Source organism: Enoplosus armatus, chromosome 3 (assembly GCF_043641665.1).
Source record: "Enoplosus armatus isolate fEnoArm2 chromosome 3, fEnoArm2.hap1, whole genome shotgun sequence".
In the NCBI taxonomy this organism is placed as follows: domain Eukaryota; kingdom Metazoa; phylum Chordata; class Actinopteri; order Centrarchiformes; family Enoplosidae; genus Enoplosus; species Enoplosus armatus.
The window spans coordinates 4,467,147-4,611,325 of NC_092182.1; the positions used below are offsets into that span (position 1 = coordinate 4,467,147).

Consider the following 144,179-nt stretch of genomic DNA (forward strand, 5'->3'; position numbering starts at 1 on the left):
TGCATCTATTTTCTCCAGGCATGTTCAACATACAGCAATTTACTATTAATAATATCTCACGTGTCCCTGGATACGTGTAAATATTCATAATGACCTCATTAGGATTCCACAAAGTGAATCCTCTCTGTTGTGAGAAAACACTGATTTGCATCCTGCAGGTATATTAGCCCTGCTGCATATCCTGCAGGGAAATGAGTGTGTTTAAGTGAGTCTTACATGAACTGATATCACATAATAAGACCCTCTAATAGAGCTTGCGAATGCTATGTCCATGTGGGTGTCCTGAGCCGAGCTGGACTCTCCCCGCAGTGAATCGGTGGGAGCCACGAGTCTGAAATCACTGGAAACATTATCATCTTTTGGCTCTGACACCGATAACTCAAGCATGATGATATGCTGCTTTGTTTGCTTCCAAAATGTGACTCTATCATATGCAGATGTGTTTTATCTATATTTTGAGTCATTATTGACACACTCAAACAAAATGGTTTACTTTAGCCAATTAATTGATGATTTTTTAGCATCAAAGAGGTGTTTGAACAGCATCAACACTGGAGAAATTGTGGTAGAATAATCATACCGGCAGTGTGCGATGGGTAATATTAGCTTTGTTTCGGAGGGTCTGTCATTTTGTGAGTATGTGCTTGACTTCATTAGATCAACTTCTTTGTAAAATGGAGTTTTTAATTTTTTAACCTCAAGCCGTACCACCAGACTTCAGAGTAGCTTCTCTGCTTTAGGCTGTGAGACTCCTCATCTCCTCGACATCCTCTGCGCACCACCGTAAATGAATGACTCTTCTCAGAAACCTCAGCTCTATATGTTATACATATACATGTTGAGACGCTGTCCCAGAAGGATGCGACAACCATGGTCAACCCCCATTAATGTATATACATAACTGTATGTCTTCCTTGTAAATACGATTCCGTTTTCTTTTTTATTTAGTGCTTATTTATACTTTGTTCTGCTTTATTGCCCAATGTATTGTTTTATTCTATTGTCATTTAAAATATTTGAATATGAGTTTACATGTTTTCTGTGTGTGTAGCGTGGAGGGGGCTACGTCTGCATTTGCAGTCCCGTATTGTATAATGACAATAAAGCTGAACCTTGAACCTTGAATGTGAACTTGGTGGAAAGCAAAGCAGACCGTCAGACCAACATTGGCATCCATCGGACAAAGCCACAAGCGTGGTGAAGAATGGTCAAATAGGAAGCTGCAGAGGTCGAACCTTACTCCAACATGTAGTTGCTGATATGGATCTACCTCCAAAATGTCCCATAATGCAACTCGATAGCATCTTTTGTTTGGCTCTTCCTGCCTGGTAGATGCCCATGTCTTTCAAAGTCCACACTCCTAGTTAGCAACTTTTTGTTATACGATTGTAGTCTCCAAACTAAGATAATCCCAATGACATCCGTTGGCTTATTTTTCAGACTCAGACTCAGTAGTGAGTGGTGCTTCCCATGATGAGTAAACTGATTACGATGTGTAAAATCAGGGGAATGCTCCTTTAATCCTTTAATCTTATGCTGATTGTATCGTTTAGCATAATGTATTCATGTGGGCCCCCATTATACAAGATAAGGTCAATAAAGCTACCTCATCAACCATTACATTTCTCAATCATGACGGTTTAATTGTGGGGATTTGCTCCATATTATATAGGCCACAACTGAATTTACCACAGATGTTTTGATTTTTGAGCAAAGCAAGTGGTTCTCTGCTACAACATCAAAAGAACAAAGTCAATGAATTTAAGCCGATTTGTAAGTTGGAATGGGGGGCTGTTCTACTTTGTAAAAACTTGTTTTATGTCAAAGTCGTGCATTTCTTGCGGTCTCACTGTGTTCTCGTGAGCAAAGATATTGACATAGTTCCCTATAACAAAAGTGCTTGTCTGGCCACAACACTGAGAAGCATGACATCATGGGCCAACTTAAAGCTATGCTGGAGAACGTCCAGATAAAAGTGGCAGGGAATGCAGGCCATTTAAGCCCCATCTGGTGTGAGGACTGTGTACGCAGGCTCGGAGCTTTATTGTATGTGGCATGGAAGGATTACAGCACAACGGCTTATTTAGTCTTCCTTGAAGATCACTGATTTGGACCTGCTGCAGAGTCAACATTTGACCTGGAGGGCAGCAGGGCAGCCAGATGGACAGCTCACACAGACCAGTGCATGCTTGATGACTTTGTATGAAATTCAGAGCAAGCACTATCTCTGAGACAGAGCATCAAAGATTTAGCATATCATCTCATATTATAGATAAAAACACATCTGAAGTCACAAGGTCATGAATATGAATGTGCTGATAACACAATTTAGATCAAAACAAAAAGAAGTCAGATGGAACTTCAATTACAAGCGCACAAAAATGCAAAAAAAAAGTGCTGAGACTCCTTAAGAGTAGAGATTGTTTCCTGAATGATCATTATCAAGCTCATTACATGCTCATAATTTTCATTTGGAAAACAAAACCGCTGAAGTGTGTCCGAAAGGTGTCATATATATTGAAGTGTGATGAATAGTGTGTTATTGATTCAGCGCTGCTCACAGCGTTTAAACAAAAAAAAAGTCTGGCTTTAATAAGCATCGCCGTACTCGAGCTGCCATTCTTCAAGTTACTAATGATGTCCCGATGGACTTGTGATTCTGAGAGCTGTGTTAGTTCTGCTTGAGCTGAGCTCAGCATTCAACCTGCCTCATCAGATTATCTGAGAGACAGGGAGGACCCCCCCTTATTCCTACCTGTCAAACATACACTTTTAACAACAGCAAGTAAGAGTGAGGCTGTAGATGTTTTTTTTTTTACTACGTTATTTGTTTGCTCTTGAAGGGTCGGTTAACCCAAATTACAAAAATATAATTTCTTACTCACCTCTTTTTGGGTTTCATGTGTCAAGGTTTTGAGACACTGCAACGTCTGCGCCCACAATACAATGGCAGTGAATGGAATTTCCAAAACAGTCACTGTCACTGTAACTCGGGAGAGTCAACAGAACACACAGACTTCATAGCAATGATTGATAAGAAGCAGTTCCAATGAAAAGTGTTGACAGTGGGGTCTGTGGATTATGTCATTATGTCAAGTCATTGGTTGAGTTTTTAAAATGCTTTGCAAACAAACTTCCACTCACCTCCATTGTGCTGGTGTGGAGGCAGAAATGTCAGAGTTGAATATTTCAAAAACTAAATAAAACTAAAACGCACTGATGGAGGTAGAAGTGACTACAAAGTAGTCATTTTTAACCCAAGCCATGATGTTTTCCCAATCTTAACAAAGTACTTGTTTTACCATGACCCTTCCGTAAACCTAACAAAGTCGTTTTTGTACCTAAACCTAACCGACCTTAACCATAGCGTTGTAACATCATAAAACTGGCCAGATCACAAAAGCGCTTCTACACGTCGTTCCAGCGGGCATTTAGAAGCAACATATTTTGCAGTTTAATTTAGAGGACTTGTTGGTTCAAAGACAAATATTCAATGGGTGTTTTTTTAACACGGACAATAACATACATTTTTGAATGCATTCATTCCAGGCATCCATTGGTTTCCCTGCATTTTCCTACAGGATGAAAATAACTATGCAGACTCTTAAAACTTGCTTGAGTTGAGTTAATCCGTTACAGTGAAACATCAAGTCCGCGTTCATTTTTTTCAGAAGTTACATTATTTCTGCGTGACGTTTTAAATCAATATCGTGTCGCGTAATCGCGTTACCGTACATTTTCAAGCTGTACAGAAATCAATGGAAACCATTTCAGACACACAATTGCATGGTTTGTAGAATGGTCAGCTGTGATGTAAAGTTTATGTGATTCGTAGTATGGCCTGAACATACAAATTCAAAGTCATTTCTCCTTGACAAACCTTTTTTTTTTTATATTATTTCGGACTGTACTGACCACTATTAAACCTTGGCTCAGATTGGCTCCAGGCTACATCTCAGAACTGAGGTGACCATGAATTTGTCTATTGAGCATCATGTTCAGGGGTCTAGCTGGCATATGTGGGCATATTTTGAATTAGCCATAATAGTATTTTTGTTTTACTTGTTCTTTGCTTGACCCATTTTATCCTCTTTTTTCTTTCATTTTATATGTCCCAGTTTATTTTTCCACAGCTCTGCATGCCCGTTCATGTGTAGATTCTTTTTTTGTCTCTCTAGCTTTTGTTCGTCCTTTTATGTAAAGCACTTTGCTTATCAATATTTACTCCACACTACATATTTACTCTCTATTATGTCATTACAGCAGCCGAAAGAGATGCACAATGTGTTAAGGGACACAAAACAGGACGGGCTCAATGTTAATATGGTCATATTCTTCTACAAAATGCAGAAGTTATTCAAGCGTTGCTCATTTGTGTGTAACAAGTAGGTCAGAAACTGGAATGCTAAATAGGATACTCGTGTTTTGTACAAAGAATTACCATATTTTTGCACATAATATTTTTAAACCAAAGCCACTGCATGTTATTTTGAGCCCAGCCCACACACTGCTCCCTTTGTAAGATTTATCTTGCATCGTGATCCGCAGCAGAACAACCGGCGTCTAAAATAGCTAAATAAAGGAGAGCAGGCTTCTTTTTTTGGACAGAAAGGTTGTCTTCCGCTGTGGAGTGGAGGTGTGTTTGTTTTCACACCAGTCCAAAGAATACAAGCCGAGACGCTATCTCCATTCCCATCTGATTGGGCCAGGTAGAGAAGACCAAATGGAGTGGAGATATTTGCCTCTCAGGCATCTGAAGTAGGACGGTGAGAGGTGTACAATCAGCCCTGCAATCATGTGCTTCTGATTAAGTCTTTTCTTTGCAACATATTGCTCATCAGAAAAGAATCATTTAAGGTAATAATTCATTATAATTAGTTATATTTACCTATGCTTCAAGACAAATCCTTGTGTGTGGGTTGGTATGTTTTTTTTTTTTTTGCTTATGACAGCAGCAACAGTGCTTTCTGTCTTTCTTAAGAATAAACCAAAGAATAACTATTGACATCAGCAGTGAAAGCCAGCATGACTAAATAGACGAACTTTTAAGCATTTCTCTATAATATTAAATATTCATGACTAAATAAGACACAGTAAAAGTTAAAGTTTAGAAAAAATAAACATCCTTAGGTAAGAAATAAACTCTCTGTGTCGGTGTGGTTCGATCAGATTTGGTTGACAGTGCTAGCAGCACCACACAACTGTCACATTTTGGTTCAAACATTGCTACACCCTGATTGGTGCATGGAAGTACGTAACATCACCTTTTTGTCCCGAACCGAGCCCCTCCCACTTCAAACCAGTAGGAGGAGCACAGGCCAAAAAAAGAAATGCGCACAACTCTCTCAGGCAAAATGACCAAAATCTTTCCAACTTTGGAGGAAAAGTGCGTGTGTTCATGTCGGACTACGTTTCTCATAAGAAGAAGCTGATTGAGAAAAATAGGTTTTCAGTGCCTTTAAACAACTTAATCAACTGTTGTCAAAGTGATCTCTCTAATCACACCACGGTTATGAGACAAAGATGGAGAAAAGAAACAACAAAATAAAAATACAACAATCAACATGAATTCCCTCTTTAAACTGTATTTACTCACATGACAAGAAATGACAGCAGAGAAAAATCACAGCAGTCACTTGATTATGTGGGCAGATGAAGGCTGCATTTAAACCTCAGAGTCTGAAAGGGCTTCATTTCTGCAACCGTTCAAATTGAGTCAAACCCAGACCAGTGTTCCCCATAAGGGAAAGCAATAACTATGACCTCAGTCTGTTATTTTGGTAATGGCTAATTAGAAGGGGCTTGTTTCCGATTAGCTCCTAATGTTAACTTACACAGGCCATTGCCTTGTTTCCGTGCATATTGAGTTATCCCTCAGTGAACCCCTCTCACAGTGTTGTGCTGCTGGAATAACTGGTTAGACTGCTCCAATCAGACTGTTTGTTTTTGTCTGTGATCACATACACAATAATGACACTGTCAGTCCATTATTCTTGCTTTTAAAGCCCAATATTTGTCACCTAATGCGTGTTTCTGATTTCTCTAATCACTTCTCTGAAATGGTCCCAGAAACTCCCAGGAGAGAGAACTGATATTTGGATGAATGGCTTTAATTATTCTGTGAAGTGACTGTCGTCATGCTTGCCGGCCTAACTTATCTATGGACAATGTAATCCCTCTGCTTTCTTCTCCTCACTTTCTTTCTTTCTTATTAATTGAGATTAATATATAAGGACTGGCCCTGCAATATTCGGGACTGAGCGTGAATTTATTAATCACAACGATTGAGCCCTCATACCTAACACAAACATGTCATTTGTCATGTCTTCCAAAACAACCTGGGAGTTTATGAGCATCATCTGATTTGGTGCCATATCAGTGTTTGCCAGTGCAAAACTGTTGCAAATGAAAAAAAGTTCAATCAAAGACAAAAAGAATTTCTGCTTTGGCTGAGTTTAGGCAACTAAAACTACGTAGGAACAATTGTCATGGTTCAAAAATGCTTTGTCCACCAAATCATCCATCACAACCATTCACCTTGCATTATTTGTGTAAATTTGACCGATGGAGTGTGCCCCAAACAGCCAACCGTACAGTAAGCAAATCAACAATAGCTGTAGCTGGCTGAGCTCACCGATCTCAGAACTCACCAGGAACTCTAGTCCTGTTGTTCTTTTCCCCCATCGCCTCTGTACCTGTGGAGTCATACAGCCTCGGGATAAAGGGTCAGTCGCACCAAATGGTGGCATTTCGTGGTGAACATTGCGAGAGAATCGCCACTGGCGGTGGAATCACTCACAGGAGTCTAGTTTAACTTTGGCGAACTTTGACACGCGGATTTGTGCTGTTGACCAATAGCAGACCGTCGAGACAGTGCTGACCTTTGAGGGAATGGAGAGCCAGAGAGTCCAAAACAGGAGAACCAAGCATATTAGCTGTGCTGCATAGGGTGACCACACTTTCAAACCCCCTAAATGTACTGACCCTTTATGCACACGCATGTATGTATGTACTTATGCACATGGGCATTTTCATCAGTGAGCCTCCGACTTTGTCTTTGGCATGGCAGCTAACCATTAGCATACTGACAGGTTCTGCCATAGCCTATGCCGCTTGCCTATGACTCATAGCCCAGCAACAGTCTTGACAAAGACACGTTGATTGATTGACGGACAAATCAGTGTTGAATTCAGATGTGTGGTGCATTGTTTATGTTTTTAGGTAATAATGAGTGGGACAGAACATGATAAATGTCTATGTAAGCTCTGAAAACAAGTATATTATTATTAACAATTATTATTATTAACCGGGACGCTTTGGTAGTGAATGTTGCAAACCGGGGCATTTTAGTGATATTTGGGACAAATCAACCTTTTTTCAGCCTTCCTCTTCTGGTGGGCTTAAAAAAAAAGAGACACGTTTTCCAGGAAGTTATGAGAAAATAGTCGATGGTACAAATAATGATGGAATAAACTGTGGGAACTTGTCCTGTTCGCGACCAAACTCACACTAGCTTAGTAACTCAGTTAGCAAGCTATCAGGGGTGAGCACAGTAAAGCAAAAGGTCACACCTTGTTACTCTTGTGCAAAAATGAAAAAGATACCAGCAGGCTGAAACATACTGTACATATCCCTATTTTCCTTTTTAAGCGCTGTGAAAAACCACTCTGCACACTAGATTCATGAGTATCCAAATATTAATCTTGAGCTGACCTACTTTGAACATTATTGCATTGTACACCTGGGAGAGTGGACAAATGTGAAGTGAACTCAAGCCCTTTAAGGCTGTACAGTCAGGGATGAATGTGATTTTTGTGGCTGGGAGGGATTTGATTGATTGATTGATTGATTGATTTGATTTTATGGATTATCGACACAGAAAAAAACAAAACAAAAGTCCAAAGGATAACATTATAAACACTTATTTCCCACATGGTGCCATTTATTTAAGATATAATGACAGAAGCTCGTAGTCAGTGTTCATATTCCAACTTATTACATTCATATGTATTACCACATTATAATGTAAGTCATCTAACGAGCTGCTTGCAGACTTATATAGACTTGTATAATAAAAGCAGTGGAATGTTGACAGCGCTCAGTAGCTATATTCAGAAATGTTTGCCGGAGATGCATTAAAATTGCATGCCTGGGTTAAAAAAGCAAAGCATCTGCATGTGTCCTATCCCGTCGACTCTGACTGTTATAAGGGGGCGGGGGGGGGGGTTACTGTCACGTTCATCTGCAATCGCCCGCATAGGATGCGACACAAATGGAGGCAGAGTGGCCGCTGAACAGCTAGCCTAGAGACTTTGTGGTGAGCAAGTGGTACAGAAATGTGACTCCCGCGCCATCAGGTCCTCGGTTTCGGCTGAGTTGAAATCTGGCTTCACTTTCTGCCGGAGCTCATGAAACCCTCGCAGGGTCAGCTGAAGGGACTGATAAGGATTCTGCTTTCAGTTTTAGCCCTTTAGTCTGCCTTCAGGATTTTGAAAAACGTTCAAATAAATAACTCCACATAAAGTTCTGTTGTCTTTTTGCTGGGTTTTATTTATCTGTCAGATTTGTGTGATTGGTGCTTAAGTATAAGAACAATGAACAGGAGTCACGCTCATATCATGTTCATTCTCATCAACCATGCATGAGCGGTTAGTAGGAGTGTGCAAGTGTGAACTATGGCTGTTGCATGACTTGTCAACACTATAGTCACAGCTTTCTGGTTCATGGTCACTGTTCTCATTATCAGCAAGCTTTCAGCGCAGCAGCTTTTATCTGCAGCTCCAGCCCTGCTGTCACCCTGCTTCAGGTGTTAGACAAGAGCAAAGCTTCTCCAGCACCATAGATTGTTTGCTGAATAGACAAGTCGCATTCAATCAAACAGTGAACACCATACAGCGTCAGAAAATATGTGCAGGGAATCATTTATTTAAACCTGCCATCATTTTTTGGCCACCTGCAGGCAGTGGAAACATTGACATATCATGGCCTTTTAAGTTTATAGGGCGAACTTGTTCGCAGTTGCTCATTAACTCTCTGGCAGTTACCAGAGCAACATTGGCATTAAGTTGGAGTCATGTTTCTGGCCACCTGATCAATGTAAGTCCAATATAATAACAGCTGCCTGCTGCGACCGAACACGACACTATGAGAGCTGTGAGAGTGAACCAAAAAAAAAACGAACTAAAAAAATGATAATTTGCTGAAACCTAAAGCTTCGTAAAGTCGACACTAGCTGCAGATTCTGGTGATAGTTCTCTGTAGGTTCATCACTCCTAGCGACCCCTTTCACATTGTCTCATTGTTTTCACATTGTCATTTGATACATAGTTGTTATTATAAAAAATAGCAATTATAGCTGCTTTAATGAACGTCATGCTTAATGGTAGATCTTTGTTTACCTGGTGAAATGTCTTTTTTTATATTTGATAGCAGTCTATGGGGAAATGCTTTATGGGCTGCAGGGGATTTTTTTGTTGCAGTACCACAAGTGGCCACTGGCCAAATTGGAGGGAAGTATCCAGCTCTGTATAACAAACGAGTGTTATACAGACAGTGCCATCCTTAGGCCCCGCATGGTTCAAATTAAGTAAAGAAAAATCTTTGAATGTATTAAGGATCATATGTGCTTTATATAGATTTGTGAAATCATGACCTGTAAACTCTGTGGTTCATCTTCAAACTTCTTTCTTCGGGCGTTTTTGTTTTTTTTCTTTTCTTTAATAAGCCAAGATAAGATGTGCCAAGTATACTTTGAATGTTATTTATGGACCCAGTGGGAACAGAGCTTCCAAAAAATCAACAGTGCTTCACAGGCTTCAGAAAGGAACTTTTTTTTTTATTCTCCAGTGCCCCCCCCACCCCCACCCCCCACTTCCCTCGCCCCTGCAGAGGGACTCATCTGTTCCTAATATTACACACTTGTGCCTTGGAAACCTCTGTAACTAATGCATTATGCTAGTCCGTCTGAAAAAATGCTGAAGGCTTTATGCAAGATCTATAGCAGATCACACTCTGCTGACAGTTTCAGATATTTACCCAGAAAACAAACACACGATTACACGTCATCATTATGTGAGAATATAAAGTGTGATGCTGAATATCCGTGTAAGTAATTAGGTTCAACTACGAGCCAGTTCTTTTCAGCATTGTTCATTGGTGGAAATGAATTGGCACATGTATGTTTTTTAGCTTATTTCTTTTAATTATTGTCAGAATCGAAGTGTTTGGGATTTGTGTCTGAGGGCAGATGCCATTTTTCCTATGAGTAAATTCGGGCTAACAGAGTTACAGCAGATTAATAATACTAATACTCAAATGATTCATGTTGTATACAGAAACGTATGTTCTGTGCTGCACTATGAGACTAGGGATGCGATAGATAGGTTAAATCCTCACAGGACCAGTGACCCACTGGGTGGACTTGGTGGTTCACTAGGTTTCATTTAAATGACGATTTATGTATTTGTGTTTCTCACCTGTTAAGTTTATTAGACTTCACTTCAGCAACATGAAGAGCGAAGCACAGTGGCCTTGACGTGCACGCCTCTCTTCATGTGGGGGGCAGTATTAGATGAATTCATATTTGTTGGGATCTACATGATCCTTGTACATACATTGTTATCTACTGTAGATTTACGGAAAAAAACATGTGCATGTTTTAATATAAACTATGAAATGAGAAACACAAGGTTTCATCAGGGGGCCAAATATTATTGTTGCAAGGTCAGAACTCCCCCATTGGTGTGACACACTTGGTGTGTGCCAGTGCACACATACATATTTATACCATAGATTATTATCACCACATACAGTAGTATAGCCCTGTCCATTAACTGTGTTGTTAAAACTGCATCTAATTTACATAATAGGCTATAATGTAGGCCGTGTCTAACGGAATAATAGTTGCAGAGACATCTTTGGATGTCAATCTATAAATTGTGTTCGAACCGGTGGTTAAAAAAAAACTGGATGATTCACTCATAATGAGTCCCCTGCTGCTCTGTAAAAGGAGCTTTCTTCAACAGCTCTCGCTCTCTTAGCCTCGGTCTGTCAGTGGTTTCATTCATGGAGCTACATTAAACTTCTTAGCTTTCATACCAGTGTTAAGCGACTAGGAGCTACAAGATAACTAACGCTAATGTCTACAGACAGCTTCTATACAATGGGCATCAGCGCTTGAAAAAAATGTACCCAAGTCTTTATACACACTACAGAATTAGTGAAGACATCAGTCATGGTTGCATGTAAGTTGCTGCAGTTGCACTTGTGGGGAGTTGCCGCTTTTCACTTCCTATTTTCACTTTTTCTTTTCTTTCTCTCTGGTTGGTCGGTTGTTTTTCTCCTGGGAAAAGCCTTTTTTTTTTGCTAACACAAATTACAAGTATTGAACAGTCATAAATTAGTCTCAGGTAAACACGCAAACCAGCCACCCACAAACCATAACTACTAACTAAGCAGCACCTACATAATAATAAAAGAACGTACATGTTCACTCATGCACAGAGAAAGACAGAAAGGTGCAGAGGGCAGGCTGTCTCACAATAATTATCATAATAATAGCAGCAGCAGCGGTGGCAACACCAATAAAACTTGTAATAATGATAATTATTATTTTCCTTTGGTCCAGAAGGGCAGTTCAGCCAAAGGGGGGTAGGGGAGGGGGGGTATCCGTATACAGCACGTCTCTGCCATGAAGATTTAATTAGCTACTGTATGTGACTGCAGATTTAGGTCAGACTTTGTTCTGAGACTTTGACTTAGTTCATATCAAATGGGGATTTTCCCTCCTTGCGCAGTTTTGCTTTTGGGTAAATCTGGGTTCCACTGACCCACATCCTGTTTCTAACCTCCCTGAGAGAATTCAGAACAGTCTGCTGTGAGAAGTGAAGCAAAACTATTTATTGGCTTTGTTTTTTCCACATCTACACATAGCAGTTTGTGATAAGGATCTTTTTAGTACCTGGAAATATTTTTGCACGTCACTATCTCTACCGTGGATCTGTTTTTTTTTTTGTTTTTTTTCTGCGTTTGATCATCAGTTGAGTTTGGTTAGACTTCTCATGACTGACTGCTCATGTATACTATTAAAAGCGCATTTCAACAACCCCGCTGCTGACACCTGTGTTGTGCAATCATTGCCAATCGCACGTTTGCATGTTTATGCCTGCGAGGATGTTGTGACGGTTGAGCTGCCGTTCTCTGTCATAACAGGCCGACAGGGCCAGAGCGGTTATTTGGTTCACACCATCTGTCAGTGGTACTGGCAAAGGGCGGTGTAGCCTCGTTGGTTCCCAGCCACCGGCCCAACCTGGCCATAAGGTCACCCCGAGACCTTTCCAAACAGCCTTTAAAGTTACTCATTCACTCAAGGCGCTGGAGCCACAAAACTCCAATTCCCCTCGTGAAAGGCACAATAAGTCACTGATGTTTGTAAGAAAAACAAACCATGCTATTGCTGTATAAATCATTCGGGGGGCTAGACTCAGTTTTGACAATATTACTGACTCCCGAGGGACTTGCAGGCACATGGGAAACCACAGCGAGATGGATAGTGTATTCCTTTTGTAAGTACATCATGTTTCAGCGCAACATGAAAAGGCATCCCGAAGAGCCATAACTCATCTTTGCAGTTTCCCACATGGCCCTCATGTCTTTGACATATCTAAAGAAGAGTGGTGATGATTACTAAATGGCCCAACTCCAAAGCCATACACAAAACACCCTCATCACACACACACACACACTGAAAACTAGATCTCTCTGTTGCTTTACAACAAAGGCTTCAAGTAAGAGGGTTCAACAATGAAACCCAGGGCCACTCTGTTCATGTCACTCAAAGCATGCATTACACTGTGTGTTGTCTTTGTGCATGATACATAATTCATTTTAAAAGAAGACAAGGCTTTTGATGATTTCCTCTTGAAGGAAGAGTTAGACATTTTGGGAACTAGGCACATTTGCTTTTTCAGTCGAGAGATAGATGAGAAGATTGACGCCGTTCTCATGTTTGTACGCTAAATATGAAGCTACAGCCAGCAGGCTATTAGCTTAGCTTAGCATGAAGACAGGAAGCAGGGGAGAGACAACTAGGCTAGCTCTGCCTGGAGGCAACAAAATGTTCACAAATGAACACGTTACATCTTGTTTGTTTAATCTGTACAATGGATGTGTCAAAAAGCATATTTCCCCAAATTCCCAATATTCTTTTAAATTAAAATCAGCTGGCGCCGTGCAGACAAAAAACTGGAAGCTTGGATTCTTGCATGGAAATTATCTTCAAATGCTATTTCGACCTGCAGGTCTGGCGGGAGGGGCGTTTAAGTCCGGTCTGTCGTGATCCCTCACTCACAGTTTAGGTTGGAGGACTGGGATTAACTCTTATCTCCACTGGGATGTTGTCTGTCTTTCGGGCCAGACCCAACATGGACTCATCTGAGCCCCCTCTGTTGCTACTTCACCCAGCCTCACGGAAAACATTCCTGAACAGACAAGTCCGACAGATAGCATATCAGTTTCTTTAACATACTGTACCGTGCCGTAGCTTCACGCTTGCTCTGACACAGTCTATAAAAGCAACTGCTAATTTTTTGTCTCACTCCATTTTGAGAACAAACATTTCTCCCGACTGAGGCGGACCAAACAACTGACGGTAAACAGCCGTACACAGACAGGCAGGTTGTTTGTTCCTGGACTGAAGTAATAAATCACAGCCTGCCGGTTGGCCCAGAGGTCGAGAGGCTGCTTGTAGCCGGTCGGTTGCTGGTTTGATTCTGCGGCGCTGAACACAACAGTCCAGGATAATACTTCCAAGGTACCATGAGCAAAAGTGCTAGATTCAATAGCAACCTCGAGCTCTGAACTGTGAAATTAAATTTGGCCATATGCAGCCGATGTGCATCAGCATAAAAAAAAAAAAAAAATCCAATTACTTTGTGAAAACTGACCGAAGAAACAGGTGTTGAAGCAAAACACCAGCCCTCTCTTTCATTTTTCATCCCTTCATTTTCCCCCCACATCTGTTTAAACACTTCTTGTCTCTTTAAAGGTTATTTTGAAAAATATCAAGCCATGACCCAACGAGTACCTGCTAAGAAAAACATGTAATCGCACAGTGAGTATGAAACAGGCTGCATATACACAGCACAAGGACCTTTGACGTGACTGCACAGGGAGTTTTTCTTCCAACCCCATCGAAGACAACCCATAACATCAGTGTAGGATTACCCGCAAGCTCAGCCTCTCTCTGTCACACTTTGTCCATTAAGTCTTTGATAAGCCCTTGTTTTTAGTTCTGGATAATGCACATATGGAAAGGTTTTATTGAGCATGGCATTGCATAAAACTGGATTTCCGAAAGAGGAGGCAACCTGTAGGAATGGGTATCTAATCAAGGCAGGGTCAGGATCAACAGAGGCTGTGTGTTTCTGTCGGAGCAGCAGAATCCTTTCTTTTCCTTCACTGAGCACATCCAGCGTAGCCCACTGGAGTTTCATTTACAATTCAAATACATCCAGCGCTATAGGGCCTCCTGCTGGGACTGAAAATGCACTCAAATGAAGTGTCAAGGTGGTAAAACAGTGGAACACCACGCTCTCTTTGCACGAGAAGTGTGTTCAAACACGAATCCCGCCGTGGTGCCTCAAATATTCACTTTCATTCCTCACATTGTGATCCAGGTTGATTCCCCCCCCCCCCCCCCGCCATCTTTTACCTGATCTCCTCCTCACTCAACGTGTGTTGTAACTTGAACGTCTCGCTTGTGGTTGCACTGGTAGTGTCCTCCCAAAGTTGCTTGTTTTCACAAGTGTTGTACATGCCTGAACGCTCGCCCACCGCGTTGTAAATATCTGTCATGTCACCATGTCTAACATTTATATAGTGGAATTTGGCAGTTTATCACTTACATATTCAGGTGGGGTACATAGCTATAGGGCTCCATGATGCAGACTCATATCTGCACTGTTAAATTATGTTGTTAGCCCTACACAGTGTGAAGGCTGCATCAAAATCCTAGACCATGTATGAAAACAAATTCTACAGCAGGTCAAATCGCAATCATGAGGTGTTCAGTGGTTACAAGTAGCTGCTTCTGTTCTATATGACAACAAAAAAAATGATTTTCATGCCAAAGTCTCAACCTCACAGGCGCAGTTAGTAGAGCACTTACGGTAGAGAATTCCTCCACACTTTCGCCCCAAGAAATGCTGCCTTCACTGACTCATCAGAATCGTTGCATTTACAAGATTTAGGTCACATGGACGGGGTGTGAGAGAGTTTGAATTTTCTATTTGTTGTGACAAAGACCAGGTGTATAGTGTCGTCAATAGAGAATGATGTTTTGGCGTGTTACACAATAAACTTATGCTGTAGCTTTGTATTTTCGTTTTTAAGGTCTAATTTTTGGGTGTCATATCGTTTAATAACAACCTGCTTCATCCAGAGTTTGTCTTTTTCACTTTGCACTTCTATAACAATGTTGTTGCTACTTGGAAAGTCACCTAAAGTCATCATATATTAGACTTACAAACTTTTCTAACTTTAACGAACGGGTTTACGAGGCGTACCTGAAGGCACCAAAAGTCTCGGTCAATTAGTTGAGTTTAGACAGTGAGGGGAGCTGGTAGTCGGGCTGTGAGCGCTCCACCAATGACCAGCTAAAAACGCCCCACTGCTCCGACTCAGATCTGCGGGGGTGGGGAGTCAAAAAGTTTCGATTTGGACTTTCAAAAACCATGGGATTCGAGCTGGACCGCTTCAAGGGGACCGTGGACCCGGATTTCAAATGCAACTTGTGCAATAAAGTCCTGGAGGACCCGCTGACGACTCCGTGCGGCCACGTCTTCTGCTCCGGCTGCGTGCTGCCCTGGGTCGTCCAGCAGAGCAGCTGCCCCGTCAAATGTCAGCGGATCTCCGCCAAAGAGCTGAACCACGTCCTGCCCCTCAAGAACCTCATCCTGAAGCTGGAGATCAAATGTGACAACCACGCGAGGGGCTGCGATGCGGTGGTGAAGCTGCAGCATCTGGCCGAGCATGCCGAGATGTGCGACTACTCCCCGGCGAAGTGCAGGAATAAAGGATGCGACGAGGTGCGCAACCTGGGGGACATGGATGCGCACATGCGGGAGACGTGCGACTACAGGCCGGTGGGGATGTGCGAGAGCGGCTGCGGGCTGATGCTCACCCACAGGGAGCAGAAGTTAAACAGCCACTGCTGCCTGGGCGCTCTGAAGGCGCACAACAGCGCGCTGCACTGCAAAATCGTCAGCCTGGACAGAGAGTTCAAGAAGCAGACCATCAAAGCCAACAAGAGGGAGAAGTCGCTCCTGGCACAGCTCTCCGCCGTGCACAGCGAGCTGCAGGTGACAGCTCTGAAATATCAGAAGAAATTCACCGAGTACAGCGAGAGGATCGACTCCCTCACGAAGACCGTGGCTTTCTCCTGCAAGGTAAGAAACACAGCCTGCACTGCCGGGGAGGGAGCGGGGGCAGCTTCCCCCTCTCGCCCTCATCCACTCGGCTCATTCTGACAGTGCAGACGTATCGCTGCCTACATCACTCACATACACTTGGACTCATCTTCACTCACATCCTGCTGCGCAAATGTTTCAGGGCCAACATGCTTTAAAAACGTCTGTCTCAACATGCTGGGGCTACCTATCTCAGTTTCCTGGACCACAGTGTGTGTGTGTGTGTGTGTGTGTGTGTGTGTTTAACTACATCCCAGATGAAAATGGAAGTCAAACTTTTTTTTACATTTTTTGATTCTTTTCTGAGGATTCTCCTTCTTTCAGGAGCACCCACTGCGCTCAGAAGTTTCTTTCTTTGCTGTCTGCTTTTGAGACATGGATGTCAGCTGTGCCTCTGGCCAGCTGGCAGTCAATGGGGGAGGGCCAAATATTTACTGCAGTTCTGTACACAACAAGAGCCAGGTTCCAGTTATATTGCCTCCTCGCTGAATGCTTGTTTGAGGCTTTCTGTCATCGGTTTCTCTCACCCCCCCCCACCCCCACCCCCCCTTTCAGACAATCATAACAAATTAGAACCATGGATGTAGAAAGTAAAGTTGTGTGAGTGTTGTGAATGTCAGTAGGAGCCTCGGCAGAGCTGAAAGGCCTTTTTAAAATCCCAGTGTTTTGTGGATATTGAACACTGATGATGATGATGATGAGACAGATTTGATATTTAACCCCCCCCCCCCCCAACCAAAAGTGATGGTCACTGGTTATCTAAATCTGTGGCTCCTATGGAGGGGGAAAAGTCCAGGAACCCCTGGTGTTGAGATGTTTTATGGTTCAGAATTAAAAACCCAGTGCCTCCTGTAATGACCAATTTGCCAACGTCATAAAGGATGCGGAGGCTCATGAGTCAGTTAATGAATTGAATTAGTCTATGCTGGTTGCACTGCTGCTATGATCAGCGGAGGGGGAGGGGGGGGGGGGGGCGTTAGATTGTAATCAGGCTTACTTCTAAAATCTGTCCAAGAACAGGAGGAGGAGCTTTTGATTCACGACAATTTGCACAGATTGGACACACACACACACACACACACACACACACACTCTTGCGGACAGTGTTACATAAACTGATGTTGATGAATGGGTTGCTTTTATTGGATGCTGTCCGTCTTCAGTTTTGCACCTTCTAACTCCTCACTTTGGTCACTGAAGTTACTCAGTTTTGTCACGCAACTGCTCATCTTGTTTAAGTGGCATCTCTCAGAAGACTTCACTCGTCTCTCATTTTTATTTTTCTATTTTTTCGTCTTCTTTTTTGTTTTGTTTGTTCGGTGGTTCCGTTTGTCTGTTGCGGGCTCAGTTCCCAGCAAAATGTTTTCCGGCAGACTGGCAAATTGCGCATCAAAAAGCACCGATGCGGGGAAATGGTGAAATCGCTCATGCTGGTACACAGGGGCTCGCTGGGTCTGCGGCACAGCTGGTTATCATAGTTCATTTGACAGCAGCATTTCAGTCCTACCACTGAGGACATATGTACTCAGTGGATTATCCCCAGTGTAACGCTGCTAATGTAAACAGAGGGAATAAAGTGCCTTATTCTGAAACGCCTTGAACATACATAAAAGACGCTCTGGAAAGAATCCACGTAAGACAAAGAGCAGGTTTGGTGGATGGTGTGGTTGGTTGGGTCTAGAGAGGCTCTTTCCAGTCAAGCAGTGAACAGGATTGTTGGGTCGGAGAACCTCAATACACACATGGAAATATGAAAGCATCCTAAGCAAGATTAGCTATGGGAAGCGGGTGACTTCAAGCGGCACTGATGCTCCTCTTTGTGATCTGATGGAATTTATGGCCTATTACACCTCTCTCACAGGGGATATTTTGATTTGTCATAGCAGGGGAAAGGCCCAGGTAATGACATTTATGATAGCTCCCTTCCTTTTGAAGCCACGCTTAGTGGGCCAGCATTCACAACACCAGTGGACCTGGAACAACTAAATGGAGTGCATCCGTTACTCGCCGTGTTTCACAACTCCGGATTTCCGCGGGGAGAAGCGTCTAATGCAGATTTGTTGTGACACATTTGTTCCTCGAATCACTGTCAAAGAGTGAATACAGGCCCATCACGACGGGTAACCTACTTTAGTTTTGTTTTTGAGTCTCTGTCACTCCGCGGCTTAGGCTCTGGGAGCCAGATGGAGGATTTTAATGTCTTCTTTTAATATCCAGGCAGGGAGGGAGATCAGGGTGACCTGGCTATGTGGAATAACTGACTGGAGTTTCCAATAATAGTCCCTAACACTATTTAAACTTCTTCGGTGTGCCAGCGGGAGCAATAAAAACAAAGCAAAAACAAAAAGCTCAGATCTCGCTCTGGCTCACTTCAGGGCTGCTAGACTGGCTGTCACACTTTCCGTTCAGCCTCACATCTCCGCTTTGAACCGGCCTCCTCTTCAGCTGCTGCGGACGACAGCGGCTCGCGCTCCTCGGTGCGATAAAGAGCGTCTATGAGAATCACGCGACGCCAGACAGATCGAGCTTCGGCTGAATGTCATCTGAGTAATCGTGGGCTCAGTCGGATGGGGCTAAATTATGGTCCCATTTTCTTTAACGCATGAATCTGTGAGGTCATTTCACGGAATAATGCAGCCATTAGTTATCTCCAACTCATGGGTGTCAATTGAATATGACAGAGATCACATTAATAAAAGGCCTTCCAGAAGTCGCTGACAATGTGGCTATTGTATTTTAAAGTTACCCTTCAAAGACAGAAGTACTTTGTATGCATACCTTAGCTTCACTGAGGAATAATCCTCTAATTCATTTGAAATCTACCATCCAACATCTCCCACAATCTGAAATGCCTATGAGTACCACGGCACAGAGCTTCCGCCTCTTAATGACAGGCCAATAGTTTGTGGATCAATATTTTCCCTTTTTTCATTCTGCACTACAGCACCTCGAGTATACTTATCTACAGTGTGTTAAGAGGCAGGCGGAGGGGGAAGCAGTTTGACGGAGGGCAGACTCGGAAAGTGTGACTGGGGCCGAGGTGAAGGCTCGCCGCGAGTGTGCCAAGTCACCAGTGAGCAGCAGACTTCAGTTTTACTGCCAGCCAGCTCTCTTTCCTCAGTAACAAACTTGTCCCGTTCTTCTCTGTCTGTTTTTTTTTCCGCCAACGTTAAACGCTTGTTTACCCCGACGGAGCCCCAAAATGATGTCAGTGCGATCAGGTTTTGGATCTCTTGTGGCAGCGACGTTTTTATTTTTTATCACCTAGGCATGCCTAATGTTTTAGTAAACACTCAACCTCCTGAAGAGATTCACTTCATTTCTTAGGGATTAGAGCTTTGCTAGAGTGTTTGCAGATGTGTGTGTGTGTGTGTGTGTGTGGGGGGGGTGCTCCTTTATTACTCTGAGTTCATTTTAATGGCTCTTGCAGACAATACGTAAAAACACCTTTTTAAAATCCATCTGATTTGTTTTGAGGCTTGTGGCAGAGTCAGTATAACTAATTTTCTAGTTTAGTTTGCTTTTACGTGTCAAATTCTCCATCAAGTTCACCTTTAATACCCAACTGTCTTCTTGTTGACAGTAACGGCTGTGGTCACTGTAACGCGGAAGCATGTGTCGCTAATGCTGCCGTGACACGGAGCAGGAGCGCACACATTCCTGAACGGGCCTGACGCGCACATGATGGTCTCTTTAGCCTATATGGCAGTCAGGACACTGTACATGCCAATAATATCTGCTTTATATTTAGATTTACATACTAGAGTGGCAGCTGAAATTATGTTACCTCATAACTCCACTCTTAAGTCCCACTTTCACAGATTATGGGCTGACTGTGCGCGTTTCTCAGAGGTTCTCATGTCATGTTGCCACTGAGTAAGAGGTCCTCTGGTGTATTCATTTACATAGGACAACAGGCTCCTTGAACTGGTCACCTCTGGTCTTTGGGCTGGCTAAAACCTCAGAGAGTGGAGAAGGTTAGGGTTGAATACCAATATTAGGATTGCAACTTTAATTGTGATTTTTTTTTAAAAATAAATTAAACTCTAGGCCTATATTTATGTGCAGTTTTAAAGAAGAGGATTTTATACCAAGCATAAGCACAAACTTGTGCTGTTTCTACATTATTTTAATCAGATAAAATAATCCTTCTTCAAACCAGTCCATTGGAGAAAAGTCCAATTTTGAGTAAGCTAGTTTTCTTTCGAATAAAGGAGCAATTTATGCCACATTTATTTAGGTAAGAATAGTGGTATACATGACATTACTCACTGAGATTCAGATATAACTCTGACATTCAGCAGTGGTGTTCTATTTATTAATATTATGGTAATAATGACAAACTCATGGAAAATCACGCCCGACAATGTTTTGATGTCGACTAACGTAATGATACCGCTGACAACTCTCAGTCACATTTGTCTCTCTTCCTTTTTTTTTTTTTTTTGTTTTGTTTGGCAAACTCGCATAATCAGCATCAATTAGCCACAGTACAGTTGTCATTATGGCAGGTGGAATCAACAGCTGTGTGTAAAACCTACATTCCCTACACCTTGTAGGATGCTGTTAACTATGTAAGATTGCGACTGAAAAGTTGCACTGTTTCAAACTGTGATTTTGATATAAACTCAGTTAATTGTTCAGCCCCAGGGAAGATATGAATACAGAGGTGCCATTAAGCCAGATTTTACACTCTTACACTTCCACATCGCCCCGTAGAGGAGGGCATTATTAATTTTCTCTACTCCCACCTTGTTCCACTTGTGCTTTTATGTGTTTGAGCGCGTCTATTATCTAAGGTAGATCATTTGCTGGTCCTTCCTTCTGATCTGTTGTACCGAGTTTAATCATTCTGTCGCTCACCTGGAGGTGATAATGGATTCTTTTGAATGACCTCCTGCCATCTCTTTGTTCACGTGTCTCTCCTCTGTCTGTCTGTAGGAAGGTGAGACTAAAAGCGTGACGCTTGTCCTTCTTCGTGAGGGCGGATCTCTGGGTTTTAACATCATAGGAGGAAGGCCATGCGCGGTAGGTTGAAAGCTGAGCATCTCTGAGGTTTCACCCCCATCCCCCCACCCCCCCCCCCCCCACCCACCCCGGATGATCAGCCAAGTGTCATATGACAACCCAGGAATGAATAGCGCATACTTGTAGCACCACAAGCTTTCTCTGTACTGTCTGACACAATTTAGACATTCATGCATGTGTTTTCTAGTCTGTGGATAGATGGACCGCATCTATCAAGTTTTATTGTGTTTATATATTGGTCTGGTTTAGTGGATTTGGCATTACAGATTAAAAAAACTATAATTACTTTTATGAGAGTTAAATCTGGGATTATGGCTTTGACCGCAGTTGTTTTGTCTCTAATTGAGGGGATTTTGGTGGTGAGGTAAACACAGAGGAGAGGAAAGGGTCTTTTATCCCGGCCTGAACCTTTCACAGCCACGATGTTTTCTGCCCCGAGGCTCCGAAGTGAAAGTCATTAATGACGCCACACGCTCTGCTGAGTGAAGGGCTGAAAATGTCTCAACGCTGGTTACAACTCCATCCTCCACACATGGAGCTTCTCTCTGCAGCGGAGGTCCCATTGAAACGGTGTTGCCCCGTATCTGTTTTATCGACTGTGCTCTACTGTTTTTCCACAGCCACAGTGACGCACTTTTCTGCAGCGACATAGATTATCACAGTAAATTTCTTTTTTTTTAATGGCGGGAAACTATAAAAAGATCTCGACATAAAAGGCTGGGTGTTTTGTGTTTTTTTTTTTTTTTTTTACCCCAGCCCACGGTCTCGTAGATTTGCAACCTTTCTCGCTCTTGTGACAGAACCATGTATCAAACTCAACCATAAAAGGGCAGAGATAATACTTGGCTTTTGCTTTTTTTTTTTCCTGCTAGCCTCAAATCAGCAGTCTGTGTAAGAAGCTATTCATTAAAATGGAAATAGCTAATATCCCTGTTGCCTTTGACACACGTGTTTCATGTGGCTGTCGTCCTGGCGGGGCTTGGTAAGAGCAATCAGCTGCCAGGTTTTGTGGCCTCTAGAAGTGCTAGTTTGCCTACAGCTCTCAAGATTGGGGGTGGTTGTAAGTAGTAAGCTTGTCAGGAAAAAAAAAAATTGCAGCAAAGCTTTGCCATGTTAACACTGTTACATGATGCCCCGGAAAGAGGAAGCAGACCAGAAATTATTCATTAGAGTTAACGCTGTGACTTCTGAGGTGTCTTTAAGTATCCCATTAAATTGTAGCTGTGTTGCAGAGCCCAGCTGGAGTGTATCGCGTGTTTCATGTGGTTTTAAAGGGAGTGCTAAGAGAGATGTGAGCTGCAGTTTTTAAAAAATGTTTTTTTTTAAAGCTAGTCTTAGCTCTAACTCGGGGGTCATGGCCACAGTGTTGGCTGTAGACCACCCCTTGTCCATGAGGCTTGTCCACACATCAACAGTTAGGCCGTTTTGCAGGCTAGGATGACCCCCTCCAGGCCTGGGAAGCATCTCGAAGTCGACACTCGAAGGCAGGGTTAAAGGGTCAGTCTACCCAAATTACAAATAGTCATATTTTCCTTTTACCTCTGTGGGTATCAAGCCTTCCAGACATATTTGGGTTCATGTGCCCAGACTTGATTTTTCCACAGATTTCACTTTCAACAGTTTTCGTAGGAAGCAGCATTTTCAGAGGTGGATATCACGGAGTATCTGGTAAATTACTTCTGGAAAGACACGCTGCTATTCACTGGCATTTACTCGTAATCTTTCAGTGTTTTGGGCAGCACAAACTTAACTGTACTGGCATCAAAACTATCTGCATGGCTGTACCACTTGGGTAGGGTGATAAAATATGTTTTTTGTTATTTGGGTGAGCTGACCCTTGAACTCGGGAGACTCACAAAACAAACTTCATTGGTGTGAGCAAACCACGTGAATGTCTGCGCAGTGTTTCCAGGGTTTTTAAAAAGTTTACCGCGTGTTATCGAGGACAGATTCATTGAACTCCCCGAACATGTCTTTTGTTTAGATGTCAGCACTAAATTGAACAAGGTTTTCGTCAGAAATGTGTGCACTATACTATTCTCCTTAACAATCTGAGCACTGTGTTTTTATTATTCTCCAGACAATAACTGCCATTTATTCCGTAGGACGACAATGACAGCACTTCGAATGAAGGGATCTTTGTATCCAAGATCGTCGAAAAAGGTCCAGCGGACAAGGAAGGAGGCCTTCAAATCCACGACAGAATAATAGAGGTATGTGGCGGAGGACAGAAGAGGATGTTCTGTAGATGGGGAAGTTGGATTATGTGACAGCTGCTGTCTGCCCTGTAAAGATGACGACAGGGAGGAAGCACGAAACCATCACTCAATATTTATGTTCCTGCGACTTCTGAAAGTTAAACTCCGGCTGAAAGCAGCAGCAAATGTGCCACATCCAATGAGCATTTACATTTTTGGGCTTTTATTTCAGCTCAAGGAAGTAAATCCTGCACACAGCTAAAGTTTCAACACATACTCCCACCAATCAACACTCAGGCGAAGGCTTTGTTAAGTGGGGCATCACTGCAGATAAACCGGAGATAAACCTGAGGCGAGGCTGTATGTCTTTGACTCTTTTTTTGCTGAGTGAGAAAGAGCCCTGTGTTCGCTTCCTAGCTGACGAATCACTTATGACAGAGCTGCCGTGTAGCATCCTCCTCTCGCCTTTAAACAGAGTCTCGTGTGGAAAGGCCGGCTCACCCTGAGGTCAACTTGCGGGATGCGTTGCAAAACTCTACATCACAAAGGTTGCTTTTATAGAACAGTTGTCAGCCAGAGTCGCACACAATGGCTGCATTGAACGGAGAGGTTTATGTGGATTACAAGTGTGCATTACCGCGTGCCGCAAGATGACAAATATGGTTTGTCGCAGGCTTTGTTGTCAAACCTCAGTGAAATTGCCCCGGAGCGTTTTGACCAGCACATTGCTCACAGAGATGCTTGTAGAAAGTGTTTACAAGAAAAGAAGACTCCGACATCTGGACTGTGTTGATTACTCTATCCTGCCATTCATGCAGTCCATACAAAAATGCCACAAGTCCTCTGGCACAGAGTCCTCTGGTTCTAAATATTGTGGCTGTGAGCGCGGCAACACCATAACTAAGATCTGACATGTTAGTCCGCGGTTATAATCACTTGAAGTAACACAGTCAAGCTAGCCGATGAGCGACGAGAGATTGGCTCGTATGTCACATGAGCGGAAGCGAAGTGTGGGTCTTTGCATGCATCTGCAGTGTCTTGTTTTATGAGCCCGTGTGCATGTGTTCTTGAAGGTTGGGGAATCATGTTAACGGGCCAGATGTTGCTGTATTTGGTTACTTGAGAAGATATCTTGGGTTGGATTTCGTGTTGAGATCGCCATACACCCTTTATCGGCTTTAAAAGAAAAGGGAGCGCGGTCTTGTTTTCGAGCTATTGGGTGAAGTCACGGAATCTCTCCGACGAGGAGCGGGGAGAGGACGCAAAGAGCCTAAGGAGGTAGCAAAGCACCCTATTAAGTGACCTTTTCTTTTCAAGAGGTGAGGGATTACTAGACAAAAAGCAACAAAATAAATCATTCAGCCATTGAAATGGAAATGTATAGACAGTTCAGGGTTGTTGTTCCACATTGGCGCTTTTCATCGGATGGGAAACCCAATAGCGGAGGTGGTTCGTATTTCGAAGACTCCCTCTTTGTTAGCTGGTTAAAGCAGAAAAGTTCCGTGTCATGGTTTTCCAGGCCACAATAAGAAATGCAACGTCATAACGGCATGTTTGTTGTAATTGTGTGGGCTTCATCTTTAACCCCGGGTGATTGGGTCTGTGAACTCTGTGGTGAATCAAAGCAATTTAATCCCCAGCGCCCAAAGGCAGTTTCATGTTGGTGTTTTGAACTTGTGGGTTGAAACCAACAGCTCGTAACTCCTTGGCCTATTTAGCATCCTGTGTGGGACGTGGCCTTCAAATCTGGTTTCTCATCACACCTCTCAGGACGGGGTTTTTTTTTTTTTTTTTTTTTTTTAGGCAACTACTGTCTGACATCAGTGGCTTCCACACATATCTATAGACATGGTTTTAGTACATGGTTGATGATCTTTCCAGGGAAGATATTGATTACTGAAACTGTTGAAAATGATGACTCAACAATGACTCAAGCAATCATGTCAGCATTAGTTGTGATGATTGATTTCATAATGTGGTCAGCTGAAAAGTATCTGTCAGTTTTAACTTTTCAGATTTACTTTTTCAGGCGACCTTCCAACGTTTCTTAACATTACATCAACACACCTGTCATTTTGACAGTTCACCTCATCGTAAAGCTGCTGTGACAGATTTTTTTGGACACTTGCGGCCACTGGAACAAAGTGAAAACACAACACTGACACATTATTACCTTTTGTAGAGGTGACAACAGTTGATTGTTTACACACCCAGCAGACACAGAGCCACATTAGTTGCCACGTGATGAATTGTAGGTCTGTTATTCGCTCTCCTTCTAGCTCTCTCTTGGTTGATGTGCCACTAGTTATTGGCTTTGTCTGTTGGCTGGTGTAGCTGAAAACACAACGCTGATGGGAGCGGAGTTGTGGGTCGGAAAACCGAAACAATGAGCTGAAAGAGACCAAAATCCTCCATAGAGGGGCCCTGCAGAGTTGGGTGGTAATTCTCAGGGGTTTCGTCACTTAGCGACTTCATTGACATTACACACCAGTCATTTGATCCACTTTTAATGTAAAAATTCAAATTGATTAGTGCAGCTTTAAAGATAAACTTGAAATGAAATTTTCATTTTCCATTACTGTGGAAAGGAAATGTTTTCTCTGCCACACATGAAATCTGGCTTACAAGCCTGCTGAGGCAATAATTCTGACCACCATTCATTAGGCATAGCACAGCTATGGGGTTCAACCGCTCTGTAAAAGGACAATCATATTACAAGCAGCAGTGAAAAGCATTTTCACCTGAGGAGGCAGAAAACCACAGGCGTGGAGCTGTTTTCTCTTCCTGTAGTGGAGGTGTTATTTCCAGTAAGTCTATATGGATGTAGCATGTACATGATGATCCACGGCTCGTCCTTCTATAACAGGCTCTTAGCGGGGGAGTGTGATAGCAGATGGCTGTCCTCTAACTGAGCTACAGGCTGGTATGAATCAGCAACATGAATGCCTCCTTGTTCAGCCTAGACATTTTTCTCATAACCCCCCCCCCCCCCCGATTTATGTTTGCTTTTGCTAGCCCCTCCGCAAGCTGAAAAATCTTAGCACTCCAGTCAGGATCTGCCCGTGTTTGCCGCCGGGATTTGATGAATAAGTTGTGATACAGTGTTACAGTGGGATCGCGCTCTGGCAGACCTGGCTTGCTCTCTAATCACGTTTTCGGATAGCTGATTGATTGTGTATTGGAAAATGTTTACCGTATGAGTGTAATCCCAGCATTTTATTTTCTCCTTCAGTTTCATTTCACATAGAGCAATGCTGGAACACCGGCAAGAGCGAGTTGGGGCGTTTTTTTTTTTTTTCCCAACAAAAAATGACCTTCCACTTTCTTCAAGCCTCTTTGCTTGTGCAATGCGACTAAGCCAATGTCACAATCCCAGAATGACCGAGCCTGAGCTCTCAGAGTGAAGGGGATGTTTTCTGTGTGGGCCTCTGAGTGTGAAAATAGGAAGAGAATGGAGACGCCTGGGCTGCTGTTGTAAATGTCGCCTTGTAAATCCTCAGCAAACATTCTCAGGTCGCCGAGGGTGAACAGCAACAACTACTTTAAAATAAACTGACACTGGAGGAAGCCAGTTCTAATTTGGAGGACAAGGTTGCGTGTGTGTTTTTGGATTGGGGGGGGGGGGGGGGTCAGGAATGTGTCCCCGCTAAGACAGTGTTTATATAAATAAATACACTGGATGTCATTTGAATTTTAAAGTGGATTCTCTAACATTCAGCAGAACAACCTTTTCATTCAGTGTCAACTACTTGACACAGCGAGGCGTCTTAAAACGTGGACCAGAAATAGCAGGCGTGTTTGTGCCGGCACAGTTTTGTAACAGATGATGCAAGTTGGATTAGCTGGCGGGTTACCTGTTTGAGATGCATAATATATTTTTAATTTATTTTTTTGCATTGTTAGTTCGAGGAAGTGCGGGAGAACAGTGGTGGAAAAGTGCCAGGGGTCACAATCAAGCGTGTCTGAAATGCAAAACAGGCTCTAAATACAGCTATTTCATCGGCGAAGGATATAAGATTGAACCCTCATCCTTAGACTTTGTAACTCGCTACACCCCAGATCAGCTTTATTGTGTTTGACACAACCTGTTCCCATGACCATATTGCTACAGCTTATACTAATTATCAACGAATCAATGGGCTTTTGGCCTTGTGGCTAAAGTTAACTCCATTGTAGGTGTTTGAAACTTGAGGGGGAAAAAAAAATGAGTTGATCTCATTAGTACTGCAAAAATAATGGAACTGTGGCACTCCTCAAGGCACCACGTCTGCAGTTTCTTGCTTGTCACAAGCTCTATGAGTTGCGAGGTTACCCACAGTGAGCCACTAAACACCTCGAACCTTCCCACAGTTACTTAAGTATCAAGTCACCAGGCCAGAGACAGCTTAAAACCCCCGGCCAGATAGCACTTAGCAGTGACTGACAGAAATGTGAAGTGAGTTGTGTTGGAGGTGGGTCCGAGGCACACACGTAAATGAGCCTTTTATTTCATTTTTTGGTGTCCGGGCCGCCTTCCAAGGCAAGAGGGATTGAGATATTTTAACAATTTTTGGGGAGAAATTGGAAGCAAGGCGCTGCCTTTTGCTGCAAATTAGCTGCGTCACTTTTTCCTGTCTGACAATTCCAGATATTATTCTGATCCCTGCAGGCTGTGATGACAAAAAGCACAGTTTCATTATAGTGGATTCAGTAAGTGTTCAGTAATGGTCTTAATGTATTTTATGGCATGTTGTACAACGCTCAAGTGTAATTGTATACTCCACTGATGATTATTGCTCTCAGTTTTTCTGGAGCACATGTAATGTCATTGAATCTGACAGCAGCTCTCACGTCTAAAGGTGTGTATCGCATGTCACCAGTCTGCCTGGAGAACAAAATGTCAAATTACAACTGAATTGTGTGATTGGTGAGACCCCGCTGTCACTAGTAAGTTGTCGCAGCACATGGCATCCTCAGCAGGACATGTGCCAAAAGTTCCCCAGGCGTTATTTCTGACCCGGAGGGCTATGAGGAGCAGACATAGAAGCTATTTCCCTAAGGGGGATCACATGTTGTTTGGCATTCTGAGGCAAGAAGCAGGCCTTTGTCAGGCTCTTTATTGGATTTTGGCCCCTGTGCAGGCAGTGTGTTTATTCCCCAGATGGGCAAGCTGAATGTGGCCCCGCTCTGTTTCTCCTGTCTGGCCCTAAGACAGGATGAATTCACCCCGGGCTAGGCGGGCCAATCCTAGCAGCGAGCCACATTCCTGTGCCCCGTGGTCCAGCTGAGGTGGGAGCAGGACATTGAATCAAATCTAACTTTAAAGAGTCCATAATCAGCTTCTGGTGGTAGCCGCAGCCGCTATGCAGAGCTGGTTTTAAGAAGTGAGGACAAGCACACCTTTGTTTTCCACTGCTCTATATGGGGAGGGGGGGGGGGTTTAAAGATGTGGAGTCGTCTCAGCGTGGAGATGGTGTGAGGTGAGCTTACGCCGCGTTCCGGCCAGAAGGCTGCTTTTGTCTGCGCCCCTCACCGCACACAGAATATTGTATTTTCCATTCAGTTTAAACAGCTTGTGTCCTCAAAGGCAGGCCGGCCTCTTGATGATTTTTGTGGAGACATACAGTCTGGGCTTACTGTAGATGTGTTTGCTCTGCTCCAACACAGTCTCGCCCGGCTGCCTCGTTCGTCGGAGCTAGTAGGTTAATTTATGGCTCCTAAAAGGTTTAGAAAGGGGGGCCAGAAATAGACATCTGTAATTAAGGCAAATCTTCCTGCCAATCAATCACTGGCCTTGTGTAAATGGATCAGTAACAATCGGCTCAGGTTGCTCTGCCAGCTGCTTCTCATGTCAGCCCCTGACCCTCAAGCACAGACTGCCCACCGACTCCTAATTAACTACCCTCAATTAAACCCTAATAGGCTGATTAACAGACCCTTAGTTGTGCTGTAATAGCCCGTCGTTTCCTCCCAGTGCCCCCCTGAAATGCATCCCGACTGCAGCATGTTAATCGCCGCCCTCTCTCTCTCTCTCTCTCTCTCTCTCTCAGGGCTCACATGACACAAGTGTGTTTCCATCTGGTTTGAAGCCATTTTTAGATACATAGATTGATAGACAATCACAGTAAAAAAAAAAAAAAAAAAGTTAGCTAACATTTCCAAAAAATATGCAATAGCAGGACAGCAGATTGTCATTTTGCGTGTCCTCCTCTATGATCACTTTAAGGTTTACGTAACATTTTCGGGCAAACAGTAAAATTGTTACAAGTAGTTGCAAAGTCACAATGATTACACCAAAGAAACCACAACACAGTAACCCAGTAAAGCCGCAGGTTCTCTGGTGCATCCCCACAATTTTTTTGACGTCAAATTTCCCATGATCTTATTGCAATTACAGAGTTGAGCTTAAAGCTCATTCTTGACCTTGGAAACAGAATTTGATATCACCTCTAGGTCCATTTAGCGGCCTGGAGATTACGATCACATGACATTATCATGACATTATTGAAATATTTCAGAACACTTTTAGGACATCTCGTCAAATGTTGACTACTTTGGAAAAGCTACTAAATGGATTGAATGGAATGGAATTTGACCTTGGAGTAGTTACGTATTCAGTTTCATATGGCATTTTCTCATATATATTTTCAAATAAAAATATATCAAATACTAATGTGTGTCTGACAAATTGACATCAATCTGTCCACATACAAAGAAACCCTACGTGAGAAACTGGACCACAGTCACCTGCGTCAGTACTGCAGTCTGGTCCAATGCCAGTCTTCTGTTCAACTGCGCCAAAAATAGAACGGCATGTCAATGCAGCCTTCTCAATATTTGAGATGATCGCAGCAGGAATCTCACAAGGGAACCAAACAGAAATAGGAAGCAGTGGCACAATCCTAAAACCATCAGCTTAATGAAAGCGTCGACAGTTTTCACCAGATGTATCCTCCATTGTGTAGACCACAGTTTAGAACTCTGTGTTGGTGCATTTAAGGAGTTGTAAATCTTTCTGCTGCAGGGGAGCCAGACATCTTGAAGGCCTTTCTTATTCATCTCTGTCTGAGCTTCAGGGGCAGTCAGCAGAAGTTTATTTTGACCAAACTACCGTGGCAAAGTATTTCACTGGTAGTTTATTTCACATAGAGCTGATAGATATGGGTATTATGGCAAACATAAAAACTAAATGGGGACTGGTACTTGAGGGAATGCTCCATGCAGGGAACTCAATTACGTGGAGAAACCGGCTGCCAAGCCTCAGCAGTAGACTTAAGAATAAATCACAAGATGTTGACACGCATGCAGCTTTGTTTGGAGGATGTTTATTGTCACATTTTATAGGAAACTTTTTTTTTTTAATAGAAATAGAAATTCAGTTGAACAATGCCTGCAGTTGTATCTCTTTTGACACAACGGCTGGATTCTCACGAGTCTGCTGTATGATCAGTTGTAACCGTTATGATGATGCACGGAGGGACTTCCCTATTTTATTACACGGATCCCATCGCTCACTTGTTGGCGGCCGACACTGTGACACGTGTGTTTGTTTCTATGGAAATGGCTATAGGCTGACAGTGATTTAAACTTGGTTTGTGTGGCATTGTGTGATCCAACATTGGTCCCTCGGCAGATTATAGGCTATAGATTTCCCTCATCAATCAACATGCCAGAATAGGCTTGTCTTCATCTCTTATGGGGCCATTACAGTTGCTGCTCCAGTGAGATGATGAAGTGGACTTCATTTCTTTTCCCACAGCTCTGCATGACTTTAATCTCGGCTCGCTGTTAATCATGTCGACTAGGTTTGACTTTATTTTTTTTTTTTTTTTGCAGAGTGACGTCACAAGTTCACAAAATCTCCTCAGCTTTGTTTTATGCCTCCCTAACTCTGTCTGCCTTTAAGGTCTCAATATGTATGCATTCCATTCTGAAGCGCTTTGTCTGACCTAAACTTGGTGCAAGACTGCCTATCAACAAGGGCAGCAGGGTAATACAAAGGAGCGCAGGGTCAGAGCTAGGGATTTTAGCATCAATGCTAGCTGTTCCCTCGCATTTAGGCACTTTACATTGTCAGCGAGGTGAGGGGACGTGCTTCTGGTTGCTGCCGCCACTGTAGAGCCGGTGATGACGGCCACACAGCGCATGATGAATGTGGTGCGGCGAGCTGTGTAGTCCATTCAGCAGTCTGGCACACTCAATCTCAACCTAATGCAAATGAGTCCGACCAGCTCAGTCGGTTTGGGTCGTGAAAACTCAGCTCAAACTGTCGCACTAGGCGCTTCACATCAAATTTAAATAAAGGTTTAGCCACTGCATTGCCTATTTATTACAGCAAATGTTTTCAGAAGCATATTTGAATGGACTGTGTAGGTGGAATATGTGTAGTCTGTGATGTCTTTGCTACAAGAACCACCACAACGTGCAGTGTGGAAAGGTCCATCCAATCCCTTATTGGCAGCATTTTATGCATTCTGTTATAATGTATTTTATTTCTTATTTAACAGGTACAATACTTCTCTTGATCTAAAGCTAATTTTCATTTGCGGTTAAAAAGATACTGGGCTGCAGCGCTACCTAACTAACAAAATTCACTGTTTCCCTGCATAATAAGAAAAAGCTATGCGACTTTTCCTGAAATGTATCGCTCCTTCTCATCCGAAGTGCCAGTCTGACCGTCAGAACAAGTCTGAAGCTGTTCTGAGGCCTGCTCCGGCTGTAAACACCGCAGCACTGCGGCCATGGCCGACACTGCTGCCAACAGATGTTAGTTTTCTTTTTGTAAGGCTCCATTAGGACCTAACAGATGCAAAACACACAGGGTTGACATCACCGCACATAATTGTCCCTCCTGTACGTGACAGATGTTCAGTAATATGTGAGCTAATCGGGAAACATCAACACACACTTTCGTGAGAGAACTATTGCACATGTTCCTTAACTTGACATATTTATGTATAGTAGTCCTGCCGTGCAAAATTGATACGCACACCTGCTCTAAAAGTTGAGAATCCACTCTCGGTAATAGTGAGTGGTGAGAGCTGCTGGTGGTGTTCACCAATTTTTTTTTTTGGTTTGGCACCACAGGCCTGTGGTTCGACGGGCAGTGATGGGCCACAGCTAAGAATATCAAAATGTTTTCTTCACTCTGCCGATTCGCCACCGCTCCAGTTCTCCCCAGCCTCTCTTGAGTGGGTTTAGAGCTCCCCTCCATTCACCAGCCAACTGGTGGAACCGGCGGTCGCTGCGCTGCCTTTTCTCATGCAAATGTGTGCAAATAGAAAACATTGTTCATCAGCGTGGCTCTCCATCTCTGTTACGCCGCTTTGCCCCGGCCTTTCTCTCGTTCCCCTGAGAGAGATGTTCCCTTTCAAGTGTTACCTCGCTGTCTCATTCAAGACTTCCTCTTTCCCCTTTTGACAAACAGCCTGCAGGAATGGCCGAAGCCGGCTCATTGAGCAAGCTTTTCAGCTATCAGGCATAGGGAGGAAAAGAGAGAGAGATGTTCTGCAGGCGTCTTGCTCAAACCTCCCTGCTCATGTCTTTTTTTTCTCCCTCTCCTCAGAGGATGAGTTATTCTATAGTGGTAAGTAAAGTATTCTCTGTCCAGATACTCCCCTCTCTCTGAGAATATACAGGTGCTCTCCCAGCAAGTGCGCACTTCTCTGTCTTCTAATCCCACCTGCATATATGCAATGATATATGCCGCATGCTCTGTATCACTGTGGAATCAGAAAAAAAAATTGCTTTTCCCATCGCTAAATATGCTTTGACATAGCTTGAAAGAAGCTTTGAATCACACTATTCAGAGCCCACCTGTAAGTAGCTGTTCAGTAATGTTGTGAAAAAACTGAATGACCTTCTGTATTTCAGCATGAGCTTGCAGGTCTGTCTCTACAGTTTTATCGAAAGCACATGTTTAATAACTTGTCTTTCCCATTCGCCCTGATCCACTGTGCATTTTGCCCTCTCCTGAAAATGGTGCACCTTGTACCTGGGGTTGAATAGGTTGTGTCCACAAATTCCTGTAGATTATAACATACGATAGTGCTTAGGCAGAGAAAAAAAATAACTGCAGGCTCAGGAGAAGCCCGGGACCACCGGCTGCGAGCACAGAGCCCCGTGCCAAGGTCAACGCTAAGGTGTCAATAAAGATACCTTTACTCCCTGCTAACAGAGGGGTGCTTTGATTAGAATATGTAGCATTTAATCAGAGAGGTATGCCAGCGGGCGCACAGTGGCAGCCATTTTGTCTGCATCTTGGAGTGAGATCCAAGGAGGTTTGCCCCCTTCTTCCCTCCGTATTCCAGTGGAGCGCTTGGCCAAATGCGTGATTGATATGTGCAGGTGGTAAAGGATATCCCCCTGAGTAAGAGTTCCCAGCTAACTTGAAAGAGAATATTTTCCCTCCTCGCCGTCTAATGAAAACAGTAGTCTCAAAGCAAAAAGTCGGCGCAGGCCAGGAAAAGAGAAAGAAGAGTAATTTAACGTCTAATGTCTCTAACGTCATACCTATCCTGGCGGGACAAAAGGCCTTTGTAAGTCCATTGTAGGCTCTTTTTTTAATGCTCATAACACTCATAACACCATAAGCCCAACTGCCTTGGGCTTACTTCTAAATACGGGGGAAATTAAGCCTTTTGTCACTGCAGTTTCCACGCTCCCTTCCTCTGCGACAGTTTACCCTGAAAATAAATGGAAGGAGGCTGCAAACTGCCAAGAGGGAAGATGGAAAAATTATTGCAGGGTAAGACAGGGAGCCCTTTATTCCCGCAGGCTGCTGAGGTGTTCCTGTTTATTTGTGCGTTGGTAAAAGTCGGGGGAGAGTCCACATAGGCGTAAAAAATAATTTTGTCAGATTCTGTGGGAACATTGAGCCGGGATGCAGTCACATACCTGGTGCAAAGACGAGGTTTTTGGAGACTGAATTTGGTTGTGCCCTTTTGCGCAGAATATTTGATATCTTTTATCCTGCAGAGGGCCTTTTCTCTTGAATGTTTTTTAGGGTTAGGCTGGGCCAGGTAAGGAGACCGTCTCCAGGGCCAGGGTTAGGGCCAGAGTTAGCCCAGCTAAGCCCTCCTTGAATTCTTGACTTCTGCTCCGTCTTGCTCTGCTAAGCACAAGGTTACCACCACCCCTCCGATGCGACCTAGATTTACACCAGATATCTATTTCTCTTTTGTTTTCATATCGTGTGGTATGATCTAGCCTTATTCTGCCAGGACACGCTCTCTGGCGATAACAGAACAAAAACACAAAATGGAAAATATGAGAGCTCAGGAATCCAGCCACCTGAAGCAGGACTGATGTAGATAAAGCCCAACTGGGCCACAATGAGGGGGGAAAGGCATCACTCTGTTAGGCTTTGTAATCACTTAATTCATTTTTATCCCTGTCTTATTTTGGCATTTCGAGTATGAATTTCGCTATTTTCCCCTCTGCCACCATTAAAGAAGACTACCTGAAGTGGTTCTCAGAGAGAGAGCGCCTGTGAACGAACAAGGCTGGTTTTTAACACTGTGGCCTCTCTGCTCTCCAGCCATGCTATATCAGGCCAACAGCTGCTGTCTCTCAGCAAAGGCATGCCGACTGCCGAGGCTTGGCTTCCACGCACACCGGATCTTACACAAGGCCCTTTATTTTTGGGCTTATGACTTAGAAAAAAAAAAAAACACACAACCCCAGCTCTATCTTGGATTTTATTAGTGGAAGATATAAAAACATTTATTCATGTCTGACGTGAGACCTTGAGTGTCTGGATAAGCTATAGTGTTTGCTGTGCTGCACAGCTGCCCGGTGTTGAAGATTCAAAGGAGGTATCTCAGGTAAAGGGTGAGCGTCGTGCTCCGCGACTCAAATTCCTTGAATCGGAGCCAAAAGAAATGTAAGCCCTCTCCTAGCTGTCCCTTGGCACATCAAGACGAGGCCTTTATCTGATTTTTTTTGGAGAGTTTTAATTGGTCCTGTTTGAACTGTACTGCTGCAGCTCAGTCTGTTCACAGACAATAGCCTTAAACAACATGGGCAACCCAGGACCAACTCCCCTACATCTATAGGACCAGATCTACAACCAGAGTTTTGATATAGGTTTTTTTTTTTGCTGTAAGCAACTTGCCTTCGCTTTTTAAAAGCTACTAGATTGGATGGTTGCAATAAGATTTTCGAACATTATCACTGCATGTTAAACTTGCCGTGAAAATAAGAACCACATGTCTGGCCGATTTCTGTACATAATGGTATAGGTAAAGGAAAACGCCTCATCTGGACCTCCTCCCAGCCCCTTACCTCCAAGTAGCCGACTCGCTCCTGCCGACAAACCACAACCGCAGCGCATAATACTGACATACTCTCTCCTGCCCACCAGAAAAGCATTTTTTGCCTCCTGCAAGAAACATTTCCACTTCCAGAACTTGCATAATTCAAACAATAATTAGGAAATGTTCGTGGCACGGACTAGCCCCGAAGTTCACGACTCAGGTAGGGATTAGAAAGAGAAGTGGTTCCAGACTGTTAATGTCTGTCACAGCAGAGTTGGAGCCCCGTGATTATTTTGGTGCAAATGTCCAAATAAACCCAATGTGGGTCACGACCTTGCTGATCCGAACCAAATGTGCTGCGCATTTGGCGACTTTTGCTCAAAGACTTGCCGTGCAGAGTGGTTCAGTGTGAGCGGCAATAGATGCTCTTCTCGGGCGGGACATTCCAACAGTTCGTTTACACGCCATTTGTCAAAGAGTCATCAGGCAGGTCTTTGGACAAACATACAAATCCTTACTTGAATCGACCTTTTTTGAAGGCTCCTTCAAAATGTGTCTAGACAAATACCCTTTCTCATCACTCACTGTCCATTTGCAAGTGTTAAATAAGTGGACGTGGTTTTCATCTCGCCTGCAGCCGCACTAAAACTGTGGACGTCAGCATGTATGTTACACACCCATTCAAGTGGGCAAACACAGTTCATTATCACAAGATTTCTTTGAAGGATGAGCGATTCATCAAGTGGCAAAAGTCAACACTTTCAAACATGTTCAAAGCCTAAAGGACTCCGTCAGCGCGCTTCAGCTATCTCCCTGCTTTTCTACCGCTGAACAATTTACATGGCTCTCGAAATCCAGTCAATATTTATGTTAGAGTATACATTAGGGGCAGGCCGGCGGAGCTCTGATCAAACGTTTCTTTCATCTGTGACCTTCCTCTGACTCGGCTCACAGAAGCCTCTAACCAGGCTGGGGGTAATCAGATGTCAGACTGGGTGTTCGCCAGGGAATTGAGTGCAGCTTCATACATGGGGGCCAAGGCTTTTGCACGTCCGTCCCCCCCGTGGCCTGCCTAACCGACTGCCCTCGACTTTTCACTTCACTCCGACACATTGCAGTGACAGAAGTTAAATTCCTTTCAGTGTCAAGCACATAACAAGGAATGAAGGATGGGGCAGGAAGGGGAGGATGGGGGCTGGATCGAAGCATTCAAATCCACTGAGAACACATAGTTCTACCCACATTTTTGCGGTGTATGTCAGCGTGGCCGTGAAATGCTTCTGAATATTCAGCCAGATCACGTGCTGCCTCACATACGATGGCTATAAGTGGTACGCCTTGGCAGTGGAGGCTGACTTTAGTTATTTTTCTGTACTCCTGTAACGGTAACAATCCATTTACGTAACCATAACGTATCTAAGAATAGCTAAGATGGGGCTCTGCAGGATTAGAAAAACAAATGTTCACCTTTTTGTGTTGAGAAGAGCATGCCAACACTATGAGGTCAAGGGCTATAAAGCGGCTACCACTGGTACCAGTATGGAAAGAGCTAACTATAAGATCTCACGGAAAGCTTGTATTCCAGCACTCCTGTGTTTACAGACTAGAAAAGGGGATTCACAACTGCTATTAGAAACACTAGAAATGTTTTCTCAGATGTTTTTACGCTCATTTGTTTGGCAGTAAAAACACCCAAATCACCATTGTTCATAAATGGCTGCTGCGGTTATGTGTCTTCGTCCTGCTCGAGCCTCGCTTGGCTGTGCTTCGCGGCCCATGAATTAAATTACATGATGCAGAAACTCTAGGGGGCCAGACTGGAGACTCCACTCACTCAGCGGTGAGGGGCGGTGAAATAACTCTCCTGGTTTGCCTCTTCCAAGAGGATTCTGTGCCATCGTGCTGAAATGACAAGTAGCCGCCCCTGACTTTGAATGCCTCGCACTCAGTCTCTCTCTCTCTCTCTCTCTCCGTCAGCCTTCAGTGTCTCTTTCACTGTTTTCTCAGATGGTTCTCTCCTCATCTTGAGCACACATTTGTTCTCTCTTCCCCCAACCTCTGATTAATCAAGTATGACTCTCCAAGGAAAAAATGCAACTCGGCGGTTTTGATGCTTCGCTTGTTGTCGGTGTGTCCAAATGTGGAATGTTTGGAGCTAAATATTAAGTCTGGGGGAAAGTGAATGTCATCCCCTTAAGAGTGTCCGCCGTGAATAGCGTCTTACATTCAGTCTGTTCTGTTACGAATCATTGAGGATTACACAGTACCAAACCAGCTTGGAACTTGACAGACACATGACATGCAAGTTAAAGAAAGTACACCTTGGTAATGAAGTGCAGCGTAGTGTGATTTTCCCAGCGTGTGTCTGTGGGTTAGCGCCTCAGGACTCTCCATAAAGCTGACTGTTTTACATATTGTGGGAAAGAAAAGTCAACTTGCATGTGAGAGGTTCAAGTGCCAAAGAGAAGGTTCATTTGGGGGGAAATGCTTCTCGGCTGCATATCATTTACATCACTTAAACGGGGATTACGGTAATCTTCAACTTCCTTCACCTGGTTGTAGTGTCACCCTGCTTCCCTCGTTGTCTCCCGAGGGAGCCCGTTAAATGGGCTTTCACAGCTGACTGAGCTGTTTGTCCAGCTCCTACACAGAGAGTAAAAGTCAACTCGGAGAGCAAAGCTGCACTCCCCTCATCACAAGAACAAGAATCATCCAGCTGGAACCAAAGGAGGAACGCTCGCCCACAAACACATGATTCACTTTAGTCAATTAGCCTGCTCGCTCGACAAAGCTTTTTATACCTCCTCAAAAAAGTCTTTGCCTTTGTGCTGTTCATTCCAGAGCTTAATCTGTAAATCGTAAACAAGCATGTCTTAAAGGAGAAGCCGGGGGAAAAAGACAAAAGAATGAGGCGGCGGACATGTCAGGAGAAAGTGATCAAGAAGACACGAAGGACTAAACTTGGAGCTAAGATCCAGCAGCACCTGAGAGAAATTATAAATCATTCAGAGCGGAATGATAACCTCTCTCTTCCTCTTGGACACCATTTATATCCCGCAACATTTAGCCATAGACCATCATCTGTAAAACTATAAAATCAAGCTTTTGCGGTCTGCCAAGTCTTGGTGCCAAAATCTTAGCATGCCAAACTTAATCACTCATTTGTCCACGTCTTAACCCCAAGCTAGCGCAGTACGGAAATAATATGGCCAGGCATGCTCGAGGAATGCATAATGTAGATATTTGGTTTTGTGAAACCATAAAGGAGCCTGTGTGCGTGGCTCAGGTTTGTAGAAATTGTTAGTTTAGATCAAGCACAACATCGGTGTGGCAGAAGTGGGTCTTGTTTCAAATGGCACTTCTCTCCTCTGATGATGTTACTTTGAGTTCCTGCAATGGAGCAACCTTTGTGCACTTGGAATATATATATAATACACTTTCGGCATATATATTTCACGAACTGAAAAACTGGCGAATGCTTTTTGAGAGGTGACTTGTTAACACGTTCAGAAAATGCTGAGGTTTTGGAAGAGGAAAGAAGTGAGATCTGACAACTCGCATGGGTGCTGGCTCAAGATGTAGGCTGTTCGACAGGAAGAACAGGAGCGGGTTTTTTGAGGTGCAACATTTCCGCTGCGAAGAATTGTGCTAAATGGGGAACTTGTACACTGATTAGCAAGTGTGACATCACCAGCTTGTCAAGTCTGTACAAAGATTGTGTTGAGGTACTGAAAAGGAGCTTTGTATCATGTAGAACAAGAAGGGACAAAAGAGGGGATGGCGTATGTCTGGCCACTGCAGAGAAGGCTTGAGAAAACATTCCTGTGCAGTTTCCCATCTGGAGCACAGAAAAAAAGAGGCTACAGAACCATATTGGCGAGAGAAAATATGAAGGAGACAAAGAGGGGAGTGGAATTAAGACAGGATCTCCGTATTCCTGCAGGTTAATTCAAAAGCTGCTGTGCCTGGAGGCTGTCTGCTGGATCCCTGTCTACTGTATTGCTCTAAGGGGCAGATCCCTCTGGTTCTGCTTATCTAAGCACGTCCAGTCTGGTCCAGTTTTTGACCCACTGCTCACTTTCAGCCCCGATTTTTTCTCCTTTTGAGCTGGATGTGTGGTCCATTGTGAGTGTGGTAAAAGGCTGGCAGCACAGGGACCACCAAAGTGAAGGGAAGGCCCAGTGGCCTCTATCAGCAGGGGGGGGGCTAGTCAGGCCTTTGCCAGAATACAAATATCATGATATTAAACTCCATCCTCCATCTATCTGCTTTGAAAAGTGGATTCCCATTAGTAAAAGTTATGCCCTGAATATTTAAAGGTACCTCGGGGAGTTTTCTTCCTCCTTCAGTCGGCGTTTCTCACCAAAACATTTTAACTCCATTTACACTTCAGCGCTTCATGTGTCTCGAGCAGATCAGTTTCAGTTTATTCACAAAACAGTTAAAATACAGTACAAATTAAACTGGACCCAGAATAGGGTCCCAGACACTGAGCAGGTAGTATTTAGAATAGCCAGAGACCCTAACCTAACATTTTTTTCCCCATCATTCTAAACATTGATTAAATAAGTAAGATACAATAAACAGAGAGATGCAAACAAAAAGCATTAGAGACAAATTACTTTGCTCAAACCACCTCTCATGAGCCTACCCAGATTTGCATGTAGCCCAGGAAATCGAGACGGATGCAATTAGATTAGCGATCTCGCTCACGGAAATGTATTTGTGTCAAAGTAAGTGCATTAAACCACATCTGAGACGAGACATTGGAACACTTTGGAATGGCGAGTGTAATTAGTGCTATTGTGCATAATATCTCTGAGGCCTGAGAAACGTGTTGGTGTGTCAGGATGGTCACCGTATCGCATTGTGTGAACATGGAGTCATAGATTCTTGTCGTCTCTCGACCAGACCAACTGTTAGACTAGTTAGTCTTTTTGCTGGGACTTTGCGAGGCGTCCAGGTTTTGCTGCATTGGTTGTATTATATGGGATAAAACAAGCACTTGTCGCGCCTGCAATCTCGTTTGAAAGGTTCCTCGTCTGTCAGGGTGAAGCCATTGTCGGGCTGATATCATTTAGTCTAATTCTGGCCCAAGATATCTCAAAAACGTTAGCTAACTTAGCTAACACCTGCTTAAGTGTATTGTTTATTGTTTCCTGCTCATCTTTTTCTTCATGCATGCACTACACAAGGTCCCGCTCATCAAAACATTCGCGCCCCCCTCCACAGCGTTCCTTTACTGCACTTGCACTTCAAGAAAAAAAAAACCGTATCTTATCATCCTAAATCAAACTTTGGTCTGCCAGAAAAGAAAAAAGTGTCTCATCCCTGCTAACGGAAACATTGTAGATAAGTTATGACGCATCACGTGTACGTCCTAAGCCCGAAGCCTTCCATACTTGATTTCCATGACAATGTCCATCCTTGTACATTTTGGTGATTATTGCATCCCAACATGTCAGCAGTGAACTTGGCAAGGTCACTCTCATGCTCTATGACAGATCTGCAGCCGTGTTCATTTTCCTCCAGCTCGCATGCTGACTCATCCGGCCTCCACAGCTCTGAATAGGAGCAGCTGGGAGGCTCGCACGTCGCAAAAACATATTATTAATGTGTATGTGTAGAGCAAGAGTAACACTGCCAACAGAGATCTCAGTTACCACTATGTCCATATCCTTGATGTGTCTGTTGGATGTCTTTTATAGTTTTGAGTAATGAGTCTGAGGCTAACGGACGTGGGAAAAAAGCCACGTTCTGTTGCCTATCCAAACATATGTTTTCAAACTAGATATACTGCAAGTTCATATTTCATCCGTTTGATGTCAGTGCTCTTGTTAAGTTCATGTGATATCTGGTATTTCATATTTTGGATAAGAGACACCTTGGCATAAAGTAAAAGCAATTTAATTTTTACAAGATTCTTTAAAGAGATCTTTTTTCAGAGCTGTGTTCCACTTTTCACTCCAATTTTATTCACCAGCTCGCCTCTCGCTGCTTATCCGAGCGTTTTAGCACCATAACAGCTGCTTTGGTTGCATAGACAGCTGCACACAAGACGCAGTTTTGGAATTATTTCAGTTTTGGATTGATGGTTTGCCAGTGTAGCACTTTCAATCTCAAATTTGGTCTTATCTCACCTCATTTTTTAGAATTGTTCACACAATAAAAGAGAGCAATCAAAGAAAATTGGGGTTGTTACTAGCTGCTGAATGTGTGTTTCATACCAAATCAAGTCGTCAGTCCCCCCTTATGTGGACCGCAGTGATGACACAGGCCCATATGACACCATACCAGCCTCTGATATGCTTTTTGTCCGCAGAACAAGAGAATGTTATTCCACGCATTCCTGAGCGGAGTCTCTGTTCTCTCAGGATGACCTTCAACTTATCTCTCCATCAGAGCACGTCTGAGAGGGAGAGGAGTGGTGGGACAAGAGGGGGGGGGTGGTAGTAGCGGTGAGGGGTACAATCTCACACACACGCACAAACTGAAAGAACTGGTCTAGCATGTTGACGAGCTAAGAAAAGCCACAGGACTGGCTTTGTGTTATTCTGCTGGACTCTTTTTTTTTTTTAGTCTGTAACTGTAAGGAATTAAATCTTCTTTGTGTGTGGTTTATGTCTATGTGTGTTCTTGGTTTTCATCTTTGAGAGAGCCAGTTTGAGCTTTAGACCTTTTTGGAGTCTGGAAGTTTTGTGAAGTGAAGTCATTTTGGCCGGTTCCCACTTCTGCAAGGTTCTATTTTAGGACTAAGCCTTGGGTTTAGGGCTTAATCTACATCCAGGTTTACAATAGCATAGGGAATTAATTTGATTATTATTGCAGCAAACTTTTCACGATAGTTAAGGTTCACATCAACCCAGACAAAGCAAGCTCTCACATCATGATGTAATATTTAGGTCCCAAAATGGTTGAGGTGGCTCCTGTGGAGGACTATCTCAACTTTCATTTTGGTCTCTCTGGTTGCTCCAGGCTTCCCACACAGGAAGCTGACTTGAGAAGTTGGTAGTGGTTGCCAAGGTTGTCTAATATCACCGCCTCAGTCCCCCTCCAGTAGAAGAGGGTCCTGACAGTTACTGCATGTACTGCTGTAGTTCAGGTTCTGGTGGTTTCGCCACTCTGCACGCTCACGTACACGTCCGACTGGATAGGAAACAGTCCTGACGTCCCTGCTACAACCTCTCAACTTCAGGCTTCCACTTTCGTACTCAAAATGTCAACTTCACTTTATTAAGTCATTTCAGCCTCATAGGATCCAAGAACAGCACTAAATCTGCCACTCGTCCGCAATGCAGGCCAAGAAAGTATTGAGCTCTGTTGCTAGAATATTGCCTCTTGTCACGGTAATGGAGTCATTTTGAGGGAGTGAATCAAGGTGGGGAGACTGCTGCTGGCTTCGGCTCAGTGGGGTTTTTGCTCGCCAATCTGATCTGGTATCTGTTTTTCTGCTAGCTGTTATCTGCTTTCACATACATGCTGTTTTTGCTATGTGCTTGACCAGATATCAACAAGATTTACTGCTGCTGGATTATCTCTGCCCAGCCAGAACAAAAGAGTATAAACATTTTGACTGATGAGACAGAAGTATGCATCAGAAAACCATTTTCTTACCGACGCTTCAGATCACAAGCACACTAGTGGCGTGGCTGTAAGACTTGAAATATCTCAACCATTATTGGATGGATTGCCTTGAAATCTTTGACATTCATGGTCCACAGATGATGGATCATAGTGACTTTGTTGATCCCTTTAGCTTTTTACAGTAGTGCCACCAGCAGGCCAAAATTAAGCATGGACATTTATGATTCCCAGACGATGAATCCCTGTGATTTTGGTGATCCCCTGACTTTTCCTGTAGTGCCACCACGAGGTTCACATTTACTAAGGATAGATTGCCATGCAATTTTGTACAGGCATTCATATCCCCCTCAGAATGAATTGAAATACCTTTGGTGATCCCTTCACTGTTAATTTTGCACCACCACTAGTTTAAAACTCAATGTGTCCAGTACTTTGGTTTGTGACCAAGCATCAGCAAAACTAATGGCATGCCCCTCAGCCTTGGCCGCACTTTGTGTTTAGTGCTAATCAACTAATGATAGCATGCGAACACGCTAAGCTAAGATGGTGAAGATGGCAAACATAATACCTGCTAAACATCAGCATGTTAGCATTGTCAGTGGGAGCATGTTAGCGCGCTTGCGTTAGCATTTAGCACAAAGCAGTGAGCGTACAGCCGCTCGTGTGGCTGTAGACTTTTAATCTTTGAATTCTAATTGAAAGTTGTAAGAAACAGTGGCTTTCTGTTTAGTCGGCAAAATGTGAAAAACAACTCTTCAAGTGACAAATTGTTTGTTTTGTCCGACTAACACACAAAAATAAATTCAATTTCAGTTTATTCAATCGATCAATCAGTTATCAGAATAGTTCATCACTTTGTGGTCACAATTGATCTTACTTCTGCAGATGGTGTGATGTTTGATTGAATGTTATTTATATAACCGAGATCAACTTTTGCTTAAGAAGTTGTAACATGCTATATAATGGAGTGTACTTGCCATTATGATACAAAAAGCTAGTGAAGCATTGGTATCAGCTGGTGCTTAGCCTGGTGTTCTTGTTGTTTCACACCACCACTCCAACTGACTTGAATTACTTGTCACTCCCAGCAACAGTATGCCTGCAAAAACAAAGTTACCTAAGAACACTTTTGCTGTTATGAGTTCATATTCAGTTTATGTGGGGGATAACAACAGCAGTTCAGTGGGGAGTTGTGAAACTTGTAATGAAAAAAAAAAAGAAGAGCACCTTATGCTGTACACATCATTAGTTGTCTGGATGGATGTGGAGTTCTTTTGTGAAGTCAAACTAGAGTAGCTGCTCAGATGCACTCTCTATCAATGTAAATAACTGAATAGATAACAGTATTGCCGCTCCCAGGCATGCATTTTGTGTGTGCAGCTATGTCTACTTATATAGATGTGTGTGTGTGCCACTGTGTGTGTGTGTGTGTGTGTGTCAGACTCTACCTAAAGCCCTGTAGACTTTTCACATAACTCCCTCTTATGGCCCCGTAAAGCCTGATAGCCAAACGCCACGGGGCTAATTGGAGAATGTGTGTCTATGTACTCGGCTGCAGCCGAGGTCGCAGGGTGTCATAACCCAGCTAATCAACATCAACTGCTTGCAAATTACCAACACATGCTGCCTAAGTAAGTGTAGGGTGTGGGCCTGAGTTTGGTGCAGGAGGTGGGGGACTGACTGATGAGCGGGAGCATTTGTCTGAGATACAATCAATATCCTTTATTTTTGATTGCCAGCACTCGAGGCTTGTTATCATTTCAGTCGCTCCCATTTTTTGCTCCGCTGTTGTCAAAAAAGGCGGACTGAAGTGTAATTGATCGACGCATTTCTTCCATCAGGAGATCAGTGGATTTGAAAGACTTGCTTTAGCTGCACTGCGGCAGATCTAGCAGAATCAAAACAGTTTTCTACTCCTCTCGGTAGAATAGCAGAGCTAAGAAGAGGCCCATTGCCATTTAACATTATGCAGGGACGAGTCCCAGAGCACATTACACATTTGTCAAAACCATGAACAGCTAGTAGCTCTGAGCTCTCTGGGTAGTGCTCTGCCTACTGAAAGCTGCCCAGATGGCTACTTCACTACCACCAGAAAGTCTGACTTGGAGGTGACTCAGCACTCATGTTCCAAACAAAACTCAGTGTGGATTTTAGCACACTTTACACTGCTGATAGCTCCCATGTAAGGTAGAGAGAGGCTTTTTCGTATGTAGCACAATGCTCAGCGGTGGTGGACTTATGAAAACCACGCAGTCCCCAGACTGCTGCTCGCGTCCTCTAGTAATTAGCTCCTCGTAGTTTCAGGCATGATTTAGGTCTGGACCAAAAATCCCCCTGTTCCCCCACCGGAGACCATAAATCTGCTTAAAGCCGGCCCAGTCAGAGCGCGGGCAGCTCGCCGAGGTCCGTGCACTGTCGCGGTGTTCACGTCCGCACAGATGAGCCATTCTAATTTCATTAGCAGAATACGTATACAGCCTCTGTTTCCTCCACCCCTCTGCCAACCTGGCTGGAAACAACATGCAGATGAAATACTGCGTCTTCTCAGGAGTGTTGCTGATTTGGAGCAGCTATGATTTAGGTTCTGTTGCAGGCAGCCATGTTGAACTTGGCAGCGCAGGTCTGTGCTGAGCTGTGCTGGGCCAGAGGAGTGGCTGCCTGAGTTAAAGCTTGCCTCAGCATCCAGCTGGAGCTGAGCTCATCTCCCCGGTCTGACTCAAGCCTGAGTGAAGAAGCAGATGATGTGTTGTGTGTGTGTGTGTGTGTGTGTGTGTGTGTGTGGGATTGGACTGGGGTGAGGTGAGGTGTATTTACAGACATCATTAATATCTCCCTGCCCTGTGTGGTCACATTGTTGGAGTTAAACATCATCAGTCAGAACAGGGAGAGCGATTTTTAGTGGCTCTAATAATGACCTAAATCTCTTTAAGTGTTTCTTAAAGCCGTCCTTTCAAATTATGTTCATGACTACAAACAGAGCTTCAGCACTCTGCTTGCTGCTTGCTCAACTCTGGACTCTTTTGTTGTCAAGTAACTCAGTCTTTTTATCTCCTGGTGTAAATGAAGACTTTTTAAAGGCGCTGAAAACCTTTTTACTAAAAGTGATGGGCTCTGATGTTTAAACACAGCTTTCTACCAAAGTTAAAACAGCGCTGGTCTTTCCACATGAGAGATTTCTGCATTTTCTTCATGGTCTTGTGCTTTTCTCACTGGTTTGAAGTGGGTGGGGCTCTATTGGAAAGAGAAAGTGATGTCGCCTATATCTGCGTACCAATCAGAATTTAACAATATTAGAATTAGTATCTGGTGACACTTGATGCGTAGTTTGCTTGTGTTGCCAGTTTTTTGGTGTGAAGCTCTTGCTAATTTATGACTGAGGACGTTTTGGTTGTTTATTTATCAAACAAAGAATCTTAATGTCTTCATGTCAAAGCAATATTGGTTAGTTTTTAGGCCACAGAAGAAGCCGTTAAAACAACATTGACATACTATCAGCTTGTAAAGTTGATATGACAAACATGTTGGCAAGAATTTGCCAATTTACAGATCCAGCAGATGCAGGGAAACTGTAGCATCGCTCGATTTAGCTCTGGTTTTGTCTCCACTGACACATCTGGCTCTTTAGCGGCTAAAGGATACAAGGCTCCACTATGTTTACCAGCTAGTCGCTAACCGTGTCTGTCTGCCATTTGGTACTGGGCAGGCAGTGTACAGTGGGTTTATCAGAGCGTTTTGGCTAAAAACAGCCGCCTGCTGCTGCTGCTGGAAAAGAAGTTGACGAGAGCGGAGCTTCAGGGCTGGGAAAGCAAAACAAAGCCTAAAAAGCTCCATACAGCTGCAGAGTTTGGTGATAATTCTCAAGCAACGCCTTTCACATCACACACGTGACCCACTGTTGATATAAAAATATTTATTTGTGCAGCTACGTGGTACAAATTGTTCTACGGATCAAGGACTGTGTTTATTGAATCTAAGCCAAGGTAGCCTGTGTACCTCTTGCTGAAAATATAACACGCCAATTAGGAGATGATGGTCATTGCAAAAGCAAAGTGTAACGCCAGCACAAGTGGAGAAGAGTCGGTGAACTGACCCAGAAATGGCAGTCACTCAGCAATATCTACACAAAGGTTTGCTAACATTAGCTATAATTAGCCACCATAAGCTACTGGTCATACCATACCAAGTAAAGCTGAAGCAGCAAAACCCCTGAGTGTATTCAGTTGTGCATGGCTGTGTTTTATTGCTAATGAACTCAACTCTTTATCTGTAATTGGAAGAATGTTCTATTTCTAAGGTTTATGTCCTTTTGAAAGTGACATTAACAAGTCTTGCTTTAAGTCTTGCTTTAAAACCTGACATTTATGTGTCACATTAGCGTGACGTCTGGGTGCTTGCTCTGTTTTTGGGCCAGGCCCCGGCGGGACAACTCACAATTTGTGCCCACCCACTAACAGGTGCCACTGCTATTCTCAGTGCACGCCGCTGCTCCGTCATGATCAGTCTTGCATGTTACAGCAGAGCCCTCCATCAGTCCCTGGGTGTGTTTTTGTCATTTACAGACTGCAGCTATCTTCCTCGAATCCTGAGATTACAAGTCTGCGGCTCGTTCGCACGCTCTCGGCCTGGCATTGATACCTCGCCTTGAAAGAGGAGCTGTATATCAGCCTTTAATTTGGCATGAGTGGAACCGATCTGTTTTATCGGCACACTTGGAAGGCATGAAGTGTCAAAGCAATCAACGTCGGGGGAAACTAATAGCACTGATGAGCACACAGCCGTGTAACTGCTCCTCCAGCCCGCGCATGCCTTCATTTGGATTTACGCTGATAACCACCTGCATAAACTAGTGCTGAGTGCGTTAAAAAACACATATATATCCAAGAGGCAGTGCGACAGCTCATAAACAGTCTTTATTAATAGCCGACGCTTTCAGATGTCGGTATTCCATTTGCACAGGAAGCAACCAGGAGGTATTCTGGGTAGCTGGCCTCCTAAAACACTGGCATGCTGTTCACTCCATAGCACAGACGTATATACCTTCTCCTCTACCGCCCAGACATATATGTTTACCCTGCATTAGGTCATTTGTATCCTTACACCTTAGAGGCCTGCTTTTAGCAGCGAGGCTGAAAGTGAGAGAGGGCTCTGTCTAAACGTTGGAAGTGTTTTCTCGTCCAGAGTGCTGTACGGTAACCGGCGCGGCGCGTGGCTGCTCTCTCCCATCGCAGCTCAGGTTCTACTTGTGTTGTAAGTTTAGTGGCGTGCCGTTCCCATCCAAGCATCCTGCACGTGACATAGGGCTTTAATTATGAAAAGTCGTAGTGTGTGTGTGTGTGTGTGTGTGTGTGTGTGTGCCTCTCTGCCATGCCTGCCAGTGTGTATCCGAGTGTGTGTATGTGTGTGTGGTTTACTCTTAAAGGTCCACATTCATCCAGTGAGGCCCGCTGGTGGCCAGCAGCTCGCCGAGCGTACAACAGAGCACTTGTTGTGTGATTGGTCTGAAGCTGCGTCAGCTCCTTTGGGAGAGATGTAAAAAAAAAAAGAAGCCTTGGTCAAGAATTCAATTTCTGTGTGCAACTTTTAGTCCACTCAAAGCTTGGATTCTGATGGTTCGGAGTCAGTCATGAGCAGTTTGAATGGCCCGGAAGCCTCGAACAAAATAAGGGCTGCTTGTTTTTAAGGACTTTTTTTTTTTCAGCCTTAAAGAAGCTTCCATTCATCCCTGCCCCCGAGCGTCAGGAAAAGAAGGGACGCAGCATATAAAGTGATTACGTCCCCGTACCCACTCTGACATCACGACAGTGATTGATTAGATTAAACTGACATCTCGCTTAAAATGTTGACTTGTTTTGAAGTAGCAAAAAAAAAAAGAAAAAAATCCCAGTGGTGATACTCCCCCAAAAATTGTCATTGATCCGTGTCATTGACTTTAACACGACCGATTCGTTTTTGCAGCAGAGATGCCGGTTGTCACCACCTGCCATGTTGTCAAATCAAAAACGGGAAGGAAATCTGAATAAATCTAATTATTTACACGCCCAGGGAAAATCAAAGATGCAGCAGAAAGCGAGGTGTTTTTAATCAGGTTGTGTTTACACTGATAATGACCTTACTTAGATTAAAGCACCGACATGACAATCACTGTAATTGTCTTGACGATGCAGTACATAATTACTCTCTAATGTCTCGGAAACTGGGACACTTGAAAACCCTCAGACTGTGGCAAGCACCTTTGTAAAAGACACACTTTAAGTACCAGGACATAACATGCGTTTTGGCCGCCCCAAATAAAGTAAAGCAAGGCGTTATTTATTTATTTATTTATTTATATGTTTTGAGTTTTGCCCCGCCTCAGGAAACATCACATAACTTTATCTGAAATGTCGGGCTACATGCTGCAGCGATATCTTCATTTGGTCAGATTGTTCGCGAGATGGCCGAAGTCGGAGGCAGGGAAGGGAAAGCAGCAGGGGAGACTGATGGACAAAGGCAAGAGGAAAATAAACAAAGGAGGAAGAGTAAGCAAGCCTGTGTGCTACTTTCCATTTTTAAGGCCTGGGGAAGATGTGAGCGCGCCGCAAGAAAAGATCTTACATCACTTCAGCTCGTACAGAGTTGTAAAATCTTTTTTTTTTTTTATAACACAAGTCAAGAAATCTGCCTGTAGACGTCACATACATGGAAACATTCCCCCATTGCAAACTTATTTTGAAGAACTTCTTTGAGTCAAGTGACATTTTCGTGCCTGGAATATGTGGCACTGCACTGGGCATAAGGGAGTTGTCTGACCCTTTTCATAGCATTTTCATAGCAAGTATATAAAAAAAATCGACTCTGTACGACATTGTTGCGGTGCATATCACATGCATTATTCAGAAAATGTTGCCTCAATCTTTAATCAGATTAAGATCAAATGATTCGCATGCATGCAAATCTAGTCAGCGCGTTGCGCCCGATGCCTCAGAGTTTGCGGCTCCTCCGGTTTTCCCGTCATAGTTGCTGTTTTTACAAGAGCAGTTTTTCCCATTCTTCTTCCCCCAGGTCCCTCTAGGTTTGATTTGTATTATACAGTATCTCCCAAATCCGCAGCTCGCTGCGATGGCATAACTCTTCATGATGGCTGGATTTGGGCTAAAGCTGTTGTCAGAACAGGATATCTTGGTAATGTGTTGAGCAGGCCCCGTCCCAGCACAAGAGAGGAAGAGAGACGGAGTAGGTGGAGAGGGAAAAGAGGAAGAGGAGTAGAGAGTAGAGAGGGAGAGTTTAGAAGTACAATGGCAAAGTCTTCATTGGGTTTAAAGTGTAGAAGATGAATCTGTCAGAGATGTCGAGGCTTTGATCTAAGCAGATTATTTTAGGACAGTACGGCTGTTCTTTCTCCCTCCCTCCCTCCCTCCCTCTCTTTTCTTTCTCTCTCTCTCTCTCTCTCTCTCTCTGTCTCTCTCTTTCTCTCTCTCTCTTTCTCCTCTCTCTATGGGCGAGCGAGCTGGCCTGACAACCGTGCACAGCTGCACCCACAGCTGTGTGTCGGCCCACAGCAGACCCTGCTCTTTATCAGCTTGATTGGTCACATCTGGCATCATTACTTCCACCTTGGGGTTGTCCAGCGTGGAGAACGGGGTGAGGGGGGTTTGTTGGTGGATAGGGGTGGGTGAGTGGGCTCCTAAGGGCCATGGTACTGGATGTGAGGCTTTAGCTAAAAGCAACATGGCTCTGTTTGTGTTTGCTGGCCGGGCCCACTGTGTTTGTTTTTGCCCTCTGTGCCCTTGAGGTCCGCCAGACACACTTTCATTCAGTGCAACACTATTTCTGCACTCACAGGTGTCTTCTCTTGGGGTCTGGTGCAAAGAGTGAACTTGCTAACTAGCTGGGTATCAAACCTCTATACTGCACTGACTGAAACGTGCCTGTAGCACAGAGTGTCAAATACTGCCTAGTTCCAAAACTGCAAAGAGTGCATTCTGAATTTTGCCTATTTCAGACTATTTCATTTAGGTAAGATTTAAAACATATGGCTCTCGTAACAATGTTGCGTTTCCCATTTGGGAAATTTGGCCTTTTTTTTTTTGTTAAATGAAAAAATGGGATTTTGTAGAAAGAAATGTATATTTCTCAAAGTAAGGTGTCAAAACAGTTTTCAGTTTGGTATTAGTTCCAAAACTGGTATTGTGTCTGCACGAGTGTAAAACCTTAACCCTAGTTAAGCCAAACTAAACAGCAAAACTAAAACGTTTAACACTTGAGAAGTTAGAAGACTTTTTTTTTTGGTGAAATGACTAAAAGGGTTTTGTAGAAAAATATATTTTATATTCCTCAAAGTAAGGTAGTGAAAACACATAGTTTTTGTGTTGGTCCCAAAACTCTGATATTCCATCAGCACTAGCGTACAAATCTTTTAAACAATACCCAGCTCTGTCTACACCACCAGACCACCAAAACTGACCGAATGTGGACAGCAGGTCCATGCCAGACATGTTCTCACCTACTGGAAATACTCAGCAGGAGGAGGACTCATCCATATTGGTGACTGTTTTTACCTCGATATCGGTGCGTATCAGCGCGGTTGGCTTCGGTGCTCCATGCTCCGACGCTTGTTGTGCTGCGTGATTTTATTTTTAAAAATGAGACTTTGTTGCACCTCTGCGAATGAATTTGGCCGCAGCAAAAAGTATTGAAAAAGTTCAAGTACCTGGTCAGATTCACAGTCTTGTTTACACTATTGTACTTTGATTGAATATATTCTGGAAACTCTGACAGTTTTCTGTGAGAGACTTGGTGAAATTTAGAAATATGCTGCAAGAATAACAATAGCAAGAGACTGCTTGCTTTGTTTATGTGGGAAATAACTTTCTTTTGACATAAGCCTCTGACATCGGCTTCTCTCATCCTCCCTCACACAAGAGTTTCTTCATTTCTAGAGAAGCCTCAGCATACCTCACACCCTTTGAGACGCAGAACCTTTATTTTCCCTCATCTCCGTTTCCTTTTTTTCCCCCTTGTACCACTTGTAGTTGAACTCGGCCCCCGCGGTGGAGTGCCAGCAGCTCGCTGCTACCACAGAGCGCTCTGGAAGTCGCTGTCATTGCGAAGCTGCCCAGAAGCAGTAAAAACAAAAGCCAGCGACAAATAAGATCAAGGCTGTTGTACACACGCGGAGTGGTGTGTTACATGGAGGCTAAGCAACAAAGGGTTTTTAAGCCTCGGAACGCCGCGTAGCCAGTGCTAATTCTCTGCACATGTGCACATGAGTAGTATCCCTGCGGCTCCTCTGCAGCGGAGTTGTGATCCAGATGCAGATACAAGGCTCTGAACTGAGCTGACCTCTCTGTGGCACAAGGATCCGCATCAGGGACTGCGATCACTGTGAAAGTGTTACTGGCAGGAGCAGCGCCAGTGACGCGCATGTACGGGTTAACATGCGCCACCCACGCAAATGGTTGACTCCACATCAGCCACTACAGCTGGATGGTTGGCGAGTGAAAGGGACGGTTGTTCTGTCTCTAAATCTCTTTTCTCTGGGAGGACATGGAGTGTAGCCTCACCTCTCTCCCCACCCCCCACGCCCCCCCGCCCAGAGGAACCAGTTTCCTGCCATGCCTCCATGCTGAAATCAGATCCCAGCGTCGCTCAGGCCTTGTTTTTCTTGGCAAGGGCCGCGCACAGACACTCACACAGAACTGAGGCTCCCGACCATTTCTACCCACCATCACTACCTCTCTTTCTTCCCCCCCCCGCTCTTTCGCTCCACCCCTCTTGTCTAGTCTTCATAAATTTGCAAGGAAAACGAGGCCTTTACCCCCCCCCCCCACGAACCAGTGTTCACGCACTACATGTTCACCTAAGTGTTCGACTGATTAAGCTGCATGCGGTGGCTCACAAAGGGGAGAGCGTCGTGAGTGTTTTCGAAAGCTCTGATGAGGATAGATGCTAGACTTGCATGTTTTCTCCAGCCATTTTGGGGCTGTAATCTGAGCCCGACTCATTCAGCCAGCACATATTTTAATGACATTTAAACATCTCCAGATGTAATTTGAAAAAGGTCCAAACAAATGCCTCGCGAGGCTTTTGAGATGATATTCTTCTCTCTGCATCATATTTTAGAGATATGTTTTTGTTTTGTTTTTTTGTTTTACAGTAAAGTTGCTCTTGCTGAAAAAAAAACCCCAAACTCCTCAAAGGCCTGTCTTTGTCAAGCAGGGCAGCATTCCACTGAGTTCATGCACAGGGTTTTTATTTTTTTCTTCACTTCCTCCAGCTTGGAGCTTCACTATCCCCTCAGCTTGACAGAATGCGAGTGATGCAAAGTAAGAGCATTGTTTTCCAGCCCAGCTCTGCGGCTTGTGGGAACAGGGTTGTAAAGAGGCTTTGAATGACAGAAGCGTGCACTCTGGTCAGTCTGCTCATTGTCGTCTGCTGTTTACATGCCTTTGGCCCTCACACCACTGCCATGGCCTGAGGCAGTTTAACTGCAAGCCCATGAGTTAGTGCTGTCTGCTGAAAAGGTGCTCTGTCCCAGAGCCCAGTGGTGTGGAGGAGCGCTGAGTGTGTGTGTGCTTTTCATGGATGGGTACACAAGGCCCACAACCCCACCCCCCCCCCCCCCCCCCCCCCCCCTCGCCCCTCTCTCCTGTCTGCTTGTGTTTGTGTGGTTATGTGTGTACATATGCAGGGAGGGGGGAGGGCTACAACAACAAACTGGGCTCATCATGACATTAAACAGTCCCATATTTCAGGAAGACAGCAAACAGAACTGGCTGTTGCTCTGCGTTTGCACTTATTACAAGTGCATGGAAGTTAGCCGAGCACTTCAAGGAAGCACCCTTCCCAAGAGGACATTAAATCTGGAATCAAAGTCACTGATGGAGGTTCAGTTATCTCAGGCTATTAACTCTCCACCTCCCTCTGTCCCTCTTCTCCCCCTCTTACCTACAGCACAGCACAAATGAAACCCATGTGCCAATCGCAGGGGCATCGTGAGCTGCTGCATCACAAAATGACCCTCTGCTTGGATATCTATTCCCCATGCAATGTTCTCCACGGAGGTGCTAGTGTGCTCCAGAGAGTTGTGTGTGCAGGGGGGGGGGGGGGGGGGGGGGGGGCAGAGAAAGAGGAGTCAAGGCCCTCCTCGGTTGTTCCACGTCAACACTCCTCCCACCCTGCCGATGGAGTTATCACACAATTATAGCTGTTTAAATACATAGACATGCCTTGTAATGTAGCCGACATACACTGACCACAAAGCCTCCCCTCCTCCCGCCAGACTGGAGCCATCACGTGTCCGTCCCTCTACTCATTACGCAAGGATACAGCTGAGCCCCCCCCCCCTCGCTTTTTTTTCCCCCCTGTGCTCCCTAATTCGATTTCGGGCTCAGCGGATGTTACAGCGTGATCTTTGCACGTCACAATGTGTTGTTGTTGTTGCACGTTGTAAAATGTTGTTGTTTCCCCGGCTTTCCCATGGCTAGTAATTAGAGGCGTGTGATGTGTGGGCTGGAAAAAGGTGGGAAGGGGGAGGTGAGGTGCATCGGGATGTGAAGGTGGGGATGAGGCAGGGGCTGTCTTCCCCTCAACCCCCAAGCTAAGCCTCCCCCCCACCCTACCCCACCCACCCCTGGTGTGCGTCTCTCCAGCCAAGGCCACATTAAAAGCCTTTGCAACTTGCATTCACATTCAATTAAAAGCTCCCCTCTGCGGCCGCGGAGGAACAGCTGCAGAGACTCCACGCTGTCTGTTCTCCTCAGTTGTTGTCGAGAAGGTCGTGGCTCGTCGGAGGTTTACACCCCCCCCCCCCAGACACACATTAGACACTGAGGGAGAGCAGCTAAGATAGCTCGAGCCAAAATCACATCCAAATGTTTACACGAGAGGCGGTGTCGCCCGTTTCATCACTCCCTTATCGCGCCGGCATAATAAGGCGCAATTACAGGAAAAGATAGAGCAACATGGACAACAAGCAGGCAAGAAAGGGAAGTGAGTAATAGCTTGTAAACAGATACTCTCCGGCCCGTATTCTTTGATGGGAAAAGATGTGTACCTCGAAGACCTGAATGAGCCCGTCCGCAATTATGCCTTATTTGAATGCTGGTCAGACTTTCCACATCAGAAGCTCTGATAAGGCATCTCACCATTATCATTACCTCTGCCTGTAACTGTTGTTTGCACACTGCAGAATCAGATGGACAGTTGCTCATTGTAGTCTGTCGATGCTGTCTGACTTTGTTTTTCTGCGTTGTCGGAGCAAAGAAAACTGGCAATGGAACCACCCTCGGTCTGTTTATATATACAGTGTAGTTGGTGGTCTAGAACTTAAGAGTATAACATATACAGCATGTTGAGATTTTTGATTTGTAGGTGGGAAGTATGCTTGCTGTTTTAAACCGCAATTACTCAAAATGAGACACGAGAGTTAAACATCACAAATGTCCTAAAACACACACACTTATGCAGTCAGTCTTGTAGCAAAAGTTCAGGTAATAGCTGTGTGTAATCCATCGCTGCACACATTGTGAGTAGGGCGCTTGTATCTGGAGACTTTTGCGTGCATCAAGTCGAGCTTAACGCTGGGTGGCCGCGTCCTCCTCCTCCCTGAGAGGTGAGGAGAAATGATAATGCGGTCGGCGCTCGGCTTTCCACAAGTTAACTCCGCCGGCTGGCTGCGAGTGGCCGAGGGCCGAGGCGACGCGTCTGATCCGGCCTAAATTTAAACCTGCGGACAGACAAGTCTAGCCAGCGGCCGGCCTCATTCCAGCCGCTGATCTTCCACGGCATGCAGAGAGAGAGAGAGGGAGAGAGAGAGGAGAGGAGAGACAGCCTCAGGCCTTTTAAGTCTGTCCTCCTACTCCTCTCACTCCCTCCTCTGCTCTCCTTCACTTCACTCATGTGTTTTCTCCCTGGCTTCGTTTCCTTTAAACTCCTGCTTTGAAATTATACTTTATAACTCAGGCTACGTTCTCCAGCCTCCAGACTCTCCAGAAGTGGGCGAAAAGACTGTATATATTAGAGTACTTAGAGCATTGTTGAGGTGAAATCTAATGCGCCAGCGGGAATCACTTGCTATTCAATCCTTTCAGGGCTGTCTTTCGGCTTTTGAGAAATTGTCATTTTTAAGTAATTATCCACAACATTTTCCAACAAACACATCTGGCTTCTTTCAGCTGCTGATGGATCTAACACAACAGCGATTCAATTTGTACAAAAGCTGTTTTCATTTGCTTTTATGAACACCTGGGAGGATGTTTCCCAGAAGAAAAAAAAAAAAAGAGAGAGAGAAAGATCCTCAGGCACGCTGGAAAGTGAGGCATTTTATAGCTTCAGCTGGTTTGTTTGGAACACCAGTAAATAAAATATGAAGCAACCACAGCGATTGTCACCATGCCTGTGGAAAGAAGAGAGTGGTGCCAAGAGGAAATCTGAGTAACAGACATGATAAGATGTACTAAAGAGAAAAGCACCAACGCAGCATGTGAAGATTTTACTATAAACCCTCTGTCATTAGCAAATTATTTGCAGCTTGTTTCTTCATTTTGAATTTTGAGGAAACTGATAGTCATCTGACCTCAAGCCGTGCAGACACGTCGCACTGGACGTACTTGTTTGGGGTTATGATAATAGTAGTCTGTTGTTCTGGAAAATGTTGGCTCCCCCTCCCTGATGTACTTGCACACGGCCCTTCCTTATCTCCCCCCTGAATGCCTTGGCTCCTCAAATCGTGTAAGAGATGGGAGAGTTTAGAGCGTCTCGACGGAAGGTTGGAAAAAGTTCAAAAACACGCGCAGATGTTCGCAGGAACAGTGCTGTCATTATGCTACATTTGCCTACTCGGTTTTATTGCCACGCTGTCTGCCGTTTATGTGCCGACGGAAAAAGAGCTGCCTCATACTCTCACGTGCAGCAGATCTGAGCCGAGTCCCACATGGCTTGTGCCTCCCTCGGCTGAGCTCAGCCAGCGAAGAGGCATCAGCCGGGAGCTAAACGGACCTCACAAGTCAGACGGCGCGGAGACAGACAAGATGTGTTTTCATTCTGGCTCCGTCCACCTTCCTTCTATCCGTCCTTCCTTTCATCCCCCTGTCTTTCCGTCCTGTCCCGTCCTCCCTCTCTCTCTCTCTCTCTCTCTCTCCCTCCCTCTTCCCCTCTCACTTCATTCTTCTCCTCCCTGTAATCAGGGCCCTTTGAAGTGGGCCGAGGAGACGGATTAGAGTGGGACCTGCAGGGTCTTTGACCTGGGGTGAGCCGGGGACGAGTAATTAGACAGGGAATTAAGAGGAAACCCAGCCCCTCTCTCTGTCTCTCTCATGAACTGTGCGTATGCTGTATTGAAACCACGCTGTGGCTTTTTTTCTGAGCTTTTATTTTCGTTTTTTTTTGTAAAATAGTTTCTAGCAGTAGCATTTTATTGTTATTCAAAGCAGTAAACGGTACTGTTTTTCTTTACATCTTAATTAACTACCAGTGTAGAACAATCAGACGTTGAAGCAACAAAAAGTAGTGTTATTAAATATCAGAATGTTGAAATGAACAAAATAGCCATATAAAGAAAACAACACCTACAACCAAAGTATGGCCGAAAAGTAACGGTTTTAGAATATGAGGATTATAATGAAAGTAACCGACAACATCCTAAAGCAGCCTTAGTTGATATTTTTGGCAGCGCAACAAGCTGAAAGTATAACATTGACTTGCTTTCTCCTCATAAGGTTTGTTTACACATCTGTCCATTTCTTATCACACGTGGTTATCTAATCCATTTTTTTTATATTTTATGTATACAATGTTTGACGAAAGCAGCTTTAAACTGCATGCTGTGTCATAAGCCACCTGAATACTCCTCCTCTATTAACAGTGTCAGTAAGTCTGCTGACCAACATGTTGACGGGGATATATTTTGTGAAGAATCCTGAAATGTATTTATTAATCATTTTCACTTCAAGTAACAGTAATAGTAACAGTAGAAAAGGTGAAAGTAGTAATACTAGGATTATTATTAGCAGTAGTAGTAGTAGCACGAGCTTTAATAGAAGGAGTTGTTGTAGTGTGGCAACAATTAACAGAATGAATACCAATGGTAATAGCAGTAGTAGTACCAAAAAGCAATGCTAGTAATACCAACGTTACTCGTGTGACTGCTGCACATTGGCTTGTAGCAGATAAGAGTTCACTGTGGAGGGAGAGGCAGCCAGCTGAGACCGGCCTCTGTGCTATTAAACAGAGGCCGTCTAGAGGAGTGCCCTTGTGGCCAAATATGGACATCAAGTCGCCCTCACTGTCTCCTCTGAGGGAGACGGGAATGAGCCCAAACCAACTGGCCGACAAGTGACACGAACACACTGCGGCGCTAAAGAAATGCACTTAACATTCTCTTAACAGTCTTTCTTCTCTCTTTTTTTTTTTTCTCTTTCTCCGCAGGTAAGAAAGATTCCCCCGTGCTAAAAAGCTTTTGTGATCTGCCATGTAAGTAAAGCGTCACGAGTTTTTGGTTCTCTATCCTCTCCTCCTCCTTCCTGACATCCCCTCCCTCCCTGTGTTTGTGTGTGTGTGTGTGTGTGTGAGTGTGTGTGATATCCCCAGGGTACCTGTTGTTGTGACAGGCTCTCGACTTGAGCGGCGATAGAAGATAGCGTGTAAATTGTAATCTGGGAGCTCCCCTTCCTTAGCCTGTGTCATGCTAATAATGCCACGCGTCAGTCAAACCTGGCCGCTGATTACAGGCACGAGGCGATGCTATCTCCCCCTCCTTTCTTTTTCTTCTTTTCTTTTTTCTATTGTGCAGGTGCTACAAAAGGAGCCATTTACCGGCAGCAATTGAAGCACCAGGAGGGAGAGTATTGGCTGTGCGATAATAGAGACTTAACCTGTATTGACTTACTCCTTTGCATAATCCTTAAGCTAGTGCTAAAGAGTAACTTCCAGTCGGGAGCGTGTGATTATTACAAGTTAATAGCGCAGAGGTAAACAGATGAGTGACACTGGCTGTAATCCTTACTAAGGGGCCGTGAGCTCAGGCCTGAAGATAGAGGAGAACAAGTTTGAGAAATGAATAAAAGAACACCTTGATCTTTACATTGTCCGTCAAATGGACATGGAGTGTGTTTAGAAGAAATGTCTTTTGTCTTTTTCTGCAGCTCTAATTTGACTCTTTACCCAGGCTACTTTTGTGTTCTCTGGAAATGTAATTCTACCGTTGAACCCCTTTTTTGTTGTCACTCTGGATAAAAGTATCAGCTGTGTGTGCGTGAGCGTCTGTATCTGTCCATAGGGGACGGGAAGCTCAAGAGGGTTAAAGAGGGGTGGGTGTGTGGTGGTTTTCTAGTAGTAGAAAGACCACTACAAATATGGCTGAAACACACCTTCTTCAGCACACACACACACACACATTCACATGCTTCCCCGTGAACTCATAACTCTTGCTTACATAACCCACCTGCCCCCCCCCGACCTCAGCCACATCCTGGGAGCAACAGGGAGCAGAGGAGGGGCGGGTAACAAGGGTCTGTTAAAGATAAGCATGTTTGCTTTAACGTTGTGGGGAAGTTGTAGACACCCTTGTCATTACCAATAAACAGAGTCAACAATAGAATGAGTTTAATGTTTGGTGTTGTCAACAGTTTCAAAAATCTGACAATAAAAAACACAACGGGGAAATCCATGTTAAGGAAAGTGGGAAGCAAATGGAGAGTTCCATTTTGAAAGTAAGTTCATATACGACATGGGGTTTTTGCAGGGTTATATCATCGCAGGACAGAAGTCAAACTGAAGCCTTTCCCAAATAGATAAAGTTTTTGTAGTGTGGCGCGGATGACGTGGTGGTTTATCACAGTCGGAACGGTAAATCCCGATGGTGCCGTCTACACACAACCTCAAGAGCGGAGGGCGGAAATTATTGGTCTACCGTAACACGTCTTTCCATTCAGACTAAGGTGCCAAGTGCAGAAGTGACAGCAAGGCACTTGTGCTGTAAAGAACCCCCCCCCCCCCCCCCCCCTTTTTTTTTTTTTTTTGGTATTCAACATTTTGACCCCTGATCTCACCACATTTCAAACCCGGGGACGTTCCTTCGCGACCAGAATCGTATCCCTGTATTGCCTGCGATGGCTGACATCATCACTGTTTTGCCCATTAGCTTAGCCTCTCTTGAGAAGAAACAGCTGCGTCACACAGAGACCACGTTGAGGGTGTATTTCGGTTCCTCGGTTGAATAGAACATTTGAACTCGGTTCTCCGGAGGGCCAGCCAACCCGACCGTTGGGATTGAGGAACAGAGCATGTTGTCGGTCTCACATTCAACCTCATTTCCCTTCCAAACCTTCATCCACTTTGGCCAGACCACACATCCTTAAACGTTGATAGTTCTGCTGGCTTGCTCATATTCTCCTTTTACACACAACCGCGTAGTCACGACCTCAGATAGGGATCACATTCAGCCCCGCTTGGCTGCTAACTACCCTCAATTGCATTTAGGGCTTAGGACCGAGCAGAGCTTGAGGCACCCCTCAGTATTTATAAACAGTTATGATCGCATTTGCTCAATGAAATTATCTGAAATTTGTATTTTTCCAGAAGGTCAACAGAACCATGGCTGTCAAGTAAGCCCAAATTTGCACTGCATATTGTAAACTCGTGCTGTTTGTGCGGTTTGGTGTTGGCCGGGCTGCCAGTAAAAATGCACAGTGGATGGGTTGAGCGGGAGGTTACAAAGGGCTCCAGCAGCCGTGATAAAGCATCACGCGGGCAGCTGCTAAAGTGCACAGCCTGGCCTTTCTTGGACTGATAAATCCAGGCCTGTTTTGGGCTGTTTAGTGCCCACAATCGGGGTGGCTAAGAAGGTCACGGTGGAATCGGAGATTCTGTTGTGCAAGGTCTGGTCTTTAAAATTAGGTTGCACCTTGTGAAGAGGCATGTTGTGCAATTGCCGAGGCAACGTGAAGCCAGAAACGGACGGGTGAATTCATTTTCAGATAGGTGAAAAGTTAGAAAATTCCTACCCCACTTCATCTACAATGAGTTGTCAAGGTGACAAATCAGACTGAAAGACCTTTCTTATTGTTGTGTTTGATTTCAGATTTGTTCAAATACAAATAGTGCGAATCATTTCCTTTCTAATTGGTGTGAGCAAAAGTACCAGTGACACGGCGTGGGCTGAGGAGAGCAATGCACAGTTATCAGATGAGAAGCGAGAGGTACGGGTGGTGATGGAGGATGGGGGGGGGGGGTGATGTGCCATGTGATGCAGAGAGAGGTGATAATGAGCCTTGTCTTAGCCTTCCACATTCCCCTCTCCCCAACACGTCTACACTATCACTGCCATCTGCCGCTCTGATTGAGCTTCATCCACAGCACCGATGACTAACTGGCTGGCAGCCCTTCCTCTCTCCTCTGGGTTGTCTCTGAGAATAAGCATGTGTTCTTCATCAACTTCTCTTTCTACCCATTGTGTTCTTTATCAGTATTTCCTCCTTTATTCTCTCTCTCTCTCTCTCTCTCAAAAGAATCCTCAATCAGCCTAGAGTCAAGTGATTTTCACAAAGGGTCAGAAGAACAGGGATTACAACTCTGGCTCATGATGAGCTAGCAGCTCCAGCTCATCAGGGCGAATGATGGCGGTGCCTTGGCATCTGTAGATCTAGCGAGGGGGGGCATCAATGTGAGATGACAGTGATTTGTAACTGGCTGGCAGCATACTGACAGATCTGGCTCAAATGCCACTTTACCCCTCATAATTGCCAAATACAGCTTCAAGAGTCAGCGAAGCATCGCTAGTTAAAGCCTTTTGGAAGTGAATGCGGGGTCACTGACATTTATCTGGGAGAAGATCATGTGAAAATGAGCCAGGCTGTTGTAACTAAGAGATCCCGGGTTTAACAAGAGCGCCAACACAGCAAGCTGTGTGTCTTGCTTTTAATTTAACCCCGTCGGACTGCAGCACAGCTGGAGGGAGCCCTGTTTGATGGATACAAATCCTCTGTTAGTACATCGTATGGGAGTTGCTCCGAGAGAAAAATGTGTTTGCGTGTATATCTGTTGTTGTCTTTATGAGGCGCATAGGTCGTTACAAAGGTGGAAGGGTGAGCAAACTTGACCAGACTGAAGACCTTTCCTGTCCTCATTGCTGGTAATTTCTGGGTTATGGCCTTGTGTTAAACAATTTAGAGTTAGGCGTAGTTTAAAATTGAAATAACTTTGGCAATAAGTCTTGGTTTTCATGTGAAAAAGAAATTCCGGCGCTTTAGTATTGTTCTTCCATGAGGCTAGGGGAGTCGCAAGAGACACATTAAAGACAGAACGGTCAAAATGGATGCAGCAGAGGCCTGCCGCTTTTTACAGGTTGACGAGTGAACTGGTCTTTATGTATAAAATTGATAAATGGATTTAAATTGGATTTAATGAAGTTCAATGTAGACGCATGTTAGGGTTGGTTAAGGTCGGGAGATAATAATACGATGCAATAATGTGTATGCGTCTGTGCTGTACAGTCTGTTTTCACATATGGTTCAGTGTGTATGCGTGTGCTGCGCAATCCACAGGCTGCTTGTTAGTCCAATGTCAGACATGTCCATCAGTGGCATCCCTTGCTGCACCTCATGCGAGCCCCGCGCCGCAGCTGTGACGCACATTTCACCTCTCCCTGTGTTTACCTCCCAACCCCTCCCACCCCCATTTCTCCGTCTCCATGCTTCTTCTTTTCAATGAGCTTTTCCCATGCTTCGACTTTCCCCTCCCGCCCCACGTCCTTGCCTCAACAGCGAGCAAAACCTTTTATTATAAGGCATCCCAGGGTTTCACAGAGTCTTAAGGCTGTTTCTTTCTTAAATCCGTATTTAATGTGTGTGAGCATGCGTTGGGAGAATTTTTCCTGACCTTCTCTTCCTGCCACACAAAAAAATGCAGATCAACCCAAAGTTTGTATCACATCCTGCCGTTAAACCCCAGTCAAGGCCGACCTTCTGTAACTGGCAAGCTTAATCAAGAGCGAGAAAAGTTAAGACTCTGGTCACCTTTAGGTGTTGGTTGAGGCTTTCGCTCCAATATGAGAAATCAAATTCAATTAGTAGGATCAAGGGCAGGAAGACTGTATAGGCCTGAGCGACATAAGGGAAAGTGAGAGACTGAGAGAACTCAAGGCCGGATAATCCGGATCCTCCTTATCAGTGCCGACCTCTGGGAGGCTGTGTGTGGATCTTGACCCTCTGGGGGCTCCCTTTGGGGGTGAATGCCTTTTATTCCCCCCTCTGATCGGACTTCAAAGGCGACGCGGGGAGTGGCGGTCATCCTTTCTTTCATTACCAGGAGCTTTGCGCTAATCTGCGAGGGCACACCTGACGCCCCTCCCCTCTCTGAATCCCACAGATGCACCCACCTTCTCCACCTTTTCTTTTTCCGCCAGGGGGGCTAAATGCAGGGTAATCTGGATATAAAAGCGCTTTAATCCTCGGCAGTCGGGTCGCGTACTCCTGCACCGCTACCTGAAGCCTGGATACATTTCCAGAGCTTGTTAATTTGTTAATCAGAGCTGGGTTAGAGGAAAGGCCTAGCAGGGATCAGAGGATCAGTCAGAGTAGCTGTTAGTCGGCGGGGGAGTTACAACCTCTGACCTACCCATGAGGGCACGCATGGCATAGAGAGACACATTCAGTTATGGATTAATGAAACAGAAAGACATATGGTAAAAAAAACAGCCAAAATCCTGCCACTATTGGACTCTCGGTTGGACAAAACCAGCAAAGCATCACCCTGTGCACTGGAGAACGGTGAAAGCCATCGTTAGTATGCAATATGAATACAGTATAACCCTAAAGATGTATGTGTTGTTGTTTTCAATAGTGGACAAGTCTTTAAAACATTCAGGGTTCCAGAGAAATGTTTGACAAAAGGGCTCTTTTATCATTCACACGGAAGTTGTAACTTGTTACTCACAGTTAAAGAGTAACCCGTAATCGGCGGCTGTGGAGGCTCCTTCAAAGAATAATAGCCCCCCTGAGTGGTTTTCACTTGTTTTTCACAGATCAAGGTTTGCATGGTGCCAAAAAAGCAAGTTAAGGAGCCTTAGTTATATGAGGAGAACGTAAGTGCAGAAGTCACTGCATTTTTATGGGTCTAGCTGACAATACTGCACTGAAAACATTACATGTCCTTCCCTTCGAGGGATATTTGCTTTTCCTGGTTTTAGCTCGAGGGATACTTGAGGATGCCCACATGGAGCTTTCTTTAAGGCACGTCAGGTCACAGGCATACAACAAGAGTAGCAGTAGCTGTTTTTGTTATTTTAAATGTAAGTCCATTCTAACAGGAAAATGAATTTCCACTAACTTCATTTTCAGCACTCTGGATCTCAGTAGCGTTAGAGTTGATTTGCCAAGGGCCTCTGGAACGGAGAATGTAACAAGAAGTGTTTGGCTTCACAGTGCAGTGCTGGTGTGAACTGCACTCCCTGCCCCGGGCCTGTTCTCCGTATAATTCTTTCCCTGGGAATCCGTGGTAGATAAAGATCGATGTGAGGGTTGGAACCCTGCTCCCAGCCCCAACCTCTTGCTCCATGCCCCCCCCCCCCCCCCCTCGTCCACTTCTTCTCTTCCCTCACTCTAAATCTCTCTTCATCTTCTCATGACGAGCAGTAATTACAGCAGCTCCTCGGCCTCACCGCCAGAATGAGCTGTTTACATTGGGCCACTCGCCTCTGGCTGCTGTGGCCTGCCTCTCATCCCCCATTGAGCCCAGCGGGAGCAGCCACACAGTCACCAAAACGCGACCCAGAGCCCGCCAGGCCCGGCTCACCCAGGCTCCCACCCAGCCTCTTGTGCCCCGCCCGAAAACCCCACACAGCTCCATCAGTCATGTACTTCACATAACCCCTCTTTTCCCTCCCCTTTCTAGTGGCAGCTCGCTGCAGTTTGGATTTCCAGCCCAGCTGAGGGAAAACCATTTAATTTGTTGAAGGTTTTAGTGTAAAGAGGCAGGTCTCAGAGCCAACAGTTCTACCACACGCTGTTCTCCTCTGTGTTTTCTGTGCCTGAGGGTTGAAGCAGAATGAAAGAACGTACTCCCCTGTGCCGCTGCTGCGTACAGAGGAGGTATGTTTGTTTACACGCAGGCAGCCAGGGAGTGCTGTTTAGAGCTGCGGAGCCTGCACAGGATCCTTCTAGTCGAGCTGATGATGTGTTGCGTCGGGTGGGGCCGGGGGGGGGGGGCCCGCCCCGCCACTCTCCGGCCCTTGGACCCAGGTGCTTCCTGTCTGCCTGCTGGAAAAGTCCGAATGCGCCCATGATGGGCTAAGTCAACCATGAGCCTTGCGCCGTGGCTGCTCCTGCAGTGCCCTGTGGGACCAGCAAAAGGGCTTTAAACATCCAACTGTTTTTTTTCTCTCTCTCTCTCTCTCTCTTTCCACCTCCCACTCTCTCTGCTGTTCTCCTGGACTTTTGTAATAAAATAGATCCATTTGTCACCAACATCTGCAGAGAGAGTTAAATGTTGAGCAGGGAGCTTTGCATTTCTCATCTTATTGTGTGTTCCTCTCTCTATTCTCAGGTGTGGCCTGTTACATCGGCACAGCGAGCAGATTTCATACTTAAATTCTAATTTCGCCTGACAGTGTATTGTTCTTGCGTTTGCTTTATTTTTCGCATTGTTCTCCAAAGGAGCCCTGGAGTTGTACTCCAGTAATAATCCCAAGACAAAAGAATATTTTGGCAGATGTTTTCTCAAATGAGAAGGGATTTACAAGTTTTAGTGCCAGCTGTGGCAGTTCTATTAAGTATTTATACGCTCCCTAAAATATGCATTTTATATGTAACCGGAGATGTTGTCTGTTAAAAGAGCACAGGTCGACCTGCTGGAGCTGCATGCTCCTTGCAGGCTGGGTTTTGGATCTGGATAGAGGCTCAGTTCTGTGAAGATCATTCTTGACTCCTGTCCAGCTAGCCTTGCCCTAATTTGTAAAACCCAACACCGGAGGGATGGAGTGACCCCTGGTGGCTGTAGCCTGCACTTACACCCTCCAGAGCCTTTTCACTTTTCAAGGCGGCATGTCAAAAATGATAAGTCCTAGTGAAAGGAGCATGTCACTGGCGCTTGTTGTGAATTTTTATTTTGATGGCTCTCCACTGTAGTTACATGCAGTCCCTTATTTTACTAGCTGACTCACTTCTCCCCACCTGTCACGCTTGTGTTTTATGTCTGACACAAAAGCATTTAACCAACAAGCTCTGATTTATGAGTCTTCTGAAAGGTGTAATTCGAGGTTTGTGGTGAAAGCTCTGGAAAAAAAAAAAAGTGTCTCTTCGCTGTCAAGTCATGCAGGGACCAGCCATCTGTGCTCATCCGCACCCTCTCCTCCTCTGACACCCGAAGGTTCAGGCTTTTCAACCTGCGGCGAAGGGAAGAGGTGACAGAATACATTAACAACACCTCTTGTTCTCCTTCTTCCCCTCCTGCTGCGTGGCATGAGTCATCAGACGAGTCCGTCTGAGAGGACTAAGTGAGCGGCGGTAATAACGGACAGCCCCGGCGGAGGCATGGGAGTACATTAGTCGCTCGTAAAAAAGAGCTGATTGCACTCGCTGGCAGGCTGTTCCCCCATTGTCAGGTATTTCATCGGCCTCCCCCCCGAGGGTATCTACATGGCAATGGGTGCAGTTAAGGTGGTGTTTATTTCCAGGTACGTCTGTCGGCCCCGTCCGACGCCAGGAGTCTGTGTCTGCTGATAAGGCTGAGACCGGCTGGGAGGAGACAGAGACTCAAGGTTAATACCCACAGTCTGGGAGATGTTTGCTTTTGCTTTAGGGTAAAGTTGTACAAGAGAAACCTTATTCCCATTTGTCCAATGGAACAGCAAAGTAAATTACCACATTTCCCTACAGCCTTGTGAACTAGTTTATGGCAGGGACAACAGCACTTTATAAGTCATAAAAGTCGAGTGAGAAATCATTCATAACATAAAAAAAAAACATATTTTCTCTCTCCTAAATTACCATTTTATTGTTGTTTTTCTTCGACAAACATTTCAGAGGTTTATATTTTTATGTCAGTGCTGCATAATGCACCTATTCTTCGCTGTCTAAAAACGGGACAGTACTTTGAGGTCAGAAGGGTCACACCCAGCTTGACCCCGAGAGTCATCCCACGCCTTGGTGTGAGCAGTGACCTGAGCAATGACGGGCCAAGGTCAGCCACAGTTCACGTTTGTCCCCCGTGTCCCCCTCACTGCCACCCATCCATGGCACGCGGTTTAGGACTTCGACCTCCACAGAGGTTCAGCTGGTTCACCGAAGCTCCGACGGGGTCTTTCTGTCTGAGAGGGCTGGTGAATAATTATGGTTGCACTGGGGCCGGCAACTGTGACCCACTTTTAAGTTGGCTTGCATACCATAGCTTTTATAGACATATATGTGACGTGCCGCAGGAAACACTGACATTTAAGACCTTCATTTTCCCCCTGAATGAGTTGGATGGCGGGTATTTTGTTCTGTGCGGGTCTAGATGTACAGATAGGCAGAGAAAGACGGTCTTGGAGCCAGCTGTGGAAACAAGAGATAGTGAGTGAGCCAGTGAGGAAGTGAAAGGGATTTGGTGTGTAGGATCTGCACAGCTCTGCAGCGATGGAAGTTTTCATTTCCTCAGGATAGCTCTGGCTGTTTGAACAGGTGGGCCGACCCCCCCCCCCCCCTCCCCTCCCCTCCTGGGGCTGTAAACGCTCCGGCCCCTCTCTTGCCGACCGGTTTGTGCTCTCTCCCGGGCGTCGCATTCTTCAGTCCACAGCGCAGCAGAGCCTCCGGAGCAGGGAAGCGCCCGAGCACAGATCTTTTGGTCCCAGCTCTCTCTTTGCAGGAAAGCCCAAACAGACTCCGCACTAATGCTTTTCCAGCCATCCTCCTGTCATTGCTGTTATTACTGCTCCGAGCAGCTGGGCTGAGAGACATGGAAATGCTTGTTAAAGGGGGGAAAGTGAGCACCAGAACACACTGATTACAGAGGGTGAGGAGGGGCGAGAGCAGTGTGTTTTGGTGCATGTTTTGTGTGTTTTCCCCCCAGGGGCATGGATGCACCCAGACTGAGTCATGCTAGACTGGAGCCATGGCTCCGACTCCCTAAGCTCCTTTCCCTCTTTTTCCTCCTACCTCTCCTCCCACCGCCGACATAACCAGCTGGGCTCCTGAAACATCCAAACACACACACACACACACACACACACACACACACACACACACACACCCTCACGCTGGAGAGGTGCTTGATGGGAGGACAGAAGGAGTGATGAAATGCCAGAAGTAGTAGGAGCAGTGGGTGTGAGCCCCACATTGAGATTGATGGCCTGCTGTAGAATCTAGCAGGTAAACACCAGTGTGGCCCCTCCTCCCCCACAGAACGGCTCTCTGGGATTAGGCCACTTGTTGAAGCGGTTTCCACAAAACTCTCAGTTTACTAAAAGCTGCACACCCCCTCTTACTCTCATTTCATGTCTGTCTACTTGTTCATGCTTTACTTACCACCCCCTCTCCTCATTTCATTTTCCTTTTCCTTACTGAGCATCTGTGAGAGTCATTACAGCGTCTCTGTTTAACATGAAAGCCAAACAGAAAGCTTTGAAACGTCTTGAGGCTCCCTCGCTGCTCAGCATCAGTGTGTTCCCTCCCAGACTTTGTAAACGTGGCCAGTAGGTGGCGATATGACTCTTCAGAAGCTCACTCTGATCTCTCCGTAATAAGCAACCTCTCTTCCATGCCCTCATTTGATCCCACATTGCTTCAGCAGAACAATGTCTCGTTCCTGCTTTGTGTGTGATTTTGAAAACCCTGGATGTCTCAGAAAGTTTCTCAACTGCTTGATTTATTTTTCTTGTGTGTGTGGTAAGGGGGGCTGCCTGTCTGCTTGTAACGAGATAGATGAATATGCATTTGAAAGTGGAGCACATACAATCCCCCAAGCTTTAGAAATGTTGGTAGCATGTGAGGATAAAAAATGGTTTGCTGTTCATCAGGGAGCCACGCTAGAGGAGGCCAGCTGTGTTTGTGGACAAATGACCTGTTGGATCTCTCACACCCAATTATTTATCTCACACAGTATAGTATATTTTCTACAGTGTATATTGTGAGATCCTCACAATAGGGTAGACTGCTGTGGATTTTTGCTACAGCGACACACAGTATATACTCACCACCATTTTCTGCAGTTTGAGCATTATACGTCCTATATATAAGTCCTCAAGTTAACTGTATTGATAGATTTCAGAAGCTCTGAAGCTCTGAAGCCTCCCTGGCAGGTTAACCTGATTATGAAAGTATGAGGGATAAATACGAAGAAAAGGGAGACGATGTTTCGGAGCAGGATGGCCATTATTAATCCTTCTTTTATCTATTCTTTCTTTCTTGCTGTCTGTGAAGGTCTGACCTTGTGGATGTCACCCCCGAGGTGGACTCCTTCTGTCCCTCTCAAATTACACGACCTCTCTGTCAAATCAGAATCAGAATCAGAATCAGAATCAGAATCAGAAACTGTTTATTGCCAAGTAACATACATTACAAGGAATTTGCTGTGGTCTGAAGGTGCTATTGTTTTGATAACAAATAAGTAGAATTTACAAACAAAACAAGGCAAAACAATGCGCTCCAACAGACCGAGGCAGCCATCCGCGGCGCCATCTTGGAGCAGATAGAGTGATCGCAGCCCTCCAAGGGTTGTTTAGTCTGGACTGCAGGGCGGCAGCTGAATTCTCTTCTGTCTCTGCGAGGGTTTCGCTTATTATGTATGTTTTGCATGGGCAAGCTGTTTGTTTGTTTCCCCATCGGTGGGTCGGGGAATGTCAGTGAATGTGCATGCGATTGTGTGTGTGTGTGTGTGTGTGTGTGTGTGTGTGTGTGTGTGTGTGTGTGTGTGTGTGTGTGTGTGTGTGTGTGTGTGTGTGTGTGTGTGGACTCTACAATCCAAATCTCGGTGCTGCATGTATTGGCAGAGGACAGCGGCTTGGGGCAGATTTGTGTTGTAATCGGGAGTTAATCTCTGCCCTGTTGCTTGCTGATCAGCCCCTCAGGGCAGTCAACCCAGGCATGCATGTAACCCCCCCCCCCACCCCCAAACACACACTCCATATATCGGCAGCACTGCCATCCTTCAGCCCCTCCAACTCCCATCTGAACCAATAATCTCATTACCAAAGCGAGCGCACGGGAACAAGAGAACAAAAGCTCCAGTTCACCTGAACCCTCGTTCTCATTACACATCAAGAGCAGCATTAGTGCCCGCTGCACGGACAAAATCACATTCTCGGCCCGGCTCGGGTTGCATAACACGACTATGTGTGTAGCTGAGCCACCAGAGCCGGAGCTCAAGGCCAAGGCCCGCTGACGTAAGCGGGGTTGGACCGACTGCCCGACGTGTTTTCACTCTCAGTTCAGGAGGAACTACTTGAAAAACATCTGAATTACTTCGCATTTCTTGGCGCGTTCAGTGATATTTCAGAATCTGAATTCTTGTCGGGCTAATTGGAAAGGATTATCTCAAATTATTGTGCAGTTGAAAGGATGGTGTGACCTCAGGGGGCTAGTTGAGTTTGCGCAATCTTTAATTGTGGATCATTTTGATGGAAAACCTCATTCATTCTTCTTTTCACTGTGTAATAGCTTGTTTTTGTTTTGTAACGCACACACTCTGATGCCCACTGAAGAAGATCCACCGCCTCAAGAGAGAAATCTTTAACAATGGGACATCGCCCCTTGAAGAGAGCCCTTGACACTTTTGGGATGCAGGTTGCCATGGCTACGGTCGGAAACAGGTTGCGTTTCCTTGGCGACTGGGGTCCTGCCTGGCATGTGCATTAGCTTCATTGTTACTGTCCTCTCAGACGCTGCCTGCTGGACAGTCTCTTCATCACACACACATGAAGGTGTCCTTGGAGGAAAAAACTTCCAAGGTCGTTACGGCTTGATCTAATAGAAAATTCCTTGTCCATCCTATTCTATTAAATTCTCAGTTTCTAAAAGAATTGTCCATCTTTCTTTGCATTCATCTGGTTTTTGAGAGATTGTCTTTTGGAGTGATACTGAGGTTGGCTAATTGTTTTCCCTGCTCGCCCGTTTCTCCCATTAGGAGCCTCTGCGTGGTGAGGCGAAGGGGAAGCAACAGCGTCAAAGCAGAGGGGTTAGTGAGACACCGTGTCAACCTCTGGCTCTCAATGAGGAGCAGGGGGAGATATTACCTTGGGATGGCTAATGACCGCCCACTGGGACCTGGGAGGAGGAGGAGGGAAGAGACATGTGGGGAGTTTGGGTCATAAATTCAATTGTCTTTCCTTTTTTTTTTTTTTTTCTGCCTTGATTTTGGGCTTTTAGCATATATGCTTGACTGCCATACTGCCCTTCTCAGTCTGCAGAATCTTTCATGGATTTTTATTTAAATTTCCACATTTATTCACATTCATTCTTCGTCTAAAGTCAGTGACAGACCCAGAGTTTCCTCTGTCACTGATTAAATGGACACTCTCTGCCTTAAAGAGCTGCTTACTCTTAAATACACAGAATCCAAGTTCGTTTCGCTGAAAGGCTTTCCTGGTCCTGAAAGCTGTGTCAGAGGATTGTTGTCCCTGACAATAAGTTATAAGTTGCGCTGGAAACACTTAAATTTTCGATGCACCAATCCAACTTTTTCTCTCCAATTCCAATACCTCCACTCAGTATGTCTGCCAGTACCAAGTACTATATACCACACCGCACTGAACTCAATTAAATCACTTTTATGTAAGTAACATGAGGCCAGGGGCTGCTGTGGCACCCCGGCCGACCATGGCTGAATGAATGTAACTGGAAATGGAAAAACTCCCATTTTATAAAGGCATTATTTATTACATTTATTTAATATGGACCAGTTACGTCATGGCCAAAACCATATGCGCTTAATCGGGTCAGCATCGGTGCCATTGCCGATTCTGCATCTCTTTAGAAACACTGAGTCCTTGAAGACTTCTTGGAATGAAAATTGCCATTTAAAGATTACTATTAGCGCAGGATCCCATCTCTTAAACCCCAAATTAAGTTTTCAGATTTGAAAGACTGAATATTCAAAGCTAAATATAGGAGGGTTGGTTTACTTTAGGTCATGTATGTATCGGCCCCAATCCAAGCTGCTAACACGAAATGCACTTGAAGGCGCATGTTTGCTGGAGGTTTCCACTGATCTACAGTCTGGCTTGTGACTGGTGTTATCACATTCAGTTCTCATGTCTGTACTCTGTGACTGAATAATCACAGTCCTGGAATCTCCAACAGTAGATCAGTCAGTGTTTCCTGTCTACAGTTGTCCGCTTTTTGCATTCTGCTTTTGTATTCGGCTTTGATCCTCAGGTTTGTTAGCGTTAATCAGCTGCCTCGGTCTGTGTGATCTGCTGTCCGCAGCCGTTCACTCCAGCTGGCAGCACAGCCAGCCGTGACTGGCACATAATACCTCCTTACCTCTACCACTCAGCTGCAAAAATCGATCTTTTTTTTGTTGTTTCCGAGGCTGAGGGAAGTCCACCGGCTCGGAAGCAGTCTGAATGATGGCGTGTTAGCTGAGAGAGGTAGATAAGGAAGTAGTCAGTGGTGGACTGAGGAAGGAGCGCTTTGTAGTGAGAAGCTTTGACAGAGATAGATGAGGCTGAAAAAGCTTGAAGTGTGAGCCTCAATGGAAAGCTTTCTCTAGTAGAGTTTCTCTACGGTGGTGCATTTGGATACTGCAAATAGAGATGGTTTTAGCAGCACTATATTCACCGGAGCAGTAAATTAGTAGATTGTTATTTAGTTCTGTGTTTGGGATGTTTTAGCTGAACTATTCACTACATGGCCAAAGGTACATTTGACCGTTGCATTCATATATGATTGTTGAACATCTCATTTCAGAACCAGGGGCATTAATATGGAGTTGGCTCCCTCTTTGCTGCTGTAACACCCTCCGCTGTTCTGGGGAGGCAATCCACAAAATAGCGTAACCTAGCTCCAGCCTCAAGAGCAGTCATGAGGTCATTGGCATGTGGAAACAAACTTTCTGACGGTTGTCATCATAATAATTGTTGGTGGATACATGAGCGTGGATGATATTGCTGACCAGTTGGAGCTTATCACAGATAAATCTGCTACAGGACATCGACTGGATGGGTTGCCTTGCAATGTGGAAGAGATATTCATGGTCCCCAGAGGAAGAAGTCTCCGGACTTTGGTGATTCCCTGACAGTTCATGTAACACCACCAGCATGTCAAAGTACACTTTCAAAGTACATCTACTTGATGAATAGGCACAACGTTTTGTACAGACATTCCCTTACTTGTGTACTAGCGCCACCAGCAGGTCAACATTTGACTTTGTTCATGACCAAATCTAATGACATTCCCATAAGACCTCAGGTGTACTTTGTGTTTGGTGCTGATTAGCAATGGTTGGATGCTGACGTGCTTATCTAAGACGGTGGCTGTGTGGTAAACATTATACTCGATAAGAATCAGCTTCTGAACGTTGTCAGTATTATACACGTACAGCCTTACACAGCTGCTAACGCGACTGCAGACTCTTCTTGTCAAAGTATCAGTGTCTTTTTTTTTTGCCAGCATCTACAAAAACAGTGAATTTAAATCAGCTAATTATGACTTGAGAAGGGTGGTGCCAAATCCTCATAACACCTCGGAGAGTGTTTTTGTGAAAAGAGTTTTTGTGAAAAGCTAAATACAAAAGTGCTCTAAGTAAATATTTAATAGCCCTTCTTTAATTCCTGTTGTTGACATTAACATTGTCCTGGCTGCTCTTGTAGCGCCACTGACGGTCTTTTAAGGATCCGTTGAGCGTGTCCGTCCCTACACACTCAACTGTTGTGTCACAGTAGCCAGCTGCTCTGCCCTTCTTATTGTTCTGTGAAGTTGTTTTTCTTGGCAGAGGGTGAGAGTCATCGGCTGGTGGGGGACTGCCCTGTGGTTGAGGACCTCTCACCTCGTTCGCCTCTGGGGTCCCCCATCAGGCTGTCTGTGTCACAGCTTGATTGACGGGTACAAAGTAACCACTGTGTTGCTCCGGGGTCCTAAACTCACCCTTGTCACTCAGCTGTCCCAGGACAATGCCCGACTGTCCCACCTGCTCGATCTGCCTCTTTGTGTCCTTATTGAATTACAGCACAAGTTGGTTGCGTGCACTCCCGGAGTAATTGAAAACATGTGATTAAAAGGCAGGGATGTGCACCACTGAACGTGACTCGTTCCAACAGGAGCGCCGGTCAAATGGAGCCTGTGAAAGATGATATCGGCATGTGGCATCCTCATTATGAGGACTTAAACGTCCCCTTTGTAGGTGTTAATACCGGAGCCAGGATTTTTGAAGCGATTTGAAGGGATTGTGCCGACCTCAAAATGAAGTCATGTTCCACCAGGCTGCTGCAGACAGAGCAGCCTTTTAAGGTGCCTCCTCACTCTTGGCCTTGTCAGGGTGTTTGCTGGGATACAGCAAGGCTGCTATCCCTCATCTTGCTACTGTACTGAGGGAGGATTTGAAAACGGTCCAGTTGCTCTCTTCTTGCAATATTATTTTTTCTAATATATATTGTATCCTTACTTGCAAATCCCTAATCCAAACTAACCCTTGTTTAGTCCGTGAAATTTCAGAAAATGCTGACTAACACCAGTCAAACGTTCACAAACTCCAAGTTGACGTCTTCACATTGCTAGTTGTGTCCAATCAACTGTAAAATATTCACTTTACAATGATATAAAGCAGCAATTCCTCACGTCTCAGGAGCTGGAAACAGCTGGAATGCCTTATCAGAATTGTTGCTCATTCGACTTGTTTTGTTTCAGCACTACAGCATAGCTTCACCACAGGCAACCAGATGATCCTTGCACCTCAAATATCCACTTTCCAAGAACTAATTCCTGTCAAGTTGGAGTGAAGTGTCGTCTGCGCCAGCTAAAAGACACGTGTCCTCGTAAAGTGGGACAAAGGCTAGGTATCCCATTAATAGGGGGATGGGGTTATCCGTGGGCATTATTTCACACATCTATATCTGTCTGCAGTGGCCCCCTTCTGTCATGAAGTAAACCACCACAGGCAAAGAAGAGATGTCTCGGTACAGGCACACACACACACACACACACACACACACACGCGGCAAGGTGCATAATTGTTGCTTTCAGTGAGTGTCCGGGCTCATGAATGTGTGCTCTGTTCTCATTGCTACTCCTGATTACCTTAATCCTCCATCTGAACTCAGGCCTGTCACACGCACCGAGGGATCTGAGAGGTCAAAGATCAAACCATCCCCCCTGCTCGCTCCCAAAATCACTGTCTCCTCATTAAGCTCTCTACCTTTACCTTCTCTCCCTCCCTTTCTCTGCATTTACACCCCCAGTCCCTGCTCCCTCCCTCAGTCTGTTGCTCTTTTTATTTCTCTTTCCCCTCGCCCCTCTGCTGCTCTTGAGAGAGTGAGGATGGTTCTCTCTCTCCCTGTCTCTCTTAATGGACTGGGTCCTCTCAGCATCAACACAGCATTGTGCTCTTTAAAGGCAGCATTTGCAGGGTACCTCAGTGCAAATGAAGTTGGAATGAGATGGAAATTACAGGCTTGGATTCTTTAAAAGCTTGCTTCTGTTTTCCTCCCGTTCCATTTGGAAGGGAGTGGGCTGTAAAGGGGTAAAGTGTGTGTGTGTGTGTGTGTGTGTTTGGGGGGGGGGGGTGCAGTGCAGTTCTTGTTATTTTCAATCAAACACACTCCTTCTGAAGATGTGTTGGTGGAAACAGTGCTCGAGAAATTATATTTGGGTTAATGATGCTCAGAGCATCAAAGGAGAAACCTGCACTTTGGGGCCATTTTCCAATTCTCAATTTGAAGTGAAATACACTGAGCCCAGTGGCTGAATCAGAAATGAAATGTTTACAGCCAGCGCCTCATAATGACATTAGTATTTTCCTGTTGTCCTGGCAGCAAAGTGTCACCATAATTGTAGCATATAATGTCTTTCATTTTGAAAGACGCACATGCTAAAAAAAAACAGCTTTATTATGATCCACAGAGTTGTTTGGCAAAGGCTCTACTCCTCTTGTTTATTTGGAAAATAACAGCATTAACATCTTTTTGCGGTTGTCATTCATATTTCCATTTCAATTCATAACTGTGCATGCTTTGCATAGCATTAGGACGCTTGCTGAATAACACATCGGCACACTAAATGCTTCCGGTTGCATTCTAAGAGCCACTTCGCGAAATCATTTAGGTGCATTTATTGACATGTGTCACAAAGTCATTTTCCGTTCAGAAAATGCTAATGGCATTAGCATTTGCTAAAAGCACCACTATTTTGGGTAATCATTGGATCAGTAGTGGAGAATGGGGACATTGTACACACTTTGGATTTCTTGGGAGTTGATAATTAAATTGACTTTGGGCAAACCTGGTTTGTATTGTCATGAGCAGATGTGTCATGGGAAGATTTTGAGAGGAGTTTATTGGCGAAATCTAATTCATTACAGGCTACTCGTGACTGTTATCTGCATAATCAGTTATGCAAAATCATTCAAACTGCATCTTGCTTCTATAGCCATTTATACATATTCACTGGTCACAAATTTGTAGTAAAGACAGTAATTGTGACAATGACATCCTGCACCCAACAACGATTATACACTTTCTTTACCTTTTGAATTTTCCTTATAATCTGAAAGGCTATCCTTCCCCAAATGCATTTTAGGAAATGCTAAATATTTTTTTTTTTTTTTCAAATCAGAACAATGCAATCTTGCAGTATGTAATCTTTTAAACCCTGGAGCTATATGGATAGGATAAAGGATAAAGAGCAAGGACAGATAAGCTGAATTCGTCATATCAGTGATGAGCTGATGTGTTGCTCAAAGACATTTTAACTTTCAAAGTACCAGTGACAGAGAAAACGATTTTTTTTTGTGGTTCGTCTAATCCAAAAGGTCAGCCCTCATCATCAAACCAGATTGTCTCAGGTATCCTGTGGGATTTCCTGGTTAATGATGATATCCAGTGTACAACTTGTCATTTCACACCTCTTCAAAAATCCTGGAATAGTTAAAGAGACAGTGTTCATCTAAACCACTATGTCGCCAGCTAGACGCATGTATGTTGGAGGATTTTCCTGCCTTTTTCTTGGATTGGGATATAGAATCTACATAATGATAAAATATTAAAAAGCCCAGACCCCATTTTTCTCTGCCAAGGGAACATGAAGAACTCTTACATCATGCCTGTGTATTACCTCTGCATGTAAAGGTTTATTCGGCCAGATACAAAGTGGTAACTATCCGTCAAAGTGATGGTTAGAATAGGTGTCGTCTGGCAGCCGCCGGAGCCGCTGGAGCCTGACTCATCTGAGCTGACTCATCCGAAGAGGAGCGGACGTCTCGCTTTGAAATTGCTGACTGACTCGGCAAAAACATCAGGGAGTTGTGAATCGGCCTTCCCTGCCCGCGAGGCCTCCGAGGTCACGTGGCGAAGAGCTTTACTGACTGGTCAAGACATCCAGTTAGCATCACTAGCAATTTCATCAAATTCTGGTGGAGTGCTGAAGACGGGAATGTGTGTAAAGACAATATTTCCCCCCTTCCGGGGTGGTCGGCTCATTTATCACAGCTGACTTTGGGCCGTTAAACCCGGCTCTCCGTATGGGTATTGAGACATTTCAGTGACGTCAGTCACTTACCTGTCAATGACCTCGGCTCTCGCTCCGAGCTTTTTCATTTGGACGAGCACTGTAATGTAATGAGATAGAGGGCTGAACATGGGCCTTAGGCTATAACTCACTCTTCAGAAGCTTTCAGTCAAACAGGTTAACATACCCCCCCCCTTCCACCACAGAAACTAAACCACATTTACCGTAACGTGTAGACATTGTCAAGGGGTCTGCTATTATTTCAATTTCTAGTCATTCCTTGCTTTAGGGCGAGCCTCTAAATGTCAGCCGTGCTCAGGAGGTGATAATAATTTGCAGGTTCCTTCTGCAGTGCAAGCAGTGCTGTCGGTGGCAGTAGGTGCACGTGGGGAGAAGATATCATTCAGAGGGAACTGGCATCAGCTGTAAGATCTAAATGTGTACCAGAGGATATTGCAGAATTTGGGAGAATTGGGATTCATTATATTGTGACTACAAGGACGCGCCAAAGACAGGTCAGGGTGGGAGTGTAATGCAGCCTGGAGGAGGCTGTTATGGCCGACAATACATACCGCTACCATGACTGGTTTGTTTCCCACTGAACCTCTTAGCCAACTGTGGGAAATGTGAACACATCGCCTACCTTCCACCTTACGTCCTCGCAATCTGGCCCTTCACAATGTTCTTGAGAGTGTGTGTGTGTGGGGGGGAGGGGGGGGTGCGGGACTTGCTCTTCTCTTGATATAGGCAGTTCTGGTTGTGTTAAATGGCTAAAAATGATGTATGGTTAAGTTCCAAATAGTTCCAATAGACCCCTGGCATCACTCAGGTGTTTTGTATCAGTGGTTAATCTCTGTATTAGTCACCCCCACCCCCACCCCCCTCCCCATGTGTGACGTCAGCTGGGTCTCTTCAATCTTTTCCTGCCACATATTCTTCGACTTCGAAGACTTCGACAACAGAAAGTCCACGTTCCACTTTGTAAGCTCCTCTGCCTACTGCATCGGCGGTGTGTGCACCCACGCTTCCTCACTCTGTGCAGCTGGAGGCCTTCGTCGGTAACTTTGGCTGCCAACACGCCGGAGCAGCCCGGAGTGATGAAGGCTTGGGGAATTAGCTGGTGACAGGAGCTCCAGAGTTGGCGGAGCCCTCCAGGGAGCCTCAGAGCGGAGTCACATCATAGAGCCCTGCCCGCTCAGTACAGGAGAGGGGGGTGAAATACAAACTCCGTTTTAATATCCCGCCTAATAACTGTGTTGACAAGCGCCACCTTCTGCAAGAATGTTGTGGCATTTGGATAATTAGTTGTAAATAGTATCGTAGTATAGTAGCAAAGGTTAGGAACTAAATACAGGTTTCTCATAGGTGGTGGGGCGGGGGGGCTGTCGGACTTTCGGCCGGGGAACAGGCCAAGAGAATCACAGCTAGAGCTACTCGGTCTGCACTAAGACCAATTCATTTACACTTAAACTCATCCTGTCCCTGCCTGCATCCATTTGGCATCAGCGCCGGCTCATCTAGGAAGCCAGAAAGCTGTCCTGTACACACCTTTTGTGGGTGAGGTTTTTTTATTTGAAGAACCTGACAGAATTTTCTATTTTAGAAAAGCGGGTAACGTTTTTTGGCAGAGCGACAGAAGGCTCCCACTCCGACGAACACACACGAAAAACGATAATTGCTTTTGTGTCATAATGTCTGTGTAAACCACCTCAGTGACCGCACCGCAACAAATGCCTGAAGCTGAAGCTGGTTTTTCCAAAATCCCAAACAATGAAGGTGATTTTACTCAGCCCAAACCTAAATTATGTGCATTTTACTGTCAGGCTGTTGATAATGGGAAACAACTTCAGGGAACTAGAAAAAAAAGGAAAACAGCTTTATAGATTTAAATCTTCTGTTAACAAAAAAAAAAAGGATTTGAATCCCAAAAATGTCCAATATCACAAATATATGTGTGAAAGGAGCATTATTGTAGCATTTTAATACACCAGTCTCGTTAACATCCACTCATACTTAAGTAATTACTCTGAAGTGATAGTAATGGCATTATTAGTTGTTTGAGTCTCTAATTAAACTGTTTCGGTGGCTGTCATTCCTGCTGGCTGGGCTCCCTGTTGGCACAGGATCTGGCTTCCAGAGTAAATAGGAGTACAAAGCTGACAGCTGTCTGATAAATTATGCACAGCCCAGTGTTTCAGAGGTGGAGACACACACACACACACACACACACACACACACACACACACACACACACACACGCTCGCACCCACATCACATACACACTGATCCAAGCACGCTCAGGCCCCAGCGGTACAGTTGAGAGGAACTGGAGACTCATTAAACTCCTCCGCGCGTTTAGTTTGTGTTTCTGCCCCGTTGCCTCCTCTGTGGGTTTAGCGTGTCTCTCTCCGTCTCGTGTGTGTCGGTCTTCTTCACACCTTCTTTTAACATCCCCTGTGTTAGCTCTCGCTCCATCTCGCTGCTCCCGGTGGCTCATCTGGTGTCTCCATTAACACGGTGGCACCGTAGCTCCCTTCCCCTCTCGTATCCTCCACAGATCAGAGGGGCTGATGTGAGGGCTCAAACCAAACCAAATCAAGGGAGGCTGAGCTGTGGCCAAAGTCTTCTCAGTGGAGACCAAACCTGTTGACCTGCGTCTTTTGTAAGACCCCTTTTCATGATTGCTAAACTAATCTTCATGTGTGAAATCGGTGGAGTGGCCCTTTAATCAGGGGGACGCCTCCCATGGACGTTTGACCACTTAAGGTAAATTTATACTTTCCACATCTGCAATGACGTAACTTTTATCAGCCGGTCATGTTTTGCCAGTGGCCCAAAATCAAGCTTTACATGCCTACATGCACGCCAGCTGCACATGTCCAGTCAAACAGACAGCAAATGTAGTATGTACAAAACCACGTCCAGACTCTGACCTTCTGTAGGGACAACTTATTAACAACTGCACACATGAAGGATTATTGTCTTTGAATGGCTTAATAAAGGCACCCTGTGGAGTTTTTGACCACAAGTAACGCTATGGAGCATTGTCTTCATGAGTGGGTCCCTGTGTTATTAGTCTTGTGTGCGCACAGGGAGGCACGTTGATGCGCATGAGCACTCGGTGACACTTTCCTGCTAGTGATTTCATGTTTTTCTCAGGATCGACAGGTGGCAGCAATAAGCTAAGAAATGCAGCATGGCGCGAGCAAAGGCAGAGAAGAAGAATAAGACTGCTAGCAGGTGTAACACGGGCGTAAACGATGGAGTTTCCAAAATGTGTTGAACGTTTTCTAAGGACAGAAATGTGCAACACATTTCTAATTACTTATAACTTACTTATAACACGTATAACACTACCGTTGATGTGGGCTCATCATTAAGTGAGAAACCCATGACTCTTAATGACTTAGTTATGCTTATAACTGCAGACTCGATGGCTGATTAAAAGAGTGAAAAAAGCATTCTATGAGTTACAACTTATAAACCCTTTATAAAGGGGGCCTTGTTAGAAAGTGGTACCCTTTGCTTTAAGTAGCGGCCCACTTCAGACTGTTTCCAGAGTCTGTCTGTCCAGTCGTGTTGGAGAAAGGAAAATTTAAGCATCCTCCTGTTTATGTTATTCAGCATTTGTGGTTTCACCCCCACAAAAGCATGAAGTTGAGGACAGTGGAAAGTGTTATTTTCTTTTCTTCTGACCTCAAGTACCATGACGTTAATCCGGCCTCCGCTGATGCACAGAACAATGACATTCTATACGACAGACTTGCCACAGTACAACATTCCCCGCATGGATTTACAATATGTAGCCAATTTAGTTTCCCCCGTCACTCATATCATTCTTCATCTTCCACCCCCCCCCCCACTCCCCCCATCCTGCCGTCTGGACAGCGCATTAGAGTCGTGCGAGACGACCCGGACATCGTGCTTTTTCCTCCTCGTGTTATCACCATCAGCCATCGCTCTCCGGTTTCTTCACATGTTGCCACGTTGTCACCTTTTGCAGACTTTGTCTCCACACCCTTTTTTAACAAAAAAAATAAAATTCCTCCATTCTGATCGCTGACATCTCGCTTCCCACGATGTAGAGATAAATGGCTGCTTTGGCATTGTGCCACATGGCGGGCCGAAATGTTGAGGTCAGGTTACGTTCATTTCAGTGGGTCTGCCCTGATGCTGAAGACAGTGAGGGTCATGTATATGCAATTGTTCCTGGGCCACACGCTGTAAACCTTCAGACAGTCAATTAAAGGAATAGTTCAACATATTCTTGCCTTGAGTTTGATAATAATCCATACAAAAACCAAACAATTTACTCTTTTATCGATGTTATGTGCCGGACTATTTCTTCGCCGGCCAAGAAATAGTGGGAAGTAACCCCGCCCCTTAAAATGTGGTGTTTATTCAGTTTTTGTACATATTAAAGTGAGATATAACATGTTAATTCAATATTGTATCAATTATAGTTGCCCAGCATTTGCTAGAATGAACATTTCTGTCTTGTGGACTATTTGAAGTCGTGACCTTGTGGTCTGGGAAATTGTGACAACCATTTTTCACAATTTTTTGAGATTTTTTTGGAGAAAACGATTAATCAATTAATACATTAAAAATAGTAATTACTTGCAGCCCAGGTAGTAACTGTAAGCTTTGTTTGTAGAAGCCATATTCTCCAGGTAAAACTGTCCACTTTTGAGGAGCATAAAGAGCTCGGGCTCGCCGGGGGGTGGGGGGGATGTATGATGTATTAGAGAGTGATACACCACACAGGGACAGCGATCACCACCATCCCGCTGTGGCTCTAGTTAAAGCCATGACTTTTAAACTGTGTCCCAGTGGGACGCAGAAACAACACCAGGCGGCCTCTATGAATATGAATGATCCAGCCAAGCATAGATCAAATGCACAGAACCCAAGGACCACGTTGCTAATTGGGAGGGGGCGTGGTCACCTCTGGCCCTCTTGTCTCTATTTAAAAAAAAAAAAAAGAAATCTCAAATGTTGATGTTTGTTACAACAAAGCATGACATTATTATCGTTTGGTCTCGCTCCCGCTGAGATAGGAACCTCTGACACTGTGTCAGCGTCTAGACCTGTAATGAATAGAAGTGTGTGTGTGTGTGTGTGTGTGTGTGTGAGCCCACAGATCTACACACACCACAGGGATGGAGGAGACAGGTTTCGTCACCAGAGAAGTCGAGAAATTTAATCAGCAACAGACAAAATGAAATCTCTCAACACGGTGGCGGACAGTGTGCAGACAGCGTTGCTCGTGGTTGAACGGGTCCTCAGTTGGCCTCTCCTCTCCATGTTTTACTGCTGCTGATTATTCATTAATATGCATATTTTCTTTCTTTCTTTCTGCAGCAGCTGCCGTAACCTTTAGTGCAGTTGTTCGTATCAGAGCGCCGTCTCCGTTTTGACTTTGTGAATGGGATAATCTCAGTGTGAAAGAAAGATTAGCCGGGCGAGAGCGCCGGCTAAAACTCTCCGCTGATCCCAGCCCCGGGCACAACAGCAGAGCTAATGTGAGCGTAGAATTAGTTTTTCATGCTACTCGGGATGAAAGTTTGAGCCTAGCACCCAGACAAGCAAAGCCCCGCAGTAATTATGAATGATTGTTAAGTTCACACAGATACCTGCTGCACTTCGCCCGAGGCAACTTTTTGTGACCACCACTTCTTCTGCTTTAAGGATCTTATTTTATTTCTTATAAGATTTTTTTTTTTTAAGATTCTTTGGTTATGTCTGTGGGAAAAATATGATAATTTATTGGCTTTGGTTAATAGCTCTCAGACAGAATGCAAACACAGAGATTAAATGGAAAAGTGAAATCTCATTATCCAAATTCCCATCCAAGTGTTTTTAGGCTGTCTTGGAGAAGCGCTGGAGCTGCGGAAGTTTGCTGATAGATTGGGTTCAGTGGACACATCTGGCTGGAGGATATGCCAGTTTCTCGGTTTCTCCCAAAGGACCCCCCCCCCCCCCCCTTTCTTGCACCGTGGACTTAATTGAGTCAATCCTGTGTATTTCGCAGCAGTGGTGGGATCAAAGCTGCATCTTCTGCCTGTAGAAATATAAAGTTTTCCGATCCCGACAAACCAACAGATTGTAACCAGCAACAGCATTTGTCGCCCCTTCTTGCCCCTCATGGACAGTTATCTTTGGTCGGCTGTGTGGCACCAGAGCGAACAGCAGGACAGATGCCAGGTCTGGCGCATGCAGCCGTACCCATTGTCTGCACACAGGGCAGCGGCCGCGTACAAAGACCCAGACAACTGTACCGTACGGCAGCACGCATGAGATGCTCCGCTGGGTGAAGTTTGTCCGGCTTGCACTGGAGAGGGCCGGCATAAATATTTATCTGGTTCATTTGTTTTCCCTGTCTTTGGCGCCTGTGTGTTTGGGGAGAAACACACAAGGAAAGAATGCGTCTCTGTGTGCTGGATTAGTGTACCAGAGGTCACCAAGTGCTAATTTAACTGGGCCATGGAAAGGGTATGCTGTAACAAAGCTGCAGAGCGTGGCTCTGGACGCGTAAGTCACAAATATTTGGGGCTTAATCCGTTGTCACAGATGAATGTCTTCTTGTCACACTGGATTTCAAATTAAAAGTCTGGAACTGTTAACAAACACGCTTCTGGGATCCCTCGAGAGAAACATATTAGTCTTGTCATGAAAAGAAAAGGCTCTCTGTCGCGCAACTTGTTTCTGCACAATAGATCTAATGATGCTCATTAGTTAAGAAGACTTCGTCTCAGCCTCTTTGGCGAACCCCATTCACGAGTTGGCCGCCCCCACTCCTCCTTCCTCATGAATAATCAATGAGTGGCTGCTTAATAAACATGAGGGGGTGTATATAGCCGAGCTCGGGCACTGGCCTCCGTAAGCTCAGCAGAAAAGGCTGAGAGAGCATCTGAGAGGGAGGGAGGGAGCATGTGAGGCAAGGAGGGTGGGGGGGAGTGTGTGTGAGAGAGAGAGAGAGAGAGAGAGACGAGGCTGAGCCACAAGCTGGGGGGAAGTCAATCCTGTCAGCCAAAGCCGTTGTGTGGCGGTGGAAGAAAAAAAAAAAAAAAAAGAGACAGAGCGGACAGAGGGAGTCGGTTCCGAGAGGAGGAGAAGATATCTGCCTCCACTCTCTCCCTGTCTTGAGTGGCTGGAGGGAGAGCCTGGATGGTGTGATAACCTCCACCATGGGATGCAGCCTCTGTACCCTGCAGAAGCCTGAGGAGCAGTATAAACTACTCTACGAAGTCTGCCAGGTACTGTGACCAAGCCTCAGGAAGAGTTCTCCAGACTCTTTTCGGGTTGTTACGTTGTACTTTTTTTTTGCTAAGAGCCGCGGTCAGTTTTAGTGTTTCGCCGTGTTTTCTGACTCTGCTCCGCACACGTCTCCGGGGTCACTGGCTGAGTGGGAGTGGGAGTGGAGTGGAGTGGAGTGGAGTTGTCGCAGGCTGGAGCTCCTGCAGCTGAGCAGCCTGAACTCTGGCCACAGGGGTCAGCGAGAGGTGGCGCGCTGTTGCTTAAAGGAGGGGGTGATGAAGAGGTGACAGCTCTCTCAATGTGTCTGCTGGTGTGTGCCGGTCGCTGCCCACCTCCTCATTGTCGACTGAATGCTGACTCTGGGCTTTCCGGGCTTTAACCCCTGTTTGACTTTCACTACTAAAGTTTATATTTAACACTCCAGTGCTTGTTTTGCACTTTTCTCTTCCACCAAAGAAAACAGAGCCAGGCGTGTTACTGATGCACCATTAACACACAAGGAGAATGTTTTCACCAGAGCACTAACAGCTTTTTTCGTTCTTTTTTTTTTGTGTGTCTTTTAAACGATATTTGTGTACAATCCTGATTAGTGCTGAAACAATGAATTAGTTAGTTGATCAACTAAAAGTTCACTGACGAAAATGTTCCGGTTCAAGCTTCTCAAATGTGAAGAATGACTACTTTTCTTTGTTTTCTATCAATGTAAATTAAATATCTTTGGATGTTGGTCTGACAAAACAAACAATCTCAGGACATCAACATGGACATTGATTTTGTGATTTATTTTATAAATGATTGAGTTGAGAATGAGTTGCCCCGATCCTGAAATTCAAAATACGTTCTTGGTTAGGATGTTTGAGTTTGCATGTTATCTCCCCAGAAGTTGTTCAGAATTTCAAAGCCATCTTCTAACTTTCTGTCTGAATCTCCTCCAGCGCTGTTCTCAAAATCATTAGATTGTGTTTTCATATTGAAATCCGAATGAAAATTAGCTGACTGGATTTTTATATATTCCTTCATTGGATCAAGTGGGGGTGTATCCTTGGCTCTGTGACTGCCATGCAGTTCCCCAGAAGAAAACTTGCAGCATGTTGCCATCCTCTGTTGTTTGCTGCGGTGTCAGCTTTAATTGAGACAGCGCACTCAGAGAGCTGTTTTATTCATCTGAGTGTGTTTGGATTCTGGAGCCGGTCCGGTCTAATGAGTGAAAGCACCGGGCCGTCTGACAGCAGACAGTGTTCGTCTCAGATGGACTGTGTTGTGTGTCTATGAGGACTGGTTTCTGTAACACGCTCAAATCAGTTTTTTTTGTGTGTTTTTGTCGGGGGGTTTTTTCCCCTCTGTCGTTCCCCCGATAATGGACCCCAGCCAAGTGTTATCCTCCCATCACACCAAATTACATCTCCATTTACTGCACAGGGTGCCGGGTGGCTAGTGGCTGGTTTAAATGAACGTAATGATCAAGCTCTCTGTGGATCTTGCTCATTATTCCCCCCTAAAAAACAGCTCCCTCCCATCAGGGGAAGATAACACGGGGAGTCTGACATTGTGCCTGCACATAGTTCAGCTTTGATCAGGTCTGTTCATGAAAAGAAAAAAAAAAACGACTAAAAGGTTTTGGCTTGTCTCAAACAAAAGATGTGTGTTATGCTGTGACATAATAAATGGATTATGGGTGCTAATATTGGGGTCAGAAAGCCCTCCACTCCTCCACCCCCAACCAACCACTAATAACATAAAAAACGTGGTGTGTGGACGAGGGCTGTCACTTCTTTTGTTCTGCTTTCTGTTCAGTCATCTCCCCTGTCAATTATCCTGCACTGGCAGGCCGTTCACTTGCAGTCTTTACATTTGTCAGTTAGTCCGTCTGCCACCGGGGCTCTGCGGGCAAAGTCAGTGTCCCTTGGTTTAACATGACAAGCCATTTGTCACTTCGCTGCCCTCAGACGAGCCAATCAGCCGGCCTCCATGACAGCAGAGATATCACAGATGATTTCTGCTGCACTGGGAATGTGTATTCTCTTTCAAAAGGTGAAGAATAGTGATGCTCTGTCATGGAAGGAATTTGTCATTCCACCCAAGTCTTGGCTGGGACGCTTTTTCTTTCATATTTGTCAGATTGTTTTCCAAAGGTGGAAACCTCGAAAAAGCTTTTCTTTAGGGCCGCAACTACCGATTGTTTTCATTATCGATTAATCGGACGATTATCTTCTTGTCTAGTAATAGTGAAAAATGTCCATCACTGGTTTCCAGAGCTGAAGGGGACGTCTGTCAAATGTCCTGTTTTGTCTTACCAATCGTCCAAAACCCAAAGACATTCAGTTTTATCTTCACATGAAACAGAGAAAAGCAGCAAATCTGAAAGCAAAACGTTATTTAACCAACCCTTTGGCTGCCAACACGTCGTCAGTTATCCTCAGATGTGAGAAACCAAAGACTTGAAAGGTATCCAAATATTTTCCTCAGTCGGGTGGAGAGGGGCCCAGCCATAGTTTGGATGTCTCTATTTTTGGTTCCCATCATCAGACAGACCTGTATACTAGACTTGGATCTGAGTCGGGCTGAAGTTGAGACTTTAAAATCTTGATCCGTTTTGACCTGGTAACGTTCCGAGGCCACATCTTGCACGTCATTATTTTCCTTGGACCCAAAGAGTGATTCGATTAGAACAATAATACAACTAGGAGCTTAATCATTTTGTCTGTCTTTTTTCCCAGAATTATGAGAAATGGCGAGTTTTTCGTGGCCTTTGGCCAATTATACCACAATGATCAGTCTAACACAGCACATACTACAAAGCAGACACAACTAGTGCAGCCCTTCGACTCACTTTGTGTGTGTAATCATTACATATGTCCCACTAGGAGGTGCATTCAGAACCTACAGCTACTACCACTGGTTAACGATGGCCGACTTTTGAGTGCTGCAGGTTATTGGAAAGCTTTTGCAGTTGTGGTGTGACCGCATAGCACAACCTGTGTATTTTCTGTAGGTTTTTACGAACTGGATTGAAGCTCCTGATGTCCGCTATGTACGCAAAACATTTCAACTCAACCCAGTGCTGTGATGTTGTTATAATAATGGCCACGGTCAGCTACAGGAAAAGGCTTGCAGTGTTACGTTTTCTAAGTCTTGAGGCCTGACTTACACGTACGCTCAAGGACTTGAAACAAGCTCCGTCATCAGCCGGTGATGATGACTGAGCGCATCAGAAAGCATGCAAGCAGGTCTTATTTCTCCTTACTGATAATACAGGCAGATCCTCTTGATCAGTGAGTCTGGCACAGCGCCCCACTCTGCTTTCCCCGTCATCTCTCTGAGGACTTAATAATCCACGAACACTTGACATCTTTCCAGTTCATTAAACACCTCAGCTCCAACTCCCATGTCGGAAGCATGAAAAATATGCTTTTACACTGTTTTATGAAAGTCAACAGACTGCGGAGAGTTTTTTTTTTTTACCTGAAGGCATTTGTGGCAGGATTAGAAATACTCGCTTGACTTACAGTCTTTTGCAGTCTGTTTTGGATGGAATTAATTAAGAGCTTTGGTATCTGCATACATTTCTTGTTTACAGAGTGTCAATGAGGCCGAGATCAAACATTAAGGTCTTGTTAAGGTCTATGGAATGCAGCCAGCATGGCATTTTAGATAAGTGTTTTCCCTTTTCGTTATGATCATTAAAGGCCCGAGCTGCGGCAAGATCGGCGCTCCCTTTTAAACTTGACCCTTCTGACAGCAGCGGACCCCTCGGTCCTCTCTTCAAAGCTAAAGGTAAGCACCATGTGGAGCTGTAAGCTCAGCTGCTTTTGTCAGGGACTTCAAGGTAGAGGCCTTGGGAACTCTGTTTGACAGTCCTCGGGCTCTAAATCTCTCCAGAAGCACCCTGTAATGGCTGCGGCACCGTGCTGCGGCTCTTACAAGACCCAGAGCTTAATTAAAGCCTCAGCACAAGCTGGCTATTGAGGCTCTGATCCATGCAGAACTGATCTGGACTATTGTTTGTCTGCTAAGTCCTTTTGCTTTCTAAGGTCTCTCTGTATCTGTCTGTCTCCGTTGATTTTTTTCTCTCTCTCTGTTCCCTGCAGAGGAACAGCATCTTAAACCCAAAGCGATTGATCTGCTGAGCAATAGAAGTTTACAAATGAGCCTGCTGGAACGTTTCCTATCTGAAGCTGTCCAAGTACCAGTGCCTAATTAGCCATTTTTTCTGATTGAAGGCTGCAACGATGTCATGCTCAGCTCAAGAAGCCAGGTTGTCACAGCACCAGATGGTCTCTGTATGACATCCTCTGGACCAGACAGACAGAAAAATTAGATGGAAATGTTTGAACAAGACAGCCCCTCATCCCCTCAAAACCTCTGGCCCCCTGACCCACTGTCAGGGATCCCCCGTCATCAAAGCAGTCACCAGAAAAGGGGGGAACTAGCAGAGATGCATCTCGGGGCCCTGTCCCGTCAATGAGGCTTGACACGGGCGACGTACAGGGACAAAGCAGGGATCACCCGCTCCGAGTGCGGCCACTGGAGCCTGACACTGTGTGCTTTTAATAACGGCTAAGATCAGCCCTGGTGTGCCGTCACATCTGTTAAACTCTGGAGCAGGTGGCCGGCGGCCACAGGGGAGCACTCACAGGAGCCCGTGTACTTACTGTCAGTCCAAAGCAAGTGACAAAGAGGGATTGCAGCCTCAGCAGAGACGTACAACATCCGGACAATACAATATTTTCACTTCATTCATTCAGCCTGACATTGTGTTTATGTTTGCCAGTTTCTTGTTGGGGGGGGGGGGGGGGTCTTTTGTTTGGGCCCCAATTAGTTTGCAAAAATCAAAATATATATGCAGATATAAAAGTTGCCATTTCTGTAAGTCAACTTACAACTGCCTGTGTAGCCGCGTCAATCTCATCCACACACTATATTTATTAGATGTAAGAACGTGACGTCATCATTCCTAACCCTCCCTACAAAGCTCTGATTGGACGACTGTTTCTCCAGCCCGCTGTCAAGGGGCACAACAGTAAATCAAAGACGCGGGCAGTGGTTTAGAGGTCTGGAACCAGGCTAAGATGTCACCGGACTGTTTATATCAACACACAGTATCTATGCTTTTTAAAATCTCTGGTTGTTTTTGCGTCAGTGTGATGAAATACATTGAATTTTTGGGGTATTTATCTGGATTAGCCAAAGGAGTCCCAGAAATCGTAGTATATCACCATATAAAGTTACATATACCGTGATAGAAGTGTCTACCCATATCACCCACCCCTGCCACAAATACATGTCACTCAATAGACATGTAGATGTCGTGGACAAATGGCTCAGTGTCACTATGCTCATGGACGTCAATCACAATTATCAGGTCCCATGAGTCTTATATTGCACTTTCTAGCTCTTTATTAACGCACGCATGACAAGATTCTCAGGTCCTCCACCAACAAGCAAAAAAAAATTAGGTTTGAGGTCGGTGACAGAGATGATTACATTTGCCGAGTACGTTGTAAACTCGCCGGAATATAAAGTCAGCACAATTCCAAATCCATATACGGGTCAGTCTGATGCTTTTACAAGGAGGCTTGGGATGGGAGGATTTCACGGGGCGACCTCGACTTTAGGAGTCTTTGTCAGATTTTTCCTCAAATAAGAGGTTTGCGTCCAATAATACAGTGCTCTTAATTTGCATCAATCAGCACATCAACCTGATTGTCACTGTGAGTAAGAGTTAGCTCATTATGAAACGAGTGGTCATGCACCTTGTAAGTGTTGTACTTGTGGATGTGTGTGTGTGCCCATAACGAATACAACGTGAGTGGCCTATGTGGCCTATTAGCAGGTGTTCCAGCTAGTTGGGCACATTTGAATGATTAAGGAGGATTATTTGTCATTATCAGGCTGTGAAAGGAAGCCTCTCCCAGCAGTGTGTTGACCAGGAGCTGGCATCGCGTATCAGTAAGTGATTTAGACTCATCTGTGGATGCCAAAGGAGCTGTGATCCCTCTGTGGAGATTAGACATCCAGGAGACTTGTTATTGCTCCATCATATTTTGTTTTTGTGTGTGTGTGTGTGTGTGTGTGTGTGTGTGTGATTGATGCGTAACCCACGTCTGCTCTCTCTCTTCCCCTTCTTCGCCGCCTTCCTTCCTTCTTCCAGTGGAGTATATCTCTGTGCTGGCTCTGTTTGATCGTTGCTGGAGCAAACTTGACTTCGCTGACTTGAACAAACAGACTTGGCCCTGGCATGGAGCTCAAGGTGCTGTCAGCCCTCACAGGGAAGAGGTGCACATTTTTATTGTGTGTGTGTGTGTGTGTGTGTGTGTGTGTGTGTGTGTGTGTGTGTGAGGAGCTGCTGAGGCTGGACCGAGAAGGGGAAGTCTGGAGTAGTGGAGTGAGATAACAGTGCTAATGAAGCATGACACACCCCTGGCTTTCAGCCTGTTTGCTGATATTACTTTCCCCATGAACTCCACCCTTAATTTTTACTTATGCCCCCGTTCTCACATCTGTACTGACGGGCAGGCAATGATGCACTGTGGCTGCACTCTGGTCAGGCAATTAGCCATAAGATGCCAGAGGTTATCAGTTTGTGTACAGAGCTTGGTCGCCTTTAGAGGAGGCTGACCATTCATCAGTTTGTTTATGGTAGATTGTAATGCTACACATAGCATCTTTTATTGTGTGCTTATATCATGTGTTTATAGTGCGGCCACAAGATTTTAGCTCATTGCTAATTGTGTTCATTCGTGGATGCTATCTGGTTTGTCAGCACCACTGCATGTACGATATCTTACTGACCTAATGTGCAGCTGTAGTCTCAGCTAAAATACCCCAAATAGGACTTTGCAGCATTGTCTGCTTTCAATTCGAGGTTTTTGCAGATTGAGTCTGAGGTGGTGCTGGGGTGTTGTACTAATAAATCCCTGAGAGAGAAAATCACAGAAAAATGTACATATTTTTCAGAGCTTAATCAAAAGCACAATGGATGAAACAGGTGATTGTTAAAAGGCTTAAAGCAAAAGGTGCTCCAAGTCAAGTAAAGTTCAGCAGCTCCCCGAGACTCACTTCACACCTTCAATTAGGCTCATTAGACCAGAGAGAGGAGGCAGAAAGCAGACTGGAAGGGATCTGGGTTCTTAATTGATGAGCTGTGGATAACACAGTGTCCCGCGCTGAAATCAGATTAGGCGAAAGGAAACAGTGGCGTCTCTTTTAGTCGGCAACTTTTTAGCTGTCGGCAAGCTCGCGCACTGCGGTAAATAAAGGCGGCTTCACACTGTGCAGTTTTCTGTGCAGAACAATGGGTGCAGATTTCAAGACACACCTAGAAGTGTGCGCATCCACACACACATTGAGAAATCATTGGCTGGTCCTTGCGTCTTTTTTTCCCTTTCTAATGAAAATGGTTAGTGAAAGTGAAATAAAAGAGGGATTAACTGTGTTTTTCAAGTAGAATGACCCACATTCAGACTGCCACTCACACGTTATATAGCCCCCCACCCCCCACCCCCTGAAATAAGCCTTCAAGTCTTCATGCCTCTCTATCACGTTGGAGCTCCTCTCTGTTCCGAAATACAGACTTTGAAGGATTCGTCAGAGAAGGGTATCCGAGCAGAAAGAGGAGGCGAGCGCCCCGGCTCTCAAGGCTCTTTTTAAACTGCTCGTCTATAGAGTGGAGTTCCCAGGGTTTCCTCTGCCCGGCTCTGAAAAGCACCGTTCTCCTGGCAGAGTTTCCACTCTGTTCACCTCACTGCTTTTCCCCAAGGAACAGAAACACTGGCAGGCTTTAATGATGTTCTTCTCCTCTTTATTAAAGGATTACGTGGTGATTGAATGGGCCGTATCAAAGCCTAATGTTACACAGCACAGTCAGCGAATTGGTTTAATATCCTGCAAAGTCTTTTCTGTACGACAATGATTAGAACATTAGGCTTGTGTTACTAACACAGGGACTTTTTTTGAGTTACAGGTAACGGTAGTGTCACTATACTCATGGATGTCAACATTACCCCGCCAAACACATCCCAAGTTCCCATCCTAAAAGCCTTTTCTCCTGTAATATTAAAAGTTAAAAACACTAACCACTGTATTGCTGGGTTATGATGGAGTTAAATAACAGTCTGATCTTACATTTTTGCGCATCACACTCACAATACAAAGGCCAACTGGCTGTATTCCGCAATACCAGAACAATACTGTGTATGTGTCTCCATAGCCTCTGCACTGATCTGGTGAGGATGCTAACTTTTTGCCTGTAGACGTCAGACATTTGCCTCTGTCCTTTAGCACAATATCATGTACGTAACATATTTAAGACCACTTTTAAAGTTTAAGTAAGAACAGAAAGCGTGACAGGCATAGCAACAGTAAATAAAGGGGGCAGGGCCCAACGAACAGTCTGTCAATCTAATGATTATTGTGTTCGTTACTTTTCTGTTATCAGGGTTCTTATGAATAAGAAAGCTCAATTTCAATGAGCCTGCCTGATTAAATAAAGACTAAATGAAAACCGGAGGCAGGCTCATACCCATCTACCATAATACAAAGATAATAATGAAAAAGACTGAGCATCACTGCCTGGCAGATAAGCATTTTTGGCAGCAGGTTAGCAATCACTGAATAGACACACACACACACTTGAATTCTCACATCAACATCTCAATCCAGCTCGATTTTCGCTCCATGGAAGATACCGCCGGAGCTCGCGGCACCGCTCACCCCTGCTGCCCCCAATTATTATCCAGAAGGCTGAAGGCTGGCATAGCTATCACATGAGGCGTCGAGGAAAACTAAAATCCTGAATGGCTCTGGAGCAACCTTTAACCAAATCCTGTGCAAAGATACAGGTTTCCCGATTCCACTGTTGCTGCCGAGGTCAAATGTGAGATTTTAATTAAAGAAAATAGGCTGCGAGTAACAAAGCCACAGCTGTGTACATTCCTCACCAGACACAGACACGGCAGACGTGTGATTTAGGCCTAATTAGTATTCCTTTAAGTAGGGCCTTGCTGCCCTCTTGTCATTATAAAATGGATTTAACAGAGCCCCCTCTCGGAGAACGCTCCGGAGGTTGTTGAGAGTAATTTCTGTGTGTCAGTCATCGTTGCATTGTGGCAACATGAACAACAGCTCAACAGCAAATCTAGCCTTAGATTACAGTTAAGGAGGTATCCAGAGCACCACGACTGTTAGAGTCTGGTCTTTACTTCATCACTGCGTTAGCTTGATGTAAATGGAGCTTTCTGTTCCTCACGAGCAGCTGAACCGCGGCTGTGTTAAGGCACAGGGTTAACATGGCATAGTTGGAGAGCCCAGCGGTGGTGAAGCATTGTGTATTGTGTCAGGGGGAGTGTTGTGTGTTTTTTCCCAGTGTGCTGCAAAGGGCCGCTCTGTGTCAAGAGGTGAGCGTGGTGAATGGAGGTCGTGGGACCCCCTCCGCAGCTGGGAGGAGACTCCCCCCATTGAGAGCACTGAGGCAGAATGCTCCGGGCTCAACAAGACGGGGGGGCTAAAGGCTTTGTCTCCGGTTCACTGCCTTCAAGTAGCCCCCGGGATTCCTGGCAACCAGGTTTGACTATTGGAGCTTGCATGCAGAGAGGAGAAAGCACAAAGGCGCTTGTATTCCTCAGCTGATGTACAACACCGTGGCTCGCTGTGGGAAACAAAGATGGTTGAGGATGTGAGGTCCTGTGTGATCTCAGGATGGCTTATTAATGATACCAGCAAAGACAACTAACGGGGATTTTAGATTAGTCTTCTTTCATATTGTGATATAACACACAGTCAAGGCCAGTTTTCCACGTTTTCTTTGCATGAGAGGGCAGTGGTCTTAAATCTCCAGATTGTTGTTTTGTTTTTTCAGCGGGATTCCTTGCATTATTATTCTGTGATAAGAGAACCCGCTTTTCTCAATGTCGAATTATTCCGAGCGAACCGCAAATAGATGAGCTATTAAATTTTGATGTAGAAGAAGTAGAAGTTTAAGTCCACTGAGATGATCCAATTATCCTGCAGGCCCAGGATTAGCATTAATCTGCTCTGGTTATTAGTGGGCACATAGCCTCTTCTTCTGCATTAAGTTCACTCCTTTTCCTGCCTTCTTCATCCACACTCACAGGCGCAGTGCCTTTGGTTTCTGTATGTACCCCTTTAGAGAAATAAGCGCTCAGCTTTTCTCTTTTTGTTTTTTAGATTTTTTGGGGGGATTTTTTTCACCTTTTATTCGATAACGGAGGCAGAAGCAGCAAACGGGAGAGAGAGGGGTATGACATGCAACAAAGGTATTCGCCATAACCATTCGGCTACCAAGGCGCACCTGTACTCAGCCTTTTACATTGTCTGGGTCAAAGGTTTTGTATATACACAGCAGTCACTCCCTGGAGGCGATTTAATATTGCTGCTACTCCTTATGTGCAGCACCAAAGTTAAGTCTGTACCCTGTGCCATGACTCCGAAGGTCAGGAGGCAGGCACGCCAACCGGCCACAAGTTAATTAATCCTCAAACACGGACTTGCATGTATGTTGGATGTCAGGATGAGTGAGAAGGGATGCTAAAAAAAATGTCTTCTTTCTAGGAAAACTTTGAGCGTGTGTGTGTGTGTGTGTGTGTGTGTCTGCGTTGGAGAGACAGGAGGAGGGGGTGTTGAGTCTAGAGCCCCAGGCTGAGATCCTATCAAAGCTTTCAACACACCCAGGAATCACAAACCAACAAATTCCGTATGATGTGGTGACTGAAAGCGAAACCGCAGCTCTGTGTAAACCCTGATAAAGCAGAGGGGCCAGTGTGGCCAGGATGACCCCAGGATGCAATGCATGCAGGTGCAGGTTCAAGTCGGCTAGGCTACGGCGTGTTTTTGGGGGGTTTTACGTCTCCTCTTTTGGTTCCCACAGTAGATGCTGAGGTGGACATGATGGCATTTCGGCCAAAGCGAAAAATCTCAAATTTAATCTGCGCGCTCGGCCTGACATTTCGGACAGCACGGATCTGTGTGCTGACTTAAATCTTCTTTTATTTCATTTTAAGCCTCATTGGATCCAGTGACATATTCTATTGAGAGCATGGACTTTAGAGGGTCTGCACTCATCTTTCATCAGCACACAAAGGTCTTAAGTGGCTCAACCAAACTTAATTAGCCTCCTCTCTGCGACACGCCGCAGCCTCTTGCTCAAATTAATCTTCTCAGGTTAACACGCGGCACCCACTCCACTGTCTCCGACAGGAGGTCAAATTTATCCTCTGCTGAGAAATTACTTAGCTAAATGAGGGCTCCTCCATGCAGCCTCAGCTAATGACCTTGATTAATTAAAGAGAGACTCTTCCTAATTAAGGTCCTATTCTATTTGGTCCAACTGTGACCCTGTAAAACAAGCTGAGGCAATAATGAGTCATTTCTCAAACAGAATATCGCTGCTGAGTTTGTGTGGGCACAGTGAGGCCTTAATCATCAGAGATAATGATTACATCCGTTTGGAATAATTAGCGTCATCTTCAGTCTCAGAGTTCATCAACACCACGTGGAGAAAAAACACCTTGCATCCTTATGACTTCCTTCCTGTTCCTTCTCCATCAACAAACCATACGGTATCTTAACGTGCCGATTCATTTCTCTTTGCCTCCAGGTCAATGGCAAGGACCTCTCCAAGGCCACCCACGACCAGGCGGTGGAGGCCTTCCGCACCGCCAAGGAGCCCATCATGGTCCAGGTTCTGCGCCGAGCCCCGCATCCCAAACTGGTCGGCCCGGCTGCCGACTCCCAGGTCTCGGACATCAGCACCCAGACCGACATCACCCTGCAGCACATCATGGCCCTCTCCAAGCTGCCTCCCTCGTCACCCCCCATGACGGAGCTAGAGGAGTATCTGCTTCCAGAGGAGTAAGTGCCAACTGAGTTCATGAAGAGCTAGAGGGAAAGCCCTGCTAGCATGGGCTCAGATTCTGTCCAGGTCAACATGGAACACTCTTCCATGGACAGCCTTAGAAATGTAACCATATGTACCGAGCATATATACTGTAGATGGTATTTATTGTCCCGGGGGGGGATTTGTTTCCACAGCGCGCACATGTCTTGGTCACGTGAAAAAAATACTGATAAACACAAAAATCAACACGTGGCCATATATGTACATATATGCCTCTACATATATCCCCATATATAGCTCATTAGCCATGAGAGTACATGCTCATAACCACTGATTAAACAACCTGAAAAATGATTAAAAGTATGTGAAACTAGATAAAGAACCTTCTCTTCCATCACTATAGAAAATTCATGATTGCCTAGGTAGCCCAAAAGTATTGGCTCAGCCTAAATCTGGCACACCTCTTGCCAGAGTCATCCCACAAGGCCGCAAGGTGTATTACTTTGTACCATGAATGCTGTTTTTCTACCGTATACCTCGCCATCGATGCAATGAAAGATAAAGTGATTGCTGCTGCAATGAAAATCCGGTCTCAGAGTATTATAACCCCCAGTGCAGGCAGTCTTTTGGAATCTCATAAGCCTTCTGACTGAAGTGTCCATTATCGTATTTCATCGTCTTATCGGTACCTAAGGCAATACGCCCCCACCAAATGCATGTTTTCGGTCGGAAAGCCCCACTCAGGCTCAATTTCACAGCTGTCCCTGACCCATAATCAATCTACACACATAAAATCTAGTTCTACTCTGGGCCATATTTTGGTCCTCCGCTGCCAGGACACTGTTGGTAGACAAGTTTTAAATACCGTCCAGGTAAAGGGAAGTCTAAGAGAGACTGACTGACAGGAAACGGACTTTGAAAACCTCCTGTTCAGTTGCAGTACAACTGTGGTAACGTGTTTCCAGAAAATCCACTTTAAATGAGACGACGCAGGAGTCCTTCAGTGTCAGAACTCAGCAGTGTTTAAAAAGGTCACTTCACTCTCAGACACGATCAGACCTTTCACCTCAATAGTTTATTAAGAGAGCGACACCTTATCTTCCTCTCTGGACCACACTGCTGCGATCATACAGGACGTGTCTGAAGTTTGAAGGGAAAATGTCCCCGTCACTTGAGGGAGATGACAGCTCCCCCGGGGCACACAGCCGCATTAAAATGATGGTTCAGTTCATTTGGATTTGCATATTCCAAAATTGCATCTATTGTTTCTGTGTGTGTGCGTGCGTGTGCGTGTGCGTGTTAGGCCCTGGAGCTCGGAGAGTCTGGCTACATTTTACACTCCGTGGTGGCAGCAGTTGCCCTTTCATGAATAATCGTGGTTTCTTTAATTGATTTCCGAGTCAAATTAATAACACGGCATGTTAATTTGTGATTAGCCTCTGGGTGTAGCTTCAGTATATCTGATTCAAGAGAGATTTCTACATTGAGTTCTTATTACTCCTCATTTCATTTTCAAACTCCAGGGCAAAATTAAATCCAGATTGACAAATGTGTTAGTAAATGATTTTTTTTTTTTTATATGAGTGTGTTAAATTTGCATTCCACTCTTTTCCAGTTTCATTTTACACCCTTTGTCCCTTCTCAGGCATCCTCCAGGACACGCATACTTTGACCCAAATTACTTCCTGGAGGGCATACAGCAGGACATAGAGCGTGAGGAGCTGGAATACGAGGTAAACATCAACCCTCTTCCCTCTCCTCCCCTCTCCTTTCAGTGAAGATCGACATTCAGACAGCAGTGCGTTAACGCTACATAAACAGACCCAAGGTCGCCTCTGTGTCTCCAGCCCAATGGCCCTGCCAGCGACCACAAGTCCTGATATATCGCCGTTATTGATGGGGCACTCTCCCTTCATGCAGACACTGAGATGTAGGCCAGACAGGAATCGAGTTGCTGGTTTGTCCCGGCAGATGCACAACGGTGACATCATTACTTATTAGTGACAGGGCCTGATGGGTCTTCCTCTGCTCCTACGCAGTGGAGATGGGGCCTGGTGGATAATTAGATGGCACAGATAATAGGTCTCCAGTGATGAATCTGATGATGCACGCTAACAATGTCTGGATGAGGCCATGATGAGGCCACGATCAAGCCTCTGTTGTGCTCCTCCAGTGACCTTCGCCGACCCTGACACCCCCCTCCCCATTAAACCCAAGCCACCTACTGTTTGATATTAATAATATCCGTGGAGGAACTATGACGCAGAGACCAGAAAGGTAAAGTCCAGGGCGGCTAATGGCAGATGTGCAGCAGACACACACTGACTAACCCCAGTGTCCTAGAATGACTCTCTGTCTTAGAAAAGAACGGCTGACAAACGATCCAATGGGGCTGTTTGTGTCACATCAGTTTAATTTCATGTCCCGCCTTCATGCCTTATCACTCAGTACACATCATAATGTTTCAAATTTGCATAAGAAAATTTGAAATAATATGTTTTCTGTATATATATATTTTTTTTTTGGATGGAAATGTCCTCTTAGTTTTTCTGCCTAATTCAGTGAAATATTTTGGTTTTCAGCGGATTAAGAGAATAGTTTGACATTTAGAGAATAAGGTTTATTTGCTTTCTTGGCGTCCTGTCAGCCAGGACTCCAGGAGCCATTCCTAAGCTCAAACTTAGCCTATAAAGTTTCTAAGTTTACTAAGTGGAGATTCATGCATCACTAAAGTAAAATAGGTTGCACCACGCAAACTAGTTCTTACAGAGAAATGAGTTGTTAATAAAGTTTTACACCCAGTAACTTCTGTGTAGACTGACTGACAAAGCTAACTTTAGCTTGCTAACTTATTACCTATTTAGTGTGAAAAACATGAATATATATATAAACATTGGCAACTCTCTTTAAGAGAGAGGATTTGTTTTTAAAGTGGCTGTAGGGGTCTGACATAAAAGTCATCAAACCTAGCCAGAAAGTTGCAAAGTTGGCAACAGTTTAATAAAGTCTTTCATAGACATGCCTTAAGTTATAATGGTGCAACCTGGTTATTTACATCACTTGTTTGGAACAAGTTAGTAGGCTAGCCATTTCCCCCTGTTTCCAGTCTTTATGCTAAGCTAAAGGCTGTAGTTTCATATTTACCATTGGAATGGTATTGATTCTCTCATCTAATCCGCTGCAAAAAGAAAAAGGAGTAAACGTATTTCCCAAAATGTCAAACTATTCCTCTAAGATAGTCTTCAGTATTCAGCTGCGACACAGTTTTGTGGGGGGGGGGGGGGGGGTTAACCCTCACGGAGCCACAGAGTCCTCTGCCCTGCTCGTATCTTTATCTGTATCTGTGCGATTACAGGTGTTGACAAGTGAAAAACGGGACACTGCCCGTCTGCCGTCCGCTGCATCATCTCTCATTCTGTCAGTGGGCCTCTGAGAAAGCCAATGGCTCCCCTGCGCCCAGCTGAAAGATTCATTACAGTGATTGATGGATCACTGCTGCTCCGTGATCCCATTTCGCAGTCGGAATATTCAGTCTGTCCAGATAAACATGAGCAAATGTACAACCGTTTTCTTCTGAAAGGGAAAAAACTAATCATATCAGATGAATGGGATGTTAATTTGTGCATGTGTCTCACCAGGAGGTGGATTTGTACCGAGCCAATATCCAAGACAAGCTCGGCCTGACGATCTGTTACAGGACTGATGATGAGGATGAGGCTGGGATCTACATTAGTGAGGTATGTGGTGCAGGGTGGCTCTCAAATCTACTTCAGCAGTAAGTGAATAGCAACTGCTGGGGTTGTCAGCAGTGATGATGATGGCTTTAAAAAATGTGAATGTAAGCCACAGAATGTCTCATCTCAGAGCAGCGACCTTAATCTCTTACTCTTTCACTCTCTTTCCTTAAGATCGATCCAAACAGCATCGCTGCAAAGGACGGCAGAATCAGAGAAGGGGACAAAATCATTCAGGTAAGATCACTGAAATCTCAGCAGTTTTACTTCTCGCCTCACTTTTCGTTTCAAGTATTTTTCGATGCCCTATTTGCCTGCTTGTAAATGAGTCACCAATGTGGAAAAAAAAAGTATTTTACCTACGATTAAGAAGTGGTGGTTAGAGTTAAATGTAATGTTAAATGTACTTCAACAGTCATTTGATTAAAAAAGATGAGGTATTTGAACATTTCCCTCTTTCCCTCAAGATCAATGGTGTTGAGATCCAGAACCGGGAGGATGCTGTAGTGCTGCTGACCAGTGAGGGGAACCAGAATATCTCTCTGCTGGTGGCCAGACCAGAGATCCAGGTAATTAGAAGGTCATTCTGGGTGTGAGCTCAGTAAATGTTAATGACAACAAGGCATTTCACGTTAAAACCTCATATGGTCACTTTTGGAACCAAATATGGGGTCCTTCAAAGTGAGTTCATGCCAACAAACAAGAGCAGGACTTTTAAAAGTTAGACGCTCCATTTTTTTAAGGGGTTAAACTTTTGAATATTTGCATCTAATGAGGCGTCTCTTCTCCACACTGCGGCTCAGCTGGATGAGGGCTGGATGGATGATGACAGGAACGACTTCCTGGATGACCTCCACATGGACATGCTGGAGCAGCAGCACCATCAGGCCATGCAGTTCACTGCCAGCATGCTACAGCAGGTACACACGCACACGCACACACACACACACACACACACGCACACACACACACAGACATGCACAGCATGAGGAGGCAGAGTAGCACAATCAATCTGCACTAACACATATGTTCATCTATAGATTGTTTTGGCTGGGCCAGTTCTGCCGAGGGCAACAGCTGTTCAATTGTTTTTAGCAACTGTCATACGGAAACCACGCACTCATTGTTTTTAATAGGTCCATCTTAAATTAAAAGGTTTCCCGAGTTAGTAGCATTTTTAGTAAAAGTAGATCAATTATATTTGTAAAAAAAATGAAAAAATAGGACAGAATTTATATTTAGTGCCCTTTCTTTCTCCTTGGCTGCAGCATTATTATATCACTCTATATTGATATGTAGTCTTTCTGTTGTCTGTCTTCACAGAAGAAGCATGAGGAGGATGGAGGCACCACAGACACGGCCACGCTGCTGTCCAACCACCACGAGAAGGACAGCGGGGTCGGTCGCACGGACGAGAGCACGCGAAACGACGAGAGCTCGGAGCAGGAGAACCTCGGCGACGACCAGACCACGGCCTCCAACACGCTGGGCAGCTGCAGGAAGCTGACCTACAGCCAGGACACACTCGGCAGCACCGACCTGCCCTTCAGCGGCGAGTCGTTCATGTCCGCGGACTACGCTGACGCTGATTTCCTGGGCATCCCGGCCGACGAGTGCGAGCGCTTCAGGGAGCTCCTGGAGCTGAAGTGCCAGATGAGGAACAGCGGAGTCCAGGGTCTATACTACCAGGGTGTTGGGGCAGGAGGTCAGGACCAAGAGGGCGTAGACAAAGAGCTGGAGCTGCTCAACGAAGAGCTGCGCACCATCGAGCTGGAGTGCCTGAACATCGTCCGTGCTCACAAGATGCAGCTGCTGAGGGAGCAGTGCCGTGAGTCCTGGATGCTCCACAACAGTGGCTTCCGCAACTACAACACCAGCATCGACGCGCGCCGCCACGAGCTGTCAGACATCACAGAGCTGCCGGAGAAATCCGACAAAGACAGCTCCAGTGCCTACAACACTGGCGAGAGCTGCCGCAGCACCCCTCTCACGTTGGAGCTGTCTCCAGACAACTCGCTCCGTCGAGGAGCAGAGAATCAGGGTCCGGCTGGGGCGTCCGGCTCCGCCAGCTCCAACGGCAGGATGCTCAAACCTCTCCTGTCGCCTGTCCAGGAAGCCGGTGGCCCCAGCCGGAGCAGAGGCTCCGCCAAGGATCCAGACGGAACCCTGCAGGCAGAGAGCAAGGAGAGGAAGCTGGGAGAGTCCAGCAAGTCCGGGCGGAGCTTTTCCCAGCCCCATTCACCTTACAAGCATGCCCACATCCCCGCCCACGCCCAGCACTACCAGAGCTACATGCAGCTGATCCAGCAGAAATCCGCCGTGGAGTACGCCCAGAGCCAGATGAGTCTGGTCAGCATGTGCCGGGACCCCATCAGCCCCAGTGACCTGGAGCCTAAGATGGAGTGGAAGGTGAAGATCCGCAGCGACGGCACGCGCTACATCACCAAGCGGCCCGTCCGGGACAAGCTGCTGAGGGAGCGCGCCCTGCGCATCCACGAGGAGCGCAGCGGCATGACCACAGACGACGACGCCATAAGTGAGCTGAAGATGGGCCGATACTGGAGCAAGGAGGAGAGGAAGCAGCACGCCGTTCGCGCCAAGGAGCAGAGGCAGCGCCGCGAGTTCATGAAGCAGAGCCGAGCCGACTGTCTGAAGGAGCAGGCCGGCCCGGAGGACAGAAAGGAGCCCAACATCATCGAACTCAGCCACAAAAAGATGATGAAAAAGAGGAATAAGAAAATATTTGACAACTGGATGACCATCCAGGAACTGCTGACCCATGGTACCAAGTCACCAGACGGCACAAGGGTTTACAATTCACTCCTGTCTGTGACCACAGTCTAAGTCCTGCTCTGAGGGCCAGCCAGAAGAGGACGGACTGGAGTGTGATGGACTGTACATAGGACACTACCAGTTGGGGTAGAGATTCCTGCCTCGTTCAATGTGGCAACATTTTGTAAATAGGAAATAAGGAAAGCCTTTCCTGGATGAACATTTCCCATCACTGCGGTGAAGAGAGGGTCCTTTAAATGACGGTTGGACTTGACATGAATGGGACGTGGCTGTGAGGATGATTCTGGAAACGTTTTTCAAATTCTTTCAATTACCTTTTCTACCTTTGTGCTTGCTCTTTCGAATAATTTTGGAAACAAAAACAGAAAATTTGACTTTTTTGGAAGGTTTTGAAAGTGTGTAAAGACTGCGTGCCATACATAAACAGCCAGCATTTACACTATTTTACATTATTTTGTTCGTACTATATATCTCTTATCAGTATTTTACTGTTATGCATACTTAATGCTTTTATGGAAACAATGCTATTTTCCCGCAAGGTAGAACAAGTAATCCTTTTCAAAAGGACCTTTTTGTAAATTAAAAAATAAACTTTTTGTAACAAATCCACTTTTTTTAGTTTGAATTTCTCTCTAAAGGTGCTGATTTCCCAAAGTTAATGCCACCAGCGATGTACCACCTGTTACATAATGTAGACGACGTCATCACGCAATATCATTGTGTATGTGCGTATCTTTAGAGAAAGATGTGTCTCACGTTGAAATGTAAGTGTCTGTGTTTGTTAAAGCACACTTCCCTTTTGTAGTCGCTTTTTTCTTAGGGTTTCATGTATTGAACAGAGTAACAGCTTAACAAATCCTTAGTTAGCCACACAATTTGATGTCTTGTAAAATGAGAGAAATAATAAATTATTGTTTTATATATGATGAGCTTTCAAATGTTGTGGGAATTTGTCATTTGTAAGAGTTGTTGAATGGCCAAAAAAATATAACCACACAAGGGGAAAGAAGAAGAATCCAAACAAGCCCTGCACGTAAATGTCACAAGGTGTATTTTACAAAGAGACTAGTAACAGCCACTGGCGTGCTACAGGTTGCACTGCAGGAGTGTGACAGCCCGGAACGTCCTCTGAAAGGGTGTAGCCTACTGTTTGGGGCGCAGAAATCCCCCGTCAGGTTCCTTTTGACTCTCATCCTCATTCTTTGACTCTTTGTCTCAGTTAATACTCAGTTAAGACTTTAACATTTATTAACGGACCTGTGCATTTAGTGTAATACGGTACCGTAGAAGGGTCAGAATTTCTCATTAGAAAAAATAAGAATAACACAATCATGTACAAATAACATTATTAGTACCATGCAGTGTGATTATTTTATGTAACACATGAAGACATGCTTAACACAGGTGTTTTCACTTATTTTGGCTAAGTAGACCTAAGCTCGGGTAGATTGGGTTTTTGTAACGAGATCACGAAACTCCACGGCGGTGTAACTTCCCTCTTTCCAACGACAAGCACAGCCTGCACACTCTCCCGCGCCGGCCTCCAGGTCACACAGGTCTAATCAGGCAAATAAGTAGGAACACCTGCGTAGGGCCTTTTTTAAAACGAAATCCGCTTTTAACGATTTAATCTCCTATCCGCAGATGTGTGCCCACAAAAGCTACCTGAACTCTCCAAATCATACCCTCAACAGCTATTGTTTCCAACTACCGATATGTGTATGAATGGCTGATTGCACCGTGACGAACACAGTAAGATCGTTCATAATGTAAAACACCACATAACTTCAGTCCATACAGTTTTATAGAGCAGTATTTAGTGTTTAAATGGTGTTGCTTCCGATCCAACTTCCCTCCGGTGCTTGTCCAACATTACTATTGTAGTGTTTAACACTGGGTAATAGAAGTCCCCCTCGCTCTCTTGTTGAATACGTTTTTAAATATAGGATGTGCATTCTTAATGGTATCACAGAGTCAGACTCTGTGTTCGTGTAAATCTGCCAACTTGTAGAAATGATATCAGACGTCCTGAGGCAAAAAGAAGTCTTGTGTGTGTGTGTGTGTTTCATGTCGGAGCCCAAGTAGGGCAACAGCATGTCTGACTGGCATCAGCATAAAACGGTCCAATCAGCCGAGATCCCTGCTGTCCTGATCTGACGGTTGAAGGCTGGCAACAAAAATGTATATCTTTTGTTTTCTCTTGTCATCATTGACGGTACTTTATTGCTCTTCCTCAGCCAAACAAAGTGGTCCATCAGTTCATAATGAATAACTTAACATACCATGTTGTTTTATGTTGTAACCAAGTTGTCAGTTTTTAAATCCGACTCAAGACTCCTACCATCTGTCAGAGGGACCTTGTACCCTCAGTCCCATATGATCCTGCAATTAGCAGCTCGGTGCCTCATTACTGAGGACAAAGGAAGCTCAGACGCTCTGCCGATACACTACTTTTGTCATTTTTTTTAATGAGGCAACAACAATTAGGGGAAAATTAATATGCATCATTCATGTTCAAGTGCGTTTGCAAATTCAGTACCTTTTAAAGGAGTTTGAACTCCTGAACTCCTGAAAGTTGCTCCCGATGGAGGCCAGCACCAACTAAGTGAAGACCATTTACCATTTACTTGGCCAGTACCAAACAACAGACACCGTTAGCGTCTTTACTGAGACACCTCCCTGCCTGGTATCATAAACGCCCACGTCTTTCAAACTGTAATGCTGGTTTAGGATTTGCAATCTCTCCAAACTACAATTACAAAAAATCTGGGAAATCCAAATTAAAAATCAAAAGTCACTTCAGTCATTTTCTCAGACTTTCCTAGTACCACACAAGACATTATGCGTGTGTTTTCACTGGCTGAGTATTCCCCCGTAACTAGAGAACTGACTTTGACATTTAAAGTCAGTAGAATGGCCCTTTAAAGTTTGATTTGGGACGTATTTATTATCATCAGGAAATAAGTGTTGTCCAGCTATAACTGACCACACTGTCATGGTCAACTTCCCACTACCCCTGCCTCATGCAACTCACATTGCTACAACAAACACTCAGTGTCAGTGTGTGAGTCATTCCAAACAAAAGCTGTAATTCTTTTACGAATGCCAAGGTAACTGTCTTCAGTTTGTATAATTTGTCAGACCTGGTAGTCCATGAATTCCTCTCTTGTCTTAATGCTTGACTCTTAAGGGGGGATGATTATGATAATGAGAGCAGCCCCGGGGTGCAAGCTCAGCCTCTTCCTCTGTGTCTGGTAGAGTATAATTGATTACTCCTCCTTAAGCCTGACCGAACCCAAGCCTTGTGATTTATGTCTGGGTACAAGTCTCTGTACACACTCTTTTAATGGGAGATAACAATATGGCATGCAAGGCAAACAAAAAGCGGCAGCAATCAATTCCGGGATACCCCCACCCCCGCCCTCCCTCCAACTGCCACAGAATGCTGGGAGATTAGTCGATCACATACTTGGCTTTACTACGGCTGTGCATTTTTATTATCTTTGGATTGAAAGTGTTTGGCCCCCCCCCCCAACCCCACCCGTTTGACAGTCCTGTGTTTGGGCTGGAGAGCAGGACTCATCAGTTTAAATGTCAGCGAGGAGAACAGGCCGACATTCCAGTGTACTCATCCATTAACTGATAAGGAGGCGGCTCCTCTGCTGCCTGCGAGCGCTGCTGATCCTGAGGAGCACTGAAGGGGCTCGTACCTGCTCGACAAAGCCCAGACATTATCCCTCACACTGCCATATTTACAAGTCGACTGTCATAGTCACAATATTCATTGCGACAGATGACTGTGGAAGTCAATTCAGGGAACCATTTGTGGTACCTCTTGGTAAAAATCAACTTGTAGTGATAACTATAAAAAAAAAATTTAAAAAAAAACTCAACGCAATAAACCTCGGAGGTACCTCATCACTCCAGCAAGTTCAGCAGTGTTGAGACTGTGTTAGCACGCCTCACATCTTGGATTAAAGAGAACAAGCTGCTGGATAAACAGAAAGAAACGCTGAACCACGTATTTACACCGCTCCATCATGTCTGAACATCAGTCAGAGGGGTTGTGCTTAGATGTGGAGCCGTGTCCTCAGAGCCTTTCAGTCTCCGACCTCTGAATATTTGAAGAGTTCTGTGATATTCACAATTAAACTTCAAGCTCCACCCCCCAAAAAATATTGTTGGACTTCAGCATGGAAAATGGTAATATCGCAAAATATTAATCTCTAACTTGAGGCAATAACTCTCCAGCTCTCATTACTAATTGGAATCATGTACATATGTTCAACAGTGAGTGGTGTGTTTTCCCCCAAATTTACTTTGACCTTGACTTGCATGACTGATCAGTGGTTTTAATCCAAGGTATTAAGATCACCGTGATAACCTTGCTAGATATTAACAACAATGGATTTATGGTTTTATAGAAAATGTCACTTTCCCCTTGAAGTGAAGAAATGTTGCAGTTTGCGTGAATAAAAATACAACTACAGCATCGTTATGTACTGTAGAATAGAACATTACCTCAAATATGGTTCTCAAAGAGGTCCTAAAAGACTAAATTAGGCATTAGAAAGAAAACATTTGAAATAAAACATGGGCTGTGAGTGCAAACCCCATGTACTTAAGCACAACTCCGTAAAGAACTGTAAATTACTCTTATCTGTATCTTCACTGACTTCATCTTTCACGCCGTCTGCAGTAATGTCAAAACTTGGCGTCAATGAAATACAAGCGTTTGATCAGCTGGGGGTTGTTTTTAAGAAGTGTATTTTACAGCATTTCATTCCAATCCAGGACAGCGTGTTTGCTGTGGAATCACATGTGACAGCCGGGATGGATGAGCGAAGGTAACTAAATACATCACGTACATAAAATGAATAATAAAGTCCACGAGCTATGCTGATTTATCACACGTATGAGATGGAACAACACCGAGACGTTGCAATGATTAATGGCAGGAGATATGGGCCTGGACAACATGCAAGATCCTGACTTGTCAGTTTCATGTGTAATGCTATATGGTTTGCATGATAACTCTATTGAATCGTGTTCATCTTTGAACGGTCAACATATTCTCAGTTGCCCAGTCAATTCAAACCATTTGGAGTACAACTGTGCACAGTATTTTATGTCACAGCACAGAAGCCACGTCATGTAACCCATAGGAGGGAGAGCCTTTCACTGATATTACATTTTAAACCGAAATAAGAGAAAGTCAAGGGACAGAATGTTGTTCTTTGGTTCATTGGTCATTTTATTTGAAAAGTCATAAACAAGACAAATAGTCTGCAGCCATGCTAGCATCTCTGTGAGGCTGCATTTAGGCACTGTGGTGCTTTCAGCTAAATGCTAACGTGCGCACGCTGATGTTTTGCAGGTAGAATGTTTACCATGTTCACCCTCCTAGATTAGCATGTTAGCATGCGATTGTGTTACTTAGCATTGAGCACAAAGTACAGCTAAGGTAGATGGGAATGTCATTCATTCTGCAGATATTTGGTCATAAACTAAAGTATTTGATGAAATGACACTAAAGAGAAATGAGACACTAACAGCAACAAGACCTGTGGCTTTTATGAACCTCACTGAGAAAGAGAGAAAAGAAAAATAAGGTGTCAGACTTAAAAGTCAAAGAAGAAAGCATGACTTGAAAGTTCAGGTTCCCCATTAACTGTGAGCGACCTTCACAGTGGTCTGAAACAAGTGTGCGATGGCACAATGATTATCTGTGGCCGGGCCTGTGGGCTGCTGATGCTTCTTGTCTTTGAGTCTTTTCTTTGCACTTTGACTAAAAGGTCAAGACAAGGCAATAAGGCAGCAAGTCTTTGGTCAGCTAGAAGACCGGATTCCAGCTGCAACATACCCGGTCAGTTAGTGTGTGTGTCACATAACCTTCCCCTTAACCAGACTAAGGCCTGACAGGAACGGGGAGGATTTTTGTTTCAAAATGACACGTAACATCAGTGGTTATAGATGAATCCATAAACATAACATTTCTTCACTCAACAAAAAACATTATACATTTTTGTTTGAAACATTGTACTGGAGATTCTGCACACAATGTAGAGTTTTTTAATGTGTAATTTAGATTTTTCCAACCGTCCTACTATATTTTGTCTCATCTTCATACACTTTTTTTTCCATCAGATGAATGCAAAATGCGAGGCAACTCTTTGAATACCAAAGAAATAAATGTCTCTAACTACGTATTTGACCCTTGCATGGTCTTGTTAGCTTCAAAGGCCCCTTTGCTTGTGTTTTGTTTATGGCCCAGTGGAGCCATAACTCACCGCGGTCCGTCCTCCCACAGCTCGTCCCTCTCTGCTCAACTATTCTCACAGCGCAGTTTCCTGGGTCAGATCGCATGAACCTCTATGGCTCCCTTCCCGCAGATTTACTGGTTGTCAGCTAATTTATCCATTAAACACATTCCAAATTATAGGCTTCAGTCAACAGGATGGCGGCAACAGAACAAGGAAGGAGAGGAAGAGCGAAAGAAAGGGACAGACACGCTGTCATTCTTCTGAACCACCACATCTCCCACTGGATCCAAAGGATCTATCTCAGCCTGGAGTGTCGGTACTCATGTTCAAAGAGACTCTGCCGTGTGCGGCTCTTGATAACACCAACATCATTAAGTGTTAAGTACAGCACTGTCACAACAGGCTGACTGCATGAATGTAGAAAAGTTTTGGTTATAGAGACTGTACGCAGACAATGTGATCAAATCTTTGGAGGCTCTGTCAGCATGGGTGTCACTTTTGGATTGGACCCCTGTCCAAATGACACAGCAGAGCTTGTCACTGTCTGTCACTGTCTGAGAATCACTTTTGAGAGAGTCCTTCTTAAAACCTACAGGACGTTGATGTTGCATCTTCTAGTAAAGATTCCCACATATTACTATTAATATGGTGCCCACTAACCACCAGTCCTGCTTTTTGTTTGTATCACTGTAAACTTCCACTACCATCATTTGAGGGCCTGGGTAGATCGCCTGAAACCTTGGAGCAAGACAGCTCGACAACTACTGGCCAGATTGCTATGAAACACCGTATGAGAATTCATAGACTCAAAGAATGATTCGTAAAGATCCTATGTAGCAGGCGCTTGAACTTCCTGGCATCCTTCTCGGAAAGCGACGCATCTTGCACCATGCTGGACAAGTGGGTGCAGCTAAAAAGTCCAGTCACATCGCAAGAATAAGATACATTAAAATCTAATATGCAGATGGTGATGAAATTTACAAGTCATCCTCCCAAGATGGTGAAAACCTCTCAATTTTGGATGTCCCAAGCATTACTTTAGTACTAAATTCCGGCAACATTTCTGCTCAAGATAAAGACCTCCCTTTTGTTGTCAACATTTAGGTAAATATGCCTGTTCGGTTTCTTGCCGAGAGATAGATGAGATGAGACACCACTCAGAGCTGGAGCTAGGGGGGTGTTACCTCTGGGCGCCAAGAAATGAAACTTACACTACATAACACCACGGAGAAACCACAACTTGTTGTTTTTAAATGTCTATTTATGTACAGGATTAATAAAAGAAGATACAGCATGTTAATTAGTGAGCTTCAGAGGTGTTGGTAGACATATGTCTGAACTTTGGACAGAGCCAATCCAGCTGATGTTTTCCCCCTCCTTCCAGTCTTCAGACTTCTAGCCTTGTTATGTAAAATAAAATACCCCCATTTCATCAGCTTAGTTCACTAAGTGGCGCTGCAAAATAGTCCATTCTCCTCCTTTCAGAGCCCTCAATGATTCATCTGACCGTGTCAAACGTCTTTGTTAAGCTAAGGATTATATTGGCATTTGATTTTCAGTCTGCACGTTTGAGAGCAAAATGAAATGATGGTCAAATTAAACTGTTCCTCATTTTTAAAGGATCATCCCCCAAAGGGCTCGACTCTGAGAACCGCTGGAGAAAGGAATTAGAATCTCAGCGTGATACAAGCCGTAATTGAAGGACTCAGCCGCTGAAAGTAAAACGTGCTCAAACTGTAGTCCAATGATGAAAAAACCTCAGTGATTTTTGATGAAGTGAACTTCGTACAGTCTATAAGCACTCTGTTAAAGTACAGAAATGTGTGCATGTACTATGTGTGTGTGTGTGTGTGTGTGTGTGTGTGTGTGTGTGTGTGTGTATTTGTGGTTAAATGGTGGGGCTTTTATTGACCATTAGCATTTATTGATATCCCTGGAGAGCATGAGGTAAGTCTGAAGTTCACACACTCAGGAACACTTGATTCTTACAATATAGACGTCAACCTTTTAATATTTACCATCTCCACCTTTCTTGTTCATTTATAATGTATGTGCCATGACGTATCGCCACTAATTCACACACAACTCTGCTGGTCTCTAGACCTCTCGGCTGTGTGACAGGCTCCGGAGTAACTCTTACTTCCTGCCTATTAATTAAGAGTACAACAAGCAGCTCTAAATGTGACAAAGGCTCTATTGCAGCTGTGAATGGACTGTGCTTGTGACACACAATGTTTCTGGCCTCCCACAGCAGCAGTTCTCACCCATCCATGGCATGTTCTCACAGGGCTACAATTCAACTTTATGTTCTCCCACCTGAGAGTCAAATCAATACAGCTAAAGTGTCCATCTCAGAAGAGTCTATTTCATTAAGCTGGTTTTGAGGGGCTCAAATAAATAAAAAGCTAATTGTATTTGGTGTAAAGAGTTCAAGTAACCGGCCCAGCCACTTTCTTATTTATTTATGTCTTTACAGTCAGACACTCTCACACAGACCTGAAGAATGACTATATGTCAGCGTTTGCTTGGACAGGTAGCAGCAGCTCAGACAGAAACCCTCCCTTGTGCCTCTCCAGAGTGGCCTAACAATCCATTATCATCATCATAAAGCATCCAAGCAACCCACCTCCTCAGCTGCAAGATGCACATATACAATACCGCTGTAACAGCGCTATCACCACACACACACACACACACACACACACACACACACAATTGCTGTAATTGCACCTTTATTAGTCTCCCATTCACACTTTTTACAACCCGGCGCAAAGAGCAGGTCGCATCTCTGGAAATGGCCTCTAAAAGCATGGGGCTGATATAAACAAGACCCTTCAGTGCCATTAGACAGAGTGGCTGGGGGGCCAGGCAGGCCCTGGGCTGCCGACATGGTGAGTAAAGTCAATTAGTGTACTTCATTAGAGTGTAGTAAACTTGCAGACAGGCTATAACCTGATGGATACTGATTACACGTTTCTTATTATAGAAGGATATTTTACTAGGAACGTAAATAAAATTCATATTTTGTTAACCATCAGAAACATAGAAAACGAGAAATTGAGCATTTTCTGGTGTTGCATGACCTGGAACACCTATTTATGCTCATACAGAGGTGGAGGTAGGTTGGCTGAGATGAGGCAGTACAAAACACTGTGGCAGAAAAGTGGAAAACCTAGGCTAATTTACCTAGCTGAATGCATTAAAGACATAAACAACTCAACGTCACACAACTTCCTGCAACTTCACAATGACAAAACAGAAATTCTAGGTCTTGGTGCTAAGCTCCTGTGACAGGAAGAATGTCTCATTCGGGCGCTCTGTCCCCGGAAAGTACCGCACTTCAGCACAGCAGCGCTTTGAGTGAAATGTTAAACACATTAGACAGAATGCTACCGTCCTCACACTGACAGTGCTAGCATGGTTATGCTCAGCAGGTATACTGTTAACCCTGTTCACATCTTAGTTCAGCGTGTTAGTGTGCTACAATGTGCTGATTAGCAATTCATTTGGCAGGTATTTGTTCATAAATCAGTAAGTATTGCACAAATCAAAATGTCGACCTGATGAAAAGTTTAGTTATTACAGCTCATCCAGAGGGGAACATGAATGCCCAAATTCCAGAGTTGTTGAGACATTTTACTTTATATGAAAAATGTCAACCTCATGGTGGCGCTACAGGAAACGTCAGTGAGTTCCCAAAGTTATTCGGATTCGTCCACTGGGCACCATGGGCATCTGTACCCAATTTCATGAGAATCCATCCATTAGCTTTAGTTTGAGTGATATATTTGGACCAAAGTGGTGGACCGACTGACAGACAGACGCTGCCATCCATAGAGCCACACTGCTAGCACGCCTTAAAAAAAAAAGACTTGTCTTGTCAAGGCAGATGCAGAAAAACTGCATTCCTCTCCAGCTGGTCCGGATATTGCAGTGCCCTTCTCACAGGTCTGCTTAAAAAGGCGTCGGGCAACTACGGCTAAATTCAAAATGCCGCAGCGCAGCCGGATTCCTAATGAGGCGGAGCTAATTTGATGACACCTTCTCAGATCTCTGCATTGGCTTCCAAGTAGTTTCAGAATTGATTACAATATTTACTTCTGGCCAATAAAGCCCTACATGTCCTGGCTCCACTGCCTGTGAACCTGCTTATCAAATATGAGACATCACAGGTGGTCTGGCAGAGGCCCTCTGGTCATTCTAAGGGTTGAATCAAAAATTGGTGATGCTTTTTATGGTCCTTGCTGCTGGAATACCTTGCCAGCTTGTCTTAGATGGGTGGTTTTGACTACTTGTTTACTGTGTAGTATTTCTGTGTGTCTGTGAGAGCAAGATGCACGTCTTGGGAACATAAGGTTAAGTGCTTCTGTAGTACTCAAACTCACGGCTGCTCTTTTGCATGCATATCTCTTAACACTGACCTGATGGCCCCAGCCAGGCTTACAGCCAGCATTTCAGCCAGCCATAAATGTCACCACGTTATGTAATGTGTGATGTCTTGGCACTTTTGACTGGACTTGAGGCGGATCTGAGAGAGGACGCTGATAGGCGGTAAATGCAAAGCAATCCTCTACTTACCGCCTCTCTTTCTGTGCGATGATGCCACTCTGAAAGAGAAGTGGAAAACAGCAGCCACCTGAGGTCGGAGCCCACTGAGCGTGACGCCCCCCCACACTGAGCCACAAAAAACATCCACTCCTCAAACCCACTGGAGCCTGGACATCAGAATAATTGAATCTCTACCTTTTCTTTTTTTTCTCCTGACCATTTCAGAGCATTAGATAGTATTTCTCACTGTCCCCACTTTGCTAAGCGGTGCTTGTGAAGTCTGTCTGGAGGCCTCCTGTGGTGGAGCCTCCCTGCTGACTCCATTTTTAGGTGCGCTTGGTATTCTTGAAGTGGCGGAAAATAAATGCCCCCCCCCCCCTCACACTTTTCAAGTCTGCCAACACACTGTGAACAGCATCCCACCCACTGCTGGTGTTTGCCATTTTGTCAGAGTAGTTCAGAATGTTTGACCCTGCTGTGCGCCAAATAATGCAACTTGACAACAACACCAACCCCAACCTGATCCGGGGCCTGCTTGTGCCTGAAATTCTCCAACAGAGACGCGAACAAACCTATTAGGCAGCGTGGACAAAAATCAGCTCCTTGTGTTTACAGGCAGCGTATTCTAGATCATTCTGATAAAAAGCACTTTTTTATTCCTGTGAGAAATGAGACATGTGGGAGTTGATCTGATGTCTGATGGGGTGGTGTGGTGTGGTGAATGTGTCACAGGTTAAAACCAAGCAGCAGCAGACACAGAAACACTGGCATTCGGACAATAAAGAAAAAGGATGGTTATGTCACCTCATATTCATTCAAGGGAGGCGTGCTCTCCCAGAGAAACAAAATTAGTCAAGCGAGGGTTCATCAGGCGGACAGCTCTGGATGGAGCTGAAGGAGGTCATGATGCCTGTGTGTGCTTTTTCAGGCGATTCAAGGCAGCGTATAAGGAGGCACACTGAATGTGTCACAGCCCGCATTCACAAGCAGCAGGGAGGACTGGGTCTGCATTCTGATTTCAGGGGGGAAGGCTAAGCATGTTTTGGTCTTGGCTTGGAAACTAAACAGTACCCTCTATTGGATTATACGGAGATTGCGCGTGGCGGTGCCTCCGACAGGGGGGGAGAGGACACAGTGAAGATGCGGGGGCAGCTCCCCACCTGTGAACGTTTCAATCCTGTTGAACTGCTTAATATGCTCACATCTCTCAGCTGATGCACTTCAACTAAAGGAGCGACTCCTGCGTTATAATGACTTTCTTAAGAACTTTGATGTGTTTCTTCTTTTAATCCCGTTCAATGTCACCAAGTGTGTCCAACGCTGAAGTACTTTCCCCTTCATGCGATGGCTCGAGACAATTAGTTTGATTTGGTACGCACTACTACTGACCACAGATCCATTTAAAAGTTCTCCTCTTAAGGCAGACACTCAACTAGAGCTACATTCAGCAGCCCAGTGGGGTTTAAGTATAGTCCAGAGGCCCGCAGTGGTCCACAAGGAGGCTCTGGGAAATGAGGAAGAGTTTCATTTCATAGTTATTTTACTGATCAAAGGCATCACTCTACTCAATGCAGCTATCGCCATTATAATTACATACCCATACCTACTAAGCGGACTATAGGGTTTAAACCAAAGAAAAGTTATGCTGCTGCACTTTCAAGATGCAGCCCTGCCGTGTGTTTTCTTTCATTTTCAATTTCATTTGATTTGATTCGATTTTTTTGCTTCTCAGAGAGGCCAGAGGCAGATTTTGTATTTGCCTTTCTAAAATGTTATCCCCTGCTATTGTAGTCGTGCTCCCCACGGCTGCAGACACAGAGGACAGCAAAGGATATCATGTGGGGCCCAAAGCAAAATCTGCAAGTGCAGTAATGACACATAAACTGAGGAGAGGCAGTATAAACTGTGATACAAGCGTGGGGAGATTTTTTTCTTTTTGCAGGCCACCGACGTCTCTTAAAAAGTGTGTGAAACCTTCAAATAGCCATCTCCCTCTGTCCATATCATCTGGCATACATAAAGCCAGGGTCAGAATAAAAATCATTTGGTGTCAAGCTGCTTTTAATATCCCACCGGACCTGGCATTTGTTTCCCCTGGAGACAAGTCCTCAAAGCCCGCCGTTTAAACAGAGCCGCACGGATGAATGCACTTTTTTATTTCCTCGGGGAGCCAGGGCAAATTTCAGCAGCCAAAAAGACAGCAGTGGCCGACCATATTGTGAATTGACATACCTTTGAGCTTTGCTGAACAAATTGACATTAAAAATCCTCTTTATTTAACGGGCAAAGGGTAACTCCTCTGTGTATTTTGAGGAGTTTGCCAAACACATCTTGTGTTGTTTCACTACGTCACAAAAAAATCTCCCAAGTTATGAGGGGCTGACTTCATCATTTTCAGATCATGCTTCCTGTGCCCTCTGACACGGAGGTCTAAGACAACAGCAGTGCACCTAATTTTACTGCACACAACCTTTTTGTCCTGTGCAGTAAATTGCTTTCCAGGGAAATAATGTCCTTATGGACATCAAAGCTGATTTAACAAATGACATATGGATTAATATGGATTATTCATGATTAGGTTATAGCTGTGTACCCTGATGTGGCATGGCTTATGGGGATCTTAAAACGGACCAAATGCTGTTTGTGAGAAACATCTTTTCTGCTGCTCGGGACCCAGCTAGCTTGCAGTCAACTAATTGGAGACCAAAACACACCCGTACAGGAGTACTCAGGCTGTGTCTCTTTCCCATACTAACCAGGGTTTGTAGTGTGAATTTTGTTCACACTGGAAAATGACAAAGCATACTCCAAAAGTCAGTATGCACACTACTAAACACTTGGTTTTGGAGTGTGCCAATGATGGTGGTGTACACTGCTGTCCCACAATGCAATGGACAAAGCAAACAGAGGAGCTGCTAACAGTGGTGACAGCCCGAGAACACGCTTGGAAAACAGAAAAATAAGCATTTAATTTTATGGGAAACATTTTGCATTTCCTTTACGATTTGTTGATTGGCAGTGGCGCTCTGAAGCCGCAGTTTGGCGTCTGTTGATACAACACAGTAAAGTAGACTTGTACATACTGTGAACAATTAGTATGCAACTGGAATTAGGACACAGCAGAGGTTTGCGTTGCTGGTGAAAAGCTGGGGTCAAAAGTTCATTTCCAAAATGGTAGCCCAGAAAATAGGTAGTTTCAAAACAGTGACTGAAATGTTTGTTTTTCATGGCAGACATTTTGACTTGTCATAGCAGGAAAAGCACAGGTGTAATTAATGGCATTAATGGCATTGGTCTGCTCCTGGACCCTGGAACATACCATAAATGGAATGCAGCCATAATTAAAACTGTTTTCCTGCTGTAACAAGGCAAAATGTTTGCAGCGAAAATGGTCTTTTGGACCACTGCTGAGACGGACTGTATCCAGCACGTTCAAGAGGGACACTACAAAGACAAGTAATGCACACAGTGGGTGAAAGTAATCAAGACCACCACGCATAAAAATGTTAACATTTATTGCTGTTTCTGAATACCGCACTGAAAGCAAAAGCATTCAGAGTATACACAGAAATTATACAATAATATATGGTTTCACAAAGGCAGTGAACACATACTGTATTACAATCTACAAAAATCTACTTTACAGAAATTTAAAATTCTAAATATCAAAAAGTACAGCTGCAGAAACAGGTGTAGAACTGGAACCAGAAAACTGCTCTGGATATCGGTCGGTGAGACAACATGGTGACATCACGATACAAAGAAAGCAGAAGTCATCTTTGTACTTACAGCTGGTTTTGGAAACTACAACTGGCAGACGAAAACAAAAACATACTCCAAAAGAACTCATTGAATTGAATTGATCATATAAATTATGGTGGTTTTATGCATCCAAAATATATAATTTTACAGAAGACGCCTCTACAAGGTAGCATGTCATAGTATTGTTCAGTGGGATTGGTAGTGTATCATTGCAAAAATATGGTTAAAATAATATAAGGACACAATGGAAAAAAAAAAGTCTCCCATCTCACAAGGATGGAGAAATTAATTTTTAAAACAATGCATGTTCTCGACTGCCTGGTGGATCTCAGTGGAGTAACAACATAGTGGTGGTGGGGTGTTAACTTCAGGCCGTTGTTTGACTAAAGAACATTTTTACATGAGCTTCAGTCAAGAGAAATGGTGGTGGCAGCTCACATCTGGAACAATTTCATAAATAATGGAGGGACTGGTCAGGCTCTGTTCTGACCCTGGTAGTGTGGTACACCAGGCTTAAAGGGTACAAAACGCAGACTACCAATCTTGTCGTGTCCAAATGGTTGGAGTGGATGGCATAAGAAAAGAACCAGACCACCGCAGCATCTTGAACAACCCCACTGTCCACAAAAAGAGAGGAAATCCAGCCAAGAAACTCAAGGCAGCTGAAACCAACCCCTTTTAAGGGAAACTTAAAAGCAGAGGATAAGAAGATCAATAAAATATTCCAGTTAAAAAAAAAAAAAAAGAAAAAAAAAACTTCAAATGAAAAAATTATTTGTATGCCCACATCAATGCCAGGTAGCCATTTTGGAGGAGTGTCCAAAAGCGGGACGAGGCGTTCGTCTTTTGTACGAGGTGCAGTTATCCTCATTCCCAGTGACAGTCAAGCTGGACTCAAGGACAAGCTGGTTTATGGTCACACATGGCTGCAAAGGGGGGCTTCAGTCTAGTCCTGCTCCATGGGCTCCTCAGTGGTCCCAGTGTTCAAGATGGCACTTTCCATGGCGCCCTCTGTAGGAGGTTCAGTTGTACTGCTGGAGGGAGTGAGAGCTACGTCTTCTCTGGCTGCTTCTGCACTCTCCTCTATGCTACAGCTGCTACCACTGCTACTACTACTACTGCTGCTGCTGCTGCTGCTGCTGCTGACTGGGTCACTGTTACTCTCCTCGCTGTCCCTGCTGGTCTCAGGGCTCTCCAGGACGCCTGCAGGTGCCTGCTGCTCTGTCTGATCCATGTCACTACCCTCCTCCTGGGAGCCACACGGCACCTCCCTCTCAGCCTGCTCGGCCTCCTGACCGGAGCCTGCACACACCTCAGCCTGGGTGCTGCTTGTCGGTTCTGTAATGAAAAAGTGGAAAACCATTAAAACGCCAGTTTGTCATTTTTCAACCCTCTTCAGACTGTGAAATGAACCCAATTTCTTTCCAGATCATTTCAGAATGACTGCTTTGCTTGCCTTCTTGTAGGATAACACACACACACACACACACACACACACACACACACACACACACACACACACACACACACACACACACACACACACACACACACACACACACACACACACACACACACACACACACACACACACACACACACACACTACTTCATTTGTCATTCAATAAAACTTGTCGCATTCACTTGCATAATGGATTCAGTGTTTCCTTTCATTATTGCAGGGAACCTAGATTAAATTTACATTACAGAGTGATTGTAGCTAAAAAATATCACAAGGATAATATAAGGCAGAGTAATACGCCTCTCAACATAGAACATCTTAGTACGATGATGGTCTGCATTAGCCGAAAGTCACTACATAAAGAAAACTGAGACGTCGAAGTGCACTTGCAGCAAATATAACAATGTAGCACCAAAATTATATGCTATTATTCAAAGCAGAAAAAGGAAAATAATTGACAGTCAGCATTGACTTTACATTACAACATAAACCCTTTTCAAAGCATATGTTTTTTTATAGTAACATAAGTACTATGCCTGTATTTCAATGAGTTAAAGCAGTGATTACTGGTGTGCCATGGCAGAGTATGAGTCAGAGTTACCCAGGTGCTCTGGAAAAATGTAAAGACTAATATACTTAACTATGAGCAATAATCATTTGAATAAAATCAACAATTATTCAGCCCAACTGGTAATGAACTGAACACTGTCAGATGATAGTATGGCACATCACATTTTCCTTGTAACTTGCTGCAAACAAGCTCAAGGCTGCAGTGCCTTTGGTGGGTTTCCCATGGGAATGTTTTTGATGTACGTTTTAAGAACTCGGGAAATAATTACAGAGCTTCTGAGCTACTGAAAAATCTAAATACGCAGATCTGATTTTCAGACAAAATGGTGTACAAAACTGACTTACGGGTTTCAACACCCATTTATTGGGTTCATTAATGCAGTCTAATACAACAGTCCTGTAATAAATCCTCCCTTCATGGGAGGTTCTGTTTATGTTGTTCTGTGATCATTTTGGAGGCTATTGAAACTGTATTGCATTATACAGAGAGAAGTTTCTGTTATCTAGCCTACCCACATTGATATAAATGCAATCATGCAATCCAATTCAACAGCACCACAAGGTGCAGCCTCCAAAATGATCATCCAGTTGAATCTACACCTCTCTAAAACAGTTCAACCAAAAACTGAACAATAGAACCATGATGAAGGGAGGATGTATTACAGGACTGTTGTATTTAGCTATGTGTGCCTAATAAACTGGCAACTGATGACTGACTATGCAGCAATTAAAGCAAGTGTAATTACAGTATTGCTCCTTTTTCCATAACCTTGTGTGAACTCAACTTCTGAGGAATGTGCAGCGTGAACAGCCCATACCACAGTTTCCCTTCAGCAATACAAAAAGGTATCACACGCAAACTAACTACCAATTAAAACAAACGACATGTAAAAAACCCCACCTTGGTCTTCAGCGGCAGCAGCACTGCTGGAGGCTTCATTCTCCTTGCTGTACCCGACTTTCTCCTCTTCCTCTTGGACCATGGCTTCCGCCTCTTTTGAGAGGCAGGCAGCATGTAATGGCCTCAGTGCGTCCACCTCCTGCTCTTCCTCTTCATCCTCCTCATCCTCCTCTTCCTCCTCATCCTTGCTGAACTTAAGTCTCTTCACCTCCTGCTGCTCGGCTTCCATGTCCTCTTCTGCGTCTGGGTGTTTGTTCTTCACGGAGCTCCCCAGGGAACCTCCCGACGCCGAAACCTCGCTGACAAACAAAGAGGCAGGAGATACAGATGTGATTCCAGTGGGTTTATGTTGAATGTGGAGAATAGATTTTCTGTTATAGCTTCTGACGTACCTGGACTCTTTGTCGCCTTCTTGCTCTGTGTTGAGGTCTTTGTTGTCTGTGCTGTCTGGCAGACCGTTAGCTGCAAGTGAGTTGGCCAGAGACAACTTCGGTCGATTCAGCGGCCGGGGAGTTCCTGGACCGTTCACTTTCCTAGTAAAAAAAACAACAACAACAAAAAAAAAAAGGAGCCAAAAAAGAATTTTAACAATTGTGAAAAATATGAGCCGTTGTAAATTTAATGTATGTGAATTTTAGGATCAAGGACTAAATCTGTCCCCAACACTACCTCTCTGTAAAAGCAGATGTGTTCCCAGGAAGCATCACTCCATTCACTCTATTGACGGCACTGCATCCATTTTTCCTGAAAAGCAAGTCCCAAAAAACAAAAACAAAACTCTTAATCCAGAGGAAAACATAGCCCCCTGAACGTACTATTAAGTTATTATTTGGTTATTGCAAAAAGTGTCTCATTTGGACATGACACTTACTCTGAGGTTGGGTGAACACAGCTTACCACCATTACATTCTAGAAGGAAACAAGAATTCCCAACCAAGTGAAATCAAGTGTCAATCAAGTAAAAACTTATGTTATCAAATTAAATGTGAAAAAAAAGAAACTGCCATGCTACTCAGGACATACCTTCTCCACCCCCCGAAGAAACTTATCTGTTCCTGTGTAGTTCCTCTTGGGTTCTGTGAGCAGCTCGCACAAGCGCTGGATCGTAAATGGAATTCTAAAATTAAGAAAAAACAGCAAGAGACTCAATACATAGAAAAGGGAAAATGTATCATTCAGGTGCTCTTCTATAGAAATGTCTCAACCATTTATTTGGTCAATTTGTTAAGTACTCAGGGATTGGGGGAGCTTGGGAGAGAATTCACCCTAGCAGTTGTGCATCAACATCACTAAAAAAGGGAAAAATATAAAAGTATATTACAGTAGCATGATGACATGACAATTATCAAATAATTGTGGTTACTACTTTATACCCTTTTAATATAATACCCAATTATTTGTGTTACTTTACCAGGCTACTAATGATTATTTTAATAAATCACTTAGTCTCACAATTATTTCCCCATGCCCAAAGCATCATCTTCAAATGTCTCATTTTGTCCAACCAGCACTCCAAAACCTAAAAATACTTAGTTTACTATCATTTATGAAAAAGAAAAGCAGCAAACATATTCTGTTTTGGCTCTATTTTACAGAGTAACTTACTGCCCATCCACCCTTTTAAAAACATCTTTAACATTTGTGATCCCTTACACTTCCTTTAACCTGTTTGTTTTACCCGAGTAACTGAGACTGGACCCCAGACCCGAGCTGAGCTTGGTCCAAACTATATTTAGTCTTACTGGGCCTGGGTAGGGTCCCATTCTATGGCAATGGGTCTTGGGTCTGTATATCAACACGTCTAATACTGGGATGGAGCTGAGCACACTCACAATCATGTCCTATCTTGTGTTGCGTCATAATCATTGCAGGAGAAAAATGTGTTTTTTGAAGCAAGATGGAAGAGAGAACTGTGAAACGCAGGGAAAATGTAATGTTTTGCTGCTCTTCAACTCTCATTAATTATTGACCCACCATGCTGCTGCTGGTGTTGTGTTCTCTTTCTATTTGGGTCTGTTTGGGGTATCTTTATTTTAAAATGAACATATGCACATCAGGTTCAAGTTCTACAAGTCTGATTTGAATCGGGGGTTAGGGTTAAGGGGGGGTACATTACTCTAGTAATACCGAATATACACAGATTTAAACGATGTAATCAATGGAGCCAGACCTTGCCACCATTTATATAAAACAATACAATACAATACAACAGCATTTTGCAGTTGTAACACATGATGAAGTACTAATTATGTTATAGACTACAGATATCTGTGCAGCACATAGGGTGAGCTACAGAACACCTTCCATGATGCGTGTTGGGAACCTGACATGCTCAATTTGGCCTCTCCATCCATCCAATCAGTCTGCCACTATCACTGTCATGCAGAAATATACGACTTGAGCTGGGCACCTACCCATTGTATCCCTTCACAATCTTCAGGATTCTCTCCTTCATGTCTTCAAATGGAATTGACTCCACATTGGGATTTGCAGGACCTCTTTGCTCAGGTGCTGAGGCTTTGAAGTCATCCATCACCTTCTCCAATTTAAACAGGAAGTAGTTCTTAAATTGAGCCCATTGAACCCTAGAGGAAAACAGTAAGCAGAATAAGGCACAACACATTAGAATACAGGAAAAACTGACATACTGTGGTTGGTGAAAATATGAAACATGAAAATAAAGTTACACAAAATTGCACAACAAAGAAAAAAAAATCTGTAAACTCTGTATAAACACTATTCAAAGACTGCACATCTACTAAAAAGTATGAATACATTTATAGTCAGTTTAAAAATTCCTAAAAATAAATAAAATAATAATAATATGAAGTGTGTGTGTGTTGTAGTAGTAAGGAGGGGGGATTTATCAGGCCTGCAATGTTCACTTACATGGTCTCTCCAGTCTTGGCAATGTGACATAGAAACTGTTCTAGAAGAGGAGATGCCTCCTTCTTTGCAGTCTTATCAAAGTCTGAGGAGAGAAAATAAACCACGGGGTGAATACATATACACTGACTTTACGTTATGGACTGACCAGAGATTCAGAGTACAGGCTGTTATTTAACCTAGCTTAACCTGCTGTTTTGATAACTCTGCTATAAAGCATGGATGTTTTGGCTAGCTGCAGTGATTACCTACTTTGGCCAACTAAACTAAGCCTGTTAGCACACTACACTTTGGCTGTAGACGATCACATTGTCTAATTAACATGAGCCATTTACATAACGTAGCGGGCTAATGGACGCTAACGTTATCCATCTAGCTAGGTCGCCTGCGAGCTAGAACTAGCTGAAGTTTAGCGCACTGGCTAGCATGTTAAGTTAGCCGCAACAATGTACCCGGCAAACAGTAGCCTGCCGATAGCCGGTGACACTCGCCAGTTAGCTACTTCATCTCATATATCTGTCAGCAAGTAGTCAAATACTGCGGGTAAATGGATATAATTTCGGAAGTAAATTACGGATTGAGAAGAGCATTATATTTTAGTTAGCTTTCTTGCCTGGTTAATGAATTGGACAGACAGCTAACCATTTCCGTGAAAGCGCTTGCAATGTTAGCATGAGCTAGTCCTGAATAGCAGCTAGCTAGCAACATTAGCTGGTGAGATACAATCGGTTTATTTTTTATAATATCACAATTACGAAAACACGCGGGTAACACGTGGTCTCAATGAACACAACACGTATCGAAAGAAACTGAAATGACCTCTGAGCGCCTCTTGAAGCGAGTCAATTTCCATCACGTCGTTGCCCTCTGTCAGTCTTGTGGATGTAAAAAGCAGACTGGCGGCTAGCTGCTGCTGCTAAGCTACGATCTCACAGGCAAAGAGGAGGGAGCATTTTAATATGGCGCCGTGAGGTCACTGCCTGCTCAGCAACAGACAAGGCACTGCACTGGGAAGAGCGGCAGAGCCGTATGGGAGAATCACCTAAGCCTTTAAAATAAATGAAATATAAAATAATAATTGATAATAACCAAATAAAACAATAAATCATAATAATGACAGAGCAATACACCAATTATGAGGTATAATGAAAGTAAAAATGGAAATATAGTTCTTTTTTATATATCACAGAGACATGCATATGTGAGGAATGTTATTGGACCTATGGATATACTGTATGCATGTTGACACATCTGTACACTGCTGTGCTCCGTCCTACATCTGCCTACCTGATAATGTGAATTTGTTTAAAACACACACACAAATCCACATGTTCAAACTTACAAACATGTACTTATTTGATAAAAAATCAAAGAAGTTATAACCTGCTGAATTTTATTTTGCAACTGAACAAATGTTTGTCCTTACAGAGTGGAAAACAGCAGCTAATAACAGTGACCAAATTGCCCAATGCTCTCTATTACCTAAACATAGGTAGAGTGTTATTTGTACACAGAAGTGAATCAGCTTTGCTTTTTTGTATTTAATATTACAGCCAATATACTCTACTTCACTGTTCTGTTTTGTATTTGCTCTTAAGTCTGCCTTATTGGTTTTGCTAATCTGCTATTCCAAAGGCCCCTGACGTGGATTCAGGAACTGAAACTGGCTTTAACGGACTAAATTGGTTTGAAACCCTTAAGGGACAGAATTAGGGGACTCCCAAGCCGTTACCTTTTACCTCAAAAGTTTAAATATCTTTAAACAAACTAAAGAAAAGCTAAAACCCATACAGTGGTAAGTTACGTTTTAAAACAACTACACATTATTACGTTATCAAACCAAACTAAATATAAATGCAGAAGCTTGTGTCAAGGCCAATCTTTAGTGTTGTGATTCAGCAGTTACCTTTACTATTGGTCAGGCATCAACAGAGTGTACCTAAAACGTGTTGTACCTCACTGCGTAATTGATATAGACTTCTGGGAGGAATGCATTTCATCCATTTGTATAGCTTTGATATATTCCAATCCCTGTAAATTGTATATATATATGTAAATGAGACTCAGCACATTGCATTGATTTATTTAGAAACACATGTTGACTGTACAGCCATTTTTCAGTTTCCAGTCTGAATGATATATTTCGATCATTACACCACATCGAAAGTACTGCTGCTAAAACATATGACCCATGTGTTCACAACAGACTGTAACATCATATTACAAACTAAGATACCGTCTCAAACACACACGTCTACACCAGTCATTGTCTCGTAACAGTAAACATGGCAGACATGAATATTTATATGGCACATGCAGTTGCAATCCAAACTATTCAACCCCCTTCACCTGGCAAGACATTCTAGTTCAATGAAAACATACTAAGGCCTTGGTAAACAGTCAAAGAAAGTTTAATAATACTTATCTGAGTAATTTTTGAGAACATAATGATGAGCTTACTTCTCCAAAAAGGCCCATAAGCAAAATGTTTCAACCCCAAAGTCAATATTTTGTCCAGCATCCTTTGACCTTTATGGCCTCCTCTAAATGTTTCCAGTAGTTTCTTACAAGCTTCTAACATCCCTCTTTTGGACTTAGTCCATCCCTCATGTGCAAAAGCTTCCAGCTCACTATTGTTTCTTTGGTTTCCGTGCTGCCACAGCTTCCTTTAAATCCCACCAAAGAGTTTCAATGGGCTTCAAATCCGGGGACAGAGATGGCCACTCAAGGACACTCCAGGAACGCCTTTACTTGGACGTATGCTGTGGATCATTGACCAGTGATCATCAAGCATCAATGTACGCGCTGAGGGCATCACATTCTTCTTCAAAAATGGACCCATGATTCCAGTCACAAAGTCACGTTTACCAGTTCCTGCAGCAGAAAAACACCCCCACAACAGGACGGACTCACCTCCATGCTCGACCGTTGGGATGGTAGGCCTTGCCCGTCTTACACCAGACATCCAGCTGATCCATGGGGTCCAAACAGTTCCAGTTTAGTCCGCTTCCCTTTTGGCGTAATGAAATCATTTCTTCTCGTAGCTTTTGAGACAGTTCCATTTTCTTTGCCAGGTTTGCTACTCAGCCTGAACACCAGCATAGATAGGATTTGTACCTGCATCACAGCCAGATTCAGTGTCGTTACAGAGTTTCCAAAAGCTTAATTGTGCTTTGCAACAATTTGGTGGCCATATATACTAGTAAGTGATGAAAAAAACAGCAATATTAAATAGGGGTTTAATAATTATGACAGGCCTGTATTACAAAATAATCTTGCTACTCAGAAAGATTACGTTAAAATTACACATTTTCATTATCAATTTGATCATGTCACTCAACTCGGACAAATGTTATTTATTTATATAATGTGTAAACCCTTAACACACTCAGCAGGGTTGAATAATTTTGATTGCAACTGTCATCAGCTGTAGTATGTTACTGTCTATAAATGCTAGCACTTTTGGTTGTGATTCACTCGGACAGCGTAACTGACAACAATCCAGTCCTAACATCATTCGGAAAGTGCATTTTAACATTCGCCATGTAACATAAAAGTCCACATTTCCTCTGCTGTGCTGTGTTTAATACTGTCAGTGGCAATTTGGCAACCGCAGAACAGACCAGAACTGGCAACTCTTCCCATTCACACAGGCTCACATTTGAGTTATTTGCTGGTAAAACATTGACATGATTTTAGAGGAGTGGTTCATGAATCTACAACTTCAAGTAGTAAAGTCCAAAGTTGACTTTGCTTAGCGTATACCATGTTCATGAGGAAAAATAAAAAAGGTAGATACTTTTGTTAAATGCTCGATTGACACACGTACACACGGTGTGCCTTAAATTTTGCTTTTACACTTGAGATAAAGAGCTCATACGTTCATAATTCTTGACAAAAAAAAAGGAAGAATTCATGCAGTCTCACTGTAGCTTTCCAACATTCTCAGACATTTCATCACCGTACATAACTGGGACGTGAAAAGGTTACGACGGCAATAAGGCAAACCTATTCTTCGGCATCACTGACCAGCACTGTATGCTTCTCTGTACACATAGGCTTATTATCCATCCCATGGCTGGAGGATCGTAATGTTCATGTGACCATTCCAGGAAGTGTTATGTGTTGAATACACTGCAAACATAGAGCCGACTGGTGTGACACATAATCCACAGAGAGATGGTCCTTGGTGTTGTCAGATAAACCAGGGAGTCAGTTTCTCAGTTATCAGCTATTTGTGCGGCCTGGCGTGTCGGACCACTTTCTCCTCAAACACCTTCTTCATGGTCTTTTCTATCTGCTTTAGGAAGACTTGAGGAATCCGACCGCACAGGGTGTTGACCGTGTCCAGGAACTTGGTCTGGATGGGGTAGAACAGCGACTGGAACATGTTGTCCTCAAAGGGAAACTGCAGGAACAGAGACATTGTCCTGTGTCACTTCTGATCCCAAAGCTATATCAGTTTGATACGTTTTTTAAAAAGATTTTTTAAATGGAACATATCACAGACTAAATGGTATTTACAAATTCCGTCAGCAGGGGTGGGGCGGTGGTGCTCTGCGTTAATCATAAATTACGACCCAGCTCATCTTTAAGAGGCTTATCACGGCAGAGCAGGGGGGGGAACTGACTCTGCTGTTGGAGACAACAAATTCTAAATTTAAAAACTGACCCAGACTGTTTAATGCAAGTAAGAGAGACATTTGTATCACAGAGAACTCAAAGCTGCTCTTTTTCTCACATGAAGTCGTTAAAGGAATATACAGAAATATGCATCTTTGCATTACCTAAAGTCAGATGAAAGGATTAATATCAATAGCTTTTCAGTCGTTGAGAGGTGTATTCTTTCACTTTTGACGTGGCTAGGCTAGCAGTTTTCCCCTGCTTCCAGTCTTTGTGCTAAGCTACACTAAGCTGTATAAGCACAGAGTTGAAATGTATATAGAGCTTTTTACCTGACTCTGGTTAAATAATAATAATAATAACAATAATTAATAATAATAGTAAACAACAAGTGTATTTACCAAAATACATTTCCTCTATATTTTAGATATATTCACGTTGCCCACATATTGTTTGAATGAGTTTGAAGGGCTGGGTAGGAAAATGAGCTGTATGGGTCTTAATGTTTGTCGACAATGTTTAGCTGCATCCGTTGCAGCCACATAATACTCATAATTACTCTTAAATAACTTGGACAATAACACGTTTCATTACATTACTCTTCCGGTAGACCTCGTGTACAGTAGATACTTTGATGTGCCGTAGCAGGAAACGCGCAGGTGTAACAAATAACTTTAACGACGCAGGACCCTGGAAATGAAGTCCACCTAAATGGAATGCAGCCGTCGTTAATGTGATTTGCTGCGTCTGTGTCAAAATGACGGCTGTGAAATGGTCTATTTTTGCAGCCCCCTTTTGGGATAACTCTATCATTAGTAGTATTAGTATTCTATTAGATGTTTGTTTGTCTATGTTCATGTCATCATTTTGATCCATAAAATACATTTAGTGTCACAGATACACATGAATTAAAACCTTTCTGCTGTTTCCCATCTAAGCTAATTGGGTGTTAATATTAGGAATAGGAATACAAGAATATTATCTATTACTATTGATATCATTACTAAAACTAATGAAGCTCATTAACATTGGATTATTGAGTCAGTGTATGTGCAGTTTCAACAGGCCGCTATTCATCAATACTATATTAATAATACTATATATGTCAATAAAACTTCATATCCTGCGGAGATACTTACATCACGTATTGCGTCATAGACCACTTTGAACGCCGGCTGCTTGTCATCATGATACACTCCACGGTTGCCGTGGAGGATGGACACACCCTCCTCTTCAGCCCCTTTACAGTTACTCCCGTACATACAGTGGTCTGGCCTGTAGTTCCACTGGCAGGGAAAGATGAAGAGACACTCTGGGGAAAAAAGAACAACACATATATTACACTAAACACTGTATCTCATGTAAATACGATGCTGGGACACAGTGAGGGCCGTAACTCATGAAGGTTTCAAAAGGCAGGATTGTGAGTGGCAGGTTGCTAGTTTCAATCCCCAGGACACAGACAAAAAATCTGGAGGAACTGCAACAACTTAATTGTGGTTTGCACCAAAACATACCCATATATACTGTATATATTCAGTATATAATGCCCTTTCTCTCAATTTCACCTGGTTTATTAGTTGGAGAAATCAAATATCCACATGTAAATGTGACCATCCCCGTTGGACCACAGCAGGTTGTTTGTATACCTGGAGGACTTTGGACAAAAACACAAATTGTGTCCCACAAGAATAAACCCGGCAAGAGTCTTTCGGGTTTCTGCACTCAAAGGCCGATGGGTTTTAGTCTTTCTCTGACCTCACCAGGCCGACTGGCCACACACATGAAAGCTCAAAAAGAATCAGAATATGTTAAAAAATGTAAGTCTTGAATGAGTGAAGTTTTTCATAGTAATGGATGTGTATGGCAAAAAACATTTGCTGGGCTGTGTGGCAAGTTTAGCCACACAGCCCAGTTCTTTTCCAGAGGGCTTGAGTTCCACACGTAAACAATGCAAACAATATAAAGAAAAAAAGAACAGAGTTAGGAAAATTGTCATCATCCTCATCTGTACAGCGTGTCAGTCTGATTGTTTCTCTACTCCCATCTATTCAGTTATTTGCACCTAAACAAAGACAGCAAAAAAAGACCTCTGAAAACATGTGAGGTAGCGCTTGAGCAAAGAAATCGACCTCCAACTGTTCCAGCGCAGCAGCTCAATGGCTGATGGTTACTACACGACAGCTGCTGCAAGGTGGGAATGTGTACATGCATGTATGAACATCAAAAGGAGCATAGATTTTGATATATAGCTGTGCATTTAAACCCTTTACAGTGATATATTATAAACAGTAGCATAAGCTACAGACGTTTTCTTTTCCATTTTTACTTAAAAACCACATTCATCTAGATGCCAGGCCCATTTGATTCCCTTTAAACTCCATCGAGTCCTAATCTGAAGAGAGATCACAGTCTTAAAAAGTGTTTCCTGATTGCAGGACAAGCAGAAAGATGTCAGACCAATGCTTATGGACTAACTTGAATATTTCTCTGGAGACAGCAGAGTACCATGTAAAACGAGCACTTCACTGACTCTGGGGGGGGGGGGCAAACACCAGCGATGCCAGCTCCACTCATGGCTCTGAGCACTCAATGCCAACATCTGGCTGCCGCAGCTGGAACTCAGTCTGCTGTTACCTTAAGCCACGGCCTCATGTGTTTACTGATCCAGAGTCATTATGTACACAATTTATGTGATGTTGATGGTGTGAAACTGCTGTGTTGAAAGTGTGCAGACTAGGAATTCAAAACAGGCCCAGTTATATATTTTGGTTATGCCTTTCATGGACCTTCGATAGAGCACTTTAAAGCCTCTTTCTTGGGGTACATAATGTGTTTTCAGAGTGATAAAAATATGTCATCATCATTACAGAAGTACACCAGTAAAAAGGACTGCACCTGGGTTGTAGTGGAAGATGATGTTGAGGAGGTCCTGGTCTCCCCAGGTGATGTGGTTCTTGTATTTCTGATAGAGTGGATGTAGAAGATCCTCCCACGACAGGCCGCTGGGGATCATACTGTTCTGAAATACCAACAACAACAGCGTTCACTCGCAAACAGCTCGAGAGCAGCCTTTTTCTTCCCCAAAAACACATCATCAAAGGAGGAGCACATTTACATTCACACTTCCATTTGCAATGTGCTGGCAGTGGTAAGAGCTGGAGAGCTGCTAAATTGAGTTCTGAGGGCAAGAAGCCTGCGATGCTAGCGTGGTAATCAGAAAGCTTCAATCACGGCCCACTCAGAGCACTCAGCCTGTGACTTGAGCTCATGGGGAGAAAAAAAACCCTTCGGAATGCAAAAGGGAAAATCACAGCTCACTTTAGCTTTCTACTTTCTACTTAGTGTGAGGAAGTGGGACCGTGTTTCGACCTCACTTTGAACATTGTGCTGCGGATCCTTGTGAGATTCATCAGCATGACACCCGAGTTGACCCCCGTGACTCCATAGAAAGGGTGGCGCGCAAAGCGGCTGTACCAGCCAATCTTTGGGACCTCGTGCTCTGGGGCCATCGCCGCCAGCTGAGTGCTGTTGAAGGACTTGAGGAGGCTCCAGATGTCGTCCAAGGGCCGCAGGAACAGCACATCAGTGTCCACGTAGAGTAACGAGTCCACGTCTTTCAGGATGACCTGGGAGGACACAATTACATACATAAAGATCGGGCCAGTGTTAACCTGCTGTTGATGCATGACCTCAAATACATTTAACATGGAAAACTATTTACTTAGTCCTACCACACCATGCAAGGCGCATCTCCCCTTGTGCACAAACAGCTTGCTCTACCAAACAGCGACTTAATAAAACATAACTATAAAGTATGCAGACAAGCATCAAGAGGTTCAGCCCAGATCAGATCAGAGTGCTCTGTGATTTAAGGGACTTTGAATATAGTTCAACATTAAACAATCTCCCCAGTTCTAGGAGTTCAGAAAGACTTGACGAAAATAATAAGTCAGTATCAAGACAGAAGTGATAGATAATCAAACATTGGAAGTTGTGGGCTACAGTGGGAGGAGAAAAATGCCGACTTCCACTGTCTGCTAAGAACAATAAGATGAGTTAAAGATGAGATAATTACTTCCTGTGTCCACCGATGTCAAAGCATGGCAGAAAGATTACAGTCTGGCTGAGATAAGGTTTGGTTTTTACACTCTCCACCACGAGCCAGACTTCCAGAGTTTAAACTATATTTCAGACAGCCAAAGTGACTTCCCAGTATATAGTATATGCACATTACTTCACTGGTTAGCACATGCTGTCACAAAGAGGACCTGTAACCAGTCACAATGTGCCATTTAGAACATGCAATACAGACAGAAGAGAGGTTCAGGCCGCCTCTGTGGCAGTTACAACACTACTGGGATGATAAAGTCCGAAGTGCAGGGTCAATAAAGACAGAACCACTTAAAGCCAGTGGGTGGAATTGAGTGGCAGTAAGAAACCATATCACTTTTTGTTGCTGCTGGTAGCAGCGAGGAATGGGTGCTGGTGTGTGTGACAAAGCAGCAATCAATACCAGCAATCCCGAACAGAGCAGTAACCCACTGTTTCAACAACTTAATTGAATGTGTGTGTGTATCCACAGCTATGCAGTAATAGCCACTGTGGACTGGGCTCTCAGATTTCTCTGTCAATTTGAACGGTGCTTTGCAACCACAGTGTTGCACTCTTAATGTCTTATAAAACCACAAAAACACACTGGATGTCCACATAATTAGGATTAAAAGTTTCCTCTTAAAGCTCATGTCCATGGTGACCTTAAATGAATAAGCCATGTATCTATTGTGTGGTTAGTTCCTTTCTGTTCAGAACAGTACGACTGGAAAATCACATGGTTTTCAGGTCAGGCTGTATGGGCTCTTGGAGCTTCCCGTAACCTGAACTTTAAGAACCTGTGAGATCTTAGCACTAGGTTCTGCCTCGTGCCACTGAGCTATAAAACTGGAAACGTTTGGTTACAGGTAACGCAGCTTTGGATACCTAGGTCAAACGTCTTCGTTTTTATATGCAATTTGGTGGGAGATTACAGCCGCGGGACAGGCAACAACAGATGAGGTGGCGCTAATTCAAACTGTAATGACCTGTTCAAATTCAAAATTTACAGTCTATAAGCAGCTACGTAGTTACCCTTGTGGTCCAGCAGAGGGTGTTCTTATATTTCACTATCAGCTTGACCGATTGCATGCCCTGTTGACCTCTCTGTAAACTAAGCTAATAAAAATGGAGGACACCAGCGAGTGAAGCCGTGCTGACTAGATAATCACAACACCGAAGCATCTGAAGCAGTGTGGGGAAGGATTTTGGGCTCTTACACCGTAGAGCATCTGTATATATATCGAAACACGTGTCCTGCGTTATGGATTGTGTCTCCCGGGCTGTAAATGAGCTGTAGTTGTCTGTGGATCTGGATCTGAACATCTATGGAGGTACGTGATGGTACTGAATCGGGACAGACCAGATCCAGCCCCTTACATAATTCAGACTACTGTAGAGGCAGACAAACTCCTACAGGGTTCTCAAAAGGTATTCCTAATAAAGCCGATGGTGAATGTTCATTGTTTGCCTTGCAAGCCACAGAAATCACCTATGGATCTGTCTGACCTGCACTATGTTTATTACGTGGTAAGTAAGCAGGCTGTGATTTCAATGAACACCAGCAGAAAAGGGAAATCAATAGCCGAGCACAGCCATCGCTTGATAAAATTACTGGATTCAGTCCCTGGAGACAGCTTATTTGCTAAGTAAATGCTGCAGAAAAGGTGTGAAATCATCAATAATCACACAGGTAATTAATTTGAACCATGCACTGGGACAAAACGCAGGGTAAATGCTGTTCGAGCAGAATTTAAATGGATTAATGACATTTTTTTTCTCCACACTGGTTAATGACATTATGCATGGTGGGGATATGAGGGGAGATAAGTGCGGCAGCCTTACAGGGAGGAAGAGTCTCTGAGCAGCACAGGGCTTGAAGAGCTTCTTCCATTCGTCAGCGTTCCCCACAGAGAAGGTGATGGGGTAGATGCTGTACTGGAACTTGGCTGAGACGGAGCGAGGCCACTGGTTCAGCTGGAAGTAAAGCAACACGTTTCACACACACAGCAAGTGTCTGATTGACTTCTTAGCAAGGAGAAGAGTGTGAGAAAGAGCCCTTCTAAACAATCCCCTTTCCGAAAGCTGATCTCTCCCTCTCCTGTCACGGACATATCAACATAAACTGCGCAAAGACGTCCATTTAAAACAATGAAGTCATGTCTCGTGGCGCTACGTGGTTCTGCAGGGAACACGCGCAGCAGCCAGCTGTTGTTTTATTAAAAGAGCTATAGCCTAAACAAGGGAAGGCTCCCTCTTAAAAGTCTACAGCGTATCGCTGAAGCTTGTGTTACCCGACCTGTTAGGCCCCTTCATAATCATCAGTTTAATAGTTTGGCCCTGAAAAGAGTGAGAGCGCTGCAAGCAATTGGCAGGGTTTGTGCTGACGAGCACAAAAAAAAAAAAAAAAATCAAAGGAGATTATGGACAACCTCTCTAACTCCCTCAACACGCATGCACCATGTCTCTTAACACTGTGGCTGGACATAAGCTCCTTGCTGTACATACCCAGCATATGTGCCCTATTATCTGGGCCTCGACTACCACGACTCCCTGTCTTCCACAAGGAAGGATTTCCAACGCACGGCGATAATTCACTCCACACACGAAGGCAAGCTCACAGGTTCAGGGTTTGGATTTAAAGCTATTTAAAGGTGCTTTAGGCGCTGTTTAAGGTCCATGTGATGTTAATAGACTGTTTAGTTAAAATATCAGGGGAACTAATCAAAGTCATGCCAGGCACCTCTGTAGAGGTGACTTTGAAGTGAACCACGGTGCTGGAGAGAAAGCAGGGTGTCTTGGTGATATATTACACCCCCAGACTTCGTGAGATAAAAAGGGTTATATGTCTGTACTAGAGTGAGTCAGAGAGGCAGAGTTAAAACTGCTCTGATCTTGATATCATCTATTACAAAGAGAAGGGGGGAGGGGGGGGGCAGTGTTTAACATGCGGTGAATTAAATCAAAAGTCAGAGGACTCGCTAAGGAAGAAGAGTGTTTCTGCACTGTAGACATTGGGGCATCAGGCCACGGCAGGATTCTCACCCTTTCTTTAAACTGCGGGGCCAAAGGGTCCTCAGCAAAAATGTGAAACTTGATCCCCTTGAGGCTGAACAGGAGGGCCGATTTGACCATGGTGAGGGTCTCGTCCAGACGATTCCCACAGGCCACCACGGCCAGGTGCATGACCTCCTCTGCCCGCCGCGTGCGCTTGGTCACAGGTCGGGCCACGTTACTCCGCGGTTTACTAAAAAATAAAAATACATTTAAAAAGTCATACAAAGACATGGATGAAAAGTATACTGAACAGTCTAGAACAAGATTAGACGACAGGAATGTACAATAGATTATTTAAACTGCGTACACTGGTACAGTGTCTTTTCAATGCAATGGAACAATGAAGACAGAGGGGGGAAAAATGGGCCCCATTAATTGAACAAATGATGTGCACGGTGAGCAGTTTTTCTTCACTCAAGAAGGATTTCATATCTAAATGGGCCAAGGCCACGTGTGGGGGGGGGGTGGAGGGGGTTGTGAAGAGCAATTTGCACTCTGCACCGGTTGTACTGAGCCATACTTGAGTCAAAACATACATACACAGTGAAAGTGCTGAAAGAGAATTTGAAACTTCAGCACTGGGATATGTGTGGGATGTTTTGTGGTTTATCTAAGCCACCAAATTCAGATAGTTTGTGGCAATATTTAATGAACATTTCTATACAAAAATCTCCAATGTCATATAGCAATTCAGCACTTCCTGCTATACTTGCAAAAGCCTATAAAACAGCACTGGAACACCTTAAACCCTCCACTGCAACTGGGGCAGTTAAAGTGTTCGTTGCTCCCTAAAATTCCACACAAAATTCGCTTTTGCTTCAGAGTGTTGAACAAACATTTCTTTTTCATTGCATCTCTCCGCTTCATTGCAGCGATATCACACTTCTTGTAAAGATTAAAGATAACGTTCAAACCCAAGACACCATTTTTTTCTGGTTGCATGATTCCATCAAATGGAAAATGATGTGTTTGCTTATACAAATGTCTCTGGCTCAGCCTGACATATTTCAATGGCGGCGTAACCGCTGACAGTTTTAGTTATGTGTTTGAACAAAGCTCAAGCTGTTTGACATGCACTTGTAATTATATACTCAGTGAGAATCAAGTGGCAGCAGCAAGTAGCAGCGAAAGTGGGCCGAACTGAGAAAGGGTGTGTTTTGTCGCTTATGGATTCAACTTTTTGTAACAGGAAGAATGTTTTGTAATCTTCTTTCAGAGGTTACAACAGCAGAATGAATTCAGGTGGAGATCTGTCCATCGTCACCCCACAGAATGCTGATAAGTTGTTCAATAAACAGCTAATATGCCACAATGCAATGTATCCATCCTATCAGAGCGCCGTTCTGGTAATAACACGCCCGCACGCTGGGAAAATATATCTGTTCCACCTGTGACCAAATGCATCCGGTCTCAGAGCACGGCAGCACATGTAAGCTCTGCCTCACCTGTCAACACGTCGCTGTTGGACAGTAATGGCACGTCACTTCACGAACATGTCGGCACAGAAATTCATTTTGTACTCAGTGAGTATCAAGACAGAGGAAACAAGCGAAGCATTCGCCACATCCATCCTCCTGTCAGACAGACCCCCCCCCCCAACACACACACACACACACACACACACACACTCTGAGTGAAACCCTCCTGGACTTTTGTTTGTCCTCACTCAAGGCAAGGAGGTCCTTCATCTGATGTACAAATGTGCTTTCGCTGCAGAGAGCTAGTGCTGCTGTAGAGTTCAAACGCAGACACTCAGCAGTGCAGAGCGTCTCCCACTACGATAAGGAAACATTTGTACAATGAGGGGAGCCCGAAGCTAAGGCCGACATCATCTACTTGTCTTCCACATACGCACACTGCATGGGGCCGGTTGTAGTAACAACATGTTCAACATAAATGTTGTTACAGCCGTAGGCAGCGAAGACTGGCGCACAAAAAAAGGAGCAGAGAACCTTTTCTTCAGCGTGTAGCATTATTTTGGGAGAACAGTGGAAGGCAAAATGGTTTTATAACTAAAGACTGCATATGCCAAAAGGCATGAATTGCCTCTGAGCCTGGAGGAAGCGAGGAGTCTACCATAAAACGGAGGGGAAGAGAGAAGAAGAGGGAAATTTGACAGGTGGGTTGCAGGGCAGTCTCCAAGCGTGACACTTCGTTTTCTGCATGGCTGGGGGACAATGATGAACCGCAGATTAGGATGAATGAGAAGGTGCTGAGAAATCTGTCTGCCACGCTTCAAAGGCTGATGCTCTGTCAAGGTTGTTGAACACACATTCCTATTTTTCTCGCAGGAAACGCAATCCATATCTCTCTGCACGGGTGTAATTAGGCTGCACTTAGTCATGCAAAATGAACGCCCTTGAAACGATTCCTGCATAAAATTGGACGACAAAACAAAGCAAGAAATGCCTTTGCTGCATAAAGCACGGGCTGCACACATGATGTTTTGTGTCATGGCACTGTTCCTCACATCTGGAAGCAGTCAAAAAGCACAGAAGAGGTACAAAAGGACTGAATTCATTACTGGCTGCAGAGTGAGCATGAGAGGAGCCCTCTGCCTACAAAGCACCACAGTCAACCCTTTTAAATCGAGTGAGGATAGAACTAAAAGCAGCGCCTTCAAAGATAACGTCAAAGAAAAATGTACATGTACAGAGGAACGAGCCGGAGTAAAACCGACGCCAAAGAACACCATGCAGTCCTTTAAGCACTCAGCATTTAACTGGGTCATTTGGTGGGCTCAAACCCAACATGTTCACACGTCAAAGCCATTAAACTGATGTTCCCATCAGGGATTGGAAATGACACGATTTTACTGATACCAATGCCATCATCGATTGTGCTTATCATTTCGTTCCCTTATTCCCTTACTGTTTGAAAAAGTCTGCTAAGCCTGCCTGCGTGGTGCTAATGTTATAACATGGGACATTCACCCTTGGTAAGGGACGCGCTGCTCAGTTGGGTGTAGAGTGTCAAATGCAGGGCATTCCTGGAGTTTAAGCCCATGTTGCGTAGAAAGATGTTTGGTCCAAACCACTGCGGTTGGGCCACAAGATGGATTCTCGCCTGATCTCATGACCTTGTGAATCTAGCTGCCTCGCGAGGCAAAAAGCCACAGCCCGCTGATTCAGAACTTTTGCGAGATTATCTGTGAATCTTGAAAAGAGAGTAATATGTACCTACACGTCATATATTTAAGAAGGTGAAACCAGTCAGTCATTCATCATCGATGTATCGCACAAACGACATCAGGTGAATACTGCAACGTATGCATTGTCAACCCAACCCACCAAGCATTTGCTGAGGGGCGGTTGGTTTGGTGCTCGGCCTTCTTCGGTAGGAGGGCTTTGGTAGTGAGACAGTCTTGTTAGCTAGACCACGCTAGCGGGGGTCAGCCACTGAATGTGTAGCTCCTGTAGCGAGTGCCTTTGGCAAACAAAACGGCAAACTAGAGCTGGTCATTTAAGTGAGCCATCATCGACAAAGAGTGGTGGATTAGATGAAAACTGAGCGCCCACATTGTTGAACTGAGGTTGGGTATGTCTCTGGAAATCAAATGTGCCTTACCACGTAACAGCATCACCACCTGAACGCGTCTAATACTGAGCTCGAGCCCAGTTATAGTGCTCCTATTGGCATTTCTGTCAGTCCGTCGTGATTGACAATAACATCCAAAACCCTGCTCCTTTAGAAATGTTGGATTCTGCCTAATGCAAATCTTTCTATCTTTCTAGTTTCTCCTTCGGCGCCCTCTGTGACTCATTCACCAGTAATTTAAAAGTGAGTTAGCCAGTCTAACAGACAGATTTAAGTGCCCCTGATGAGGCTCATACAAGCACCCTCTCCAACCACGTCAGGGCTGCACAGGCAAGCAGGGAGATTTCCAAACACTCAGAGAGAGAGAGAGAGAGCGAGAGAGAGTTCAGTCATGCAAGATGACATTTTTATAGCTATGCATAATGCCACTGCCGAGAGAGTGACTCCTTTACTGTGACAAGTGACAGGGCAGGGGATTTGTTTCGGCACAAAGTATCAACACCCATCTAATCCGGTAGATGCGGGCCTTAATTCAATGTAACAAAGCAGATAGAGGGGTTACGTCTGTCTTATTCCGCATTTGAAACACATCCTGAAGGGAATAAAGGGATCAGAGTGAAGGAATGTGCAACGTGCAGGTAAAGGCTCTGTCGTGAGGATTATGAGCCACAGGTTTTGATGTTTAGGGCAGCAACCAACAATTATTTGATATTTTCTATAAATCAATTCAGCAAAATCCCATCAGACCTGAGGTGACACCTGTAAAATGATTGTTTCGTCCGACCAAAACCCTCAAAAGATATTCCGTTTGAAACAATATAAAAACACCCACAGCCTACTGCGGTCTTGGGGGGGGGGGGCTCTTCTTTCTATTTTTGGCCACAGGAAGGAGTGTGATGTGTCAAGAGGAAATGATATGATTAGAAAAAAAAACAGGGATGTTTGTCTATTATGCATGCTGCACAGGAAATATGTCCACCGCTCAGATTTAGTGTCGGACAGCAGATACCAAAAAAAAAAAAAAGGCCGCTTGTAATAACATTTCAGTTTGATGCTGCAGTAAACGAAAATTATAGAGGCAACCCCAGCCATTAAGAGTTTTCTGCCCTAAAATTTAGCCCTCTATGTATACATATATCCTTGTTATCCCTATGATCCACATCAACAGAGCATTGTATGTGTGTTACTTGAAAGCTACACCCTATTGTTCAGATTCCTCTGGCTTTTATACCCTCAACCGAGACGTCCGTCCGATTAGCTCAAGCAATTAAATAGAAGGAGGTTTTTTATTTTGAAGGCTTCCGCCAGATGCTCAGTGCGTCCCCTCCTAATCGCAGCCGTCAGTCTTGAGTGTTTTCCAAACCTGTTAGTGCTCCTGCACGGCCACCGGTGACCCCTTCCACCCCATCTCCCTTATCAGTGCTGAGCACACGCGGAGGAGTGTGGTTGCTGCGAGGACGCAAAGGTCCTTTCTCAATGCAACGCCTTGATGGCTTTTATCTACAGAGCAGTGTCCCAAACCTCCAGTCTGGCTTTGGAGTAGAATACATATTATTGCCTGCCGGCGGAGCGGGTATCTCCACCACCACAACGTGGCTGTGGAGGAAGCGCAAGGGGGGGGGGGTGCATGAGGCTGAAATTAGAAAGCTGGAAGACATAATAAGAAACGCTCCCATCCTTGAACAGAAATAGCAACTGACAAATTCTGCCTTTTGTCTAAATATGAGAGGCTGCAAAGGGATGGTGACTTAATCCGATCCTCTGCCAGGGTGCAGCGTCTCTTCAACCATCCGGAGAGGAAGAATCACACCTTGACGAGCTCCTCACTCCCATATAGATTGTTGAAGCACACTTTGGCAAGAGAACGGCCAACAGGATGGATCTCACCATCATGGCAGTGCAACTGTTTACCCAGACCAGTCTGCGCTCATCTGTGTGCTTTATTAAATTGCAATTTGCAGCCTTCAAGGTGACCTTTACCCCATTTAAAAGCAGAGGGGGGGTTGAATTAAAGGCCCGAATACCTCAAGGGGGCAAATGATCAAGATTTAGAGGTCAAGTAATGATTTGTCATTCTGCTGTGCTGTTGTTTGAGGTCTCCTCTGCAAATACTGCAAAACATTTCCACCTAATCCCATTAGTCATGCCCTCTACTCACATTTCAGCCACACATTTGAGCAGCCCCTGATTGCAACCGCGTTTTTCACAGTTAAATACATGGGGGGGGGGGGGGTGATGGACATAAAATGAAGCCAGGCAGATGCCCATATGCGTGTTGAAAGTGTCCCTTGACAGATCAGGCTATTGTGAAGGCAGCGTCCTTGAGCACAATGTGGGCTGTTTGATGGAGGGAGGCACGTCTGCTTCAAAGCATGATTAAAGGCTCACTCCTTAACTTCCTGACGACAGGACAGATTCAGCAGCACCAAGTCGTTCATGATGCTTTCTGTGTTAGTGTGTGTGTGTGTGTGTGTGTACAAATGGAAACGGGCGGGGAGGGAAAGGGGGCTCATCAAGGCTGCAAACCGACAGAGGAGGAAGAAACAAACTCCCCTCACCTCTTTGCATTCACGCTGGCCCCTCTGTTGATCGCTCTCCCCTCTTTCCGTCTCTTGAGAGGCTCCTCCGCGCGCACGCCGACTCCGGCGGGGGATTTCTTCGCAAACTTCGCCGCAACATCGCGCCCGAGCTCGGGGGGCGACGGGGAAGAGTTGCCGTCCTCCTCCTCCTCTTCCTCCACAACTTCTTTCAGCAGCGGATCGTCCGCGGCGTTGCCCCCCAAAAAGTACAAAAGTAGGAAAACTCCGAAACACACGGCGATCACAGCGACTTTGCCGTGGATCCGCATGGTGAGAGCGACTTGTTGCGGGTGGAAGAGGCCGACGGGACTCTGCTCATGTCTGCGGGTGAGGGAGAGCAGCCCGAGTTGACATTTTGTTACCGCTCCCCGCTCGCATTTTCCTGCAGATGATGATGGAGAGCGGAGAGGAGCTCCTCACCGTCCATGGAGGATTACACAGCGGAGGCGTGGCTTCTCCCGCATTACCGTAATGACGGCAGCACTGCCGCGCTGTTCTACTGTAATAACCTTGTTGAGGGTTAAAATGTGTCTGTAGCAGGAGAGGTATTAATATATGTATTGTTTATATTCTTTTCCCCTTGGCACAGCAAAAGCAATTTCATGTTAATATATTATCTCTCGAAAAATGACACATTGCCAAGCTGCGTTTCGTAACATTTGTTTTCATTAATAAAGAAATAATTATCCCTTTATTAATCTTTGAAATAGACTGTAATCTTACAACAACTAGCTATTTGATCGTCCTAATTATCACCAAACAATTCACACCACACATACTATCTGCAGACATCTTTGCAGAATCTATAAACAGTCCTCCATCTGATAATCACTGGTGGAAGAAGAATTCAGATCTTTTACTCTCAGTAAGAGTACACAACAATTTGTCAACAAATTATGAGATGACGGGCCTCAGGACATGTGCAACTTAAACCGCAACGTTGTAGAGTTGTTGTATGATTTCTTTCCACAGATCCTCCATAAAACCTGAGGGGGTGAACACTCACTTTGAAGGCATAATAATCGCCCCCGTCTCGTCTTTTCAAAGGGAATGATCAGGCTATTTCTTTCAAAGTTTTGCCCTTGTATTTTGCAATTAGAGATCTCAACAGTAACTTCACACAGAGGCTTTGATTTAGGGACTCCTGACCAGCTTGAATGCATGATAATCGCCCCTTTCTCCTCTTTTCAAAGGGAATGTTCAGGCTATTTCTTTCTAAGTTTTGCCCTTGTATTTTGCAATTAGAGATCTCAACAGTAATTTCACACAGAGGATTTGATTTAGGGAGCCCTGGCCCCTTGGGCTCCCGGGCCTGTGTCCAGTAGATCTGTTCAATGTATCCATGCCACAGTGTAAAAATCCTGCATTCAAAATGACTACTTAACTAAAAGTTTGCAATTATCATCAGCAAAATGTCCTTAAAGTATCAAAACTAAAAGTAGTCATTATGCAGAAGAAATGAGGCTTTACTGGGTAGGCAGCTTTTCAATATTGCAGCTAGTGGAGGTGCAGCTCATTTCAACTACTTGTACTGTTGGGTAGCGTAATCTACAATCGATGCTTCATATCTCACAAGATCATAGTAGGTTTGGTTTGTAAATGATTAATCTATCAATCAAATGTAAGTAACTATAGCTGTCAAGTACATGTAATGGAGTAAAAAGTCACTGTTTGCCTTTAAATGTAGTAAAGTAGATGTATAAAGCAGCATCAAATGGAAGCACTCAGAGTAAGGTACAAGTGCTTCACAGCTGTTTTCAAGTACAGTAAATATATTTATTTACTACATTTTTAATGCCAGTTTACACTTTGTACTACGGTAAAAGATGGACGCGACACCCAAGCGCTAACAGTGAAGCTTGTTGGGGTAACTCAGTGTTTCTCTGGTGAGTGTGTGGTCTTGTTAACTGTATGTCAGATGCCCTGTGTCTAAGTGACTGTCACAGATTCAAACAGTCCACGTCCACAGTATGCACTGGAATAAGTGAGTAGCTATAGTGTCGCGTAGCGGTACCGTAAATCCACCAGCTAACGTTAGTGCTGCTGCTGTGCTGCGTTAGCCGAAACACGAGGAGACCAATCATGTGTTAGCTTAGTTTACAGGCTAGCAGCGAGCTAACCATGGAACGAAACTTCCTTAGA

The 144,179-nt window shown here is 44.4% G+C and overlaps 3 protein-coding genes across 6 annotated transcripts; 1 reads left to right on the plus strand and 2 right to left on the minus strand.

The window, feature by feature from the left end:
- Nucleotides 1-15,617: 15,617 nt before the first annotated feature.
- On the plus strand, nucleotides 15,618-104,682 carry pdzrn3b (PDZ domain containing RING finger 3b). 4 transcript variants are annotated; one of them, XM_070902609.1, is made up of 10 exons: nucleotides 15,618-16,445; nucleotides 21,408-21,494; nucleotides 23,600-23,707; nucleotides 96,991-97,244; nucleotides 98,876-98,963; nucleotides 100,869-100,967; nucleotides 101,139-101,201; nucleotides 101,432-101,533; nucleotides 101,768-101,884; nucleotides 102,288-104,682. In XM_070902609.1, exons 1-10 carry the CDS (start codon nucleotides 15,732-15,734, stop codon nucleotides 103,806-103,808), a joined length of 3,153 nt encoding a protein of 1,050 aa, XP_070758710.1. In that variant the 5' UTR covers nucleotides 15,618-15,731; the 3' UTR covers nucleotides 103,809-104,682. The 4 variants fall into 4 exon arrangements, with proteins under 4 accessions (XP_070758710.1, XP_070758711.1, XP_070758713.1 ...); XM_070902610.1 differs by lacking the exon at nucleotides 21,408-21,494; XM_070902612.1 differs by lacking the exons at nucleotides 15,618-16,445; nucleotides 21,408-21,494; nucleotides 23,600-23,707 and adding exons at nucleotides 85,307-85,375; nucleotides 97,724-97,735.
- Nucleotides 104,683-119,118: 14,436 nt separating this feature from the next.
- On the minus strand, nucleotides 119,119-125,034 carry ppp4r2b (protein phosphatase 4, regulatory subunit 2b). Its single transcript, XM_070902831.1, has 10 exons — nucleotides 124,969-125,034; nucleotides 124,153-124,234; nucleotides 123,678-123,848; nucleotides 122,287-122,380; nucleotides 122,135-122,172; nucleotides 121,933-122,007; nucleotides 121,656-121,796; nucleotides 121,264-121,562; nucleotides 119,444-119,668; nucleotides 119,119-119,380 (listed from the first exon to the last, which is right to left on the minus strand). Exons 1-10 carry the CDS (start codon nucleotides 125,000-125,002, stop codon nucleotides 119,277-119,279), a joined length of 1,263 nt encoding a protein of 420 aa, XP_070758932.1. The 5' UTR covers nucleotides 125,003-125,034; the 3' UTR covers nucleotides 119,119-119,276.
- Nucleotides 125,035-128,325: 3,291 nt separating this feature from the next.
- Nucleotides 128,326-142,306, minus strand: gxylt2 (glucoside xylosyltransferase 2). The gene is made up of 7 exons (XM_070902401.1): nucleotides 142,017-142,306; nucleotides 135,910-136,111; nucleotides 134,710-134,841; nucleotides 132,150-132,401; nucleotides 131,671-131,794; nucleotides 129,912-130,084; nucleotides 128,326-128,557 (listed from the first exon to the last, which is right to left on the minus strand). The coding sequence occupies exons 1-7, from the start codon at nucleotides 142,304-142,306 to the stop codon at nucleotides 128,381-128,383; spliced, it is 1,350 nt and encodes a 449-aa protein (XP_070758502.1). The 3' UTR covers nucleotides 128,326-128,380.
- Nucleotides 142,307-144,179: the final 1,873 nt, after the last annotated feature.

Coding starts and splice junctions, on each gene's coding strand:
- pdzrn3b (XM_070902609.1), top strand. CDS start 15,732: ATGGGATTCGAGCTGGACCGCTTCAAGGGGACCGTGGACCCGGATTTC. Junction 23,708..96,990: donor TCCACGACAGAATAATAGAG/GTATGTGGCGGA, acceptor CTTTGCCTCCAG/GTCAATGGCAAGGACCTCTC. Junction 101,534..101,767: donor TGGCCAGACCAGAGATCCAG/GTAATTAGAAGG, acceptor ACTGCGGCTCAG/CTGGATGAGGGCTGGATGGA.
- ppp4r2b (XM_070902831.1), bottom strand. CDS start 125,002: ATGGAAATTGACTCGCTTCAAGAGGCGCTCAGAG. Junction 123,849..124,152: donor GCCAAGACTGGAGAGACCAT/GTAAGTGAACAT, acceptor GTTTTCCTCTAG/GGTTCAATGGGCTCAATTTA. Junction 119,381..119,443: donor CAGCAGCAGCAGCAGTAGTA/GTAGTAGCAGTG, acceptor GAGAAGACGTAG/CTCTCACTCCCTCCAGCAGT.
- gxylt2 (XM_070902401.1), bottom strand. CDS start 142,306: ATGCGGATCCACGGCAAAGTCGCTGTGATCGCCGTGTGTTTCGGAGTT. Junction 134,842..135,909: donor CCCCGCAGTTTAAAGAAAGG/GTGAGAATCCTG, acceptor CTTTACTTCCAG/CTGAACCAGTGGCCTCGCTC. Junction 131,795..132,149: donor TCCGCAGCACAATGTTCAAA/GTGAGGTCGAAA, acceptor TTGGTATTTCAG/AACAGTATGATCCCCAGCGG.